We start from the raw sequence: 144,179 nt of genomic DNA, 5'->3' as shown, positions 1-144,179 counted from the left end.
CACGCCTGTAATCCTAGCACTCTGGGAGGCCGAGGCAGGCAGATTGTTTGAGCTCAGGAGTTCGAGACCAGCCTGAGCAAGAGAGAGACCCCATCTCTACTAAAAAATAGAAAGAAATTATATGGACAGCTAAAAATATATAGAGAAAACTTAGCCGGGCATGGTGGCACATGCCTGTAGGGACAGCTACTCGGGAGGCTGAGGCAGAAGGATCCCTTGAGCCCAGGAGTTTGAGGTTGCTGTGAGCTGGGCTGACGCCACGGCACTGTACTCCGGGCAACAGAGTGAGACTCTGTCTCAAAAAAAAAAAAAAAAAAAAAAAAAAGATACTTGATTTTATTGCTCAACCTATGTTTTCCAGTAATAGTAGCTAAAATCACTTTTATAATGAACAGATGTCAACAGTGCCATAAATACAGACTATTTCAGGGAGTCACTACACCAAAATTAAAGGAAACTTCTCTAAGCAGTTTTGTTTTGGGGCTCAAGTACTAATTAATATGGAATTACCTGCTGTTAATGCCTATCACTATTTTTTTAATCATGAACAAGTTTAGACAGGGAATATCTCCTTTGACTTGGTAATAATTTTTTTAAGCCGATTGTACCTATTTTGAGATTAATCATTCTGGGATTTTTATTACTTATGTTGGTGCCACTAAATAATAAACTTATATGGTGATTTATCAGTTTCTAACATGGATAATAGGAACCACTAATTAATTTTCCAAAGTGAGTGGCAGAGAACATAGTTCTATGTGACTTAATTTGCTCATTTATTCATTCACTTATTCAATAAATGTACACTAGGCACCTAGATGCTAGAGCTACAGGATTGAAAAAAAACTTTTGAGCCCTACCATTAAGGAATCTAAATTCTGAGTGGCTTATGATAAAAAGCTTATATTTAAATTGACTATAATTCATACTTACTGTTTAGTGACATTAGCCTGACTAAGCAATACTCTTAATCTTCGTAATAAATGTATGAGATTGGTACTAATTTATATCAAGTGAATAAATATCAAATGACTTGTTATCTTAACAGCAGAATATTTTTACCTTGGAAATGAGTGTGAAATTCCAATTATCCAAATGGCCAAGAAATGCCATTTGGATGATTAGGGAGCATCTATGGTTTAGATGAAACTGATTTTATCCATCAAGGAAAATTTATTGAACAACTATTATGTGCCTAGTACTGTGCTATAAATTAGTTAAGAAATGTAAAATTAGGTTCTTTTCATAACAAACAATATTCCAATTGTATATCTATTTTTATTCCCTGATTTAAAACACATCTAGTGAGGAGTCTGTGACCCATCCTCTCCCTACTTCCTATTAAAAGTCTTAGGAAAAGAGAACTAAGTAAAAGTTTGCAGCACTAAAAATTAAGACTAGCAGTATTCCAGAACTTAAAAGAAATTTCCTTAATTGCAAGGGATAACCTGGATTGAATTGTCCGGCCTGTGCTGTGACGTAGGAAACTGAACAACCTTAATGCCTCCCAAACCATCCACGCGTGGTCCAGAATGCAAGGACTGGACTGAAAAACAACCATCGCCACCACCAGGCATCTCTCCCTTTCAGCTGTGGCTGCTGCTTTTTCAAACTGCCAAATTATCCTTCCCATTTCCATCAGCCTTTTCCATGTGCCTCTTAGTACCTTTCTTAACTCTAGTTAAGAACTGCAACTCCCAGAAGACAACTGAACAAGAAGAAGGCAAGGCAGGGAATCTGGAGCTACGCCATCTCCATCAGTGCTCTAGACAGAAAGTGCCAACTCTGGAAGGAATCATTTTACATATTCTCTTTGTGTTCACTGTCAGAGAGTTAGTAGGAGCAGTAGAATAAAATCCTTTCCATTCCATAGAACAAAGCTAGATGAAAGTATTAATAATTTGTTAGCTGCTAGAGTTTGGGCCTTGGAGCTGAGTATACTAACCTATTAAACAGTTATAGATCTAAAGAAAAATTTAACCAGCACCCAATTCTCAGACAGTGAAATCAAGAACATCCATCCACCCTCTTTGGCAAATTCTGGATCTGACAGTTAACCACTTATGGGACTATGAATGAGCAAGGGAACCAATAAGAAGTCATGTTGTATTCATTAGCAACTGAAGCAGAGCAAACACCACAATATCATAGTGATGTACAACAAAAAGTATTTACCCTCATGGATCTGTGAGTCAGGTAGGGATTGGTTGATGTAGGTTGGGCTTGATTGAATATATTCCTTCAGAGAGGTGAATATTTTTTAACAATAATTTATTCTACTATATACAAAAACAAAAAACATGGAGATTTTGAAAATGGATTACAGAACCAGAGACGGGATTCATGATATTGGAAACTCAAAAACAAACAAAAAACACAACAACAAAAACCAAGAAACCTCTAAAAATGATTTACTATAGAACCCAGAAGAAAAAAATCAAGAAATTGAGAAAACTCTTTGAAATTTTCAATAAGATTCAAAATGGCATGGCCTATGTGAAGTAAAACCAGGAAGCTATGAGCGAAAGGGCTGGGGAAGAAAGTGTACTAAGACAATGAAAGTAGAAAGATAATGAAACATTTTCAGTGAGTTTTAAAATGCAGAAATAGAATTTAAAATCCACATTTGAAGCAATAAAGAGCAGGCTTGATATTGGATAAAATCCTATCAGTGACGTACAAAAACTTGTCTTCATAATGAAGAGAAGATATTAGAGAACAGACACCAATGATATGAATTTAAGATTTCTCTGGGAAAAACTCAAGCAGTTGAAACAAGCAAGAATGATACACATTATTGAAGAAAAAACTATCCAGAGTTGTGTCAATGCCCGTTAGCCAAAGGCTCCCAGGAGTGCACTTGTAATAAAGCAAAGGTGGTTTTATTGACTTGTCCCAGCAAAGGAGAACACACACCACAGAAACTGTGGGCATGTCAGGAAGAGGGTGTGAGGAAGACATGAATCGGGTTTGAGTTGGGTGATCTGGGGGAGGAGTCAATCCAGTAAGGTTTTTCTCTGGATTTGATGCTGTCAGAAACAAGGGCTAGTCCATGATTGGGGTATGTATTTGATACAGCAAGGACTGCTGTATCAAAGTTCTACAAACCGGGTGGCTTAAACAACCAAAATTTGTTGTCTCAGCGTTCTGGAGGCCAGAAGTCCAAGATCAAGGTGTCTGCAGGGCCACACTCCCTGGGGAAATGTCTGTCTCAAGCCTGTCTCCTGGCTGCTGGTAGCTCCTTGGCTTGTGGCAGTATAACTCCTGTCTTCATATGGTGTTCTCCTTGTCTGTGCGTGTGTCCAAATTTCTCCTCCCTATAGGGACATCAGTCACACTGAATTAGGGACTCGCCCTACAGCATGACCCCATCTCAACTTCTCTACTTCCAGTGCAATGACCCCATTCCCAAACAAGGCCACATTCTGAGGTGCTGAGGGTTAGGACTTCAATATAAGAATTTGGGGGTGGCAGGAAGATGTACAATAGCATAACAGGTATCTTAGTGACCACATCTACAAAGAGCTGTGATCAGTGAAAAAGCTGTAGTCACATATATCAGCCAACTTAGGGAGATGTTTGATCATTTCTGTGGTTTGGAGAACATTCATGGCTTTCTCTGTGTTCAGGCATGATTATAGTAGAGTGGACTTGTTTTTGTCCTGGTCCATCTTGGTCACAGAATGGCCTTGTCTGGTGTGGACGTTCTGTGAAATTATTTTAGTCCAACAGAAAAGGACAAGACTCAGCCCTGAGTGCCACTGTGAGTGCTGGCAAAGCCTAAGTGGTGGGACCAGGCCAGCTCCCTGCCATCAGTGTTGCTTCTCTCATTCCCAGGCACCTACTTTGATCCAGGGCAGATGAGAGCAGGATCACTAACCTATGATTTCCAGATCTTCACCATTGCCAGAATTTTGCTGATGAGGAAGCTTTCCAGAGAACGTAGTCTATATTTCTGTATCTGAACAATATAAGACTTCAAATTTCACTCGTGTAACTCTCCTTTGAGAAGTGTATAGTTCTTTTTCATTTCTCCAAAACAAATGCCAACTTTATCCTGGTTTAAGACTTGTCAGTAGAAAGACAAACTAGAAAATGAAACTTAAAAATATATGCAGCGATCAATCCCTATATTTTATAGAGAGAGAAAGTCTGATTCCATTCCTTGGAGAGTCGAGGGCAGAGAGCTATGCTCAGTTGTGCTTCGATGGATATTTGGAGCTGCGGAAAGCTGGTTCCATTAAACAAGTTCTGGATTACTGTGACAGTGAGAACTCTTTCATTCTAGTGTTTCAGCGAGGGTGAAGGGATAGATTCGGAATTCGGTCATTGCCAAGAAACTTTTAAATTAAAGCTGTGAAAAGCTCCAGATTTATCAGTGGTCAAAGGACATATAAATCTATTCCCAATCAGGATTGGGAGAATGAGTTTTATTTTATTACTAAGTGCTGAATCAGCTGCCTCATTACATTTCAGCTATAGATTGGGTAAAAATATGATTTCTAAGAGAAATTAACTCATCTGATCATGAGATTTATCAACATGGAACATTTTATGCACCATAGCAAAGGTTAGGATGAAAGAAAACTTACGATCAAGACATTGTTTCTAGAGTAAATTTTGTTGCTTTGTAGACGTACTTAGTATTCCCTCAAAATATATAACTAGGGCGAACTTTGCTAAATGCTAAAATTCGGTTCCCAGTTGTATTCCTTTCTCGTTATTGCTGACTAAGGCCCTGGCGCCACTGTAGTAAGCTGTAAAATGGTGGCCTGTTTATTCCCACCCCTTGCTTCCACTCCCCTCTCCCCACACCCTAAGAAGTTCTGTAAAAGAGTTTACAGAAACCAAACTGCTTTTTAATCTTCTAGTATGTACTTCTGTGCTTAATACATTTAAATTCCAAAAACCAAAGCAAGATTCTCCAAGTCTTAACTTGAATCACCTCCTTCCTTTCTGGGGCAAACCTTTAACTTCTTATCAGTGATTGATTCATGATCAATTCCAATTCTGGGACCAGAGTGTGCATTCGTTTTATCACTGGTCTGAGTCAAATACGACTGGGATGGTTAATATTCTGAAGTAAAAGTTTTAAAATCACAATATAGTCTAAACCTTAACATCAGCAATTTTGTACCGTGTTATGTTTTGGGCAGTCTCAGCACTGAAGTAGCGTGGTGTAGCTGAAAGAACCTGTCCTTGGTTCCAATAGACTTTTACCCTTTATGGACTTTTTGGCCTTAGATAATTTTTTAAACATTCATTTATTTATTTATTTATTTTTAGACAGGGTCTCTCTCTGTTACCCAGGCTACAGTGCAGTGGCAGCATCATAGCTCACTGTAACCTCAAACTCTTGGGCTGAAGCGATCCTTCTGCCTCAGTCTTCTGAGTAGCTGGACTGCAAGTGCACACCACCCCACACCAAGCTAATTTTTTTATTTTTTGTAGAGATGGGGTCTCACTATGTTGCCCAGGCTGGTCTCAAACTCCTGGCCTCAAGCGATCCTCTTGCCTCAGCCTCCCAAAGAGCTGAGATTACAGGTGTGAGACACCACATTGGGGCATTCATGTTTTTTAAACATATTTTAATATCAAAAAATAGTTGGAAGAACACAATCTCAGAATAAAAGAAAGTCTTTTAAATTAGTGATTTACCTTTATGAAAAACTCTCTGGATGGCTTTTCCTTTTCTCACTTTCTTCCAGTCTGGTGAAAATCTGGGTCCAGAGGCTGGTTTTAAAAATTACGTTCTGCTTTTCTTTCTCTCCTTCTCCTCCTTTTTCTCTATTTCCTTATTTTTTCCCTCCCCCTCCTCTCAACATGTAATTTCCTTGTGCTCTATTTCTTGACAGCCTGCCTCGTGACAGGAATTAATGTAAAAAGCCAAATTTATGGTGGAAAACAGCTCAAGATGTTACCATTCCTTTCAAAATGTTTTCTAGCCATGGACTTTTCGGCTCAAATAATGAGGACGTTTTATAGGCTGATGTAACTCCAAATTTCCGAGGTGGGATAGGATGGGTTTGATTTGCACATTCAAGGGTGTCGTGAAAGACCTGGCATGTCTCCTTTTATTGTTCTAACTGCACGAATCTGGCTTCTCGGATGTTCACAAGATTGTAGCCAACAATATCCGGGGACTTGTTTCCTCATCCACATCCAGGGAGAAAGCCTATTCACGATTATATTTACAGTTATATTTTGATGCCGGCCTTTGTGGTAGCAGAGCTGTTTTGAAAGTCATATTAAGCCAGACAGATCTTTCAGCAGGCACTGCCTACACAGCCAGAAGTCCCACTTGCGAGGGGAACATTAAGAATTGGCTGCTTTATAATTGGCCAGAGTCCCATCTTTCCAGGACTTCTTTCTGTCAGCACACAATTACTGAGCTCCCGTGCTAAATCTTCAATGAAGCATGCAGAGAAGGAAGAGTTAAACTTTATATTATCTTTCCTTTTCCCTCTCCATGCTGAATTTTAAAACAACTCTCCAAATGCCTATTATTTAAATTGCAAATGCTACTTTAACAAGGAGAGTAGAATATATTATTGATATATTTATTTGCATTTTATTCTTAATTTTGCAGAAAACCTCAAGAATGGGAATTGTTTTTTTCTCCATTCACATCCTAAGAAACTAGATTCTGACTTTGTACTCCATGGCTTCGGGATATTTTTATTGCAGAACTAAAAACAGAAAAAGGAAGGCACTCAGAGTAAGCCCTTGCCTACACCAACCCTCTGGCTCAGTGTTTGTTCCGGGGAGGATAGACCCATCGAGGGAGGCTGATGCTGTGGGTGGAGGTGTTATCAAAACTGCAAGGGGGTTCTGGCCTAGGTCCGCTTGCTCGCCACACAGAAAGCCAGCGGCAGAGACAAGGAGGATTGCCAAGGAAGAAAGGAATTTTTAATATGAAAGACATCAGCCAGGAGAAGATGGGAAGAGCCTCCAATTGTTTCTTTGAATAATGGAGAGCAGGGCCTTTAACTAGGAGCTATGAGCACGAGGGCGGTTAGTGAGGGATGGGGAAGTCTGCACAGGGACCTTTGGAACCTTAACTCCGTTGCAAAAATTCCTCCCTTTCTGGGAAACAACTCAAAAGATCAAGTCGTTAGTTCAAAGTTACAGGGTTCTGGTCACAAGCCCTGTTGGCCTGAGAATCTAAAATGAGAGGGAGAAGATTATAAAAAACATATAGAAGTCACTGAAATTTGTTCATAGAGCCGGTTCCAGAGGAACCAGCACTGACCAGACGGGGATGTGGGAGTGTCAGAGTGTAAGGAGGAACCGGTGTTTGGGGTGCATGCTAGAAGGGCACTGTGCCCCACGAGGACATAAGATTTCCCTTATGAGGTGGCGCATAGCTGATAAAGGAACTGAATGCTAACACTAACGTCACAGGGCGTGCACTTATTCCCTTTCCCGACGTCTTCTCCCATGCGGAGAGACTTCCATAAGCGTCAAATACGGGACCTGTCTCCACCCCTAACTGTGAGTCCTTCCAGGTGAGGAGAAGCCACTGCTCTGGTGAGTAGATTGGGAGAAGGAACCAGGCCTGCACGGCCCAGTTCTCCACCATTTTCCCAGCTCCTTGCCGCTGTTGGTGTCCAGGCTGTGCCCCAAGGAAAGAGGACTGCAGTTGCCCAGAGCAGCCCTTGGCTGGGGGAGCGAACTAGTCTAACTCTACAGTTTGGCATTAGCAAACCATTTGGCCACCCTCCCCAGCAAAGCTTTATCAGTATCTAAAGTGATATTTTGATCTCTACTATTCCTGCACCTCTCTCCCAGTGGGCCCTGAACGCAAGCAGGGGAAAAGAGGGGGTGCTATGAATGGACTCCTGCAGGCACCAACGACCAAGAATCATGGTCTTGGACACTCAGGCAACAAATCCTCGTGTCCCATTTCAATAAACCATTCAAGTATTCATTCATTTATTTAACAAATATTAATTGCTCACAATGTGCCGGGCACAGTTCTCAGCAGTGGGAATAGCCTGATGTTTGTCCCCACAGCAGCAACGATATGGTGAAGACCAGATGCCTTTTCTATGTTTGGAGGCACTATGTCAGTCCTCAGATCCTTAATGACACCCCAAAACAAGACTGACATGTTTAATTTAGAATAAAAAATACAGTCTTTCTCTCCGTCAGTACCGTAGATCAAATTCCTAACTGCTGCTAATAATTGAAATTTATTTTGAAAGGGTAACTGTTCTTTGAAAGATTTAGAGGGCAAGCTATGAAGGGAAAAGTTAGGGCCTTTTCTTGAACTATTAATACATAGCAGTAATACTGGCAATGTGAAAAGTGATCACGTTTTCACACAAAGCAACTCTATTATGTGGGGGGAAAAAACCCTAACCTCAAGTAAATTGAGTTCAACATGAGAAAGGTAAAAATGTTAAAAAAAAAAATAAGCAAAAAGGCTAAAGTGTAGCCTTCTGTTCTTTTCTTGCAAAAAAAATATGTAAATTTATTGCACAGAGGAATAAATTCAAATATGTTGATTCAATAGTTGCTAGATTTAAAGTAGTCTTCAAATAGCTGGAGGGCCAAAGTGCCATATTTCTGAGAAGAGACTATTACTTAACCCGACAGAATAACAACAACAGAAAATTGTCTTCCTCAAGACCCTTTAAAAAAACCATTGCAGTCTTTGGACCTGGCTCATTTCAGAAACTCCAAAGGAAAAAACATTTTGAACATTAAAATGTTAAAGATTATTATCGGTATTCTCATTTTTAATTCTTGTCTATGACTAGGGCTATCTATATGCCAAAAACATTTTTAAATTGTCCATTTTCTTCTCATTTACCACAATGTTTGCCAAATCCAAAAGTGAAATGCAAGAAATAGCTTTAGTTTAGTTAAGATTTTTTAAAATGTGTATAAGAAAAAAGACAAATTACTGTGCCAATTTCTACCACGCTCTAATCTCAGAGAGTTGGATTTAATTTGCATAATAGCTGTTGCAAAACTTGTTCCTTGGCAAGTAGGTCTGGCTCTCAGCAAAGTCACGAAGTGGGCAAATTCCCTTTTGGCCCACCCAGTTCAAACTTCTCAAGGCCTGGGCCTCACTCCACCCTCTCTTCCATTGTGGTTTCCCTGTTTCCCTTCTAGAAAATTCCAAATTTAGGGTTGATGGCTCTCGCACAGTACATTTTAATTTTAAGGATATGCAGATAAGAAATGTAAATGAACAAAATGAGATAAGAGAAGGCTTCAATATAATTCTGCACTTGCATCTGAAATATGACGTCATGTTGGGCTGTAATTTATTTGTTTACATGTCGCCTCTTGCACCAGACTGTGACTTGTTACAGCACAGGCTCTCGCTGTCTTTCACATTTGAACCTCTCCCAGCCAGCTCCGGCCGTGACACACAATAGGTGATCAGTTTGTTTTTGATAAATTAATAATGAATGAAGGTTTTCACATTTGGATATTTCGACAACCTATGTGTTGTCTCTACTCATCTAAATTGCGACTTCTAATTCCTATTTCATTTTTTCTCAAAAAGCACGTTTGAAATTGGATCTGTGTGAACAGAATGAAAATGTGGCTTTCATGGAGGACAAGCAGAAAGCAGCAACTTCATTCTTTCTCTTTATTGCCCTTTCAAACCTGCTCAGCAAAGATATTTCTTCTCTGCTGTTGGATAAAATCTAAGGCAGATGTCAAAAGTCTTACAATAACTCTCAGAAAATAAAAAAGACCTCCAGTTACATCTAGTCATCATAACGGCTTCATTTCAATAATCGATATATCTGCTTCCATGTATGGTAAAAACTCCAAACTTTAAGTTAAGGCTTCCTCTTTAACCCAGCTCAGGGTTAAAGTTGGAAACTTGCAATGGGAAAGAAGGGCATGGTCAGTCTCCTTTGTATTTCCTTGAGTTTCTCCTCCCTGCCAGCTGATTTGGGCTCTAGTTGAGGATGGGTTAGGGAGGCTCCAAGTTGGCTTTTTTCTTTTGAGGGCATGTGTGGGCTCTTTAGAGACCCCATTAAACCTCACATAGTGGTTCCCTCATGGGTGATGCATTTAGCTGAACTGCTCTCCTGCGTAGGGTTCCTTCCAGATGGGTCCAGTAACCATTCTCATTGCAAATGTGGTCATGGCATGCTCAAGACCCTTGAGTACACTCCCTGCTCCCACGGTGGCCGTTTCCTTTCCCTGCCCTCACACATGGCATCAGCTTAGCCTCTTAGCTTTGGCTCCATGGGTGTGAGTCGACCCTAAGCCACACTCATCAGCCTTTCCAAGTGTGCCTCCGAAGCCCTTCTCACAGGGTTGCAGGTGGAAGGGAAGCATCCTCACCCTTTCCCAATGTCTGGGGTGAAAGGAGGAAAAATGCCTCAGCTTGCCAGCAATTTCTTTTCACAGGAACTCCTTCAACCTCAACCCCTCACACCTTTTGGCAGATGTTAGGATGGGGTGGGGATGTCACAGAACCAGTTTTTGATCACCTCCTTTGCCTGCTCTGTACAGGAGGCTCAGCACCTCACTTGAGAATATGGGAACAGTTGCCACCTAGTATTTTTGACTCAAACTTTTGAGACTGCAGTCAACACTGAGAGCAAAGGTGTCCTATTTTAACATCCTGTACAAACACAAAAGGCAAGGCTCATAGCAGCCTACTGTTTCAAACCCAGACTTTTTTTTAAATATAGGGGTTAGGTTTGTGGTGCAAAATGTTGATCAGGTATATTTGCTACAATAAAGAAACAGAGGGTGAAAACAACCATGACAATCAATGAGTAGACTGGAGTTTCTGACTGGTTTCTAGAGTACGGAAAGAAGATCAGGTAGTACTGAATAAGAAGACAAGCAAACTGAGTGCCCTCAGGAAAAGGCCACAGGAGAGGTGGGAGCTGTTTTCTGTAGCTCCAGGAAGGCCCCAAGCTCAACATTGGCAAGGACAACAGGTGTTTATGGGAGTGTCTATACCCAACACTAACGCTAGGGGCTGCCTTTTCATCTGTCTTCCCTAACCCCACACTTGCAAGCCACTAGCTCTACTATGCTTATCCCCAGGGAAAAAACCCACAGAGATGTGGTCTCTAAAGAAACCCAGTGGCCTATCACACTGGGTTTAGGGTTCCAAGAGTGGAAGCTGGCACACCAGAGTGAAGCCCTAGCCTTTTTGTCAACAGAGTTGGCTTACATGTTCTGTACAGGGCTTCCACTCAAAAGTAAACGCTATCATTCAGTGCATGTACACGCATGCACACACACACACACACACACACACAGACACATATCACCGCCTGTTTCAGGACAAGTTGTGTTGGGAGCACAGACCTACACAGCTGCTTTGGAAACCATGCCAGGCACATGCATTAATCAGTCTAGCCCTTCATGTAGAAATAAGAAAAAACCAAGGATCCCAGACCATCGCCAAATGGTTTGGGGCAAACATTAGAGGCTACACGTGGTGCAAGTTGGGAGAAGAAAGTGCTTGGGACCCTCGTCGTCCACATCCTGTAGAGAGGCATGTGGGATCTGAGAGCACTGGACACACAGTAGGGCTCCAACAGGAGACACTGAATTCCTGCTGCTCTCCCTTTGTATAAAGTGAGCATGATAATGGTCATGAATGTGAGAAATAAACATTTTGGCCTCAGGTTGCTAAGAAGTCTGAGCTTAGGTTCAGGTTACTTCCTTGGAAATGCCAGCTGTCAGCATCTGGAGAACTTGAGGGTGCCCGGGACTGTGAGAAGTTGAATTTGGGTACAAGCTCTTCCGGGGGATGCAGGGAGCACTTAATTACATGGGAAAATTCAGGCTCTCCCTCTGGGAAACGTGAGCCATCAGTCTCAGCGAGCTTGTTGCCAGGTAACCAAAAGCGATTTCCCAAAATTAGTGATGGAAAGAGAAGGACCAAAAGGAATAAACAGAATGACTAATTCTGGAGAAATCAAAATTTGCTCAGGGAACCAAAGAGAATTAAAAAATAAATAAATAAATAAAATAAACCTAGAGAAGATATCTTGTGTACCATGATCCCACAGTGATCTCTGCCTTCAGGGTAGGAGGACTGAATTATCAATGCAGCCTCACTTGAATGGTAGATCTTACCCTGCACCAGACTTCACTAATAATTCAAAGACAACAGGAAAGAACCAGACCAGGGGTGATGTGGCATTTCTTTCTGTAGGAGCCCAAATCTGTCAGACTCCATTTTTTAAAATAAATGTCTCTTTTTCCCTCATTAGGATGCATTTTGTTGTCAGATTAACAATTGTGTTCTGAACAATGCATGGGAATCGTTGTTTTCAAGGGAAGACATTTAGCTGTTTGCTCTCTGTTCGCAGCCGGCCAGTCATGCTGTGGCACTCCACATATTTGAGGCTATCTTACAATAAGCCATCTTGACCTGATACCTCTTCTTCCTTGGGGTCCTTTTAGATTGTGCTGAAGTATATATAGCCTTAATATTTTTTTTCAGAAGGGTGAATGGTAGAAAATCTCTGAGCCATTGTGATATCATGATATAATAAAAAATATATATATTTCAAGCCTGCCAAAATAGTGAGACCTCCCTCTCTACAATAAATTTAAAAAATTAGCCTGGTGTGCTGGCATGCTTCTGTAGTCCCAGCTGCTTGGGAGGCTGAGGCAGGAGGATTGCTGGAGCCCAGGAGTGTGAGGGTGCAGTGAGCTGTGGATGATGCCACTGCACTCCAGCCTGGGTGACAGAGCCAGACCCTGTTCCCCGCCCCCCCCCCCCAAAAAGTATATGTATATTTTGGTCTTCATCCCTTGTTCCTAAAACTATTGTTTCCTAAGTGATAGGGCTATAAAGAGACATCTTTTGTTATTCATTGCAAGCCCCTTTCAATCACACCTGAGCTTATGTTAATGAGGTGACTAGACCACCCCTAAGGAGGTGGGGTGGTTGCCAGGGTAACCATGGTGATTTGAGGGGTTGGAGCTCTCCCCCTTCCCCCGGACCTCCACAGAGGATCGAGGGGTTAGAGACTGACTGATTGACCAACAGCCGGTGGTTTAATGAGTCATGCCTATGTACTGAAGCCTTCGTAAAAACCCTAAAGGGTGGAGTTTGGAGCACTCCTGTGCTGTAGAACACATGGAAGTGGCTGGAGGGTGGCACCTGGAGAGGGCACAGAAGCTGTGTGCCCCTTCCCACAGACCTTGCCCTGTGCATCTCTTTGTCTGGCTCTTCTTGAGTTGCATCATTTTAAAAGAAACCAGTAATTTGATAAGTAAATTGTTTTCCTGAGTATCATGAGCCCTTCTAGCAATAATCGAACTGAGGAGGGGGTTGTGGGAACCCCCGCTGTATAGCCAGTTGTTCAGAAGCACAGGTCAGAACCAGGACTTGGCACCTGGCGTCTGAAGTGGGGCAGTGTTGTGGGACTGAGCCCCTAACCTGTGGGGTCTGCACTAACTCCAGGAAGATATTGTCAGAGTTGAATTGAATTGTGGGACACCCAATTGGTGTCCATAGAGGACTGGAGAATTGATTGGTGTGGGAAAAAACTCACACATCTGATGTCAGAAGTGAAGATAGAGTAGTACTAGAGGAAAACCAGTTAGTTTTTCCCATTCTGTGGTGCGTTCCTGAAAATGCCTTTATTTTGCTTTCATGTTGGAGTAAAACTTGTCCTCACTGACCACCTTGACACCTGGCAGCTGTCTCTTTCCCTCTCTCTCCCTCACAGTAAATATCATTAACATATTTATATCATTAACATATTTACAAGGAGGGTCTGGTCAAGGTTAGCCATCTCCCTAAGTCCCCTCAGTGGGGAGTAGGCCTTATTTCTGCCATTAACCTTGGCCTTCCCAATTATCATTGTTCCTCCTATTATGGACAAACTATCTGTGGCCAACTTCCCACCTGTGCACTGGATCCTAGTCCCTCTCACTTGTTAAAGGTCATTGCTTCACCTATTGTCCCCTCTCTCTCCTGTATCACTTTATTTTTTGTTCCTTCTCTCCTGGATCATTGCCACGAGCATACAAAAATTCAGTAACTTCTCCCACCTTAAAGAATATCTCTCTTGATCCTGCACCGCTGTCCGGCACTACCCCACTCTCTCAGTTTCTCTTAATAGAAAAACTCCTGCACAGAGTTGCCTAGAGCTCCTGACTCTGGTTCCTTTCCTCCCATTCTCTGTTGAACCCACTCCAACCAGGCTTCCACTACCATCATTCCACTGAAACCACTCTTGCCGAGGTCACAATGACATCACATTGCTAAGTCCAATGGTGAATTATTGGCCTTCATCTTTCTTGACTCATCAGCAACTAAGGCATAGTTGCACTGTTTACCACTTCCTCCTCCTCCTTCCTCCTCCTTGAAATACGACCTTCACTAGACTTCCAGGATATCACACTACTGTATAATGATTTTTCTCCTACTTCAAAAGAAGGGAAAATCTTCCAGAGCATGGATTAAAGGGGGGAAATGCAAAAATGAAAACTGTGTGCATAAAGTGGGAGTGGGAGGTGATTGGGAGACCTGGGGTGGAGCATCAGACTCTAGGGTGGCCTCTTCCACGATTCCTGCACTCTGGTGTTCACACTATTGTATAATCCCCTCTTCTTAAGTGTGGACTGGACCTGTGACTGTCTTCTTTTTCTTTTTTGTTTTTTTTTGTATTTATTTTTAGTTGACAAAATTGTATATATTTATCATATACAACTGATTTTTTTTATAGTAAGCTAATGTTAATTTATTATTGAAAGAAGAAAACTTTTTATAAATTTAGTGTAGCTTAAGCATACAGTGTTTATAAAGTCTATAGTGTACAGTAATGTCCTAGGGCTACACATTCACTCACTGCTTATTCACTGACTCACCCAGAACAACTTCCAGTCCTGAAAGTTCCATTCATGGTAAGTGCCCTATAGAGATATACCATTTTTATCTTTTTTTTTTTTTCTTTTTTTTTTTTTAACAACTGATGTTTTGATATGTGGATATACATTTTGAAATGGCTAAATCAAGCTATCTAATATACGTATTACCTCACATGCTTTTTTTTTTGTAAGGGGAACACTAAAATCTACTCTCTTAGTAGTTTTCAAGAGTGCAATACATTGTTATTAACCATAGTCACTGTGTTGTGCAATAGATCTCTTGAATGTGACTTTCTTCTATTGAATAGACTATGACAAAGATGATGGGATGTCACTGTTGCAATTACATTACATTATATAAGACCCTTTCTTGCTAGAAGGCCAGAAGACTAGTGCTAGGGAATTTTTCTTCCTCACTGGCTTTGAGGAAGTGAATAGTCATGGTGGGAGGCCCATGTGGCAGATATCTGAGGGCGGCCTCTAGGAGCTGAGGGCAGCCTCTGGTGAACAACCCCCTATACACTGGGGCCCTCAGCCCTGTACTACAGGGAAATAAATTCTGCCAAACTTGGAAGCTTATTCTTCCCCAGTCAAACCTTCATATGAAACTGCAGCCCAGGTGAAACCTTGATGGTGTCACCAGCTTCTGGGACAAATGTCAATGACTCCTATATGTTTTTTTATAATCCTTTCCCTTAACTAATTACTTTATATTTTGAGTTGTTTCCCAGAAATGGTGGATTTTCTGCAAGAAAAAAGAGCTGAGATTCTGAAGGCCCCTGGGCAGACTTCCTGACACCAAAGTTCACCAACCCCAACAGCCTGCCCCAATGCATGTAGCCCCCTGTTAGTTACACCATGATCTGTCCCCAGGCTTGTGGCCCCTCCTTTAAAAGGCTGTCATCTCTGTTAGTCAAGGAGATGGAGATGACGCAGCTTCTCCCCTTCTCTCTTCTCCCAGCAAGTCATCTTTTGTATTAAAAATCCCATTCTTCCTTGGCAAGTCTCCTTGCCTCAACCACTGGATCTTTGAGCAGCGTGCCCTAGGCTGAAACCCTCTTGCACTTTCGATAGCGATGGAAGCCTTTTGCGACCCTGAGCAGAGGATCCAGTTAACAGAAACCATGTGACAAAATGTGTTCTATAAGCTGCTAGGTTGGTACTGATTTGTTACACAGCAATAGATAACTAATACACAGAATATCAACTCCAAAGGTGGTCAAGAGGAGTTCTAGAAATAGGAAATAGAGAAAATAAAGGGCAGAAAATAATATATGAAATTATACAATAATATTTCTAAAATACAAAGAATAAGCTAACAACTCAGATTGAAAAGTGCTGAGAAAGATTAATGAATGAGGTGAAAAAATTCATATGAAATTTTAGAATACCAGAGATAAATAAAATAGCTTAAAAGATTTTGAAAGGTAGGGCAGGGAGGGTGGAGAGTTTCTCTAAAAAGAGTGAAAATCAGGTAGGCATCAAATTTCTTATCCTATTGCTGGATGCCTTCAAAGTTCTGAGGAAAAGTTATTTTTAACCAACCTACATCATGACTCAAACATGAAGGCAAAATAAAGGTATTCTCAGACATGCACAGCTCAGAAGTGTTTCTACCAATAACTCTTCTAAAAAAAAAAAATTGAGGCTATACTTCATCAAAACTTAAAATGAATCCAAAGAAGAAAGTATGAGATGAAAAAGAGAAAACTGACCCATGATGAAGATTAGGAAGCAAACCCAAAACACAACCTGCTCAAGTCAAAACCAGAAATCGAGGTCAGTGAATCTACCTGGACAAATACCTTTAAGAAATAGATGACATCAGTGAAAAGGTAAAGGCCTGTGCTTCTCTTAGGAAAAAACAAAGGCCATTAGAAACCACGAGGAAAACAAACTTATCTATAAGAAAGTCAGTGTTCACATATGAAGCAATCTAAAATGGTATCATTTTGAGCAATTGATACAGTGTAAGAAAATAAATTGACTTTAACATTTGGGCATTATTTTTTCTTCTCGTGTCACAGCTTTTAGTGACACATGAGTACATTTCTTTATTTATCCCATAGCATTTCTTTGTTTGGTTCTATAGTGAATAATATATTCGTAATCATAGTGAATCTATTAAATGCTGTATGGTGAATCCCGGTTTATAAAATAAATGTATGTGTGAATAAATTAATTAGAGCTAGAGAGACTAAACCCGTAAATGCTATAAAGTGTTTAGTTGTAGAAGTCAGGATGGTATAGTAAGAATTGGAGGCGTGTGGAAAAATCTTACAGAAGAATTAAAATAGCGACACTGAGGGAGGAGAGAGCAGGGCTGATGAGGTTTGGGTAAGGGAAGGATCCAGTGGGAACGGCAATGCCGTCTGTCCCTCTCACCAGCCCCGTGGGAGAGGGCCGGCTCGGGCATCTCTTTCTACTTTCCAGGACTGGGTGGGGTGAGAAGGGGCAGCCTGTCTGGGTGAACCAGGAATCCAATCCTCTTGAGTGTCTGCCGCCCTCCCCCCCGCCCCAGTGCTCACGATGGTGAGTTTGTTGGAGAGAGTGTTGCTTGTCTAGGTGTGGAAAGCACAAAAGCCCCCATTCAATTCTTAGTTCTGGAGGGGAGCTCTCGAAAGCTCCCTCCCCGACAGTTGCGTGGGTCTTTTCAATGCAGAGCACTCACTGCATTCTCTTTCCCTCTCAGGCAGCACAATTCCCCTCCACCAGCCCGGGCCTAGGCAAAACAAAAGCCAGGAGGAGGGGTGTCTCCTGGGTGCCTGGCAACCGCTGCTTCCTGCAGCGCCACACAAAGCGCCAGCCCGCTGGCTGGGAACACAAAGGCCTGGAGATCTTTTGGGAGGGGGAGGTAAGGGCTGTAGCTGCAAGTCCCAGAGGCAACCTGGTATTTTCAGAGAAGGATCTTACCGCATTCTCTTCCCCCTCTCACCTCCCAAACGATCTGAGTCTCTGAAAAGAAAATGTATCCCCTACCCTGAGTCCCCTCCAAGAGGACCCAGTCTGCATTTCCCAGGATGTAAACTTCCCCATCCGCAGCCGCTTGTCCATTGGTGAGGGGTCTTCCCCAGAGGTCCTCAGGACTAGGCAGGGGAGCCCGGGTCTGCAGCAAGCCTCCGCGGTTGGGGAAGCCACCCCCCAACTCGCTGTGCGTCACAGTCTTGGCATTTTCATGGTCTGGCAGAGCCCCAAGTAAACCTCAACTTTTGGGGAGCAGTGTTTGGTTTAAAGGCATCAAGAGAGGAAGAGGGTCGATTTTTGACAAGAATACATCTGGTCCCCTAACCAGGGCCAGCACCCTTTCCCTCTTCCTCCTCACTATTCTCCCTGCCATTTTTAGGACCTCTGTAGCTTGAAGTAAAAGGTGTTAACCAAAATAAAATCTTAAGCCCCCCTCCCACCCCCTCTTGGCTAAAGGACCCAAGAAAAACCTTAAAGCTGAGTTGCCACCATGAGGAAAAGGGAGCCTACCTCCAGTTATGCCCTGACCCTTTTGTAGTTATTCTTTGTAACAGTAAGATAAAAAATTATTAGCAAGCCTAAGGCCATGTGAGACAGGTTAAATCACCCCTGCAGGTCATCAAATTACTTAACAGATCACTTGAGTCTCAGTGTATGTCTGTTGGCTTGTCCAGGATTAGCCCACTTCCTTATCTTAATTTAAAACATTTCAAACCTTTAGACCTGGGTGGGGAACCTGTGGCCTTTGTCCTTAAGTGTGGCCTTTTGACTAAATCCAAATTTTACAGAACAAATCCTTTTATTTTTATTAATACATTTTTGTTCCTTTTTAATGTTTATTTTATTTTTAAAATGAATGTATTTAAAATACCAAAGAATAAAATAAGTTTCAATGAAATAATACTCCCAGATTGCCTGGCACAATTGGAATATTAGTAAGCCATAAGGGCTAAATTGACAGCTGCTACACTCATGATTTAGTTCTAACTTCCCCCGCCTGACTGATGCCACTACTTCAGGAGGCTGGTTGGTGAGAGTTTATGGGAGTCGAATGTGCCAGTATGTTACCAGCTTTTGACAACAGCGCACTGTGCTTCTGTTTGAAGTGAAATTTGTGAATAGTTGCACAGCTCAACAGCGTTCTTTAATTCTGTCTGTTTAACAGCCCGTAATGTCAAAGAAGACCAAGAGAATGCTCAAGGAAGAAAACAGATTTTTTAACGAGGATTGGGAATTGCAATATTATCTTGTTTCTGCTAAAGATAAGATGATTTGCTTGCTTTATGAAACTGCAATATCAACATTAAAGAAATTCAATGCTCATCAGCATTATAACACTTATAAAGACCACAAATATTTTAAACTAGAGGGAGAGGCACAAAAGGTTGTATTGCAGAAATTAAAAGATGAAAAGCAAAAGCAAAGACAATTCTTTCAAGCAGCAATAAGACCTTGAAATAATGCCACTGAAGCAACTTATAAAGTAGCTTATATACTCAGGGGAAGAAAGGGAAACCATTCAGTGATGCAGAAATTCTTAAAGAATGCATTGTCAAAGTTGTAGGATGCTTAGACCCTGATATTGTTTCAACATACAAACAACTGCCTCTTTCAAAAAGAACCATAACTGATTGGCAGCATGAATTAGCCCTCAACAGAACAACTTCATGCAATACTTCAAAAGGAAAATATATATTATTCAATCGCTTTGGATGAATCAACTGATACTGCTAACTTAGCTCAGGTTTTATACTTCATTTGAGTCTTAACAGAAGATTTTCTTTGCTATGAAGAGTTACTTGCTTTGGGCACTCTTGCAAACAGAACACATGGAATAGATATCTTCAACAATTTTCAAGATAAATGTTGTGAAGTTGGACTTAATTTGGTAAATTTATTGAGTGTATGAACAGACGGTGCACCTTCCATGACAGGAAAACATGAAGAGTTTATTTATTGCACACATAAATATAAGTATTAACAGATCCAGATACTCTCATTTCTTTTAATTGTATCTTGCATCAGCAAAATCTCTGTGCTAAAGCTACTATTTTAAGTGACACTTTGCAACAAGTTATAAGTGCTGGTAAGGAAGCTCCTGCAAATGCAACACAACATTGTCAGTTTCATAATATGCTAAAGTTGAACAATGAGGTATTCAATGTAGGTTTGCTGTATCATTCTAAAGTGCATTGGCTATCTCAGGGACAGATGTTAGCCAAAATTTTATCTCTATGAGAACAGATACTTAAATTTTATGAAGAACAGAATCAGCAATGTGAATATTGAAAGATTTCTATAGGAACGCAGCATTTCTGTGTGATATCATGTCAAATTGAAATGACTTGAATATTTCTTTGCAAGGTAAAACTAAATCTATATATGATATGTGGCCAAAAAATCCAAGCATTTCTACAAAAGCTATCTTTTTTGAAAACACTTTTTTTTTGAGACAGAGTCTTGCTCTATCACCCTGCATAGAGTGCAGTGGTGTCATCATAGCTCACAGCAACCTCAAACTCCTGGGCTCAGCCAATCCTCTTGCCTCAGCCTCCTGAGTAGCTGGGAATACAGGTACTCACCACAACGCCTGGCTAATTTTTCTATTTTCAGTAGAAATGGGTTGGGGGTGAGGAGGGTCAGGGGGTCTCACTCTTGCTCAAGCTGGCCTCAAACTCCTGAGCTCAAGCAGTCCTCCGGCCTCGGCCTCCCAGAGTGCTAGGATTACAGGTGTGAGCCACCACACCTGGCCTCAAAACACTTTTTCTTCAAGAAGAAATTTCAGATGAACATTTTCCCTAGTTAGGAAAGGTCACTGATGAGCAGGACGATATATGCAAATCATTTAAAGAATACACAGCTGTTATAGACCTATTAATTGAAGAATAATATGAAAGGTTCACTGACTTTGAGAACCATGACATCACACACAAATTAGTACTTGAGCCTCAACCAGTTGATATCACCAAGACACCTAAAGAACTAGAGGTGGAATTGATTGAGCTCTCAGTCAATGACATTTTAAAGTCATGGTTCGATGCTAAGAAAGATCCAATTGAAATGTGGAAAAATGCAGTAGAATACCCATGCCTTCGGCCACATGCCTGAAAAATGCTTTCTTGCTTTTCCACCACTTACTACTTCGAATCTACATTCACCTACCAAACCCAAATCAGGACACTCTTGAGGTCACAAACAACTGATACCCATCTACAGGATCAACTAAAACTGGGGACCTCCATGCTACAAGTAAATATTCAAATGCTTTCCAACAAAAAGCAGACAACAAAGTCATTAAAAGGTTAGTTAACTTTAAAATTGACAAATAGTTTTCATTTTTTGAAATTATTAAGTACATGGTAGTTAGATTTTTATAAAATAATGTACATTTTTAAGTATATCTAATTGAAGCTTCTTGAATGTGACCTTGTTTTATTACAGCTAAATTAATGCAGCCTTCCAATATGAAAAGTTCCCTACCCCTGTTTTAGACAAAGCTTCATTCCTTTAACTAATTACAAATCAAAGAATCTTTAAACCCACCTATCACCTGTAATTCCCTTGCTTAAAGATGTCCTGCTTTTTTGGGCCAAACCAATGTATGCCTTCCATGTATTGATTTATGACTTTACATGGAATTCCTGTCTCCCTAAAATGTATAAAACCAAACTGTAACTCAACCATGATGGGGCCATTTGCTCAAGCCTTCTGGAGTGTTGCTCTCTGGGCCATGGTCCCACATATTTGGCTCAGAATAAACCTCTTTAAATTATTTTACAGAGTTTGAGTTCTTTTTTCCATTGACAAAGGGAAAACTAAAAGAGCCAGCTGAACCTAATTTCTTATTTTTTAGAGTGTCTCCGCTCTCTGTTCTCTCCCTGATTTTCCAGGATCACCATAAACACCCCTAGTTTCCTCTCTTCGGCTGTGTGTTCACTAGTGGATGCAGTCTACCATTGGAAGAGCAAAAACAAGGCCACTGTGCTTCCCTAAACCTCAGCGACTTGCTCCGAATCTCCCCACTATATGGCTAAGCAAGGCTCCTTGTCTCCTCAGGGACTGCTGGGGGCCTCCTCCATGGTACAGCTGCTTCACTCGGGTTCCAGGCCACTCAGTCAAGGACCAAGTAAGAGCTGTGTGTCTTTGATGGGGTACCAGCCCAGAGGATGCTTAGCTTCAGCACCCAGCCTCTAGGCCTGATGTGGAGGGGTGCTCACATCAAGCTCCCCAAAGCCTGCACCAGGGCAGTCAGGGCTTTTTGTTGCAGTGGTGTATGTCCATCTATCCCAGCAGGCAAGACCTGGGCGACTGCAGGCAACCCGTCCATGCCTGTTCCTGTATCCATGAGAGTGAGCAATGGTTTCCTTGCCCCTTCCCCCTTTCCTTCACCTACTTCAGTGAAAAAGAGATTGATGGGGGCAGGGAGGGGGATACAGAGTCCAGGAGGGGAGCACACGGCAGAGTGAGATGCAGCTTCCATGTGTCCTTTCCTGCTTTAGTCGAGCCAGGTCTGCTACACACATCTGAGGCTCCTGGATCAGCTGACTGGAATCTCAGTGTAAATACAGACCCAGGCCTTCCAACAACCTTTACGTGGATTCTTAGGTGACCTGCAGTGTCCTTTGGTTTTCAGTGGACCCTAAATCCTCTTCTAAAGTTCTCAGACATTCAGGTGCAGTGTCTGAGAAAGGTTGCCCTGAGCAACGAGGCCCAAATTACATCCTGACAAAATCCATACATTGAAGACCTAACCCCCAGGACCTCAGAATGTGACCTTAGTGGACATAGAGTCTTTACAGATATAATTAGTTAAGAAGAGGTGATACTGGGGTAGGGTGGGTCCCTAATCCAATATGACTGGTATTCTTAAGTAGAAATTTGGAGACAGACACATACCTGGAGAACATCCTGAGAAGATGGGAAGTTACACTGCCACAAGCCAGGAAACTACCAGAAGCCAGGAGAGAGGTCTGGAACAGAGGGAGTCCTTCAGAGGGAGTGTGGCCCTGCTGACACTTTGATCTTGGACTTCTAGCTTCTGGACCTCTGAGACAATACATTTCTGTAGTTTAAGCCACTTGGTTTTTAGTGCTTTGTTATAGCAGCTCAAAGAAACTATTAATAATACAACTGGGATATTTCATCAGTTGATATCAGTTCTGGCCTAGGACATCTTTCACTGTAGCACCATCTACTTAATATTCTCACTTGTCCCAGCCTGGGACCTGCAGCAGCTTGTTTTCTGATTGATCTCTACCGTGGGCTTCTCTGGCCACCAAGCCCACAGCTTAGCCTGGACTCAGTCAGCGGGCACATTGGAACACGCCAAGGCTGTCCCTGTATTCCTGGGAAAGGGTTGATTTCTAAAGAGACATTCAGAATCTGAGATTGCAGCCTTGAAGCTCACTCTGTGTCATTCCTTTTTATATTCTTCTGGGATATATAACAATATCGCTTCGATAAACTCAAACAAGGTTGTCTTTGTGTTCTCTTTCTGACGTTTTTGTTAGTATCTCACCTACTGTCTGCCCAGGAGTTTTGAAGCATTTTTATAGGTTTGTTTCTTTAAGTATTGTTTCAAAATCCCCTGGTTTTCTCCCACTCAACAGTGGCTTATGATAGTCCTTACTCAGCCCTGTCACCAATTCTCCAAGAGCCAAGGCCTTGTCAAAAAAGTAATGGCATTCAATTTTATGGGTTGTAATCAGCCATGGATTGCCCAAGGATTCGAATAAGCCCTGGAGCTGTTCCTCATTTGCAGTAGTTATGAATTTTGCTCCATATCATGGGGTATAAGAAATATCACATTTCTCAAAGTCCTATAAATCAACTCTATAGACCCTGGTTGACAGAAAATTCAATCTCAGCCATCTGGGGGCTCTGTATCTTTCCGGTTTGGTGAATGACATGGTGGTTTCCCACGGTTCACAATGTGGAGCAGTACTCTGTGGTCATTGGTTTCTGTAAACCAGTAGTCACTGTGGAACCCTCTACAAGCCTCACGGTCCCTTGACGGGGTGGTTTTGCTGCTTCAGTGCCACACTTGGGCCCAGAGATCTTTGCTGAGGTAGTCGTCATGGTGCTCAGTGGCCGAGCCCCTCTAAGTGCACCAGACAGCAGTTGTGACCCCAGCCCTGGCACTTCTGTGGGGCCTCAGCGTCCTTGTCCTTGCCAATTATGATACCACAAAACCCTCTGTCTCCTCCCCAAATTCTCAAAGCCCTGTTTGTCAAGAGGTTGCTTCTGACTCTTTAACTCTAATACTGGATTGAATTATCTCTCTAAAATTCATGTACTTCCGAGAACCTCAAAATGTGACCTTATTTAGAAATAGGGTCTTTGCAGATGTAATTAGTTAAGATGAAGTCATACTGAAGTAGAATGGGCCTTATTCCAACATGACTGGCATCCTTATAGGAAGAGAAGGGATACAGACACACAGGGAGAAAGCCAAGTGACAACGAAGGCAGAGACTGAAGTGATGTGTCTACAGGCTAAGAAATGCCAATTACCAGAAGCTGGAAGAGGCAAGGAAGGTTCTTCCTGGAGTTTTAAGAGAGAGCAGAGCCTTGCTTTTGTTTTTTGTTTTGTTTTGTTTTGTTTTGTTTTGTTGAGACACAGTCTTGTTCTGTCACCCAGGCTAGAGTGCCTTGGCATTAGCCTAGCTCGCAGCAACCATAAACTCCTGGGCTCAAGCAATCCTCCTGCCTCAGCCTCCTGAGTAGCTGGGACTACAGACATGTCCCACCATGCCCTGCTAATTTTTTCTATTTTTAGTAGAGATGGGGTCTCACTCTTGCTCAGGCTGGTTGAACTCCTGAGCTCAAAGCGATCCTCCCGCCTCGGCTTCCCAGAGTGTTAGTATTACAGGCATGAGCCACTACGCCCAGCCAAGCCCTGCTGACACCTTGATTTCAGATTTCTGGCCTCCAGAACTGTGAGAGAATAAATTTCTGTTGTTTTAAGCCACGCCCCGAATGGTCCTTTGTTATGGCAGCCCCAGGAAACTAATGTAAGCCCAAGCACAGGCCTCCCTTCCTGCTCTCAGTTGGACAACCCACAACAACCGCCCTCTTTCAGCTTGGACTCTGGCAAAACAAAAACCAGGAGGAGGCTTGTTTTCTCATCGCTGTTCACTGTTGCTTCCTGTCCCCAGCTCAATGCCCCAAGACAGGGCACACCACACCCAATCTGGGTTCCCCTGTGAGCCCAGGTGTGGACACACTCAGTTTCTACATACACTACCCATGTGGAATTCATGCAGTATTTGTCAAGTTGATGGGGAAAAAGATGTTCTTGGATGAGTCTTTAGATTCAAGTTTTTCAATCTTCAGGTATATTTGAACCCCATATATCTGGTGTTGTCACCCACTCATGAAGGGCTTGGAATCAGAAAAAAGCACAACAATATTGCTTTAGCCACTTAAAAGAGCAATATGGGCCCATGGATTCCACTCACCAGGGGAGAGGCCAAGGCACCCCTGTGAGAATAAGAAAAAGGAAAATTATATTTACTAGTGCCTGATGCTCATCTTTGTCCTATTCTCCACCTGCCCCTGGGCCTTAGACAAACCACTTTCCTCGTCGGTCCCTCGTCAGGTTGAGGCAAAGTGAGAACTGCATCTGCAGGGCCAGGGCACAGCAGCGCCACGTGAGGTTCCGCAGCACACGTGATATGGACTTTAATGTTTTCCGATAATTTTAAAAATCAAAAATAACATGAAGTTAATAATTCTACTGTCTAATAATTAGTGGTTTCCTTTAAAAGCTAAGAGCCCTGGGTGGTGCAGTGGCTCACGCCTGTAATCCTAGCACTTTGAGAGTCCGAGGCAGGAGGATCGCTTGAGGTCAGGAGTTCAAGACCAGCCTGAGCAAGAATGAGACCCCATCGCTATAAAAAAATACAAAAACTACCCTGGCATGGTGGCGCATGCCTGTAGTCCCAGCTACTTGGGAGGCTCAGGCAGGAGGATCACTTGAGCCCAGGAGTTTGAGGTTGCTGTGAGCTATGACACCACTGTACTCCTGCAGGGGCGGCACAGTGAGATTCTGTCTCAGAAAAACAAAACTAAACAAAAAACTAAGGCTGCTGACTAGATCACTATGTGGCTAATTACCTAACCATGTAGGGCCTTAATTTCTTTACCTGTCAAAAGGGGACACTGAACTAGAGTTTCTGAGGTCACATTCAGTCCTTATGTGTTGTGATTCTTAGTGATGTCATTTTAAAGATGAAGAGAAGAAATGATCATGGATCAGTTTACTTATTCAGTCATGAGTGTGCATCAGAAAAAAAAAAATTTCAGAACGTTAGAACAGTTAGGCTGTGGGTAGAACACTTTAGAAAAATGCAAATCTCCTCTTCCTAGAAATAGTCTTCTGGAAACTAACCAAGAAAGGGCTCTGGATGTTGCTGTTCTTCTAAAAGGTGCTCATTCTTTGAATGAACATGTTTTGCTAACTATGTTTTATTAGATGTCTTAGATGTACCAATCTTTGAACCTGGATTTTTTCTTCTTTCATTCTCACATGTTAAATTAAAGAGTAGAAGGATCATTTTGAGAAGAGGAAAGTGCAGTTCACACGAGATCAAATGATCACCCATTAAGCACTCCAGAATAGATTATGTGGGTTGTGGAAGGGATTACGGTGAATTGTGATGACGGTGAAGTTTTGGGGAGAGACTAAACTCTGGTTGCTGGTAAGTTTGGTGGTGGAGAGCTGGGGACAGGGTCTAGGGGAGGGTACTATCACTGCTGAGCTGCCCATCATCATAGATGGGTCCTACTTTTTCTACCTTTTTCAGAGGGCAGATAAAAGGTGCTGCTTGCAGCTGTCTGGCAGAAGTTCAGAGAGCACAAAAAAAAAAAAAAAAAAAAAAAAGGCTTCATCCAGCCAATGAATTATATATAGGAGCTGTAACAGTGAAGATTGTAAAAGGTTCACCTACACATCAGAGCTCTCAGAACCTCAGAATCAGTAAGTTGTTTTGAGAGCAGATTGTAAGAAACAATTCATTTCCAGGTGCCCAGGATAACAAAAAATTTCTTTTTTTCTTCTACCACTTTACTTCTACTCATCAGAAAATACCATATAATAATGATGACTGGAGCGACAGAGTGTCTCAGCCTGTCTGGGCCACCCTGTGGTGTTCTGCAGTGGGGCAAGACTCTGCAATTAGCCAGAGGTACTTCATTGCCACTTTGAAGTTGCTGTTAGAGGCAGCCAGGAAAGGCATGGAAGGACTAGAAACTGCCTCATGAATTTCCCTTTTTTTTTTCTGTAGAAATTCTAAAATGTTCCATTTCTTCTAAACCGTCACAGGATGATGACACCTTGAGATTGTACGAATTCCATTAAAATTTCTTCCCAAAGTGAATACCCTTCCATGCCCAGGGTAGCTTCGAATGGTATATTCTGTGACTCAGACACTGCCTCAAATCTCAGTTCAAGACAGAATAAATAAGAATCCCAGAGATAGCGAAAGTAATATGAATGTAAGGAAGCCATTTATAACTAAAAAGTAAAGCATCTTTACTAAATAGTATTTGGGATCCGGAAACCTGTGAAAAGATGGTTGTTGGATGTGATGTGACAAGAAGAAAGAAATTTAACTCAAAGACTCCAGTCTTTGAGATTAACATTTAGAAAAGAAGGATATTAGAGTCAAAGGGAGGTCAGGCACGGGTGCAATGAATGTAGTCAGAAAGCCTGGAAAAGTCTCTGGTTCCCGCATGAGAGTGCCTCGTTCATCATTCTATTTCTGTCACCTTGCGTTGCACCAGGCACATGGTAAGCACACGATAAGTATTTGGAAGGATAGGTAAGTTTCTAAATTAATGCCTATATGGCCTTTGCTCTAGGGCCCAAAGACACCTGGGCAGACATAGATACAGTATGAATACGCAGCTGACAAGGGCCACAAAAACTGCACAGAGAATTGATAAGAGCAACTTCCAGGATTCAAGTGGCTCGCTCTCTCTTCCCAGCAGACCTGGAAGCAACTGCTTGCAGTTTCCCTCGTCTGTCCATTGCAACCGTAAACCTGCTTTTCCCTCCATCTATCAAAAGGGGGCAGCAGAGAAGAGAAAATTCAAGTTGGAGCTTTGAGCAAAAACACCCTACTCCCACGGATATCTTAATGCAGATTTCCCAAACTGTGTCCTTTTAAAAGTTAATTTTTTGTGTGTGGGGAAATTAAGGATCCAAAGTTTAATAGTGTAAGGAACTCTACGTTACAACTGTTTACACATCCATAATACAAGATGTATTAGACATAAAATGTTTTTATGATGTCCCAAGAATTTCTCAAACTTTTTGGACAATGAAGCAGTCCCTTCATTTTTTCATTCCTCAGAATACCTGTTAACATCTTGAGGGGTACGCAAGCTCTGCGGAAGACAAGTTCAGAGGTGCTGTCCTAGCAAATCCATTGCCATTTTTTTGCTGAAGTTGATTCTCTCAGTTTTAAGGTATCAACTTTATTGGCCAACAGGGATAGAAGGATTGCAAGCTTGATCAGTGCCGTTTCATAGAGTAGACTGTCTAACAATGGAGCTTGAAAAATATAGATATGCCCCAATCCTTTACACTTGCCCTTTCTCTTCCTTTCTCTTCCTCACCAGTCCTGGGAGGTAAGGCCAGCCCCCAAATTTTTACCTGAGAATTAAAGATGTCACCAGGGCCCTCCCCTTGGGTATGTGGCTGTACGAAATGTTGAGTCAGTTCATGCTGTTGTAAAGACTGGAGATTTGTGGACCTTTCTGGTTTTTCACCACTGTATCCGTTGCCAGTCCACTGACTGTCATACGCTGTGGCCATCCTTATTTAGAAAGAGAGCACAGTCTGAATGGATAAACCAATAGACCAAGCATTAACTCGATTCTCTTCTACAGTTGCTAGTGCTGTTGCCTCGGTGAACAGTTCACATTTATAAAATATCTTAACAGTTTTTAAGATGTTTTCAAATACTTTAAGTGATTTTATCTTAACTAAAATCCTTTGAGAGTTTATGTCAGGGAATCTTTGGATTCTGGGTAGCACTAGCCAAAAATGAATTTGTTGCTTGGCCTTAGAGTGGTTCACAGAACTAAAGGGAAAAATAGGAAGGACAAAGTCTTGGGAAGAACCAGGATAGTTCAGGATAAACAGGTAATAGAAACTAGTAGATGGTCTTTTCTGAGTTCTGCCATTGCGAATGACTGTTCCACCCAGGTGTAGTCTTGTGCTACGTCTTAACACTCACATTTCAGAGACAGAATATCTAATTGTCATAGCAGGCAGGCACAAGCCTACCCCTTGGCTAGGAGGTGTTGTACTAATACATTAATTGGAAGGTCTGTGATATGGGCATGCAATTCCCCCAAACACACACATACACACACACACACACACACACACAATAGTACAAAAATATTGCCAAAAGGAGAGAATTTGGCTTTTGGGAAAGCAGTTAGTAGCTTTATAGAAGGCAAGTATATGTCTCCTTGTCTTAAGAGATAAGGAAACCGAACCTAGAGGGATTATTAGACTTGCCCAAAGCCATGTCGATTGTAAAGATCCAACATTAGAATTTATATTATCTTATACCTGAACCAATATTTTTTCTATTATTACTTTATATTTCTATGGAGTCCCTTGGATGCAACAACAACAGCTATCGTTTATTGAGGATGACTATGGTCAGATACTGTTTTAAATACTTTCTGTGAGGCCGGGTGCGGTGGCTCACGCCTGTAATCCTAGCACTCTAGGAGGCCGAGGCGGGTGGATCGCTCGAGGTCAGGAGTTTGAGACCAGCCTGGGCAAGAGCAAGACACCGTCTCCACTAAAAATAGAAAGAAATTATCTGGCCAACTAAAAATATATATAGAAAAAATTAGCCGGGCATGGTGGTGCATGCCTGTAGTCCCAGTTACTTGGGAGGCTGAGGCAGAAGGATTACTCGAGCCCAGGAGTTTGAGGTTGCTGTGAGCTAGGCTGATGCCACAGCACTCACTCTAGCCCAGGCAACAGAGCGAGATTCTGTCTCAAAAATAAATAAATAAATAAATAAATACTTTCTGTGTATTAATTCATTTAATCCTCACAGAACCCCATGAGATGGATGCTATTGTTATCCCATTTCAGAGATAAGGAAACTGGGGCACAAAGAGCTTCCCAAGCTAGCAAGTGGTACAGCCAGAATTAAAAACAAGACGAGTCCTGGAACCTACTTGCAAAATGCTGCTGCAACGAAACAGCACAAGATTGATCTGAAGCTTTGTGATTTATACCCTCTTCTCCTCCACCTTTTCTTTTGTATTTCTTTCAGTAAATATTTAGTGAGCAGCTCAAGATTTCAGACGTCGTGCCAGACTCTGGAGGAGTGTGAACAAGGTGGCCATGACCTTGCCCTCAGTGTTTACATGCTAATGGGGAAAACAGATTGGTAAATTATTACTACACTCTGTGCTTAATGCTCAGTCAGCTCTGGCAGTGTGTGTCCTGGGGACAGAGAGGACAGCACCTGGCCCAGCCCGGGGGAAGGGAGGCCAGAGAGGACCAACGTGCCTGGAGAATGGGCCTGGGTAGGGAGTGGAGAGGGATAGAAAAGAGGAGCTCACCCAGATCCTCGAGTGTGGAAGGGCAGGTATATAACCCAGTGGGCCTCCTAGGAATCCCAAAGCCAAGACCACTGTCATGGGGCCATGGAGTCCCACCTCTCTGCTTCACTCTGTGAGTTTCCATTCTCCTGCTCTCTCTGCACTCACCTTTCTCTTATTTTGCATGTCTCTTTTGCTTCCACTGGTATAACTCAAGCTTTATCCTGCCATAGCCTTGAGGCCAGGCCCTGCTTCACATGATCTATTAACCCAAATGTTCACTATTATGGTGGATACAGTGGAGAGGCTCTCTCAACCTCCCTACCCCTTCCCTCCCACTGGAGAAATTAGAGAGCTACATTTTCCAGACTCCCTTGCAATGGGGCTGTAGATATCAGTTAGATGCATGTACATGAAGGTGGATATGACGGGAGGCTATTTTTTTGACTCTTTGGGGAGTTTCTTCAAGCCTCAAGGGTCAGGCAGATGTGAGATTTTCCTGAGGCAACATTCCAGCATCTACAGCTTCCTAGAGAATGAAGTTATGGGGGCAGAAATAGTCTGAGACCTGGATCTAAACAATGCATTCTGGAACTCATTGCTCCATTGGGCAGATGTAGGAGCTCAGCAGATGAGTCAGCTCTGTATTATTCTGGAAATCATCCCTGAATGCTTGGAATCTGATCTTTTAGGCCTTCCAATGATATTATAAGCACCCAATTCCCTGTGTTAAATTCCTTCCTGCTTAAAGTTTCTGCACTGAACTCTGACGGATATGACCATTCCCTAACCTGATTCAGAGAGAAAGATCAGGAAGAGAGGATCCTGGTTTATCCTGGTGGCTCCCTGAGCATGAGACACCTACCCCTGGTGTATTTAATTGTGCTGGGAGGCGGAGGATGGGAGACAATGAGGAGTGAGACAAGAGTGTCTAAAAGGGGATCAGGTCAAGGAGGCAATGATTGGCTTGTCCACCATGAGTCCACCATGGGACTAGATTGCAGAGTTCAAGTCAGGCAGTTGCAAGAGATGGGTCTGGAGGGGTCAGCTTGTGCCAGACCATGCAGGCCATTTTAAGCCTCATTAAGGAATTCAGACCAATCCAAAGAACAATTGGAAGCTGGTGAAAGGTTTAAAACAACTGGAATCCATATAAGGATCTATTTTTCAGAAAAAAATCTTGGCAGCAGTATGGCAAATAGGCATTGGGGAGCAAGATCGCAGGCAGCGAGACCCGTTCGAGGTGCTTGCAGCTGTCCATGTGGGAGGTGGTGAGGTCACCTGGATTTAGAGAGTGGCAGTGGGGATGGGGAAAAGGGAATGGAAGTGAGAGGTTTTGGTAAATACAATCATCTCGAAAGAACTATATTTTTCCAACATATTCATAGGGGCAGATCCAAGTTTTGCGGGAACTGAAGTTTATAAAATTTGGAAGCTCGTATTTTTTAAAAAATGCAAAATTAAGTATGAGAGTGAATATTTATTTAGATAAATTACCAATGTTCAAAAGCTGCCAAGTGTTACAAACATTGTCTAAACCAGGAATTGCCTGATATACCTATGTAATACCTTCCCCCCATTTTTTGGTTGTATCCATTTTGATCTCCTTTTCATAACACATGTTTTTTGTGATGTTACTTTTTATAGAGAAAGTGGCCCTCCACCATGGCCCTGGGAGCCACAGGACAGGTTCACATTGAGAGACAACATGTAACTCTGTTCCTTTTCATCTTTGTGCCACATGAGTGACAATGTGGGATATGTGCCAAGAGATGGCACCGTGGAGAGCAGGAGAAGTCCTGGAAGGAAATCTTTCCTCTACCAGGAGAGCTAGCAAGAACTTAACTAGGACATGAAAGCGCCTGTGAGCCATCTGTCAGAAACCAAAACCAAATATTTTTCCAGCTTAACTGACCTTAAGGCAGATTCCAAATAGTCCATGGCCACCCCTATGTCACATGATGCAATGAAATGTGACAAGGGAGATGTCTCCAGCAAGGTGCAAAGAGTTAGCGGACTTAACTGCAGTTAAATATTTTACTTTTGCAAATTTTGCAAAACCATATAACCATATGAATGCGTTGCTAGGTGTCTCTCAGGGCCTTGGAAGGGCCAATGTGAGCGAGGGACTTTGAAGCTTGGACTTCATTAGCTTCCTGATTAATCTGCCTCTGCACAATTAAAAAGGGACTTTGCTAGTTGAGTTCAGCATCATTCGTGGTTTTTGTTTTAAAGCAACAGAAACCAACTCCAGATTAGAGACTCCATAGTCAAGAATAAACTCCCAAAGTCATGCTCTAGGCTGGTCCAGCCACCCCTAAGCACATACCCCACAGCATATATTCAGTAACCCTGACACTGAATATTTTCGCTAGAGCCACTGCCACCACCCTAGCTAGAATGGGGCCTGCAAACCCTGCTACTTTGTGCCACCAGCTTCTGATGCAAAATCTGCTTGGCAGAGCTGGGCCCTACGTGTGAAGGGAATGAGAAAAGAGCATCAGCCCGCTCCAGCTTCTACTTGGGAGACAGTTTCTTCCATGCAGAGGGAGGAATTCCCCAAACAGGAAGTACCTTCAGATGCTGGGCAGCTTAGAAGGAAAAGTCCACGACGTGCTCAAAGATACCCACCAGTGCTGAAATTTAACAAGTTCATCTTAAGAAGCTGAGCATGATTTTCACATTTCAGTAAGCTTTCTGCTCCTAAATTTCCTCAAGTTATTCAGATCATTTAAGTTTGGAAAACAGTCATTTTCTATGCAGTGCCCTCCTCATTAACTAGCAAATGAGAAGAGTCATGTAACAAAAATGGACCGGAGTCCTCAAGCCAATAACTGCTGCCTGTATGATTAAGTTACTTTTTCTGAATTCATGTTATAAAAGGAAGGTTAATCTAAAGAGAAAGGTTAATCATTGAACAGCTTGTTGTGGATACCCTCCATCCAAGGAACACGGGAATAGTACTGAGGGAGATTTTAAAAGTTAAAAATAATGTATTTGGAAAAATAGCTAATCAAAGGCAAAGGGTGCTCATTCTATGTAGCTAAGCAGTAAAAAAACAGATATAGCCCAAACTAATAGATAAGACACTGCTGTGATTTAAAGGGAGATTATAATTTGAAGAGATTATAATTAGTTGCCCAAACACAACTTTGTGCAAATTAGAAAAAACTGCCCCTTCATCAAGATGTTTTTATTGTCATATTCTGGAAAATTTGCTTATGAATAAGCAAACCTCTGCTGTCTGCAAATGAGAGGGGCCCACTTAGATTGTGCAATGTACAAATTGCATGACAGTCTATGGCAGCCCTAGATAGGAAGAAATTTTCTTCAGATTTATATGTACTATATATACAATATTATAACATCATTAAGCAAACAATTTTTCAGAAAGTACTTTTTACACATGATTTATCACCCTGACATATCAGTTATTTTTAATTTTTCCAAGTTCCTTTCTGGTCTCAGCCAAGGTGCACATATATTTTTAAAAAGTATTGCAATGGTCAGGTGCAGTGACTCACGCCTGTAATCCTAACACTCTGGGAGGCCGAGGCAGGAGAATCGCTCAAGGTGAGGAGTTCAAGACCAGCCTGAGCAAGAGAGAGACCCTGTCTCTACTGAAAATAGAAAGAAATGATTTGGACAGCTAAAAATATATATATAGAGAAAAAAAAATTAGCCGGGCATGGTGGCACATGCCTGTAGTCCCAGCTACTTGGGAGGCTGAGGCAGAAGGATTGCTTAAGCCCAGGAGTCTGAGGTTGCTGTGAGCTAGGCTGACACCACGGCACTCTAGCCAGGGCAAAGAGAGAGACTCTGTCTCAAAAGAAAAAGTATTGCAATAGCAGTGAGTATGCAACTTTCTACTTTGATTTTCCCACTTAAAATAACAGAAATAATATTTGTTTTGCATTGCCATATTGTCTTTTAAAAAATGATTTGTTATATATCAAGTGAACATATCATAACGAATTTAACCATACTTATTTTGTAATTTGAGGAACTTTAATAATAAACATGTCATGATTGATAATTTTCTATACATAAGGGAAAAAGTTACATTAAAAACTTTTGGAAAGAGGAGTTGTTTATATGGTAGAAACAGGTGAAATAATAAATAATTCTTCCAAACAAACATACCAGGATGAATATTTTATTGGAATATGGCTAATGAAGAACTGAATTTGTATCTGGAATTTTTTTTGTTTGTCTAGATTATATTTCCCCATTTGTGTTTAGACTGTAATGACACACTGTAGGATGAAACCTCTGGAGGTGCATTCCACATTGACATAGTGCAGCAGGCTACACTGCAGAGAAGCAATGGGGTGTAGTGGAAAGCATGTGGGTTTTGGAATCAAATAGACTTGGACTGCTGTGCTTTGAAATGTTGTGTTTCACAGAAAGGCATGTACGAGAATGCTCATAACAGTTTTATTTATAATAGCCCAAAGTAGGAAACAGCCCGGATGTCCATCAACAGGAAAATGGATACAAAAACTGTGGTATATTCATGGAACACTATTCAGCAATAAACAGATTGAACTGCTAATACACACTAAAACATAGATGAATCTCAAAATTATGCTCAGTGAAAGAAGCCTTACACAAGAGTGCATACTCTGGTTCCATTTTATAAAGATTTAGAACAAGCAAAGGTACGCTATGTGGGGAAGTATCAGAACATTGGTTGCTTCTAGAGGTTGGGGTGGGAATTTACTCAGAACAGAAATGAAGGAACTTTTTGGGATGATGGTCACGTTCTATAACTTGATAGGGGTTTGGGCTGGACAGGCTTATGTGTTTTTCTGAACACATCTAATGGTACCTTTAGGATTTGTGCACTGCATTGTATGTAAAATTTGCCTCAAAGTAAAAAAAAAAATAATCTAAACATGTATTGAACTCTAGTTAATGATATGTATGCTGGAGTATTTCAACTTACTTTAAAATGCATAAAAACTAACATGGATCAATGGATGGATAGAGGGATTGGTATATAGACAGACAGATGAACAAACAAGCATTGTAAAATGTTGATTATGGAATCCAGGTTTTCCTGTATGATCCAAAATTTTCATAATATTGGAAAATGTTTTTAAATCTTGGATATGTTTCATAAACTTCCCAGTTTCAATTTCTGCAAAATGGAGGTAATAGTATTTACTCCACAAGGCTGTGAAGTTTAAAAAAGGTTGCCGTGAAAATAAGCTTGTTATACGGTAGGTGTTCACATGCCTTGTGATGCTGTTTGTCTTCCCTTTCATACCCTCTTCCCTGCTTTGTCAGCTTATAAGGCATGACGGGTGTTTGGATTTGGTAGCATTGCCTATGAGCAGTGGTCTAAAATGGTATGTAGCAAAATTATTTGGGTTATGAAAAATGAACTATGTGTTGTCTGCCGATTATACATTCCTTGAGTGGAGGAACAGCTATTAATAGTGGTAGTGGCTCAAACTCCAGGGAGGAAGGAGAGCCTGTGGTGATATTTCCTCTAAAGGGATTGGCAGAAAGCAGAGAGGAAGGACAAAATATTATAGGTGATCATCACATGGGTTTTGATATTGAAAAATGAAAGAATTGTTTAGCTCAGTAGAAGGTCGATGTGTGAGCCCTCGTTTATTTAACAAATATTTATTGTCTGCTGCTGGTATTGTGCTAAGAACTGACAATACAGAGATGGACAAATGTACAAGACAGACAGAGGTGTATGTCCTCTTGGAGCATATGTTCTAGTAATGCTAAAGTTCATTGGATTTATAGGGATCCGTCTGTTATCCAGAAAATATTTACTGAGTATTTACTTCAAATTCCATAATAAACCAAATGAACATGGTCCACATGGTCTCGTGGAGCTTATAATCTATCAGAAAAGGCAGATTTAATCAAATCACTGCAGATAATTATAGTCGATGCATTCTCAGTGTGCAAAACACTGGGAAGGAGAAGCACAGCGTTCTTAATGGAAACTGGGGCAGAGAGAATATCCCCCTCTAGCTGGGTGAAAAGAATTTTTCCCCTAAACTTTTCTCTGGGCTAAGAAAATGCAATGAACACAGACAGTGCTTGAGATAGCCAGTGGCCCATGTCAGGTCAACAATGGAACAAAGGACAGAATTAGGTGCAGCAGGGGGCGATGTGGTCAGTTGCATTGTTTGCTTATTGTTTTTGACTTCTGGTTGGCTTACGTTGCCTATGGAGCTCCTGTACAGTCTGGTTACAGAAAGCAGAGTGAGAATTGTTGAATTGCTTATAAGCATAGTACAGTATTCTGGAGTTGGGTTTATCTTCTGTCTAGTCAAATGCTACCGCAAACACCGTAACACTCCCCTGGTGCCAAGAAGCTGCTAGAGACAGATCCTGGGATCACAAAACAAAGCAATTAATACAACTGACCCATTGCAGCAACATTTCCCCCACTAAGGCGGTGGTTCTGAGCAGAAAGAAGCTAGAAGCCAAGAGAATATGGAGAACTGATGAAACATGTGTGTTTTCCAGATAAAAACTACCGCTCCTACAATCGTAACGCACCCTGGGAACAAATATACTCAGTTGCCTAAACCATCATTGCATTATACATTCTTTAGCGGGGACAAGCTGATCTGTGGGATTCTGAACTTCTCACCCTCTTAATCAGAAGGGGGCTGGGCTACACTTGGAGGAATTCCATTTTACAGCACTATCAGCAGACATACAACAGGTGCATCATAAATACTAGTTGAATTATTATAGCTATGTTTTCATTTGTTACCCAATTCCCTGAAGGGTAAGAAAAATATAGAAATATCTAATGATGAGCAAAGGAAATATACAAATGATACGTTAATTTAGAGCTTCGTTGTGATCCCGTCAAAATGCTGAAAGTAAGTAAAGTTTAGCTTCTGCCTCTACAAGCACAAATTCGCTTCATTGTCTAGAGCGAAAAGCTGTATTTCATGGCATATTCTTAAGGTCAGGAAGGGCTGAAGTGGAAGAAGCTGAAAAAATCAAAGAAGGACAGGCTGGGAATTTAGGAGATAGCAGAATTCTGGCATTAGATCTCCTGGCTTCATAATTCAGCGCCACCACTGACTAGCTGGGAAATTTTAGGCAAGTTACCTGGCCTCCGTGTCTTCTGGAAAATTGGTATCTGCCTCACAAGTTTTTTCACAAGAATCATTGAGTTAATGCCCATAGCACAATTCCCTGACACATAGGTGCTCCATAAATGTTCATTTTTACTGAGTGATTTTCTAAGATGATCTCAATTTCCTCTAAAAGATTTTTCACTAAATATGATTTGCTAAATATATAATTGAAGGTAAAATGTCATAATAATGTAAGACTTTTTATATAAATATATTTAAAAATCAGAAAAAAAATCTCCTCTCTGATGCCCTGATTTTGTTTCAGATTATATGACCACCACACCCTCACAATGGGTCATTTAGTCTGGTCTCTCTGAATTGGGAGCATCCTCCTCCCACCAAAGGCAAACATACAACCTGATAGAAGATTCAGAGTTCTTCTCTTAAAGACAATTATGGCTTACAGAATGGATTACTTTTCTAAAATCTCAGGATATAAAAAGTCTACAGAACCTACACATTCTGAGTTTGTATATGCTTGGTCTCAGGCCTTGGAGAGAGAGGTGTAGAAAGTGTTTACTTAGATCAAAATTAGGTTGAAACAATAAAGATATTTTACGCTTCGTATAAGTTGGTAAATGCCATGACTCTTGGAATACCAGTCCTGCTGAAAAATTGACACATTTTCCCTTCTGGTATGTCTTTGCATAAATTGTTCCTCTCTCTGCAAGATTAACTGATACCATCTATGAGTATTCTATCCCCACTCTCAGCTTGCATTTAAATCTACATGTTTCTTTCCTCTGCCTCTTTTCAAAGGTGGAGGAATACAAGAGCTACCCTTAGCTAACGGCCAAACGCTACGTCTGAGCTCCTGTTCCCAAGTCTTTTAACCCCTTGTTTCCCAACGCTGCATCTAAAGGCAAAAACAATCCTCCGACACACGGCCCTCCCCCTGCCTGTGATAGGCTGCTGGGAATAGCAACAGCCTGTGTCACCGAAAAGGGCAAAGCCTTCGGAAATAGAAACAAAGTTGGTCACAAATCACATTGGCTTTGCCTGAAGTTTTTCCCCCCACTCTGCTTTAGCATGCTGTCATGGGGAAAGTGACCGCTCCTGTCGGCGGGGGAGGTCGGGGTGGTTTTCTGCCGAGGGAGAGGCTGTAACTTACTTCTACGTGACCATGGTACCTGTTGAAAACACAGAGGGCCCCAATCTGCTGGACCAGAAGGGGACAGCGGCGGTGGCGAAGGGCACCTACCCAGCCAGCGGCGGCCGGCATCCTCCTTGGGCGAGAGGTAAAGTGAGACTGCGTGGCTCGGGTGACCCGCTAGGGGAGCACGCTGTACTCGTGTCTCCCTCGGGGTGTGTGTGTGCGCGCGCGCGTGTGTGTGCGCGTGTGTGTCCGTGTGTATGTGTGTGTGTGCGCGCGCGCGCGTGCGTGCATGCGCGTGCGCAGGGGAGCGCGCTGGATGCGTGCGGAAAAGGGACAGTCTGGTGGGACGCGGGGTGCCTCGGAGCTGCAGTGTTGTGAAGACTGAAGTCTTGTTGGGACCTTCTATGCTCAGAAAATCTGAGTTTCATACCCACCACTGGTAGGATGGGTCCCGTCAATTATGTTTACATAATGCAATGTATGAATCTTTTCCATTTTGGAAAGGTCGACCAAGATAGTAAACACTCACAGGCATGCACAAACACACGTACACGCACACACACACATTTCCATTTATTATCACCAATGGATAATAAGTAACAAGAAGACGTTGTAACCACTTTGTTTTTTAAATCAGTAGTTTGAGTAGGCTTCATAAAATTATTAGTTATGTAATCAATGGACACAACTTCCTTTTAAAATTCCCAGCACGTTTGTAATGAATTTGAGTATTATTCAGAGCCTGAAACGCCTGCCTTGCTGGCTCCTGCATTCTTTAAAACTGGCTTTTCGAACTGAGATTTGTTTAATACCTTTTCCTTCCGGAGGTGAGATTTGGAAAAGTTTCAATTCATTTCAGTTATCTTTGCTAAATCAAAGACTTGTCTTCACTTCCACATTTACAATTTCCACAAACAAGTTGCACACGTTTTGCTGCTTCTTCCTGGTCATTTAGTTTGTTCTCAAAGGAATAGAAACTAAGTAATATGAAATGACATCAAACACAAATAATCCTCTCCCTCCTACGACTGTCCTCAGCTCTGCTCCTCCTAACCAGATACTACATCCTCAAGCTATGTATTGGGATTTCATGAGAAATTCAACACACTAATCCAAAGGCATTGGCCTTTCCCCTGGAACCAAAACCTTCGAATTGATCTTGGAACTGAACCCACAACCATTCACACTAAGGAATGAAGCATCCCCTCCTCTGAAGGGGAGAAGCCCTTGCCCTTCCCTGTCCTGCACCAGCCTTCTCTTGCTTTCTCATTTCCCATCAAGAATGAGTATATGGGGCCATCTTTCAACATGGCTTGCCCTCTCTGACCCAGAGCTGCCCCTTTCCCTAAGTGCTTGCTTCCTCACTAGCTCACACGTTCCCCAAGAACAGGTAAGGGAAACTTGTATTTGGGGATAAAGGGAAAGAGTTGCAAAGTTCTTTTCTCCCAATTCCTGGGAAAGTGAGCTGCAGTGTAGACTGCAGAGCAAGCTGAGGTGGTGATCTCAACAAAAGACTTAACTAAATAGAGTCAGTGATCATGTCACAAGGAAGATGACAAGAGACTATCCAAGAAGGGCCTTTGCAGTAACTGTTAAAAGTTGACCATTGATTTGGATATGGCTTTGAAAGCACAATGTACTCTTAGTAGTTTATATTGTACAAGTTCACAATTATCCTGAAGGAAACTAATGTGTACTTATGTTTGTAAAAGTTGAAGACATGCACAAAATTCAACTTAAAGTGCAACAGTTTATGTTGTAAAGAAATGACAAATGAACAGGTATCATAAATTATCTTTCAAATTTATTTTAAATTTTATTATGTAGAAGAGGAAGCCTAAATGTTTCCCCAAAATCTCGGATGAATACAACTTTGATTTGTGCTACGTATAGTTTGCATTTAGATGAAAGTAAACTTTTTGTTATTATTTTCGTAAATTTTCCTAACTTGTCTTAAATATCTCTTGGTACCCGAAAGCAATTATACATATACATGTATAAATGCATGCTGTATAGTTTTGACAAGTTACTTAAGATCTCCATTCATTAATATTGGCATTGTATCTTAGTCTAGTCTGTTTTATGAAGATGTTGAGGTTTAACGAAATATTTGTCACGTATCCCTTTTGGCTTCTTTAAACTTCTATAGTTGCTTTCGTCCAGGAAATTCAGAGTATTTAAAATATGCTCCATAATTATCATAATCTTTCTGCATTTGAAGGTAGCAAGCTTTTCTATATTCTTAGATGGAAAAATCAAAGTACAAAGAGGAATGAGTTATGTAACCCAGGACAAGGTAATTAAATCATGTGAGATACTGAAAAACAAAACAAAACAAAGCCCCTAAGCTCTGCAATTGAACTCCCTTAATGCTATTATGCACAATGAAAATTTTTGGCAGGTTTTTCTTGGCTAACCCCTCTTTGACTGAAAAGAATGTTTTGTTCCAATGACTAGAAGCTAATGAACTTAATTCATTTTCAATAAACTAGGACTCAAAGTGGGTACATTTTTAGTAAATTTTTTCAGTGTTCAGGGACATGTTCTAATAGCCCTTATAGGGCAGGGTTGAGCTTGATTTGAAATCCTGGTGCCTGAAGCTGATAACAGATGTAGGGGAAGTAAGAAACTAGACTGCTGGGGCATCTCGCACAGGGGAACTTGAGGTCATAACGTGTGGTTGGCCAAAGTTCACACGGATACTAGTGCAGAACTGACCCTGGAGGCCCGATGCCTGCTTCTTCACCCTCAGGCCTCTGGCTTTCCGTATTTCACAATCTGAACAATTGTCTAGGGAGAGGGTTCCCTTATGTCTCCCTTTGCCCCCTCCAGCACTGCCTTTTCCTCTCCCATCTGCCCCAAAGGTCAGAAACCAAGAACAATATTTCCCGAGTGAGTGCAGGTTCTCAGCACTGCAGAGAAGGCCCTGGGACCCAGAACATGAAGAACCAGACTCAGACCCAGCCCAGAGGACTGTGCTTCATCCCCTCTGAAGATACCAGTCTGGGATTTAAGAGATACATACTTCTGTGAATCAGATGAACCCCCTAAGGCAGTTGTTCTCAAACATTTTTAAAGCTGTGAGCTCCTTTTTACAGACAGAGGCTGAGCAGGTGTGGTCGGTATGTAAGTTGTCACTGTCAATATGCTTCTCCTGAGTGTCATTCTCCCAGGTTGAGCCTAAGCTGGGCCCCTGGAATTCAGTCAGGCCCAGCTTTCTCAGGCTTCCCTGGGCAGCCTGAAGGGCAGTTAGCTTGTAAGAGAGATGGAGGAGAACTGTGGGAACAAACTCATCTCCAGGGAAGAGAAAGTCAGGCAACCAGCTTGACCCGATGACAGCTTTGGTTGCGTGAAGAGAGATTCTAACAGGCAGGCTACCTTGGGCAGGCCTAGGCCCGGGTCCGAGGATCTCAGGGTTTGGGAGATGCTGGGCTATTTCCATTTTTCCACACTGTCTTTTTTTTTTTTTTTTTTTTTTTTTTTTTTTTTTTTGAGACGGGGGTCTCGCTCTTGCTCAGGCTGGTCTCAAACTCCTGAGCTCAAACTATCCTCCCACCTCAGCCTCCCAGAGTGCTAGGATTACAAGCGTGAGCCACTGTGCCTGGCCCACACTTTCTATGTGTTAAAAAATCAAGTATCCAAACCTGTGACACTTGTGCTTTAAAATCACGTGTATTTAACAAATCAATGGTCGACAGCAACAACAACAAATTGTTGTGTGTATTATGATAGGTGTGACAGGATTTGTAGACATGTTAATTTATGAAAGACTATGGGCTCTGTCTGGTCACAAGACCAGATTTAAAGATAAGCATCTTCCCTTTCAGTCCAGTCAGCGTATCTCTGTGGCTGTACATTTAACCTCACTTGAAAATCACATCAAAAGTCTAAATTTGAGGCTTTCATGACTGTGTGCCTTGGGCAAATGGCTCCTCTGGGCTCTCCGGAGAAGAAGGAAGGCTCTGAGCAAACACGGTGGGAGCTGTTTCACCGCACAGTCCGGGTGGTGTTTGTCACACGCAGCAGTGCTCTTGTTCCTGTCTAAGGACATGTCACCCAGAGAGGACAGGGAGGTTGCCACTTGCCACAGATCTCTTCCTGGGCACCGCAGCAGCTGCAGACACGCACTGCTGGGAGCCTGCCATGCCAAGTCCTGGCAGACATGGCCAAAGCCAGCCCCAGAGCAGCCAGCCAAGTTGGGGGGCGCACCTGGGTAGGCTGAGATTAGCTGGCGTCCACCAGCATGCCTGAACTGGTTTTTACAGCCATTCTGATGGGTCGGTGCCTCTGTCCCTGTTGTTAAATATTTTCGACATCACCAGGTTGTCAGCAGTTATGAGACAGCTGCAATTCCAGGAACATGCCTGGTAGCAGCTGATAGGACCCTCACCTGAGCCACAAGGTATATAGTATATATATGTGCACCTTATTAAAAGTATTTGTTCTGTAAAATTTGGGTTCAGTCAAAAGGCTGCACTCAAGGATCCAGAAAGCCGCACGTGGCCCCAAGGCCACAGGTTCCTCACCCCTGGTATATTCCCTGTGAATTCTCAAGGGGGTACTTTTTAATGGTCTAAATGTTACACTAGCTGGTAGAAACAGAACCCAACATACAATGAATCTACACTAGAGCAGCCTAAGGAAACTCAGATTTCATGTGTGTATAAAAGATGAATCAATCAGCCGATTTTAAAACACAATTTTTAATTGCTAGATGTGTGTGGGATTTTATTTTTCATCCAAGAACAGTTCGTTTTTGAATCGTAGTTTCCTAGGTAGCATTTTCTCAAGGAAGAACTCAAGGACTATTTAGCCTTGGGGTTAAAAAAGTTCTGAGAGGTCCCAAAGGCCTTCCATTAGGGTGCAATTAGCTTCTGCTTTTAACAGTTGAAGCAGATATTTACTCAGAGTGTATGAACAAGAACTGGTTTTATAAAATTTTTAAGTTGAACAGAGTCAGAGTTCCCTAGTTCAGTTTTTTTCTCATGACCAGTCTTCCCCAGAAGGGTGAGTTATTGAATAAAATAACACAATGGAAGCCACTTAAAAGACTCTAAGTGATGGTGGTAAGAAAGGAAAAAGTTGGAAGTGGCTTCTTCCCAAGGGGCTATTTGAGCAAATACCAAATGAGGATGATTTTTCATCCTTTCCTCCTTTAGAAAGTTACCCAATCTCAGTTAAATCACAGAACCCAAAATCTCTCAAAGTACTTCCCAGCTGATACTGACTCAAATATATTACTGTCATAATAAATCACAAATTCATATAGCTTTTTTCTGTATTATTTTGTTTTGTTTTTGCTCATTGGTATAATTTTTCTCCCCATATTACAGCTCGCTCATTTATGCATTTGCTAAATGGCTGTGCCTCAATAATATACAAATTATTCTATACAATTTACACAGAAGTAATAAGACTAAAATAATTTATCACATCATTCTAAATTTAGAAGTTTTCATTGTTTTTGAATAATGATTCATTTTATACTGTTTTGCCAAAACAGGGAGAAAAATGCAGTCCTTTATTTGACTTATGGGAATATTTTTTTCTTAAGTAAATCAAGTACAATTTAATTTTAAACTGTTACATTGTGATTACCCTGGAAGTAGTTGTTTCTCAGACAACTCATGACTCAGGTCTGCTTGGTGATGCCTAGCATTACTGGACTCTAGTGCTGGGACTATTAGTGACGTCCACTGTTATTTTATACAAAATATCTCACTCTTGCATGACCCTGTTGCCCCAATTTGTGGAAGTCGGAGTTGGAAGCTATGAGCAACGCTAACGTAAAAACCTGCCTGAAATGACATCTCTGCTTCAGATGTGCAAGGCTTTTTAAGAATGGGGCGGGGCCTACCTTTTCGGGCCAAACCAATGTATGCCTCTCGTCTTGATTTATGACTTTACCTGTAACCCCTGTCTCCCTGAAATGTATCACACCAAACTGTAACCCAACCACAGCAAGTCCACCTGCTCAAGGCCTCTTGGGAGTGGCTCCGGGTCATGATCCTCAAATTTGGCTCAGAATAAATCTCTTTAAATTATTAAAAAAAAAAAGAATGGGGGGATAAGTTGTAATTAGGATCCATTTGTATGGTGAGAGAGCATCCCCACACTAATAAAACATTTCATTTCCATGGGGAAACTAAGCTGTAGAAACCTCAAGGCATAATCACAGGAAGAATTTTTCATGATGGAAGCCCAATTATGTAAGGTACTGCCAATTTTGAAAACAAAGGAATTCACGAATTTATGAAAGGCACAGTTGTTATTCTGGAAACAAGATATTATTTTATTTCTGTTGCTGTCAGTAAAAGAGCCTGCTTCAAAGTTTTCACCTCTGTATTATGAAGTTTTTACCTCTCAGATTCAGATTAAATGAACCTTTGTTGGATGATTATTGTTGGGCAAGAGCTTCTATTGCTATTACCCCTTCTGATCTTTACAGCAACCCAATGAGGGAATATTATCCTTAGTTCACAGATAAGGAAACTGAGGCTAAGAGAACAGCTGAAATTTACCAAGCACTTACTGCCATGCACCGGATGCTCTTCTATCTCATTAATTCTCACAACTCTGAGAAGTAGGTTATTATCTTTATCTTACGGATGCGTACACAGAGGAACAGAAAGGTTAAGGACTTGTCAAAGTCCGGCTGGTAACTGATCAGCCACTCTGATTGCAGACTGTCCCTTTACCATTAAGCCCAGGTTCCTCCTGGAGAGAAAAAAAATGACTTGCCCTGGGTAGCAGAGATAATAGGTGGCAGCACAGGGATCGGAACCTTGGTTTCCTAAATCCAGTCCCGGTTTGCTCTCCTGACGAACAATAACAGCCAGCATTGATGTTTCTACTCTCTGATCTGGGAATTTAGGTACCAGTTACCCTCGTTTCAGAGCTTGGCTGCATTCATCCTATTTTAGCTAGTTCCCTAATTCTTCACATAACATGAAACATGTCTTTTTCTATAAGATTATAAGTTCCTGGATAAATTATATGTTCGTGCACCTATTAGAGCTCTGAGTTGACTGACAGGGCTCGGAAAGTTCTGTGCAATTCATAATAGGTAGGAATTAGGCCTTTTTCTCTGTATTTCCAGCCCATATATCAGGGATCACACACATGTGGCACAAGTCCCACCATCTTGTACCATCAGATTCAGATGTAACCTGGGAAACAAGTCAACATGGTGCTCACAAGACCCACCCAGGCCGATTGCACTGATCATCCAGATGAGCTGTGTCTGCCAGGCAGTGCTAGCTGCTGGCACATAATACATGCTTAATTGGTAAACGAGCAAATGAATGAAGAAGTGTTTGTTGAACTGAAATAAAGGGCATTTTGTTTTGTTTTAGAGACCAGGTCTCACTTTGTTGCCCAGGCTAGAGTACAGTGGTGTGATCATAGCTCACTACAGACTTGGACTTCTGGGCTCAAGGGATTCTCTTACCTCAGCCTCCTGAGTAGCTGGAACTACAGGCATGTGCCACCATGCCCAACTAATTTTTTAAATTTTCTGTAGAGATGGGGTCTTTCTATGTTGGCCAGGCTGATCTCAAACTCGTGGTCTCAAGTGATCCTTCTGCCTCGGCCTCCCAAAGTGCTGGGATTACAGGTATGAGCCACTGTCCCCAGCCTAAAGAGCATTTTAATTCAGCAAATACTTGTGAGCAGCTGCTATATGAGAGGCACAGTCCTGGATGCGTCAGGGTTATCCTTGTCTGGAGGCTTTACCAACTCATCAGAAAGATAAGAATCTAAATAACTACAAAATAATCATTCAGCAAATATGCAGCCTCTACTGGGAATCAGATATGATGCTAGGCCCTGGGGTCCGATGGTAAACAAGATGCATCCATACAGTGCAGATGCTTATTGCCTATATGGGGAGAGAGGCAAGGGATCAGGAAAATGATGGAGGAGGTGGTGAGATACATGATACTATGGTAGTGCACGGGGTGAAGTTCAACCAGTTCTTAAAGACTCTCGGAAGACAGGATAGCTAAATTGAGTCAAGAAGGTATAACTGAGGCCAGTAGTTTTGCAGAGCATTCTAAGCAGAGAAAATAGCTTGCATACAAGCTTGGAGACGAGAGAATGGCATATTCAGAGAATTTCCAATATGATGGAATGATGGGAGCACAGAATGCAAGGCGAGGAAGAGGATGACAAAGGAACCTGAAGCTGTAAGCAGGGACCATGTCATGAAATCTTTGTGAGTAAAGCACCATGAAAACAGGAATTTTTGGGAAGGAGACCATATTAATTTACAGAAATCAAGAAAGTTCCTGAAAGTTATGGTAGTGGTGATGGAATTAGGGAATTTTAGAGAAACCCCACTTGCATGTCTCCAAATTCTCCGGCTTTATGGAGTCACCATTCTTTTAATATTAAAGTAGCAATAGCTCCAGCCCCCAGGTGGTTAAATCTGTCTGCCTCCTTGCTCCCTACCCCTCCACCCATCCTCAAACACATAGCACACCTCAGGAGGCTGGGGTTCTGATCACTTCCTGCACCAACTCCCTGTTTTCCCCTGATTCTTGACCTTCACTTCCAACAACTGGTCTTTTCTCTTATCCCTGCTCCCGTCCATACATAGATGACAGCACTTTTTCCTTCACATTCTCAAATTCCATTCATATAAGCTCTTCGTAGATTTTTACTGAGGACTTGAAGAGATCTTGTCATGCAAGTGAATATTAAGTAGGCCCATTCTTAAAATTCTCTTGTCAAAGCCACCGTAAGGAGGTTCCTGTAAATCAACTTTTCTAAAATCTGCAGGCCTCTTGCCATATTTCTCCCTTGGCCTCTCTCCCCGTTCCCATCCCCCACAACTTGACAACTTGTCCTGACCTTTTCTTCCATTTCTCCTATTTCTGGGCTCTCTTAGCCTTTTCTTCTCTTTCTCTCTCTCTCATCAGAATTCTCCCTTTATATTAGATAAAGCACTTCAGCCTTTTCTACCTCCCTCTCCTTCTCTCCCATAGTCCACTGTCCTTTATTACTATGCGCTGTGAGCTTCCCCCTTAACGCCCAGGTGGTCATTCAGGCTTGAATCCTGGTAAATAAAGTGTTCTTCCTAAAAGGACCTCCATCCACGGCCTTTACAGTATTATTCATGTTCCTCCCATTTCATCTCTCCAATTAAGGAATTTAATTTAATCACTATGGGTGACTTCAACCACTATCGAGTATATGGACTCCTTTTTAAGTATAAAAACAACTTCAGATCCTCACATAATAGTCTAATTTATTGATTAGAAAATATAGAAAGACAGAAAGCTGCTATGCATTCACTATCACATTGAATTTTTAAAAAAAATCCATCACATTTATGTACATTTGAAGTCTTGAAGTACAAATATGTATATTTTCACTATTTTTTTCAACATTAAATCATCATTCAGGAGATGGGGATCCTTTTTAAGATGTCGGTTTTCAAGTGGCCTCAGCTCACTGGCTCACACACATTAAGAATCTCCCTCCTAGAGACATCAGAGGCCTCTAGGTCAGACGGCTGCCGATTTGTTTTCCTGATTCATCTTCTCTTAACCGTCTATGAAAAATCTCCGTGAAAACATGGACAGGGATGCAAAATCACAACAGCATTGAAAACCTGAAATACTTGTCAGTGAGTTAGGATTTAACAGTAACTAAAACGCGGATGGAGCCTAATGTGTAAGACGGGGCAGTGAAATGTTTGATTCCCGCAGACTTCCACTGTGCATCTCCATTTGACAGACGCAGAACTTTCACCAAGCAGGGAAAGGGAAGACAGCTCCACAGACCCTGAGAGCTGCTTCCTGGAGGTTGGAAAGTTTTTGCCCTACAGCCCAATTCTTCCTACCCCATCCTGCCGTTATCACTTCTTTATCTCACTGCAGGGGCTCCGGTTTCCAGGATTTCAGCAACTCTGGCCTAGGTAGGAAAGACAGTGGCTCGCAGCCTTTTGAAATATAAAACCAGTGTTAAGACAGGACAAAGCCTAGAAGAGCCACGGAAGCAGTTGCAGTTTCACGTGTACTGTTTTTGACAAGCAAAGAACTACACAGATTGTTTTAAATAACCCAGAAATGATATCCCTTATTCATAATCAGAGGACCAAAAAGTAGAAGCAAAAAAAGAGTTCCTGTCTAAGTCCAATGGAACCACACCAGAAAAATAACTTCCAGACGTTAGAAATTTGGCTAGAGGCTGTGCACATCAGTACACCTCCAGTTTAAAACCTGAGAGGAGTTTCTAACTGCAATGAGGTGGCTAGAGTGTGTCAGACACTGAGTATGCATCTGCTGTTGCAACTCCCCTCAGATTTTCTGCCTTTCCTATCTAGGTAACAAAGTTTCAGACACTCACTGGCCAGTCTCTCTTGCCCCCAAGTTTGACCAGTGACCCACTGGTCCTGATCAAGAGATAATAGGGTAAGTCTTCAGGGTGCTTCTGGAAGTCCCTGCCACGAAAAAAGGAGGGAGGATAAACTCTTGTCCTAAGCCTTCTTCCACTGTCACTTACCTGTGGATCTGGTTGCACAAGCCAGGGGACAAAAAGCAACCCTCTGAGGAGGTGGGAACGGAAAGATGGGTTGAGTGTGAATCCTTGGAGACACCAAACCTAAGCTGTTCTTGTTAATTAAGCAATAAATGTCACCATGTTTTAAGCCCCTGTTTTTCAGGGTTTGGGCTTCTTAAAGTCAAAAATATAACTGATTTGGGAGCTAGATAAATAGAAGGCAGCAAATCTGGTTATTGGCAAGTGTGTTTCAAATACAAAGGAAAAAGATGTATTTTAAGCTTTCTTAGTCTGAGAAACATAAATATTATAAATTTTGGAAAGCATTCATATATATGCTCAATATAATTTAAAAAATGGACTCTGTGAAAAAAGATATAAAACAACATTTGATGATAAGAGGAAACTATGGTGAAGAGGTGTGAACAGAACTTTATAAGACATGCAAAAAATGGAAGAGAATAAAACCGCACCAGTCTGAAATCTGTGATGTGGAAGATGAATATGAGAAGCTTTTCTACGAAACATTAAAAAGGATAAGAAGACAGATGAAAGAGGAAATTAATTTCTATAACTAACATGTAAATAATTATGCCTAAACAAATGGGACAAAAAAATACAGAAAAAATCTTTTCTGAGCAGAAGGACAACTCAAGTAGCAGAAAAATTTAGAATAAAGAAGCACCCAGATTTATCCTGGTGAAAGTTTTGAATTGAAGAAGGGAAGAGGAAAAAAGAAAAAGAAGAAAGAGAGGAAGGAAAGAAAGAAAAGAATGAAAGTCTGACTGTAATCAGGCAGAGAAAGTGAACAACAAAGCGAAACACAGAAAAGTACTAACATGCAAATGTACACAATGTCTCCCTTCTTAATACCTCCCCAGCCCATAGAATTGGGAGAATATTAGTTTCAGGAAAGTATGCCCGTGAAACTGCTACCAAATCAAACCTGGGATTGGAAAACTGAAAAAGAAAGAAAGCGAAGTTTCTGTTTTTTTTCCTTCAAAAAGTGTTGAGGAAGACCAAAGTTTCTGTTGGTCTGAGTTCCATTATGTGCTAAAGATAGGATGGGGTGGGGGGGGGAGCAGGGAAGGGGTGGGAGATAGAGGCTACATAAAGGATATTTCCAGTATTTACCACATCAGGGGTCACCACACATGGTCCAAGGCCAGGAGGCAGCGTCTTGGACCTTTGGTGGCTGCAAACACCTCACCTGGACTCTCCCCAGGACGTGCCCTTTGGAAGTTTGTGTGGGCCAGCCTTCTGGGAACGCCACCACATCTCCTTACCAGGGTATCCGAGAGCCTGTCCTGAGCACGACCTCCCATGGTGCAGACACTCCTGCCCCCAAGGTGCTCCCCATCTAAGGCAGGAGACAGAGGTAACCAAATATAATCCAGGGTGCTGTAAGGCAATGGACGTAAAGACAAGAGAGAGAAGAGAGATCAACGCTAACCCAAGAGAGTGATTCTGGGAAAGGATTTCTAGAGGAGAGGAGATTGGAACTGCATCTTCAAAAATGAATCTGATTTCCCTGGGCTGTGAAGGAAGCGAAGGACACCGTGGCAAGGGGGAACAGCATGATGAGAAGCTCAAGTCTTGGAAAGAGCATGGAAGTTTCTGGAAACAGCAAGTGGTGCAGATGGGCTAGAGAATGGGTGCCTGGAGAGCACTGTGGAACCTGAAGACCTGGTCCCCTGAAAGGGGACTGCTCAACACTGAGTCAGAACAGCTAGAGAACATTCCATGCAGGGGGCTAAAGTTTCATAAAATATAAATAGACACATGACAATAAAATGGTTCCTACAATGGCACTGTATTAACTAGCTAGTAATAGTGCCTAAAGCATCATTGAAATGCTAATAGCGGGCTATTCAAATGCTGGACATTGATATGAATATGAAGTTTTATATGCTGACCATTATATGACACTACATATCAACCGTAGGCTGGCAACACAAGTGGGAGGAGAGGACCAAGGATCAGTATTTTAGAGTGTTGTTACACCCATTCATTTATTCATTCACTCAACAAACATTGATTCTTTGTCTTGTGCCAAAAGACTAGAGGTGAGAAGACAGACAGGACTAAAGTAGCGTTCTTGCCTCAAGGAACTTTCAGTCTAATAGTGACGGCAGACAGGTCAATGAACGAGTGCCTTAGAATGGGACCGGGCTTTGAACACTCGCATTCTGTGACCAGCGAGCACACAGGGCCTGGGGGCAGGGTAAGGATGCGGACTGAAGGGTGGCCTTCGGAGGGCGCCGTGGTGGTTGAGATGACTGATGAGAGATGAGTTGGGATTAAAGTTACTCAAGGAGAAAGGGCGGGCAGCAGAGGCAAGCCCATTTTGGGGCACCTGCGAGTTTTTCTTGAACAAAACATGAAGTAGGAGGTCTTTTAAATTTGTGATGCATTCACAGTTGGTCAAGCTGTATAATGACCTGGCTGCCTGCCAAAAAAAGAAAACCTGTGTGTGCATACTCTCCAGCCTGCTGTAAGATTTCGTCAGCCGGCAAGTGTTATTGTGTGCCCATCATGGACAAACGCCGTAATAGGCACATGGGGAAGCAAGGAAGACGAAAGTGGGCAGAAACTCAAATACTGTGAAAAACAGTGTTTGGTGTTGCAGGCCAGTTGCAGTTGTGGTTTCATCTGACTCACCCTGAGCGGCAGACAATGCAGCTATTGTTGTGGCCGGGGCTGCGGTCTCCTAGTGCCCTCGGTGCCCTTGGGCTGTGGGTCTCAGCAGCCATTTGCATAAAGCCATTCATTTGTGATCACAGCTTTGATAGGAACAGTTTTACTTATTATCTTAATAAAGAATCATCATTGCCTCCAAAGGCAAATTGGGAATCTTACTGTTGCTGCTGGTCTTCTAGCAAAGCAGCACAGGGCAGAAAAGTGTAACCCATTGTAAGGGTCAGGGGCCAGCACTCCTATAACAAAAGACAGGGTAACAAGAGAAAAGTGTAACAGATTTATGTAATCAAAGTGTGTTCGTTTGTTTTAGAGACGGGGTTTGCTATGTTGCCCAGGCTGGTCTTGAACTCCTGGCCTCAAGTGATCCTCCCATCCCAAGTAGCTGGGATTACAGGCGTGAGCCACTGCACCTGGCTATTCAATCAAAGTTTTATGTGACAAGGGAGGCTTCAGAAATGAAGACCTAAAGGCCCAGGGGAAAATGTTTTTATGCTTAGTTTGATGAAGAATGGGCAGCCGTGTAGAAATGTGACTGGAGAAAAGGCTGTGACCTAATGGTAACAGACTCAAGGGAAACCCAGCAAGGCCCGTCTGTCCAGATTCCTCAGGGCCGCTGAGTGTAGCTTCTTCCTTCTGGGTATGGGACAGGACCCCCAGGGAATAAGTGTTTTCAAGGGAGAAGGGAGAGAGTGACCTTTCTAGCTTTTATGGCCTGCTTTGGGGCAGAGTGGTTCTAGTTCTATGACCTGCCTTGGGGAAGAGGAATTCTGGTTTCTACCACTCGGTTTGAGGGAGCAAGGGGTGAGGGACAGGAGGAGGGGAGGTCAGAGAGCCCTCGCTTCTGAGGCCTTTCCTGTGTCCAGTTCTAAGTACTCAGCACACCAAGATGCTATACTTTGAAGTATCGTGTTCTAAGCTCCAGTGGCTGCGAGAAGACACGGAGGACAGACAAACACACAGCCTATGGGTGCCAGTTACAAGTCTCCAGGTAGTTTCCACTTCTGTGGTGTCCACAGAAGGCTGAGAATTCCCCTGTGGCACTTTTTGGGGAAACAGGGAGGTAAAGGGCCATGAACAAAGTGGCAGCCACGCTCAACGTCACTGTTCAGGGCAGACTGACTTTGGGGCTGGGTGTTTTCTGAAACAGCACTAATCGAGAATCCTCATCTTGCCCTCCCTGTCAGCACTGGCAGCTTCTCCTCAGTCCACCCGGCTGCCCCGGACTCTCACAGCCTTGTGTAGACAAACACAAACCCCACCTCCCGCCATCGCCTCAAACCACATTCCAATCTCTTGCTTCCTGCTCTCTGCCAGATTTCTTGGAAAAGTTTATCTCTACTTTCTGGCATCCATAGGATAACATGTTGCTTCTGTCATCATCGTTAACAAAAACACAGGAAAAATTCCCACTCTTTATGCTTCTTTGCATTGTTATTATATGGTAAAATAGCACCAGGAAAGTTTCTGACAATGGCAGTCTTGAGGTGTCACTGAACTGCGATCCTGGAAGCATTAGCGGCTGGCCTGGAACACTGAATTAGAATTCAGAACCCCAAATGGCAGCCTGAGGGTTGGCGTGGAGCTTGATCAGTAATAACGTGAGTGGGGAAGCTAGTTTGGGGCAGTACCCCTTAAATCATATAACGGGAGACAGAAACAAAATTCAGACAACTGAGACCGTAGCTTGATTCAGCAGCATATAACCCCATCTTGCTAAGCCTTGATGCGGGACTAGGATCATCTACTGTCCCAGTGCAGAATTTTAACCTTTTAAAGACAAATTGCCTGGAGATAGATAGATAGATCCAGGGAATAGAAAGATGGATAACGAGAAAGAGATACATGTTGTAAGATGCGAAATTTAAAGTGAAATGTTTCTATCAATTTATACTGAAATGATTTTATAATGTCTCTGAAAAATTCCACTCAATGTTAGGGGCTGGGTCTGAAGAGGGACACTGAGTAAGTGGGCTGGCTTCCAGGCCCTTTGCACACATGCCCGTTTGTTAGTGTGCCGTTGAGCAAATGATCTACGTCCAGAAAGTTCTGTCCCCCACACTAGAAGAAGCTGGCTTTGTGACATGCCTCCCCTTTAACCCACCACCTCAAGCTCCCTCTGAAGTAGGATAATAGAGCATCAAAGGAAGGGACTCTTGTATCTCAAAGAATCTTCTTGTAGGGAAACAGTATTTTCCATCTAGTGAGGAGGGAAACAAGGAAGAGGAAGGAGAAGCACAAGGTGGCAAGGACAGTCTTCTGCTACGCAAGCAGGTCCCGCCTCGATTTCCCTACATCCTTAACTCTGTGCCCCAGGTGCCCTCTGTCGCCCTAAAGCCCCTTGGGGAGGCATCACAAAATCTGCCTCCCAAGTGTTTCATTCTCCAAAGTCACTTATTTCTCCAATCAGAATGTCAGAGAACCATGACGAATTGCCAAAAAACACACAATAATCAACACATCCAACATAGATAAAATGAACAATGACAAGTAGAGATAAGAACAGTACAATATCCTTATCCAAAAGTGAGCATTTGACCTAGTTCTCCTTGTGGTAGAGGAATCTATTGTTGAGGATTTTAAGATCATATGGGAAAAAGAATGTGTGGAAACTGAGGACATGAATGAACTTATAAGAGGGTACTTTAAAGTCATTTTTCATGTAAGAAAAATAAAACAGTACACAATACATAATACATAATAAAGATATCACCAGAATGTCTTGGATGCAAGGACCACATATGTTTTATTTCTCTGCTATATATATGTATATATTCCCTCTATACCTAGGAAAGGGCCTGTCATATAATGGTGCTATTTGTTTTCTGATTAGCTAGATCAATTGCTGATTTAATTTCAATTTAATGTTTTTTGTTCAAACTGCTTATAAATTAGTTTTATTTCTTGTGGATTATTGCATTTTTATTTGCTCCTCCATCTAAATATTCAATGCTTTTTTATTTTATTTTTTGGGGTCTTTCACTTCCCCTATCCCACCGAGATCCCAGAGATAGAAAATACCTTGGATATTCGTGATGGGAAGGGGTTTAGATCACCTTTATGTGACCTGCTTCTTTCACTAGAGCTGAACAGCATTTTTGAACTGCACCCTGCCTCCACTCAGGGCAGGGTTAAATAGCCTTAGCTTGGCCTGCCATAATTGTGTGCCCAGGCACATGTTTCTAGCCCATTGGACTTATGCTTTTGTTCTGCTTCTCCAGCGCCTGTGCTGGAGCCTCCTCTCTTAAATGTTGGAGCTCCCCAGGTCCCAGTGCTAATATTGTTTCTCCTTTTCCTCTATTCTGTCTTCCTAAGTGATCTCACCCATTCCCATGGTTTTAAAAACCAAGCACGTGCTGCTAACTCCCAATACCTATCTCCAGCTTTGACCTACCTCGTAAATCCCAAATCTGTATACCTACTTGACGTTTCCACCTGGATGTCTTACAGGTAAAACAAATAAACATTTTACTAAGTCCAAAATGGAACTTCTGATTTCCACCCCTCCTCTTATTGCCACCCACAGCCAGTTCCATTTCTAATCTTCCCCATGTCGGTACACTGCACTACAGTGTATAGTACTGTATACGGTGTAGTGACTATTGTAAGATCACCCAGCCAGCCGCTCAAGAGCCATCTTGGGTTCTGACCCACTTCTTACCCTCCACCTCCAATTAATGAGCAAGTGTAGTCGTTTTTAGACCCAAAATAAGTAATGAATCTGCCTACTTGTCTCCAGTTCCACTCTTAATACTCAAGTCTAAGCTATAATACCATTATCCCCTGTCCAAACCAAAGCAACAAACTCCTCTCTGCTACCAATCTTGCCCTATGAAGAACTAGTCTCTATACAGCAGCCATAGTGGCCTTTACAAACAAGGAACCCATAGCGCCAATGTCCTATACACGATTCAATAGGTGTCGATCCCATTATACTTGGAACACAATGAAAAGTTGTCCCTGTGCCCTGCCAGGCCCTGCATGAAGTGCTCCCTCCGTACCTATCCAAATTCACTTCACACCTCTCTCACCTCCCACTGCGGACTCACACTGTGCCCCCCACACAGGTGCTGGCCCTGTCACAATTCCTAATGCATGGCAAGAGCTCTCCTGTCCCAAGGCCTTGGAAATTGTCTCCTGGGCCTGCAATGCTCTGCTCTTTGCTACTTTTTGTCTATTTTGACAAGTTACAAACATAAAACAAACATAAAACAAACATATATGTCCCTATTACCAAAAATTGATCACTTTTAACCTCTTGACATTTTTCCTTGGATTTTTTTTTTTTTTTTTTTTTTTGAGACAGGGTCTCCTCACTCTGTCACCAAGGCTAGATAGAGTGCAATGGCATCATCATAGCTCACTGCAACCTCAAACTCCTGGGCTCAAGAAATCCTCCTGCCTCAGCCTCCCTAGTAGCTGGGACTACAGGCATGTGCCACCATGCTCGGCTAATTTTTCTATTTTTCTGTAGAGACGGGGTCTTGCTCTTGCTCATGCTGGTCTTGAACTCCTGACCTCAAGTGATTCTCCCGCCTCAGCCTCCCAAAGTGCTAGGATTACAGGCATGAGCCACCGCACCAGGCCTTTCCTTGGATTTTAACATGAACACAAGATAAAGTCTCCTTTGTTCTCCTCATGATCCTTCCTCCTTTCTCCTTACACAGTGAGTAAGGATGTTGCTGGTTCCCTGCCCTGTATCCATTTCTCCCTTCCTCTGTCCAACACAACCTTGACTTTGTTAAGTCATTCACAACTGCTGCTCCCACCCCTGCCTTCCACCTCAGCTTGTGCTTCCGCGGAGGCCAACTGTGCTCCAATTGTGGCCAAGGAGACATGAGGGCAAATTTCCCGGGACTCCGTGGATGGCCCAGCCTATCCAGCAAGGAGCCTGTAGCATTTCTAGAGGCTCCTCCCCCCTCTCTGCTGCCCTCAGAGGTTTGCCTTTAGGGAACTGGAGTGGGGCCAGAAGGGCCAGGCTCTCTGAATTTCTGATCCGATGCCAAGGCAGACACTAAACAGTATGCTTGTTTGTTCAGTCTTTATCATCTGTCATCTGCTTCTCTCATGTGGCCATCTGATCTAAACCAAAAACAACATCAACATCATAAAGAGAAGGAAACTGGACTTCCTAAATGTCTCCATGCCTCTCCTCCCAACAAAGAAAGAAAAATGATTTTTCCTTCTGTATCTAGTCACTTTTTGGATAATGTGTTATTTTATGATAGTTATGCGTGTGTTTAAACTCAGTAGTCTGAGAGACACACAAGGTGAAGTCTCTGTTCGGATATAAAATGTGTAAAATCTCAGTTCCCCTCTCTGTCTCCCCTCTCTGTTTGTAGGCTGCGGCATGTTCACCTTCCTGTCGTCGGTCACGGCCGCTGTCAGTGGCCTCCTGGTGGGTTATGAACTTGGGCTCATCTCAGGGGCTCTTCTTCAGATCAAAACCCTATTGGCCCTGACCTGCCACGAACAGGAGATGGTGGTGAGCTCCCTCCTCATCGGGGCCTTCTTGGCGTCGCTCACCGGAGGGGTCCTGATAGACAGGTATGGACGAAGGGCAACAATCATCTTGTCATCCTGCCTGCTGGGACTCGGGAGCCTGGTCTTGATACTCAGCCTATCTTACACGCTTCTCATAGTGGGCCGCATGGCCATAGGGGTTTCCATCTCACTCTCTTCCATCGCCACCTGTGTTTACATCGCAGAGATTGCTCCTCAGCACAGAAGAGGCCTTCTGGTGTCCCTGAATGAGTTGATGATCGTCACCGGCATTCTTTTTGCCTACATTTCAAATTATGCCTTTGCCAACGTTTCCCATGGCTGGAAGTATATGTTCGGTCTTGTTATTCCCTTGGGAGTTTTGCAGGCTGTCGCCATGTACTTTCTCCCCCCAAGCCCTCGGTTTCTGGTGATGAAAGGACAAGAGGAAGCTGCCAGCAAGGTTCTTGGAAGGTTAAGAGCCATCTCAGACACCACCGAGGAACTCACTTTGATAAAGTCCTCTCTGAAAGACGAATATCAGTATAGTTTTTGGGATCTGTTTCGTTCAAAGGACAACATGAGGACCCGAATAATGATAGGCCTGACATTAGTATTTTTTGTCCAAACCACTGGCCAGCCAAACATATTATTCTATGCATCGACTGTCTTGAAGTCTGTTGGCTTTCAAAGCAACGAGGCGGCCAGCCTCGCCTCCACTGGGGTTGGAGTCGTCAAGGTCATCAGCACCATCCCGGCCACTGTTTTTGTCGACCACGTCGGCAGCAAAACCTTCCTCTGCGTCGGCTCCTCGGTGATGGCAGCTTCGTTGGTGACCATGGGCATCGTGAATCTCAACATCCACATGAACTTCACCCATATCTGCAGCAGCCATAGTTCTGTCAACCAGTCCTTGGATGACTCTGTGTTTTATGGACCAGGAAACCTGTCGGTCAGCAACAACACTCTGAGAGAGCACTTTAAAGGCATCACTTCCCAGAGCAGAAGCTCACTCATGCCCATGAGAACTGCCGTGGATAGGGGAGGGGAGACGACCTCAGCATCCTTACTCAATGCTGGACTAGGCCACACCGAATACCAGATAGTCACAGACCCCACGGATGTCCCAGCTTTTCTGAAATGGCTGTCCTTAGCCAGCTTGCTTGTGTATGTTGCTGCTTTTTCAATTGGTCTAGGACCAAGTAAGTACTTTATTCTTTATTCCTTCCCTTTCTCCCCTTATGAATGTTAATGCAGTGCTTTTGACCACTCAGAGCATCCTACTGCTGTAGTACCTAGCACATGTAAGTACTGGAAGCAAGACGAGGATAATATTGGTGGTCAGAAAGTATTCTTGGCTTATATCTGCTTCTGAAAAGTGCAGGGCTAGTATTCAACTGAAAGATAAGTTTCCCTTTATCTGTCACCTGAGGATACTTTAACACCAATTTATTGGGAGTGAACCAGACCTGAAAACATATTTATTGCCCAAGGAAATTACATTGTTTTATGAACATAAAGTTTACTGGGGTAACATTTTCCTCCATCTCATCCCTGAGTTTCTTCATAGGTGGAAGAAAAAAAATCGAGTGTTTAGATTTTCTTATAGACATAATGGTGGATGCATTCTAGTAATAGAGAAGAAGAAGGGAATTATAAGTTGAGAAGGAGGATGCTTTATTTTTTTGAATACATTTTTTTCACTAGAGCAACCTCCCAGGGCACTTTATTCTCACCCATTACACAGGAGAATGGAAGTCCAGTTCCTCCCATTCAACACAAGGCAAGTAATTCACTGGGACATCGCTACAATGCTGTTTTATATTTTATATAGCTAGTCTGCTCCAATGCCAAAGTTTAAATGTCTTCTTGAGCAAACTCTCTCAGAGATGGATTTGCTAGAATAAGCAGTTTGTTGCAGAGCTCTAATCTTTTAGCTTCACACCCATAGTCTGAACCTCTCGGTAGGGAGGTTGTGAAGGGTCTTTTGTACACCGGAAAATAAAGAGCTTAAAAATCAAAGGTAGTCTCTCTCTACCACCTCTGCCTCCTACTCTCATTGTGCTCTCTCATTCTCTCTTTTATTCTTCTCCCTCCCTTTCCCTTTCTTTCGCAGTCCCTCCCTCTCTATTACAGAGTTGGTTTTGAAACTTGTTGGCAAGGATCAAGGAGGCAAACAAATTGGCTCAAATAAAGGGAAGCATGGGAGGCTCAGGGCCAATAAGAAGACATAGGCTGTGTTGAAGAAGAAATTTCATGGAAAAATATAGGGCTCTGGTGCCAGGTACCTAGAGTTTCTAACAGAAGGCCATGTGAGAGCTTGCTAACTCATTCACCTGTCATTTAGGTGATATGCACTGCATGACTAAGTTTTTAATAACCAAGAACTCTACTAAATCCTGGGGAAACAGTAACGAGCAAGATGGACATTGTCCCTCTCTTCAAGGAGGTTGTAGTTGAATGGACTGAGCCACGCTCTCTGTGTCTGCCTCTTTCTGGTCACAGCCAGCAGGTTTGGCCTCCCTCATCTCAGCTCATTAACAACTAGACCTGCACGTGGCTAATATGGCCCCTCCTGCTCCAACTCTGCCTCCTCATTTTTTAGCTTCTATTCCCGCTTTGAAGTGAGCTCAGTTCTTAGATATCGACTTGTTCAAATTCCAGAGGGAGAGGGGTTGGATAGTGGGGAACTGATCAACCCTGCTCTTTGCTGTGCCCAGTCAGAGGTGGAAGTTGAGGCCTAATCAGCCGTGGCAAGATTGGGTTCCATGGTCCAAAACACGGATGGCCAAAAGCCGGTCTTCCTCTGCACGAGGAGTAGACCTATTTCCCCATGTAAGACTGTGCATGGGCAGAGAGTAAACATCCCAATGCCACTGGCCTCTGATCACTCTGACTTGTTCCTGAACCTTGATCTTGCTTTTTAAGACTTAACAGTGATAAATATAATTAAAAAACAGTTTCTTGGAAACAGGTTTCTACCATTATTTCAGGATTCAATCATCTTTGTTGTGTACCTGGGAGATACTTATGTGGCTACTCTGATATTTTGAGCTCATGAAATTTGAGCTAGCATCTTATTTACATTTTTATTTCAAGAAACTCTTCAAAGTCTATCAGAACGGCGAGATATGGGTGCTACCTTGTACCAAGGAACAACTTAACCTTGCTTGTGAAATGCTTCTATATTAATAAGTACAATAAGTTGTCCTCATTTGCTAAGCTGCAGGTGGTGGTTATTGTTCCATTGCTTTCCTTTGCCAGCATCTTTTTTCCCTATATATTCATCATAAAACTAAAAATATTTCCTTTTTCCATCAATTTCCTTAATACAATCTTTTGAAATATCAAGAACTAACTAAGAATCTAAGAAAAGGTTAGCAAAAAGAAAAGGATGCCCTCTTCGTTTTAATTCAGAGAACCTCTCAGGTGGAAAGAGTTTACGTCATGGTACATATTATAGTACAAGGACGAGGACGTTGATCTTAAACTTCCTGAACCGACACTTTCATGGTTAGAGTCCCTTCAACCTCTAAACCTTCTCTCTTTAGATTTTGGGTAATTTTGAAAAATACGGGAAATCTTTCAGTCTCTAACATATCATTTGATATCTTACTGTATTAGAGCAAGAGTTCCCCTTTTTGGGAAACCCAGTTTGATTTTGGAAGAAATTACTGGAGGCTGATTAGTATTTACCTCCTAGAAGTTCTTAAACAGCATTTACACTAACTCTTTTAAAATATAATTTAAGCTTTAGATTCCACTAATATTTATTGACACCTGTTATGTCAAATACTGTGGTAGGCAGTTTTTACTACTTTGGAGTACTTCATTTTACCTTCAGTACAGGCCTGTGATGAAAGGATATTCACTGAATTTTACAAATGAAGACAATGAATCTCAGAGCGTTTAAGTGATTTGCTGAAACAGATGAAAACATCTCTTGTCTTCTGAAATTCAGTGTTAGTCCCTAGTCCAAGACAAGAATAAGTAGTCCTGTGTTGGTTTTGATAGTAAATGTTAATTATTTTTAGTACAGTCCTCTCCTTGAAAATACATCAGAAGTAAGAATGAATACAAGTAGTGTGTCATTGTCCATCCATCAGGCTGTTAAATGAACCACTCTGCATTTTTTGCAAGATAGAGGCATAGCCTCTCTTTTTCTGAAGCTTTGCTTGGTAAGTGAGCATGTACTTTTTATAAGACTGAGCTCCAGGATAAAACAGAAGGAGGGTAATGATAAGAAGAGAGTTTCTGATGTGCATGTACTTAAATAACTGAACTTGATTAAGAAAATATTGAATGTGTGCAATAGTTAGAAGTCAAGCTCAGCTGAAATAACAAAGACCAATAACAATGGCTTGAACAAGTTACAAGTTTCTTTCTGTCTTACTTAACAGCCAGAGTTGAGTAGTTCTGGGTGCTCGGGGTCAGGCACCTGAAGCCTATAATTTCCCCAGACCTTATTTTAGCCAGGACTTTAATATTGGTTTCTAGTCTATCATGATGGCTATTTTAAAAAGTTAAGATGCATTTTAAAATTTCCTCATCCATTATGGATAGCCAATGGTCCCTTAAGAATAAGTAAAGTGTACAAAATGCAGTCAGTTAAAGGGAGATCAGGCATAGGAAGGCCTTGGGTAATCTGCAGACAGCATGAGCAGTTGCACCAGGGAAGCAGAACCAGAGTGATATGGCCGTGGAATTTCTTACAGGGACTGGACATCACACAATTGTGAGAGAAGCTGAGAAAGCAAAGGGCTGGAAGAGGATGATTGGGGGCAGGGGGAGGAAAAATTTACTAATCAGGGCGACAGAGGAAAGCAGGCAAAAAAGTCTGCGGACGGCTGCTCTCTCTGCATTTGGTTATAGCCTAAAGCCCCTGCAGGGCAGCAGGGGAGACAGGAGGGAAGCTTGGACTCCAAGCAGAGAGAAGCAAAGACAACGGAACCCGCTAGGACAAACTGGTCTCCATGAGAAGAAACCGTAGCGTGCAGGGCTCTCAACCATGTCACTCCAGTGAGGCAGGCCACCTGCAGAAACCATGCTGCCTTCTCCAAGAGCTCTGACAAGGTGCCTGGCCTAGGACTTAGAGAAGTTGTAGGAGATCTGGCCAAACTTGCTGCACCCCCAGCCCAACAAGGGGAACCAGTGATGAGCAAGGAGGTGCACAAGCTACCGTGGTGGCTAAGGTGTCACTTTGGCCTTCTAAATCCCATGCATATTTTTCTTCCTGCCAGCCCTAATCCAGAACTGCAGGGGGAAGGAGATTCTGGGAAATGTAGTTCCAGCTGAGCTAACTGACACAGGTCAAACCACCACAGTAATCAGCTCCGGACTAAAAGAAAATAAAATGAATATGGAAAAAAATGTTTCAAAAGGTCAAGGGCTCTGAATTCAGTCTTCGATTGCTGTAACAGGCTTTTTTAAAGCAATTAAAATGTTGATTATTAAAATATATAACTAGCTTCCATGTCATCTACTTCTATAAAAAGAGCTGAAGTCATTTCATAAATGTCTCTCGGACTTTTGTTTCTTTAGCTATAAAACTGAAAAACACTCTTTTGCTAATGCATTAGAAAGGCTTTCATGTTTGTTTTCTCAGAAACTTTAAGTATCTCCCTCGAGCTGATGACTGTCACTTATCGCCAGTTCTATCTTCTCACATGACTTCTGGTTCCTTTTTTTCCCAATGAGCCCTAGACTTTTCCACTTTGATTCTTCACTGCCAGCCAAATACAACAAGCCCAGTGCTGAATTCTTTTTCCTCATCATTCCAAGGTCCTTTACCACTTCTCTCCCTTTTCTAGGTGGTGGCCACTCAGGGCTGATACTCTTGGGCTTTTCTCCAGTTCAGTCAATCACCAAATGCTCTTGGATTTTCTCTCACAGATGGCTCCTGTGTTTATTGTTTCCTTCCTATTTCTGCCATCCCAGTCTACCCCTGGTGATCTCATTCCTACATTACTGGGAGACCTGTCCAGTGGCCTTTGTCCTTTCCATGTCCTCTGATGCCCCATCCGTCCTCCACACTGGTGTTAACCCAAAATGAGCGGCAGAGACTGACTGTCCAAAGCGAAGAGTTCAATCGGGAATACTGAGGGGTTGCAAACCCAGGATATGTGGGCTATGGTGGATCATTGGCATGTCTGGTGGGTCAGGGCAAAGGGGAAGCTTTTAAAGACAAAAAGAAGTCCACATAAGCTGTAACCAATGGTTACAAAGACCAAAGTTTACAGGCGTTTGTTACAGGAGTTAGTGTTAGTTTATTGACCCAGACAGCCCTTTGCCAGGCAAGCATCCTTGTGTAAACAGATTATCTGGAATACTGCGGTCTTGAGGGATTTCCTTGCGATAAGTCCTGTTCCAGGCAAAATGTGTAGGACGTGCAGAAATCTCTTGTGATAAGGCAAGTTTCAGATGTGTGTGAGAGAGCTCCTTCTTTCATGCCCTCCTGACTCCATTTTGTTAGGGTTTTGACAAAAGTGACTCCATTTTGGTACCGGCAACTTTCACACCAGTGTTCTTTAAATACTGTTTTCCCCATGTCATCAGCGTTCACAAATCTTCCATGCCTTCCTACTTTCTACCACATCATAGAGGTCAAATGCCTTGCAAGATGAAAAGGAGGTTAGAAATTATCTAATCCAACTTTTTTTTTATAGAAAAGAAATAAGAAGCTCCAAGAGATTGAGGTCATGCAGATTTAGCTCAAGGCACCTGCAAGCTAATTCCATGTTTTCTCTACTATATCATGCATCTTCGAGGGAACAATTCTGGTTTTCAAGGCCCTCATCATCTCACCCAACTCTCCAGGGCATAGGCACAACTCCAGGGACGCTATTTACTTTGTAGTCTGTGGCATTGTGCTCTGGAGCCGCCATTCCTGTAGAAGTACATAGTGATTCCACAAAGATAATTGCGCCCCCTGCATTGTGCAATGAGGCAATACTTTTCCTATCTGGGCTTCTTCATTTCCCACTGCTGCACACCCCAGTCAGTAAATACAAAGCACTTCTCTCTCTATCCAAATTTTTCCTATCTTTGAAGCTTAATGGAAAGTTTTATTTCCTCCACGAATTCACTCCATTTCTTAGAGGTCTTTATTTGTATGAACTACTAGTGTGTTTCTAGAGCAGAGTAATTCAATTCTGGACTACGAAGAGCGTACATTTAAAATCAGGAAACCCAGGTTCTAATCCCAGCTCTTCTATTTACTGGCTGTGTGACCTTTAAGTCATTTCTCTTCTCTAAGCAGTTTTTAATCTACGAAATGGGCATAGTAATACCTGTCCCATCTCTCAGAGAACAGGCACACGTCAAATGAGCTAATGCATGTGAGAGTGCTTTGGATGCTATAGAATACCATATAAATGTAAGTTACAGTGTGATAACATATCTAGTCCTTAGCAATAGTGTATTGCTTCTGTATGTTTGTTTTGGTTTTTTAGCCAGAATATAGTTACTAGATTATAAGCATTTTGGAGAAAGAAACATCTCATATTTTTTTTTCTGTCCTTTAAAGTGAGCACTGCATAAGTCTGTTTAAAAATACATTTGTGTTTCTAAGTGGAGAGAGGAAAAAGGACTTAAAAATACGATGCAGTCATAGGAAAGATCTCAAAGTGGGCTTCTTTACTCGTGTCAGGCTATCTAGCGGGCAGGCGAGGGACTGAGAAAGCTAGAAATACCAGGCTGCCAAGGAAGCTCCTGTTCCTGCCAGACACCATCATGAGGCTTTTTGCAGAACAATCCATCACTTGGACATGATTTTTTAAAATCTCTTTTTGCTTTTGCCTGTAAGAAAATATGCCAGAGATTTAGGAGTGTTCAGAAACAACTAGTAGGAGGCATTTAGGGCATTTCTTTGTTGAATTATAAATAGTTATTAGGGTATTTTGGACACAGAGTATCTAAAAGTAGTTTTGGATTTTTTTTTTTGGACACCTCTGCTGTTTGCTACAACATGGAGAAGAGGGTCTTTTTGAGAACTTCTTAGACCAAAAGCAATGCCAGTGATGTGGAGAATCTCGGTATTGAAGGAGGTTTGGGTACGGGGAAAGGGGAATAACTCCTCCATCTCATGGTTTGTTCAACTTATAATTGAAGTTCCAAGGATTGACCTGGGTATTCACACATGAGGCTGGAAGGCATCAGTGAGAGGCAGAAACCCAAATCACCCACTCCCTGTCACTGTCATTTCAGGTCTATGGTTTGGGGCTGTGGATTCTCCTAGTGTTTGTAGGAGAGATCTGAATAATTATCCTTTTTCTTCTTGCTAAGAGTCAATCATTAATGTTTATATTCACCTTGCACTTTCTTTTTCTTTTCTAAAGAAAAAATATCATAGTAATTCCATTTCAATCTTCAAAATTGTCTTCTAGGGCATTTGTATAAACTGTATAAACTAGTTGGCATGTAAAGGAGACCATTATTAGGAGCAAGCTTTTTATAACAGACCTTGAGTGCATTATAAGACTTATTAACCTGATGCGATTATTGCTCAGGTATTTCATTTAGAGGGTTTATTGCTTGGATAACAAGCAAATCCTTTGTGTAAATAGAAGCATAAAGGAAAAAGTACTTGCTGTTCTAAAGTAAAATTGAAAGTAAGATTAAGCCATCCTTATTAGCGCTTCTTAAATATGGATTGGCTTAGAACAACATTCCTTAATTGTGTTAGATCACAGCATGATTTTCTTCTGCCAGGAAAATGTTTCTATTCTTAGGTTACAGTGTGTGCCCTACATCATTTTACTCTCAGGTCCTCTGTTTCCCTAACTATTAATATAAAATGGTAGGGTTGCCCTAGAATCTAGAAGTTAGGAGAGACATAAATTTTGTACCAAGTAATCTTATGTGCTTCATTTTCTGCATTTAAAATATTATTCCATGGGGGGGCATGGGCAATATACATAACCTAAACTTTTGTGCCCCCATAATAAGCTGAAATAAAAAAAATATTATTCTAAAGAGGAGCCCATAGGATTCACCAGCCTACTGAAGGGGTTCATGGCCCCATAGAGGTTAAGAATCCTTGCCCTCCATTTCTCTGTAACTAATATTAAAACTCTTCCATCACATAAAATTAAGATATACGCTCCACTGCCATTACTAGAGAATTTTACTAAGCATCCTGCAGCCCATATCTTATCTTTTGCTTCAAGATATGTTAAAAATCTTAACTTGACCCTCCACTGTGTTTCTGGAGTGGTCCTGATCATTACTTTAGCTCCTTTCAATAACAGAGAATTTTGCCGTTGTGGTTCAAGCTTCAGCAGCGTAGAGTCACAGATCCTTGACATCGTGAGGACATAGAGCCACGTGAAGATTTCTCTTCTATTCATGCTTCACAGGTAAAGTCAAGATAAGCTAAAACCCAAGACATTATGTTGTTATCTCATGAGTTCATGTGAGGTGCTACTGTACAGAAACCCAGCCCTCCTTAAAACAGCCACTGTAACTCAGAAAAACGTACATGACTGTTTTTTTCACACTATTTATTAGAGCTTTTTAAATCCCAAACTTTATGTGTTCGTATGTTAATTAATTAACCTCTTCTTCTATCTCATGATTAATATATTTTCATTTTGATGAGGTGGAAGGAATTTTTTCCAAGGTCACATATCAAACTAGGTAATGAAGTGTGACTGTCACCCTTTGGCTACCTTTGTACTCACACATTCAAGTGGAACCTCAACAGGTGACACCAACTAATCTCCCCTGATCTCTTCCATAAACTCTGGAGACTCACAGGCAGGAATTCCAGCAAGAAAGCATCTGGGAGTGACCAAGAGGAGAAGATTGAGGGAGGAAGCGATGGGGATTCATCAGTTCACCCACTCATCCAGCAAGTGTGTCTTGCTCACCCACAGCATACTGGGCACAGTGCCCCTTGCGGGAGGTCAGGAAAGGATGAGAAAGATCCACACCTCACCCTCATGTAGCTAGTGATGGGGACAGGCAAGAAGCAAAAGAATGAACACCTGTGTAATACAATTTCAGGAGAAAGAAATAGTCAAATTTAGGTGGAAGTAAGAATGATAGAAAAAGTTAAGAAGGATAAGTGAAAGAGCATGCTTGGAGGAGGGTTATTTCAGATATGGTGGTCACAGAAGGCATTTCTGAGGTGGTGCATGTTCGCCAAGGCTTATAGTAAAAAGCAGTGTGAAGATCTGAGAGGAGGGGGCCTGAACCAGGCTTAACTGCATGTCAGATGACCTTGAGGAGAACTTCGAGAAAGCTGTAGTGTTTGAATTTGGACCTGGCTTTGGCACCAGACTGCCTGGCCTTGAATCTTAGCTATACAATGTAGGGCTTTGGGTAAGTCAATTAATCTCTTCAGGCTTCAGTTTTCTTATCTAAAAAAATGGGGCAGTATTATCTACCTCACAGTGTAATTGTGGAGTTAAATGAAGCAGCCTGTATAAAGTGTGCCTAGTTCAGTGCCTGGTGTGCAGTGTGGACTCAGTACACTTTGCCATTATTGTTATTGAATGTCTGGTTGTGGTATAGACACGAGGTGAATAGTCCTGACAAAGCCAGCGCCGACCTCATCAGACACTTTGCTCAAGCCACTCTGGGACACACAGGAAGTGCTTCAAGCCCTATGTTGATTTATGACGCCATGGCCACCCTCCCCTCCCTCTATATGCCAGTCCAGCTCTGTTGAGACCACAGAGACTAGATTTGTGGCTTTGAGAAGTATGGTTTAATCCTGGGTCACCTACAGTCAAGAGGGCTTCCTAGGAAACCAGACAGGTTTTACAGAAAATCATGAAGCTTTGAAAGGTGAAAGGTGTGATTTGGGCTGAGAAACACCCAAATGTCCACTCTTCTATTAGTAAGTTGGTGCAACTAATTTAGACTATATGTCCTGTGTGAACATAAACTCTACCATGTTCACTGTGGCTTCCCTGAAACTCACATAAGGGCTGGCCTACAATAGAGGTGCAATAAGTATTTGTTGGATGAATCAAAACATTCTTTCTAGAACCCTCTCAGCTTCTATGATTGAGGGGAAGCTCTCTAGTCTGGGGCTGATAACATCTTATCTCCTCTGGTACGAATCTGACCCAATATCTGGGGAACAAAAGGTGAATGTGTTTTGTGTGGGACCCCGTGCACATTTGGCCAAAAATTACATATTCTTCAATATTTGATAACCAAGGAAGGTTTGCGTTTTAAGTTTACTAAAATTAAAGCCTTTTAAAAAAATTTATGGGGTTAGATAAAATGTTCATTTCTAAGTTTTCCCATTTTTTTTCTTGAAATCTGAGACCCAGCCTTCCCTGAAAAAAAAAAAATGACATTAGCCATACTGTGGGATAATTATTCCTATGCTGGTTTAATAATTGAATGTATTTAAACTCCCTACAAAAAAGATTTGAGGCAATTCCTTCACGTTGTCCTAAGAGAAATATGTGAAAATGTAAACCTGGAATTTTGGAGGGGGTGTTTTTGCTTACCTAATTAGCATTAGAGTTTATAGAAATATTTCCATGGATTAGTTTAGGCTTAAGAATCAAAATAAATCCCTCAGATGTGAATGGACAATCCAAAGTTTTAATAGTAAGAAAAGATCTTTGTGGACTAATCACATCATAAGCTGCAAGTAATCAAACTGTCAATAACTGTAAAAGGGCTGAGATTCTTCCCCTACGTGCAAGCCAACAAGGTAGCCTGTTGCAGTTTCATGGATGATGACAAAAGACACAAGACTCTTTGGTCATAGACAACGGGAAGTTCCCAATTTAGGGAACCCAAATCTTTTATAATAGTAAGCCAGCCTGATTTCTTCCCTGGAGGGAGACATTATCTTTATTGGGCAGTAAACAAACTTGCCTTTAGCTCCAGAGGGAGACACTTACTTCTGTCTACCAAGGCTGTTATACAAACATCTTTGGAAAGACAGCCTGGCACAAAGACTGTGCCTTTTCTCACAAGACATGGAGAAATGTGAGAGACCCATGGAGAATTGTCTCCCAACCCAACTATTCTAAAACTCAAATATCTCCTTTTCTGTTCTAAACAAGAAACTAGAATTTTTAAAAACTCAAAGACTGCAGAGCCTAGCTTTTCATTTTCTTTCGTTTTATGGAGTTGAACCAGCCTTTTGAAGGGGTGGGTATCAGTTGGAAGCATAACAGTGATCTGCCATAACATTTAAATTTGTATTTAAACAAATAACTCTGGCTGTTCGAAAAAAATTTGTCCATGTGATGCTTGCACAGCTAAAGATTATGACAATTCCAGGGATGTAGAACAGCAGGATCTAATTTGGAAGTTTACTGAACGGCTTCATTTCAAGACAAGCCGGGTTGAAGACAAAGAGGCTTACTTTCCAGAAGCACATCAGGTGTTTCAAAAAAGAGATTTTGATATTTTTCATATTTCCTCTGATGCTTCAGGACCCTACCATTCAGAACCATCACAGTCAAAGGCTTCTTAGGTGATCATCTTCCTTTTCTACCATTCTTATGGGATAATTACATTCCTTTAGAGAAAAGGCATATTGCATACATCATTATTCTTTAAACAGGAGAGTTTTACTATTAATGTAGCCATTATACCATAATATTCACATAATCACACAATGGGTTTATGTTAAAAGTGTGTCTACCTTTAAGATTTTTCAGATCTTTTCTTTTAAATCTTAGTTTTCAGTTATCACCAATATTCACATAAACACTGTTCCTTTTCCCCAGTTAATTAAGTTAAATAAAGGTCATTTGGATAGATTGAAATGGTGAATTATTTGGTCATCTGGTGTTAGCCATTAAAATAATACGAAGTATATGAAAAATGGTATCCACATGGTTCTATAATAACTTTGTATCCAACCAAAAACTAGAGGAAAAACTTAAAGAAATATGTACACTTAGCTAATTAAATCGCATTTTCTTCTTTGGAGTTAGATGATGCAGCAGTAGTCTCCAACTTTAAAACTGCATTTTTGTAGCATGAGCACAGCTAAAAACAATGAAATGACACCACCAATTCCGTCACCATCAGCAACTGCTCACATAATACATCAGTGTTTAACTTACCTCTCAGTCTATACTCTAATTATAGTTCTATGTTCTTGAAAATTACAAATAATAGTAAATAATAACAGACATTAAAGAGACAGACTAAGGTTTTAACACTATCTTAATAAACACAAGTATTCATTTGTTATTTTATTGTTATCCAGAACACAGTGTTAAGAATTTTTCCAAGGAACATTTATTTACAACATTAAAAACTATAATAGTTTCCTAAATGAATCATCAATAATGAAAAAAGTACAACATAAAATATTATACCTGAAGCTATGACATTAAAGTTATAGTTCAAACTATAAAAGACTAATTTTTTATAATGTGTTTCCTTTTTGGTTTTGCATTTTGAACTCTAGTTCGGTGGTCTGCAAATTTGGGTATGCATACTCCAGGGAGTTAACTTTCCAAAAAATACTCCTTCAGTGATAATTCAAAGGAAATCAATTTCCAGAGCTTCAAGATAAAAAAAATATGTCCTTAAAAAATTTCTCCTCCCCATCTGCCCAGTTATAACTATTCTCCCACTTAAAAGAAAGCACATTTATTACCCATCTGAAATCTTATTTTGATACATGTCTCAAATTACAAAAACCTAAGAACACTAATCAAAAAAACAGTTGGAAATATTGGTGTAGGTGTTGAAAAATGACTCTAATGACTAGATAATTGTCTTTTATAAATCAGGATATTTCCAATAATTTGCTTTCAACAAAAAATAAAGGATCACCTAATTGTTATCAGCTGACATACCATTACAAGTAACTTTTGTTGTTAATTCAAAGAATTGAGTGACACTGGTATCACGAAATTTCTTCTACTGCTCATCTATTTTAATTATTCTTAAGGACAATACATTTTATCTATTTAAAAAGTAGAAATTATCATGTTATGCTTCAAATAAGTGACATTCAGCCACAGGTACATACTAAAGAAAAACCTCCCCATCCATCTCATTAAGAGAGCTATTTCCAATAAATTTTCACTTTTCATATTTAATAATTATTTCTTCAATGCTCTGTATGGAAACTTGAAAAAATGATTACTTCTAAAATTTGTAAAATATCTCCATAATTTTAATCTATTTTGTATTATGTTAATAACTTAATTCAAGAAAATTCTTAGAAGATGTTAAAGAAAAATGACCTTAAAATTGCAATTTAAGGTCATTTTTTTTCAGATATGTACAATGGGATCATCAATAAAAGATTTTCAAGCTTAAAAATGCATTACAGTGGAATAAAATACTAAATTCAAATGAAAAAGAAACAAGGTAACATTTGTTAATACCTTGTTCCTATTATTAATAAATATATTTTTTACATGCATGATAATGGGCATCCAAATAGGTATGGTATTTGAATTTCACCAGCAACATTTAAAAGAGTAATATAACTACTCTATTTTAAACGTTAAGAGTTTAAATACAATAGAAATTGTATCCTTTGCTATTATTGAAATTTATGATAAAAAACAGAGGTTGGCTTTTAAATGAAAGAAAATACTCAGTTGTACTAAATACTCACTTTTTAAAATTACATGAAAGGCTACACGAACAGGAAGTTTTGAAGACCACCGCCATAGTTCTTTCGTATTCCCAATTGGTACCTGCTCACAAAAGGTTTTCATTTTTAACTCTGGCATTCTTTATGCTGGGTTACTTCATTTAGTCCAATTTCCCCTTATATATTTTTTTCGAAAAATCATTTCAGTTGGATTTGACTGGAAATCATTAGGACAGAAAGAATGGAGAACAAAGCTTTATTTCATTGCCTTTCTTTTAGTTTGTAATTTAAGTAATCCAAGATAATATTCTTGGATAAAGTATTTCTTTTACAAAAGGCCATGAGTGGGTGCAACTCAGGGAGACCGAGATAAGTGAGAATACAAAAAAGAAAACGAAAAAGAACTTCAAGCTACCACAGCATTGCCAATGTTGGAGATGGTAGCCTAGAGTGGAGTGTATTTATACTTTAAAGAACATAATTTTTCCACTTAGGGAACTTAGGAGGCCAGAATGTAAACATCTGGTTGGAAGGGATGAGCACAGTGCTTCTCAAACTCACATTTTAAGTGCTCCTTTGCAGTCAGAGAGGTAGATGTGCTGCATGCTGCTTGCAAAGGCAATAAAAACCTAGGATTTGGCTTCACTCCTATGAAGTATGGATCCTTGGCAAATCAAGTTGTTGAAAACTCCACAGCCTGATGTGGAACTTCCTCCAGAGTTGCTAGGAGTTCTCTGAAAGACTTGAAAGGCCTCTGTGAGCCTTTCAAACCCTGGGCTAGCGTGCCAGGTAGTTCAGAAAGACCTCAAGCCAAACAAAAAGTGTGGCTGGAGAGTTTCAGAGTTTAAATTTGAAAACATGGCGGGGGGCGGGGGCGGGGAGGGATGACAGTTTCTCGGGAGAAAAACTGGAGCAGTGGCCAGAAATAAATGGGAGGAAGGAAATAAATATGCATGATTATATGTGATACAGCTGCCATTTCCACTGAGTACCCCCTTTCATCCAAGTCCCTGTCCTCCACTGAACACAGACAGATTTCAACATATTTGTCCTTCATGGTCTTTTTATGACACTCTGTGTGGCCATAAACACTCTGTGATTTCATCTGGATCAGGCAAGTTCTAGTGGGCAGCCCTGATGATTTAATACCATGTGAAATATGAGTTCCATAGCTATGAACAATCGCCACTCCCCCATCCCCTGCAAGTCCAAAATTTCCTCAATCATTGCAGTATAGAGAAGACCTTAAAGACACAGAGACTCAGACATTTATAGGGGTACAATTGCAGAGGTAGTCCTGGAATGACGGGGTTGAAGGTGGAATAATAGGAGTCAAGGAGAATTGTTTCGGGGCCTGCTGAAGTGCGTGGCTGTGCTTGCTGGGGAAGGTTTCACTGTATCTCTGTTATGAATGCTCCATGCGTGGCTTGCTCACGGGCAAACAGGGCAATGCATCCCCTGCTGGCTGGTCCTCCGAGTAAGGAATAAAGAGAACAACCAGAGGGACCCACCACTTCTTTGCTGTGACAGTGAAAGGGAGCCCTCCCCTGTGGCAATAACTTGATTTCCCTTGGGGAGAAATTGGGCCATCTCATTGGGAAAAAAATCAGTGATTTTAAGAAAACTTCCACCTGATATTATATCAACATATTAAATTTCCATGTAGTGGTTTATACCTCTGTGCTCTTTACTTAGGAGCTGAAACTGAGCTTCTTCACTGCCTCTGCTTTGGGCATTCAGAGTGTCTTTCCAGAGAACATGGAGGCCGGTAGGATGTTTACCCAGTCTTGCTCCTGAGTCTGCCCTCAGGGAAGGGAACACTCTTACCCTTTCAGTAAATTCCATCTTGCTGCACATGCCACCTTCAGATTTTTATTTTACTCTCTCTAGATCTGAAAATCTGTGATTCTATGGTTCTGAAATCATTGTTGAAATAATATTTTCCTTTTCTTTTTTTAACTTGACAGGCTCCATATTGGGAGGTTGAACCATCCTCGTCAAAACATTTGTCAATGGCTGCGACTCCCAGTTTGTCAATATTAGATCAACCAAGGCATCGGTTCCTGAATTCCTTCCATTAGATCAGAAAAGAAGTAGAAGCTGACCAGCCTGAGCAAGAGTGAGACCCCATCTCTACTAAAAATAGAAAGATTAGCCGGGTGTCATCATGGCGTACACCTGTAGTCCCAGCTACTCGGGAGGTTGAGGCAGGAGGATCACTTGAGCCCACGAGTTGGAGATTGCAGTGAGCTATGATGATGCCACTGCACTCTACCGGGGTGACACAGAGACTCTGTCTCAAAAAAAACAAAATACAAAAAACAGAAAAATCCTGAAGAAGTAGAAGCTTTAAGCAATAATACAGTTATTTTTGGAAACGTCAAAGTTTCAGGTGCAGGGCTTGCCTGACAAGTTTTCATCAGAACAGAGACTGAGAGCCGTCTCTTTTTCTTTCTTTCTTTTTTTTTTTTTTCTTTTTTGAGACAGAATCTCACTCTGTCACTCCAGGCAGAGTGCAGTGGCGTCATTATAGCTCACTGCAGCCTCAAACTCCTGGGCTCAAGTGATCCTCCTGCCTCAGCCTCTGGAGTAGCTGGGACTACAGGTAACTGCTGTGACGCCCGGCTGATTTTTTTCTATCTTTAGTAGAGACAGGATCTTGCTCTTGCTCAGGCTGGTCTGTTTTTCAACACTCAGTTCACTGCTGACTGACTGGTTAAACTGCCCAGGGCCTTGGCTCAGCTGCCGCAATGAATCTAGGTCTGGGCTGGGCTGGCACTGTGGATCCTGGATTTTTCTAGGCAAGTCCCCAGCAGTTCAGACTGAGCACATGTAATTAGAGCTTTGTGCAACTGTCCTATCTTCTTACTGACGAGATTCACCACTTTTTATAACAACAGGATCAACTCGTTCTCATCTGAGGCCCGTGTGGCTCTAACGAGCTCAGCAATGATTCTCCCAACACCCCACCAAATAATTCCAGAAGGCCACCATGATGAAAGGTGGGGAGGGGAAGAAGGGGCTTTGAGAGGTGATGAGGTGGGGATGCAAGGTGGATCAAGGAAACATGAGCTAACTTCTCTACTGAAGGAAAATGAAAGGGTACCTTTTCCCCCTGCTCCTATGGCTACTAAATCCAAAGGTCATAAGGGACTCTCAGCTCCATCTGACCATGTCAAAGGCCCATGGCAGGAAGGGGAATTGGGGGATTGGTCTATGACATAGATTATTTAGTTTAAAAATGAGATTTATATAATTTTTTCTTGTATTTGCCCAAGGACAAGTCTTCATTACAAAGGCTTCACCAGAATTATGCAGATATCATTCTACTCAGAGCTGGACCTCAGTCATGCAAAGGTCAAGACACGGTTACCTGAGCACTAAACTCGTTACGAGAAAAGTGATTCCACCAAGGATTTAATCTGCAAAGAGCTAGTGAAGGGCTCTTGGGGTGGAGAGGGGTGGGAGAAAGGAGACGAGGTGAGAGGGTGGGACATTTGGAATTCAATTTTTGAATTCCCCATTAATTAGAACAATAATTATTATCATGTGTTGCTTTTGTCTTCCATGCCTTAAAGGTAACCCTGTATAGATTCACTTGGAGAAGACAATCAAGAAAAACAATATTTTTCCAGTCTTCTTGTATGCTTTAATTTATTTTTCTGACTTTAAAAAAGCAAGATTACTCCATGCAGATGATCTCTCTGTGGAGTGTGCTCCTTTCACGAGAGGCAAATTGTTAAGTTAGAGGCCCCGCTGACTTCTTGGTTCCAACATAGGCCAAGTGGTTGCTGGCCAGTGGGGCGCCTCCCTGGCTTCTGGTGTCTTCTTCTCGTTCCCTCTTCTGGGCTAGGATTAGGTCATTGGTTGGTGTATAAACGACGGCTTTCCAAATTAGTCGGCAGGACTGTGGCAGGTTCTAAGCCCTTCTTTCCACAGAATCAAAGGCGCTTACACTCCACATTTATTTATTAACAAATATTTATTGAGCCACTATCAAGAGGGCGCAGTGATTAAAAAGCATGAGTGCCAGAGACTGACTGCCATGGAGAATGCCACCTTTGTCACTTATGAGCGCTGTGCCCTTGGCAAGTTGTGACTCTTTTAAGCTCAGTTTCCTCTTCTGTAAAAGAAGGACAGTAATAGTTCCTACCTTGCAGGGGTTTGTAAGGATCAAATAAGAGAATGTTATAAAGATGTTTGTGAAGTCAGCCCGCAGTCAGAACGCGTAGCTGTTTTATCAGGCAAACTGGGTTTGACAGGCTGTGGGCAGAAGACAAGTTAATTTGTTCCTCTACTGCCCTTCCTAATCCCATCAGGCAGCCCCCATAATGTTTCCTGTCACTCTCGGATAATAAAAAGTCCTCGGATCAATTTTGGTGCCAAGAAGACTCTCCTTCCAGAAATTCAAATGTCTAGTCTGGTACCATAATCAAATCTTGGAGCTCTATTTAATTTGGAACTTCTCTCCACTCCGCTTGCTTCAGGCTAGAAGCCCAAGTGGAAGAAGGAAGAGTAGCTGGCTTCCTGTCCTGTCCCCACCCTAGCTCATTAGCTGTGATTTCTGACTTCTCCAAGGTCAGGGGGAAAGGAAGTTACAGGACAGGGCACAGTCCTGTAGCGGGCACAGCTGGCTCTGGCACTGAGGCTCCTGTGCTTGGCAGTTGCCCAAACCTCATTCTCTTCTTGCTGCCAGGCAGGTAGGCCCAGCCACCGCCCCTGCCGTTGGCATCTCTCAGGCCAGGCAGATACCAGGACTTCATGGCCCCCCTCCTATGCATGGGGACCTTGGTCAGGCTCTCCTAGTGTTTCTCCTGAATCCTTTCTCCCTGGGCTGGAGGTGCAGAGGAAGCACGTCCCTTTTCTCCCATCTGAGCACTAACCAGGCCTGACCCTGCTCAGCTTCCGAGATGCGAAGAGATCAGGTGTGTTCAGGGTAGTGTGGTGGTAGACAGCCCATCCTTCTTCTGTCCTGTCCTGCTGAGGTGGGAAATGGCCCTGCTCCTCAGCCACAAGTCCAGCCGGAACGAGGCGGAGAGAGATCAGAGCATGGCCCTCAGATTCAAAGGGTTTTTGCTCATTTGGCTGTCCACCCCCCCCTTTCTTGCAGTGCCCTGGCTGGTGCTCAGCGAGATCTTTCCTGGTGGCATTAGAGGACGAGCCATGGCTTTAACTTCCAGCATGAACTGGGGCATCAATCTCCTCATCTCTCTGACATTTTTGACTGTGACCGGTAAGATCTCTTTGTTTTCCTCTAACGTCTTTTGTCCTCAGAGGCCAAATGTTAGGGAAACATACCCACGGAGAAACCATTTTACTGCGGAAAGTTTCAGACACACTCAGAAGGAAGGAGGATGGCCACGCCCCTGACGCGCCTGTGACCGAACCTGAGCCGTTCTCAACCTTGATTCATCGACAACCCACCCGCTCTGCCCTCTACCAAACGGTTTTGCGTCATATCCCACACGTAACATCACTTTGTCTGTAAAATTTCAGGGTGGGCCTTTAAAAGATAAGACATTTAAACAAATATAACACAATATCATTATCACACCTAAAATATTCATAACCATCCCTTAGTATCAAATATCCAGTCTGTGTTCACATTCTTCCAATTGTCTTGTAACTATTTTTTATACATTGTTTGAATCACAACCCGAATACATAATTAATTAATAATTGATTGCTATGTCTCATAATTGCTAGGTTTCATCTCCATTCCCCCCACCACCCCCACCCCACCTTATACTTTTAGTGAAACTAAAAATAATTTGCTTCATAGAATTTTCCAGTCTGGATTTTGTTGATGGTAGTCAGGTTGAGTGTCCTTTGTTTTTCCTGTAAATGGCTGTTTAGATCTGGGTAGGCGCTTGAGGAGACTGAGATTTTGTTTGTCGGCAAACTCCTTTGCAGGTGACGGCGGTGTGTCCCGCCATCAGGAGGCCCGTCGGGTCTGGCTGCCTCTCACCTTGTCATGTTGGCCTCCTTTGATGACCGTTTCTCAGACCCAGCACTTTCATTATGTCACTCCTTCTAAATTTTTATCTGCAATACCTCCCCAGAGAGGAATTTCTTCTCATTAGCTATTTGGCTACCCTGAAGTGTGGATCATATAAGAAAGGCAAGATAAGTGCTTGAAACTTTACTTTCCAGTCTTCAAAATGTTGAGGTGGTCCTCTAGCATCCTCCAAAGTTGACCAGTGAGTTGGGTTTTCTTTATTGCACATAAATATGAGGTACATGCAACATGACTACAATCTACAAAATCCAGACTGTGGAAAATTCTTTGGAAAAAATGACCCAGTTCCTTCATTCATATATATTCTTCATATATTTAATTTTCAAAAGTAGATGTTTACTCAAATGTACATACATACATCCACACATATATACACACATACACATACATATGTATATTTAGTACACCTACTTTCGGAAATTTAACTTTTGGAGTTGCTAATTAAGCATGGTTTGGGTTTTTATATAAAATTTTCAAATGTTTATGTCCTACAATTTTAGAAATAGCTCAAGATTGAAGGAAACAATGGTCATTAGCATTGTCCATACTTCTCTTACTCAGATCACACACATAGACATGAGCCCTTCCTCTTCTCTCTCTCTCTCTCTCACACACACCCTCCACCTGCTGTTTGGCATGGAGAAAGAGATACAAAAGCATGGAAATGATGAGGGATGAAAAAAAGATGACACAAATCTCTGGGAAGGCCAGCTAATATATTGGATGAGCTCATGAAAATTCAGAAATTCTTCTGCATGGGCTTTTAGAACAAATGTTAGGAAAATAGATCCACTTAAAAAAAAAAAAAAGCTTGGAATGATCTAAAAATATTTAGATGACATTTAATTGGAATGCTTGAAATCTTCTACTTATTTTCAAAGATCAATTTTCCAAGTGTGGGATAGAGAAACCTAAAAGATGTGAGGTTCTACTTGGCAGCAAGCCCTTGGATACCAATATTTTAATGCCATTTCAGCTGTATCAATAAAAGCAGACTGTTCCAGATAGACAGATGTCCTCTGCAGTGGTCATGACACAGCTGCAGCATTGTGTTCGCTCTGAGTAGAATATTTTGAGAGGGTTGTTTAAAGATTGCAGTGTTCACCAAAGGAGGGCCGTAACCTGTGCTCTGTGAAGAATGGTTGGAAGAGTTCAGAATGTTTGATCAGGCAAGAGGATACTCAGAGAAGGGATGAGGTACATCCAAATATCTGAATGGCTGTCATGGAGAAGGGGTGGGGAGAGCTGATTCAATGTGTGTCATACCGGAGGACAAAGCAGACCCTCTGAAAGGCAGATTTGGGATCTAAGTAAAAAATAACTTTTTAACTGATAGAGCTGTCTCACAAGGCAGTGAGAGACTTTAAAAAGTGGTGAGCTCCTTGTTACTGAAAGTGCTCACACAGAACTGGGGACAAGTTTGATGAGATGACCTTTAGGAGTTTTTACAATTTCTGTCTTCTGGTTTTATGCTTCAGAGAAGAGAAGGCCCAATTCTACAAGCACTTTATTAAGCAATCAGTTGAGCCAAACCCCGTGCCAGCAGCAAGAAAAGCAGAGAGAGATGGGAGTTTAATTAAAATTGCCAAAAGCACTGCAGTGCTGTTCCTTCTTCCTGCGTCTCCCCACCTCAGCACAACTCACTGACAAGTGGTCCCTATGCTTCGATCCATCCACAATGCATTTACAAACCCTGCCTCAGCACACAACTGCTCAGTCAGTTCTCCTGCCTGACCAGCCGTGATTTGTGGTGGCAGCTGTTAAGGGCTATTTGCAAATACTGTTTGCAGCTGCTTTGAGCCTATGTGCAAAAAGAGCCAGCTTCTTTCTCACACTCCCTGCCACACTGCACTTTCTGCAGCTAACGCAGGGGCTGGCACAATGCAAATGGCAGACCCAAGTGCATTGAAGGCCACTGCTTGCCAGTTCGTGTAACTTGACCTTGGTTTGTGACTACAGAGGGACTGTATTTTTGGCCAGAGGTGCTCAGGAAAAACTAAGCTGACAGGTGAGATCCATCAGAATCTTGAAGATTCTGCTTCTTGTTGATGCATCTTGGCAAGTTGATGCTTTTCATTGGACCCACGATCACTTTTTTCTCTGATCCCAGGAAGAAGCCCTACAAACACAATGCCAGCTATTAAAAATGATAAAATATTGCCAGCATGAAATGATTCATTCAAATCAGAGTAAGGAAGGGTGAGCTCACATTCAAGAAAAGTCCATCTGTACAAATATGTCATTAAAAAGGTCCACCAAATAGAAACCGAACTGCTACAGCGGTGATTCCCAAGAGGGAAACTGTAGAGGGTGAGAAGAGATATTTTACCTTCTGCATTATGTGTTTAATGTTGTTTGAGGCTCTCTTTTGCAGTGAGCATGAGCTTTTTTATATTAATAGAGACACATTGCCATTTTGAAAAATCATGCCCACCAAGAAGATAGCATTGGGTTTAAATTGTGATACTTTCAAGACTGCTATTTACAAAGCTGAGGTACTTTGTAAAAATAAATCTTTCAGAGCTACTTTCCTAGATACTACTGGCATGTCTGAAAGTACATAAGGCTTTATATATGCCCTAAGAAGCGGTTGTTCACAAATGGGATCAAAGCAACACAAAACACATTTCTAATCAATTTCTTTTGTTCTTTATAGATCTTATTGGCCTGCCTTGGGTGTGCTTTATATATACAATCATGAGTCTAGCATCCCTGGTTTTTGTTATTGTGTTTATACCCGAGACAAAGGGATGTTCTTTGGAACAAATATCAATGGAGCTAGCAAAAGCGTAAGTACTCTGTGCGTTGGTTTCTCAACAATACTCCTTGGTCAAAAGTGCAGCTGTTATATACAACTAAGTAATAATATCTGAAATTATTTTAGGATATTCCCTTTGGTGCATATCTCAAAATGCAGCAGTTCCCAACCTTTTTGGCACCAGGGACCAGTTTTATGAAAGACAATTTTTCCATGGACCGGGTTGGGGAGTGGGGAAGGAGGCAGAGCCCAGACAGTGATGTGAGCTTCCCTCACTCGCCTGCTGGCCCAGGGGTTGGGGACTGCAGTCTCCGTGCATAATTCTGATTTCCCTGCCTTGTCTATGATTTGGGTGATTCAGCTAAAGAAGTTGAATAACCATTGCTTTCCAACAAGTAAACTTTTTTTTTTTTTTGAGACAGTCTCTCTCCTCTCTGTTGCCTGGGCTAGAGTGCAGTGGCATCATCACAACTCACTGCAACCTCAAACTCCTGGGCTCACGTAATTTTCCTGCCTCAGGCTTTGGAATAGCTAGGACTACAGGCATGTACCACCATGCCTGGCTAATTTTTCTATTTTTTGTAGAGACTTGGTCTTGCTTTTGCTCGGTCTGGTCTCAACCTCCTGGCCTCAAGCAATCCTCCCGCCTCAGCATCCCAGAGTGCTAGGATTACAGGCCTGAGCCACCGTGGCTGGCCCAAACTTTCAAAGCTCTATTTAGTAACCATCGCAGAACCTCTACCATCTCTCTGGCTTCCCCACACAGGAGGTTTCTTTGGGGTTTTGAGTAGGTCCTGAGACACCCTGGGCTAGAACCTTGGACTTCAGCTCTTCCATGTCTATCAGACCTATAGTCTCGGAGCCCTAAACACTTGCTAAAGCTAAAATTAGCAGAAAAATTCTGCTGATGGGCTTAACCATCTACAGTTGTTCTAAGTATTGCATTTTTCACGGTAATGTTAAGAAAGATAAAGTTTCTTATATGAATAGGTATTTAGAAAACTAGTTAAATAAATTTCACATGGAGAAGTGTTTAAACAATGTAACTTAAAAGGGAAACAATTTTAACTTAGAGGTGGGCCCTGAAAACTCCCTTTTCTTTTAGTAGATTTAACTGCCAAAGCCATGGCCTGGGGGAAGAGGTGACACAAGGGGCTAGGAATGAAGGAGAACTTGTTACCCGTCCTAGGGTTAAATCATTTCACTGAGAAATGTAGGGATACTTGTTCTTGAGTTTTAATATAATGGGAGGAAACTACATTTTTATAGTTTGTGGTTTTCTTTTAAAAATACTTTGAAAACACTGGATAGAAATGTATGATTATAGATAATGTGGGCATAGTGATTCTTCGGCCTTTATCTGAAGGAAAAGTAAAGCTGACAGGTGAATTGATGGTAGGCATATGTGTGCATGTATTTTTATATTGGCCAAATTGTTAATCCTGGTGGGGGTGTAATAAGTAGGATTGTGAAAAATTTTCACTTTGTGTTCTACACATTTTTAAATGGCTTAAATTTTAAAAATATTTTACTCTATAAAAAGCAGAGAAAAAATCTCTCAATTCAAGCCATAAAGTGATTATCAAATAGTAGGGCTAATTTTTGATACAGACGAGGCTGTTTTTTTTTTTAAAAAAGAAAACAAAATGAAAATGATTCATTTACAATGAGAAATATAATGGTCAGGAAGGCTGGATACACCGTTGTCCTGACCAGCGCATTGCCTGGTTCTACGCAAGCTGAAGCCCAAAGACCAGATTTCTTGGCCAACACAGAGTCTGAATGAGACTATTAATTAGAAATATGTAATTTAAATCATTAATGGACTCAGACCTTTATAACTCCAATGTATCCACCTATAAATCGGTGACATTCCTGACAGATTCAGGTCTTTTCCAGAACTGAGATGGCAGGGCACCAATGAAGTCCAAATCTATGAATCTTCCTTCCTTTCTCATCCTTCTTTATGCCTGTTTCACATCAGTTATCTATTGCTGCATAGCAAAGCCTCCCAAGGCTGTAGTGGCTTAAAAGAACAACTTAGTCTGTCCTGCAATTCTTTGATTTGGCTGGGTGGTGCCTCTGCTTGCTTCACCTGGGCGCTCTTGTACAGCTCCACCAGCAGGAGGGCCCATGGTCACACGGGACGTGACCACGCAGGTGGCAGCAGGTGCTGGCTGCTGGTGGGGAGCTTTGGTCCTGTGGGACGTGATGTGACTCCCTCACATGTCAGACTCAGGCAGCGTCCCACGGGAGTGAAGGCAGGAGCTGCACGGCTTTCTGCGGTTGACATCTAGAGCTCACGCATCGCTTCCACCACTTCCTACTGTCAGTACAAGTCCAAGGCCAGCCCAGATTCAAGGGCTGAAGAAACAGACTTAACCTCTTGATGGGATGAACAACAAAGAATGTTTGACCACATTTAATCTATCATACCTATGCTTCCTTCAAATTCTCTCTTTTAGCTCCCAGGAAACAATCTTCTTCCCTGGCTCCCTACTAATTCACAATTTGGGGTGGGGAAAGAATCAAAATTCGTAAAATTCTGCCTTATGAAATGTATTTGAAAGAATCACATTTCTGTTACTTTTGAGTCATGCAATACTCAAGAAATCCAGACCCTCTCCAAGAAAGCTATAAATTGCATATTAGGAGAAGACCAAAAGCTAAAAGTACGGTGAAGCCCTAGTGAGACTACATGAGTACTGCAAGGTTTGCACTGAAGAACAAACTGGTGCAGAGTATTATAAAAAGTGAGGTGGCAAAGCAGTTCTGCACTTTAAAGTCTTTGTAGCAGCAGTAGTATCAACTAGGTGTGTGTTGTGGGGAAGCCCAGTGCTGAGGGCAGAAAAGTTGCTCTTGGAAATCTTGGTTAACTCCTATTCATGCAATACTAGCAAGCTAGCTGAAGCAGCAGGTTGGCAAAGGCTTTTACAATGAAAATGTCAGCAGTCTGACTTACGTAAGTTGACCAAAGTATATCTGAAGTGTGTATGTTAAACAAAAGACAAAAAAATAGACAAGTTATCAAATTAGTTAAGAAAATGTGAGGTGGTAGAACGCCCATGGAACTTGCTAGTATGCAGAAGCTGAAGTGAACTTAAAGACTGAGGAAAGACACTGTCTAGTAAGGGGAGTCCTTATGAATTTAGAAGTTAATAAAACAATCAATCAACTTTTGTCACCAGGGTAACAGTCCTGATGTATAAATCTCAATGACTGTGTCTAAGAAGAAAGGAAACTATTTGTAATATCAAATTAACTTCAAACTGGATACTACACATTGCTTAACATTTTCCTCTGTCATATTTGGAGTTGGGCTCTTTTACCCCCTATTTCTACAAAGCTGAGAAAACAAATACTCTTCCAAGGATGTTAAGTTTCTTACAAAATAAACAGTGACTCAGCTGAGAGGTCAGAAAAGATTTCTGCAATAATGTGATTTGAAAGGATTTTATTTTGAACTTCTGCCTGGCCAGCTACAAATTCCAAATGGGATGTTCAACCATGGTTGCTGTTTCAGCTGTGATTTCCTTTACTCTTTCTCCCAGTTCAAGTGGGCACAAATGGAAAGAATAAACACATTAATGTTTTGTAAATATTTTGGTTCCGAGGCTTAAATTACTTTTCACTTTTAGTAGTTAATTTGATGTGGCCATTTCTTCATTCATCCATATTCATTTAGTCAGTAAATATTTATTGAGCATCTATTATGTGCCATGCACTGATCTAGGTTCTAAACATTATCATTGAGTACAACCACCAGGAGAGTTCAAATGTGCTGATTAGATAGTAAGTTACTGGTAGGGGGTGGGTGGCACTTTCTACTGGGTGACCTAAGAAGGTTATTCTGGGCTGTAACATTTAAGCTACAATCTGCGTGATAATAAAGTGCCAACCCTGAGAAGATAGGGGGAAAAAGAATTCAGGCAGAGAGAACAGTTAGTAAAGGCTACATCAGAAACACACTTAACCTGTTCCAGGAATGGCAAAAAGTCCAGGATGCTGTGATCACTGAGCTGAGTTAGCAAGTAGGTAAAGACTAGCGTGCAGGGCCTTGCAGGCTGAGTGAAGAGTTGGGTTTCATTCTAAATGCAGTGGGAGAGACTGCAGGATTTTAACCAGGCGGTGACATAATCTGATGTACACTTTAAGGCATGCCCAAGTGAGCATCTGCAGTCACTCGGCTGCAGGAGGCTGAGAAAGCACGTAAGCATAGTGCTACGTCTCGTTTTCTGTCATCAAGTGGCCCTTGATGCTGCCTGGCAGTCACACGTGTCCTAGCCCATTACCTCTGCCTCTCTCCTGAACAACTGCTCAATACCACCTCCTTTCTCCGGAAACCTCTGCACCTCCTCACTCCCCACCACTGGCCTTGCTTCTGACTTCAGAAAAAATGGACACACTCACGAGGGAACTTTCACCACCTTCCACACCAACGTGCACATCGTAATGGCATCCAAATCCAGCACCTCCCTCCGGGACCAGGCATGAACTCCGCCACTCCTATGCAAGGCCAACTGCTTCCCGCCCTCTCTCCTTGCTCCCGTCTCCAGCACCTTCTCCAACAGCTCTCCCTGCTCACCCCTGCATCATCCATATTTTTACTTTTACCTCTTATCAGCATAGAAACCTGCTGTGATTTTCCCCAGCTTTTTTTTTTTTTTTTTTAAAGAGGTCTTTTGGTGCCATTTTTCTCTCCAGCTTTTGCCCTATTTTTCGGTTACTGTTTATAGCAAAGTTCTTCTAAAGAGCTGCCTGCATTCACTGTCCTCGGTGCCGCTTCTGCTCTTCCCATTCTCTCAGGAACCTGCTCCAGTGAGACTTTCAGGGCCACGACTCTCCTCAAATTGCTTTTCAATGTTCCAGTTACCTCACACTGCCAAGCCCTGTGGTCAATTCTCATTCCGCACCTTAGACTGCCCCAGACTATCCTCACCATGTGCCTCCCTTCCCCAAATATTAATACTTCACTGCCTTACGGACCCACCTCCTGGCTGTCTCCTACCTCAAAGTTGGCACGCCCCAGGGGCCGGTCCTCTGACTGCTTCTCTATCATGCTCACCGGCTTTTATGTCATCTATATGCCAGTGACTCTGAAGTGTACATCCCAAGCTTAGATCTCTCTCCTGAGTTGGAGGCTTGTCTTTCTCTACATCTCTTTTCATCTGTCTGATGCCTCAAGCTTAGCATGTCCTAAATTGAAGCCGTGATGTCCCCAAACCTACTCTACTCGCAGTCTTATCCACCTCAGTGGATGTCAATATCATCCTTCTACGTGCTCTGGCCACAAACCCTGGAGGCTTCCCTGACCCTCTTTCCCTCACACCCACTTTCAATCTATAAGGAGTGAGGGCTCTTACTTCCAAATACATCCAGAGCCTGGCCACCTTCACTGCTACCCTGATCTGAGTCACCACGATCTCCCTCCTGTACTACTGCAGTAGCCACCTACCTGGTGCCCGTTCCACCCTTGTACCCCTCCAACCTATTTTCTACCCAGCAGCCAGAGTGATCCCTTTCAATGAGATCCAGGCGTTCCTTTGCTCACACCCTCCAGTGCTCTCCATCCAGCGGGCTGGTGTACTTGCAGCCCTGCACGTCCTACTTCTCTCCCCGCTCTACTCTCACGGCCACGCGGGCCCAAAGCAGCATCCCCACACACCAGGCGCACTCACGACTCGGTCTAGGCACTTGTTTTCTCTGTCTAGCGTTCTCTTCCCCTACATAGCAACCTGTCTCACACCTTCATCTCCTTCCTTATGTCACCCTATTTTTTTAAAATTTTATTATTACTATTATTTTTAGAGACAGAGTCTCGCTCTGTAGCCCAGGCTGGAGTGCAGTGGCATGACTTTAGCTCACTGCAGCCTCAACTCCTGGGCTCAAGCGATCCTCCCACCTCAGCCTCCAGAGGAGCTGGGACTGCAGGTGCCCGTCACCATGCCCAGCTAATTTTTATTTCATTTTAACCAAAGCTGAAACATTATATTTTACTTGGTTTACTGCCTGCCTCTTCCTACTACATTTGATTTTTTTTGAGACAAAGTCTCACTCTCTTGCCCAGGCAAGTGCCATGGTGTCAGCCTAGCTCACAGCAACCTGAAACTCCTGGGCTCAAGCAATCCTCCTGCCTCAGCCTCCTGAGTAGCTGGGACTACAGACGTGCACCACCACACCTGGCTAATTTCTTTCTATTTTTAGTAGAGATGGGGTCTCACTCTTGCTCAGGCTGGTCTCAAACTTCTGAACTCAAGCGATCCTCCCACCTCGGCCTCCCAGAGTGCTAGGATTACCGGTGTGAGCCACTGTGTCCAGCCTCCTCACTACATTTGAATTCCTTGAAGGCAGGGAATTTTGTTTCCCAACAGTTCCTTGGCATATAACTGAAGCTCACTGCTGAATGGATGAATACACAAATGAACTAGATACAGAAGTAAGGCAATGAAGTAGTGAGGAAGACACCAAAAGTTTTAGCTTGAGAAACTGGATGCATGGTGAGATGTAGACATTTGAAAGAAGACTTGGTTTCAGGGCTTGAGAGATAACAGAGCTCTGTTCTAGAGATATTAATTTTGAGGTCCTTTAGACATGGAACGGGCACATTATTAGTAGGCAGTTGGATATGGAAGCCTGAAATTTTGGAGCCTCTCTCTCGAGGTTAGAGTCAAGCCCCAGCAGGTGGCCAGCAGCTTGTAAGTGGTTAAGTCGTGGAGCCAGATGGGATCGTCCAGTCAGAGAGCAGAGACAGATGGGGATGAGGTCCAGGGCCTGAATATGCCAACTAGTTTAGAGATCAAGCAGAGGAGGGAGTGTCAAAAAGGACTGAAAAGGAGCCAACAGCGAGGCTGGGAGAAGCCAGAAGGGCTGCAGGAAGGTGGGAGGTGACCATAGGCGTAGCCGACTCAGTCTTAGTGGAGAGGACAGACTGACGAGGTCTGAGGAGAGAATGGAAGTGAAGACATCAGCTACAGTCCACTCCTTAAAGAAGCTGTGCTCTGAAGGGGAGCAGACAGATGGGATAGTCACACCCTAGACTGCTGCCACCAATCACTGCTCCATTCGAAAGCATCCCACCCACCCTCTGACCACTCTTCTCTCCAAACCACTTTCTTGAGCATCTGCACGTCAACAAATCTTCAACCCCACCATCGAGGTGGGGTGTTCTGAGAGGACACCCCACCTCACCCTTTGCATGAGATGGCCCAAAGTTCTGCGGCATACTGAGTTTCATCAGACATCAGGCTTCACAATAAAATCTCTGTTCCATAGCTAAAACATTAAAACCCCAGGGTGATTTTAAAAATAATAGCCTGCACATTTTTTTCAAGAACTGTAAACTAAGAATGACATTCTCATGAGTGCTTTTTTCTCTTTCAGGAACTATGTGAAGAACAACATTTGTTTTATGAGTCATCACCAAGAAGAATTAGTGCCCACACAGCTTCAAAAAGGAAAAGCCCAAGAGCAGCTCTTGGAGTGCAACAAGCTGTGTGCCGGGGAGCAACCCAGGCAGCTCTCTCCAGAGACCTAACAGGCTCAACACCTTATGAGCATGGATGCAGTGTCACAACACTTAGTAGGGTGTCTCTGGACCAATGCATAGTTGCTACTCCTGGGTTTTCTCTTCAGCGTCATGGAGCTAGTTTTAAAAGGACACCCTGAAATTGTATGAACAAAAACTCTTTAACCCTTTCTTCCCCAAAAGGAATCTCCAAAGGTAGATGAGCTATACAAGGTCTTAAGTGATCTCTTTTTGATTCTGAGCAGGTTATCGGGTTAAGAAAAAAAGATACTGCCTGGTTCAATACTTTCTACCTTATTTCTTTTCACAGAGCAGCCTTTGAAAAGATGTAAGTCCTAGTGGTGAGATCAACCTTTGCCTTAAGCTAAGTATGTGTGGAGGCCAGTTGCTGCTTTATTATTCAGACACAAGTTGTCTGGACACAGGCTTACAGTTTTTGCCTACTAAGGCACTACTTGGACTGGGTCTTGTGTAAAAAAGAACCAGGACACACAGTGTGGACAATTTAATTGCACAGATTTTCTATCTAGATTAGAAGCAGACACTGGCCAGGATTTTTGTGATCATTCCTAGTTACAGTTCAACAAGTACAAAGATTATACAGCTTATTTTATGAATTATGATCTAGAATTTAATGCAAAATATCCTTTTATGAGTTTCATGTTAATATTGTAAAATATTTTTTAAAAAAGACTTCATAATAGTTGAGAAAAATAAGCATTTTTCCATTTTTTAAATGAATATCAAAGGCAATTTAAAAATCCTGGGACCATATTTATTTACAAATAGTTGTTAATAAAACATTAGAAAAGGAGTCAGTCAGGCCGTTAGGTTATTTATCCAAATCTCTAAGCAATTAGGTTTAAGTTATTAAGTCAAGCCTGCAAAAATCTTCTCCTTGTAAGGTTTTCATGACAACTTATAGTAATTCATAATTTCCTGCAATTTTTCGCACTCCTCAGGAATATCACTACCTCAGATTATGGCACACAGGCTATAATTGATGCTGACTTTCAGATGACTGCAGACATAATAAATGACATTCACACATAAAGACAATTTCCTATGTTCTTTTCTGTGATGAAACATATTGATGGACACCTGTACCAGCAACATGGATTTTCACTCACACAAAGATGGATTGTTCTCTTCCATATTTCTCCAGTTGATTTTTAAGACTTGCTAAGACATTTTACCAATAGAATTTGGATATGATGATAGAAAATCCATAATAAAGAATCTTAAAGCACTTGAGTAGTAACCCATTAAATTACTAATATTATGAGCTATGAAAGACACACAAAAAACTTAAAGCATAACTTGGGAAAGAATTTTAAAAAATGATTAACCTGAAGAAAAGAGAATCCTATGAGTCAAAACTCCATTTTATTTAGCTTGGAATTTTCCTACTGTTCCCTAACAAACGGTCCCAGTTTGAACTAAGGGTACATGATCCACAACATTCCCTTATAACAAAGTGAAAAGACTATATAAATCTATAAGAGACTAAGGAGAATGACTAAAAGTCCTGTTTCTGAAATGTATTATCTAAGTTAAAATTGGCAGGGGGAAGCTAAAGGCAAAGGAGATTTGAGATCTCAATTCTATCATGGCACATTTCATATGCAAGTTAGAGCATGCATTGTTGTTTTGTTTTGGAAAGAGAAGGGGAAATGTGTTCTGCAGAGGATCAGTTTAAGAAATTTATCACGATCCTTGATCCTTTTGTAGTTCGTAAGTGCGATGATTGGGTTTTCAGGCTCTTGTGTGAGATGTGCCTCCCTGAAACCTTGTTATGGTGTGGAAAAAGAAAGAAATTTATCATGAATTTTTGGTGAATTATAGGCCAAGATTTTTTTTAAAAAAATCAAGACAGGTTATCAATATGAACTGTTTTTCTTTGCCAAACATCACAGATTGTAAAATATTTAACAAAACTGTTTCGTGTTTCCATTGAAGTTCAAACAGCTATTTCTTGGTTTAGCCATTCACTGTAAATGGGCAGGAAATTGTTTATCAACCTAGCTGGTTTATTACCAGTGACCTCAACTTCAGTATTTTAAATCATGCTCTTATATTCTTCTTTTATTATCCTGAGTCTGTAACTAAACAATTTTGTCTTCAAACTAATTTTTACCCAATTCCCATCGCCCCATACCAGTTCAAGCTTTTTGGTTTTCAAAAATAAAAAGGGGGGATACTTATAATTTGCATGTATATATTCACAGTTTTTATTTATAAAAAAAATTTACAGTACTTGTGGAAAGCCAGCAGAAGACATAAGACACACTCATTTCTTCCCAGCTTTGTTTAGTGGATCACCCATGGACACTTTGCCAGGTGGGGCTCACTCGGCAGCCCCGAAAACAGACCTGGTCAGACTCTTTCCCCTAACCTTTTCAGACAAAACACCTCAGTGAGCTATTGATCTGCTCAGTTTTCAAGTCATTCTAATACTGAAAATGTTATAGCATCTGGATCTGCACCTTGGCTATATAATCATGTTTTTCCCCCATTCTATCTTTCTTTGTGAACACTGCAAAACAAGAGGTCACTTATTACTGTTAATTAAAACTAAGTGAAAAATCTCAAATTTTTACAAAAGTCTGCCTGTAATTCTTTCATCTAATTTTTATTCTCTGTATTTATGAGTTTAGCTATCCTACTAGAACTTAAAATGAATCAAATAAACACAAATAAAAAAAAAAAGAAAAATTAAAGTCTAAAAAACACACTTAAATCTTTCATAAGAAAGAAAATACAAAAGTTAGCCTCTGCCCCCTACTTTGGAGGGAGTGAGAGGCAGGGTAAGGGAAGGCATTGAGAAGAAAGAAGATAAACATAAAATAATATATACAGTTCAGTGCAGTGCTTAAGCTAGGTTTTCAAGATTTTATAATATGGTAAGGAAAAATGAACTATAAATGGAGGTTAAGATGTTGTAATTTTTCACAAAGGTTTCAAAACCTTTTGGAAATTCAGGTTTTCATGGAAAATGACGTTGGAACATTGTCTCTCTTAAGTTTCTCCTGAGAAGCTAATTTGACTCTCCACTCAGCTTTATTTCTAGGTAAAATCACTGTTGGTTACCATAAACTCCTAAGCCTAAGTGGTAGAGCATGACCGCAGCTTGATCCTGTGTTACCACTCCCGGGCTCAAGGGTGAGCCACAGATACTGTTTCATAAACACACATTAACTGTAAGAGTAGCAATCCCATATACTGAATACTCACTCTTTAGCTCCATTAAATAAGACATAGCAAGGGGAAAGACATATCTCACAAAATGGCTTTCAAGTTCAAGTGGAACTGTATTATAATTATACTGTGGCACAGAGGCAACTTGTGGGCACTTCTTGTTAAAACAGCACAATGTTATCAACTTCTGACAAGACTCTTAGTATAGCCTTGAGCACCAACCTAAGATGAATGAGTCAAGAACCTCAACCACTTCCCTACAACTATAGTTGTTGAGTCTTTCCAGAACAACAAAGGTCCAAATGAGGCACAAGCCATCACAGCTTCTTTCTCCCATCCATCTAGTGGATAAGAGGATTCTCTTTTTAAAACTACAATTTCTTCACTTTTAAAGGTGATTTAACATTTTCTGTCATATTAAATTAGCAACATAAAACATTATTCTTTATCTATAAAGTTCCACTCTGTTCCCTAGAATTTATATACATGTTTTTATTTCTAATCTGCATGAAAAAAATTCCTATTTGATATTTGGTAACAGAGCATTAAAAGATACTATATACATGTGGCGCATATATATGTATATATACAAAATACACTTCAAAAAGAAGCCAACACACTTTAGCCAAAGTCTAAGCTTGCATAGATTAAAAAAAAAAGAATTACAAATACAATTTTTGTTAAAATAGAAAATGGGGAATAAAAGTTATAGAATGGATATGAAGAGAGATCTTTTCCAAATTTTTATTTGTGCACATTCAATTGAAAAAGATAACTTTTACAGGTTCTTTGGTGCCCATATTCAGCATACAAAAATGTAAAAGACTATTCACAAATAAAACACATTAGCTCAAACTGGAAAAAAATAACAATGACAACAATAAAACAATCTAAGGTAGTGCACACTGTGACAGCTCTGCTTATGGGGACATGAGAATTACTGCGAAAATAAATAGAATGTCCTTTTGTAAAAGCAGCAATGTCATGTCTTGTAAACTTCCTTTTTATATTACAGCAAGGTTTGGAATAAAATCCAAAGGGACTGGAGCTTACACTGTAGCCGTGAATGAATAAAAGAGTCTATTTCCTCAATTACCGTTGGTCCAGTTTTCCTTTTGTTATGAGTCCAATGTGCAGCAGGTTTTAAAAGGTGCTCAGTTAGAGATTCTAACCAATTAAGTGATGAATTATAAAATTTCTTTCCTGCTTTCAAACACAAATGGGTAAATCTGTTCCACAGCAGTAGCAACAGCCTTTACGTTTGGCCCTGTAACAAACACAACGGAGGAAGGAGTGAGAAGAGTTGAAAAGGGGAGTGCTAGGAAATACTGATTTCCCAGAATTACAAATATTCAGGTAGTTTAGAATATCAAATTAATTATTTAAAAATTCTATGCTTACATAATTATACACATAGTCATAATAAGAACCAAAAGAATATAAATTTTTTCTAGACAAAAGGAAATCTGAAAGACAAAATAATGTTATTCGTTTTGTTTTAGGGCATCAGTCTGAAAAGAGAGTGTAAGAAACTGCACACAAACTCTCATGAGGAGAATAAAAAGCACTGTAATATAATATGTATGAAAGGAAGGAGTAAGAAATGGGACTACACAATCACTGTCCTTTGGATTGCTGTTGTCTGGCTTTTGGTTTGGCTACAACTGAGGCTCACAGAGGTCTGGAGGAACCCAGAAGAGTGAAACAACGCTGCTACCAAAACACTGGGAAACCAGAGGGCTGTTTTAAACTACACAGTCTAAAAATCCCCACAGATTTACTACCTCTTAGTATCCACACGTTTATTTCAAATCTGGTCATTTCACCCTCAGAGCTCACCCAAGTCAATAGGGGGGGAAAAGGTACAAGATAGTGAGGTGACCCTACATTTGAATTAATCCATTTAACTCCAGAACAACTTTTTAAAAGTGTAATCTTTCATTTAAATAGCTAAGAAGAAACATAAAAAAGGGCAATGAAAGATATGTTCAAAAAATTTATTTTCAATAAAAATGGTTTCATTCATACACACTGTTTTTGAAAGATCCTGAAAACTTACATATCTACTCACTGTGAATGCTTTGAAGGTCCCTGCCCACATCCTATCTTGGGTCGGCTGCTTCCTGACTCACCTTACCCCTCTCTACAAAGGACAGTGTTTACTCACGGGAACCACTCAGGATGTGCTCATCGAATTGTTAACATTTTCTAGGATATTTCAGATGTAAATAATGTATTCTACTTAGCCAGGTCAATTATCTTCAGTTTCTTATTGTGTTGTTTAATTATCCATTAACTCAATAAATGCAGATTTTTACATATGCACCATTTTATATTCTACACTTATCAGGGACTATTCAATAGACTTTGGGGCCTCTCAGATGTCCAAGCTCCAAAGTGTGGAAACAGTTGAAAGAAGGGAACAAACAGACTTGCTCCCCCACCACTCCATTTTTAAGATTTAGATGGGATCCTGGCAATAGGCTTTGAAAGTCTCCAAGGAAGATGGAAAAACCCATAGGATGAGTCAAAACTAAAGCTTATTTTTTGAGAGCCTAAAGGTTCTCAAAAATTATTATTTTCCTTTAAGGACTGAACAAATAAAAAGCAAAACTCAAGGACACTAAAGAAACTTCCCTTAACTCAGTTTTGCCTAAGGTTGCGCTTGACTCCCAAACAATGCCTCTGCACAATTTATAATCACAGTACCTTTAAAAATCATTCTGCATGCTAATGCTACCCTTCGACACGTATGCCCAGTCTTCTGAAACCACCCCTTCCAAATACTTAAAGATTCAAAAGATGTAACAAAATTCACATATAACATAACAAATAGGTACCAATTATATTTGAATATTTTGCTAAGTAAAACCTCTATGAAGTTCGTAAAATAAGTTTCTTGTGGGTATTTTAAATGCAAGATATCATAATTTAAAAAAAAATCATACGATGGATATATAGAATTTTCTTAACAGCTCCAAACTGGAAACTACTCAAATGCCTTTGGACACATTCACACACTGGATACTATACAGCAATGAGAATGAATGATCTACATACACCTACATGGAACAATCTGAATGAATCTCACTAAGATAATGATGAGTAAAAGACAGACACAAAATAGTATATATAAGACTTACAAATAGTACACAAACAAGTAAAAGTAATCTCCAGTGGTAAAAGTCAGGAGACTGGTTCCCCTTAAAGGGCAGAATTGACTGAAAGGGACAAATTAGACCTTATTTCTATCTTGTTACGGGCATTTCTTATATCGTTCAATCTGTAACTGCCAAGTTTTGTTTCAATATCATAGAATACCTGTTACTGTGATACTTCCTGTTGAAAAAATCTGTAATGTAGCTCTTAGAGACTTTATCCGATAGCATACAGCAGGATGAAGTTCAGGTTCATAACTAAACAAAAAAAGCCACAATTGATATAAATAGTTATAGCCTGACTAGTAATTTTAAATTTGCTAAGTTATCTTGATTCTTCAAAGACCTACCTGGCATGAGGTCTATTGTTCTTTGTGAATTCTGGCAAACGGATTTCAAATGGCATGTTACACACTGCCAAAACGTTAACAACCTTAAAATCTGTAAATATTACCTTTAGGAAAGAAGTAAAACGCAATGAATTTATTTTGAAAGGAAAAAAGCTGCTCATCATAGCAATCCTTAATAATTTAGTGGAAACAAGATAAAACAGAAACATCTTAAGCATGGATTTAGTATTTTTTTAAATCATTTTTTATTTTTAATTATTATGGATACATAAGAGTTGTATATCTTTGTAAGTTGCTTAGTATTAAAAGCTATAATTGAATTAAAGAAAAAAAAAGCTCAACAACTTCATTAAAAAATTAAAACCTGAGATATTTGCATGATTAAAATGGTATATTCAGGGTCTTTTGAATCTTATGTTTAGTTTAACTTTTTGATACTTTAAATGGGATATTTAAAACTATTGGGAAACGAGAGAGAACAGTGAGAAAAAAAATTCAAGCAGGGTTCTCCTTCTAAAGAGTCAAAATGGAAAAGATGTCACCTTAAAAAGTCCATAAATAGAGGGTACATCAGGCTCCAAAGGTTCAGATGTTTTTCTCACATACATTAAGGTAAAATGACATTTCTGTGAGTTTAGTTAGATGTTTATTTTCCCTTGGAGGATAGAGTGATAAAATTGTGTTTTTAACTAATTGGGATTTCTCCCACTTCTAATTAGTTATGCTGAGAAAAGGAGCACCAAGGCTGAAAATAATGTTCTCTTAATTACTTCAGCCACTCCCACCATCTTGAATCATTTCATTTCATTATCTTTTCAAACATTCCTCCTAACATCACAATTGTAGATGAGCTAAGTATCCTCCGACTCAGTACTTGCACAATGCAGCTGCAGAAAGCAAGGGAACTGCAAAGTAGCACTACCCTCGAATCCAGGTACATGTCAAGGTTCCCTGGACTGCCACGCTCCTTGAGCACCAAACCCCATGCCCCAAGAGCAGTTCAGTCCACTGCTATCACCTTCTACTTCAGAGACTGAGTCATCAGAGAGAAACTCAACTTCCCATCCCTGTTTCCACAAACTCATCTAAATCCCAAATAGTCTCACCCTCCTCTTCAGGGACCACATCTCATCTTTATCTTTCACTTACTCATCGTTTGCAAGTGACCCAGCAATTCCGTAATATGTAATCATTTTATTAGAAGGTATACTTCTACAGAATTATATGTGATAAAGCTGAAATGCCCGACAGTCGCTTTACAAGTGCAAGAGCCTGCCACCCTGTGTGTCCATGTCAACAGGACTCTGCAGCTCTCTACTCATCATCCTGACCTGGCATTTGTGAGATGACCAAAAACTTTTTTTTTTTTATTGGTGAGAAGTGAAAAAACTAAGAGTTGAAAAGGAAATTAATCTGCAAGGAAACAAGTCTCTTTAAGGGAAAGGAATTTGGGACAATGCTAGGATCTTTTACAAATACCCACAGGCAAGTTTTGCTACTCATTTTCATACTGAAGGCCAGCATATAAAAAAAAAAAAAAACCCTAGAAAAAGTTCAACAATTAAGAAGAGTTTCTGTGGTGATTTCTTTAGTCTATCACATTAAAATTTTTTAATTTCACAAAAATAAATCCTTGAATATTTGCAGTTTGGATAATTTTTGGAATTTACCTGAAAACCTAGTTTCTGCAGACTGCGGGCTAAACGTCTGGCACCAAATTTTGCTTCTTCTTCACTATGGTTTTAAGGAAAGAAAAAGATTATCAGTTACATAGGAAATAAATTTTATACTGAGGAATATAATAAACTTTACATATAATTTTTCATCTAAGTCTAGGAAAATGTCCTTTCCATGAGTGAATAAGTAAAAAATAAATATTAAAAACCCAAGTAATATTTACCTTGTTGCTCCAGTGCAAATAATTTTTCCTGAGGACCAAATTGTAGCTGTAATTCTAGGTTTTCTAAGCTTCATTAATACTTTCTGAAAACAAAAAAATCTGATTACCTAATGAGCATTAATTTTTACATATGGTTCTGTTCTATGTAGCCATGTTAATGTCCAAATACTCCAAGCTTATCCAAAACTGAAATAACTGTTCTCCAAGTCACTCATTCCGAAATCAAGTACAACACTGAACACAAAGAACATATAAACCCAAAAGGACATTTAATTAATTAAAAATACAAGAGCCACATAAATCTCTTACCACATACTTGAAATCAACGGTACCACAAGTACACAAACATTTCAACTCTCATTCCACTCCAGTCACTTAACTGGAATTTGCAGATCCTCACACATGCCAAACTTGTTCATGCCTCAGGAGCTTCATGGTAGCTGCTACTTTCGTCAGGAATATTCCCTCCTCAGTATTCTCATTCCATTCAGGTCTCTCATCAGATGTCACCTCCATAAAGAGGCCTTCCTTCACCATTCCACTGAAACACCCATCCCTATTGCTCCCCAATTCCTAACCCTGCTTTGTTCTGCTTCATGGTACCCAACACTACTTTATATTGTATCTTACAGTTGAAATGCTTATTACATACTCAAACTCAACATGGAAATCTCAAGGGAAGGACAAATGTTGAAGCTGGAAATACAATTTGAGATTCCTTAGATGTGAAAGGCATTTAAAGCTATGGGTTGGAATGAAATAACTTACCAGTGAGTATAAACAGATCAAGGACTAAGCTCTAAAATAATATGCAAATTTAAATTTTCATTGTAACTTTTCATTTGTGGAAATATTTATTATATGCCCATTATATGGAAGAAAGAGAAATTTACTGAATAATATAACATATAAATGAATTGGGCATTTCTCCTTAAAACTTTTGTCACATTTTGAGTTCTTCCTTTTCTCTGTCATATGTCTCATATGTCATACTATCAAACTAGAAAGCTATTAAATCTAGGGAGACTCAAAATTTACCAAAGATGAAGATAAAATTTGAACTAAAATACATCATAAAATTGCATACACAAGTGACTGAGAACCACTAGACTCTCTCACCAACAGTTTGTGTATCAACTCAGATTTTTCAATTAATCTTCCTAAAAAAAAAAAAGAACAAAACAAAACAAAACAAAAACTACTTCCTTTGCATGTGTTATGCTAAAGTACTAAAGCAGTGTTAGGAATATTCCTCTCTCAACTTTTTAGCAGACATACTTATTTCTTTTTTCAAAGGAAAGATGGTGTTACTGATGAACTTGGAAATCTTTAATTGTAGGTCACTGAAAATTTTAATTGAATTTAGTTCATTTTTACTTAGTTTCTAGTTTACTTAGTTACTTGGTTTACTTAGTTTCATAAGAACTAATGACAATTTACATAGATATACTGGCATTTAATTTTTAGAGGTGAATAGAGTCTTCAGACACATCCTTAATTTTCATAATGTATAAATTATACCTATTTCATCAATCTTTGGTTTATAAAAGCCAAATAAATATCCATTGTCATTTATAACAATCTCAAAACATTAAGGTTTTATTATTGTTATGCTTATTAATATTAAGGCTTTAAAATATTACAGGTTTAACAAAAACTAAAATGTAAGATGTCCAGGTTAAGAACTGAACCATATTATTTTCAGCAATTTATTATGAAAGAAAAATCATCTATCTTGGCTAACTAATGAGGGGTATGACAATTAATAATGTAATACAAAAATTACAATATATTAGAGTATCATTCAAATATAATTTTAATTGAATATATTTGAATAAGTATACATGAAATTATAAAGGTCTCTTTCTTCAGTTGAAAGAAACTGAGAGAACAACAAAATGTCTCTAATCAATGAGTTTTCTGCTAAGACTCAAATACATGTACTGTATCTCCAAAAGCTGCCACCTACATGTGAGGTGGGGAGCTTCTACAGGGCCCACTGCTGTATCCAGGACAACTAGCCCATGGTAAGTTGCTCATAAACTATCTGTAGAATGGATACATTTTAGCATCACTTATAGCACTCTAAAATTAGGCATATGGTACACATACCAAAGTTAAAATACTTACTCCAACATCACGCTTATAAATTACATTTGCTCCCTCCAAAGCTATCTTCCTTAAGTTCAAATGGCATCTTGTTCTAAAAACACAGACTACATTTGTGATTAGAATGTCCAATGCAACATCACTGTCTGCATCCATTGGGGTAGTTTAAAAACTTAGCTTCCCACCACGAAGATCACATCCTGAGAAATAAAACAGAATAAAGTCATTAAATTTCAATGTTCTGTTAATTTATTTCCCATAATCTTGAAATTAAAATGTAAGAAATTAATCTATATTATTTATTTTTCAAATGTTACTAGAATCCAATCGTGTCCCTTCTTCTCTCCACTAAAAAGGTTATTTTTAAAAAGATAACATGCCATATAATATCCTACAAAACCTGGAACTAACTTTCATTCCTCAAATTAAAAAGTAACTTTTACATGCCAGGAACTTGCCATACTTATCTCCTGCTACTCTCCTTTACAACCACTACGTTCTAGGTATACCACAGTTATGACGATTCCCCAAACATACCATGTTCAAGGGCTGGACTTTGTGGTCCCAGTGTCCAACCATTAGTGGTATATAATCTACTTTATACAACTTGCTGCCACTATAAAAAGGATGATATACTTTTTTCCATTTTGGGCAGAGTAATTGACTTAAGTTTAAAGAAGTAGAAATATTAATTATAACTGTTATTAACAGACTTTTCTTATTTACTAGCCATTCATTTACTATTCACTTTCTGAACACCTTCTATACACTGAGGCTACCAGGGAGGAAAAATGCATAAGGCAAAGTCTTTTGTCCTTAAGGAGCTCACAAACCTGTGGAAAGGAGCAGTCTAACAAACAGTTAGCAAAATGCCATTTTTATTAAGATTAAAATCTTCCAATATATATTTTCCAAGATTCCTACAATAAGAGCATTTATATAAACAAGCCCTGGTTTTTACGAAGCACGTGACCTATATCTAGCTAAAAATTCTCTCTTTGGGTTTTCACACCTTAAAAAATAAACAATGGCAATTTGGCTTACTAACCTCACAAAAAGAAAATCAGAAAACAGTAAAAATATACCACAATTAAGACTCCTTGCAGTTACAATGTGAAAAACTGGTATTCTTTACAAGGATTCAAGATTATCATGACTAAAACAATGAAGGTGCCAAGAGTCCAAATAAAGAAAATTTAGTCTTGTTTTTCTTTTAGCTTCTGATAGAACACAGGCAAAAGCCAGACCAAGACTTTTAACACCTCTATAGGACGATATAGCATTCAATTCTGTGTACCAATTATACCCCAACTTCACTATATTTTCTCACTCTTACATTCCCATATTCCCTTCAATCTGTGTATCCTTTTGTTTTTCTGTTCCTTGTGTAAATTTGAGCTACCTCAAATCCTTTTTTATGTACAACAGGTGGGGCAGGGGTGACGATGGGAACTGTAGGCAGATTATATAAGCAGAGGCATGCAGGCAGTTTATTACCATTGCTCTTATGCAGCATGCTCAACCTCTGACTCACCATGTACTGGCTGTAAGAACTTGGACAAGTTACATAATCTAACTGTGCCTCAGTGTTCTCAATTGTAACATGGAATAGTGTCCACCACAGTGTAATGTTAAGAATTACATACAATAATGTGTAAAAAGTACTTAGCACATATATCTAGAAAATAACACAATGAATGACAGTGATTATTGATGAAATAAGTTAAAATTAACAGGCAGATCAGAGATTTCTTAGCATCATTTCCTTCGCATACCTTACAGCCCTGTTACTGAGCCATCTGGACACCACCAGGTTTTCTGCTAGGTTCCTAGTTACTTACCCCAACATCCATTCCACCCTGCCCTTCATAATGACCAGAACCCAGAAGTCTAGCTGGGCACATTGTGACAGAAATAAAATATTCATACTATAGTTTTCAGGCTCCCTGGCAACAGGTATAGCCAAGTGGCCACATGACTATGTTCTGGTCAATGAACATAAAATGAAATGGTATGTGTCTTTTGGGAAGTCTGCTTACAGTGACCAACTAAACCAGCAAGGACTCCTTTTGCCTTTCTGCTCTTCTTCATTCTTGCTGCCTAAAGTTTAGATGTGAGAGCTGGAGCTCAAGCAGCCAATTTTGGACCACAAGACAATGAGGATGAGGATGAAAGAACAGTAAGACAGAAGTGGCTGGGGTCTTTGAGATACTATAAACCTCCTTATCCTGCACTTAATTCCAGACCTCATGAGTGTGAGAGAAAAATCAATTGCCCTCATGTTGGATTTTTGTTATATACTGCCAAACCTAATCCTAACTGCTATGCATACCTGAGGATAAGCTACAAAAAGCAACCACAGGCCGGGCGCGGTGGCTCACGCCTGTAATCCTAGCACTCTGGGAGGCTGAGGTGGGCGGATCGTTTGAGCTCAGGAGTTCGAGACCAGCCTGAGCAAGAGCGAGACCCCATCTCTACTAAAAATAGAAAGAAACTATATGGACAGCTAAAAAAATATATATAGAAAAAATTAGCCGGGCATGGTGGCGCATGCCTATAGTCCCAGCTACTCGGGAGGCTGAGACAGGAGGATCGCTTGAGCTCAGGAGTTTGAGGTTGCTGTGAGCTAGGCTGACGCCACGGCACTCACTCTAGCCTGGGCAACAGAGTGAGACTCTGTCTCAAAAAAAAAAAAAAAAAAAGCAACCACATAAGGAGAAACTTCATATGAAGAAACTATATCAAATTTACTGTTTCACAACAATTTTTTTTTTTTACATCAAACAGGCTAAAACAAATTGATTCAGATTTATGAGTTCCAAACTACTAAACTGCCTGAGGAGACAACACAAGGATAAAATATAAGCTGAAAATAAGTCAAGAAGGAAGGGGTAGAGCAAATCTTTGTGAACGCAAAGCCTTGAAATAATTCAAAATTGATGACTGTTTCCAACATTCCAGCAACTTAAATTTTAAAAATGAAGACGTGGCAATAGTTCATCATAAGTGTTTTAGATAAGTAGCCTGGCAAGCAGGCTCAGAAAATAACTGTTTTAATAAAAGTTACCTATTAAAAATATAGCATGAAAAAGTTAGTACTTTAAAAAAGAAGTACCCTACATGAAAGATCTCATACTTTTTGAAGAAGTATGAAAAAAGATCCATTTGCAATCAGTTTATCTACCTTGTAGAACAAGAGAATATTACTGGGTATTAACAAAGACTCACTTTTTAAAGCTAAACATATTGTATCCCTTTTAGATAGGATAACTATATGGCAGTCCAGTGAAATAGATAAATCTCAATTTCTACAAAGCATCTATCATATTCCTTGTAGTTTTAAGGTAGTTAAATAATTTATCAATGAGTAAAAAAAGGTCTACCTGAGTAAACAGTAGTAGTTCAAAAGGCTTAGGTTATTCCTGAAAATACACACACATTAACTTTATTTAAATTAAAACAACACCACCACAACAGCCACAGGAAAGACAGTGTAAACTAATTCCTACTAGGAAAGAAATATTCCAAATTGTTTATTACTATGGTATCTATACTTAAACATCAGGATCATCTATTTCCCCTAATAAATTATAAGCTTTTTGAGCTCAAGGCTATGTCTCAAAGGTCTACACATTCCCATGGCTCAACACCATATGTGACATATAGTAAAATGTTCCATTATTATTTAGTGAATAAATGCTATAAAATCCAACATTTCAATCTCTTGTCTATAATAAATTTCTCATCTACCTAGAATTCCAAAGTATTTCTTTTAATTCTAGGCATGGAAAAAACTTGTTAGCAAGGCTGAAAGCTTTCAAAGCTACCTAGTAGGCAGTATACTTTATATTTCACGGTGGTTTATACATAAATTTTTGATGTTGTTGTTTACTGGTTTGTAGTGCTCCAAAGAGAATGTGTTTAAGCAACTCCACAAACAATACAGTATTTGAAAGTGACATTTAAACTCACAAGGCTGTTAAGTCTGCTAGCCATAGCACTATAGTATAACATACTTAAGATACACAAAAGGGCAAAAAGAATACTACAATGAATATCTATGTACCCACTATTCAGCTTAAAAAATAAACCTTACGATACAACTGATGTCTCCCTATGCACTTCTCCCAAATCACATCCTCATCCTTCCCCTCCAGAGAAAAACTCCACTCTCAATTGGTGTCTTATCACTCTTATATATTACTCTTAAACTTATTACACATACGCAGTATATCTCTAAACCCAATTAAGTCATGATTTTTAAAAAATATATTGATGGATTTAGTTTGCTAATACTAATTTAGGATTGACACAGCTACGTTAATAAGTAGAATTAGTCTATAATATCGCTTTATTGTGCTGTCCTTATCTGATTTGAATATTAAGGTTATACTAGACCTGTGGTCCCCCAACCCGTTGGCCGCAGACTGGTACTGGTCTGTGGCCTGTTAGGAACTGGGCTGCATAGGAGAAGGTGAGCAGCAGGTGAGCAAGTGAAGCGTCATCCATATTTGCAGCTGCTCCCCATCACCTGCATCACTGCCTCAGCTCCACCTCAGGTCATCAGGCATTAGATTCTCATAAGGAGCGTGCAACCTAGATCCCTCACATGTACAGTTTACAGAAGGGTTCACACTCCAATGAGAATCTAATGCCACAACTGATCTGACAGGATCCGGAAGACAATTTAGAAGACTTTATCCAAAATTGCTTGTACTTGTTTCTTGTCTGTTTGATGAATTTTAAAAGACTAATCCAATTTTAAGAGTTTTAAGACAATTAATGCCTTCTATTTTCTTCTTGAGTCAGTTTTGTTAAATTAAATTTGCCTGGGAAATTTTCCATTTCTTCTAAATTTTAAAATTTACTGGACATATAATTCTTCATGGTGTTCTCAATCATCTTTTAAAATCTCTGCTGTAGCACACTTATCCCTTTTGCATCCTAGTATCACTTATCCCTGCCTTTCATCCTCCTCATCAATCTTAATGAAAGGCTTTTCTATTATACTTTGGTAAGTTTCTTCAAAGAACAAACTTACCAGCAGTTGATCCTCTCTTAAATGTTTTTGTCTATGTCCATCATTTCCTTCTTTCCACAGATTTATTCTATTCTTTTTCTAATTTCTTACATCGGAAAAAATGTAAGTTTAATACTTTAGTTTTTACCTTTTCTCTTTTCTTGTACGAACATTTCAGGCAATTATAACCCAGAGCCTTAGGTGTGACCTCAAAGTTGGATGCATAATGTTTTTCATTATCCCTTGATTCTAACACTATTTACATTTCCATTATTATTTTTCTTGGACTATTTATTTATTTATTTAGAAATTCTTTGCCATTCAGAAATACATGTTTTCAAAGAATGAGATACCACTTACTTATATTGGCAAACATCAAACAGTGTCAATGAAGGTGTGAGTAAACCAGCATTCTCTCATAACTTGGCACAAAAACTTTTTACAGGAGACAGACTGGCAGTGTGTACCCAGATAATCTGAAATGTGCATGTATGTGGAATTGTAGTCAACTGGTAAGAATGCGTCTTGAGAAATACTTGGATTGAGCAAAGTATAAATAAAGATTATACATTGCAATTTTGTTAAGAACAGAGACAACCTACATGTCCATCTAAAAGAGACTGGTTAAATAAAGTATAGCATAGTGTTACATAACAGACTACTAAATAGATTTTATTATATAAATTACAAAACTACATGGATGTGGACAGAGGTCCACAATGTTTGTTACAGTAGAAAAAAATATGTCTGATAATGAGCTCATTTTGGTTTATATATCTACATTTGCATTTATATACTTAAAACTGCCAAAATGTTAACAATTATTCTACTCAGAAAATTGGCATATCGGAGTGACTTTTCTTTTTGATTTTTTCTTTTATTTTTCTGTAGAGTCTGGATTTTAAAAAAACAATACATATTAGGTTTACCATAAGAAAAATAAAGTTACTTCCACTTTGATTTAAATATAAATATCAAGAATATGCCCACTGCCCAACGCCTAATATTAAGACACGGTTTGATCAGGTGTTTTGTCCTGTTTCTCAAGTAAATGGCTGGTATGAGTTTGATTTGTCAAATATCTCCTTCAAAATTCAAATCTGCAGCTGTCCTACCTTCAGGAAATGTTGCATTTCTAGGTTTCTATTAAAATGCATCACAGAAGTTCAAGCAGCTTCTTCTTTGCTCATGACTTTACTGACAAGAACACAGCTGTTATTTTAGGTCCTCTGACCTTCTAGAGGTGTTGAAAACCAATTCTGTAGCAACTACAACAAATAGCAACCTTAAATCATCACCTGGAAAATACTGCCACCTCCTGGCTTTTAAGACAAATTGCATCAAAGACTACTACATTTTATTAATAAATCTACCACACGAGAAAAGATATTTAAACTGTAAGGACCACAATAAACACTGTCATAAAAACAAAGCAAAAATAACCTTAAAATCTAATTGAAAGCCAAAAATTAAAACTAAATAAACCTGAGATTACAGAAAGGTAGAATCTAGCTACTTTAAATGTATTCAAGTTGGAACTGAGGATATGGAGGGAGGGGCCTCAAAGGTTTAACTACAAAATTACCATCCATGGCTTGAAAAAAATGGCAGACGCAAGGGAAGACTGCTAATAGACCAATTTGCAAACACAAAATAAACTATTCAGTCTTCTAGAGAAAGCTCTTTTCTAAAAGTAAGATACGCCATCCAAATTAATCTCATATTCTTTATAAAGCTCCTGAAACAGCAGATGAGGAAATAGACATTTTGTGTCCTGATTCTGACACATTACTCGACAGTCTTTCAACATATACCTGTGACCAAGATGGAGGAAAACCTAATATTTTCCCTTTGGAAAGAGGAATGTTCTCTCACATTTACTTAATAGTATAGCATAAACTTTACAAAAGGGGGCTCTGACTTAGTGTTTACATTTAGCTATGTGACACTGTGTCAATTATCTAACCTCTCTCTAAATTTTCATTTTCTCTTCTACAAATTGATGATATTATCACCTGCATCTCCCAGGATGCTTTTAAGGATTACATATGATTATGAAGTATCAAGTATGTCAAGTACATAGCATACAGCATGTGCTCATTAAATGGTAGCTATTATTGTTTGATGGATTCACAGGTAGTTGAATATTGTAAGCAAATGGTACTATTTAATGAATTGATGCAAAATTTTAGAACAGTCACAGGTACAGATGAAAAAAAAAGAGCATCATCATAGGTTAGGCGAAGGTCAGCCAATGGGCAAATGCTTGTTTTGTAAAAGTTTTATCGGAACACAGCCATGCTCATGTGTTTCTGCAATGACATGACAAAGCTGAGTAGTTGTGACAAAGACAGAATAAACCACAGCTTAAAATATTTACTACCCGGCCATTTAAGAAAAAGTTTGCTGATTACTGGGCTAGCCCAATGAGGCACTATCATCAAAATCAAATTTAACACTGATAACGTAAAGCCCATATTTTTTACTAAAATGAATAAAACATCTATATATAACATAGTCCTTGGTTGGACCCTGGTTTGAATAAACCAGTATAAGAGACATTTGGGGCTGGGCGCGGTGGCTCATGCCTGTAATCCTAGCACTCTGGGAGGCCGCGGTGGGTGGATCGTTTGAGCTCAGGAGTTCAAGACCAGCCTGAGCAAGAGCGAGACCCCCGTCTCTACTAAAAAAAAAAAAAAAAAAAAATAGAAAGAAATTATATGGACAACTAAAAATATATATAGAAAAAATTAGCTGGGCATGGTGGCACATGCCTGTAGTCCCAGCTACTTGGGAGGCTGAGGCAGGAGGATTGCTTGAGCCCAGGAGTTTGACGTTGCTGTGAGTTAGGCTGACCTAGGGCACTCTAGCCTGGGCAAGAGAGTGAGACTCTGTCTCAAAAAAAAAAAAAAAAAGAGACATTTGAGGGAAATTTGAGTGGATCTGAATGGATCTGCATTATAGATATTAGGGAATTAACTGTCAATTTTGTTAGGTGAGAAGAGAACAGTTATGTAGACAACATTTATTTTTTAAGAGACGTATATTAAAATATTCAGGGGGGAATATCATGTCTGTAATCTATTTTAACTTTAAAATACAGGTTATCTTTCACTATTTGAACTCAGTAACAAAGAGATTTGGATAAAGTTTCAGATGACTACTTTGATGTTTGGAATCTTGCCACAGGAACCAAACAAATTTGGACAATCTATTCTGAGATACATCATAGACCTGGATGGTAGTTGTAAGAATATTTTAGAACCAAAAATACTGTATTACTGCTTCATCTCTTAACAATTGTTAAATCTAGATGACAGGAATTACATCCAACTAAGAAACAACCTACAGAATGGGAGAAAATATCTGCAAACTATACATCTGACAAGGACTTAATATCCAGAATATATAAGAAATATAAACAATTCAATAAATAAACTGATTAAAAAATGAGCAAAAGACCTTAACAGACATTTTCCAAAAGAAGACATACAAATGGCCAACAGGCATATAAAAAAATGATCAATATCACTAATCATCAGGAAAATGTAAATCAAAACCACAATGAAATCAAATGTAAATCAAAACCACCTCACTCCAGCTAGAATGGTTATTATAAAAAAAGGAAAAAGAAAAGTATTGGTGACAATGTGGGGAAAAGGGAACAGTTATACGCTGTTGGGGGGGACTATAAACTAGTACAACCATTATGGAAAACACTATAGAGGTTCCTCAAAAAAGTAAAAATAAAACTACCATATGATCCAGCAATCCCACTACTGAATATACATACAAAGGAGATGAAATCAGCATGTCAAAGAGATAGCTGCACTCTCAAGTTTACCACAGCACTATTTACAATAGCCAAGATATGGAATCAACCTAAGTGTCTAACAACAGGGATGAATGAGTAAAGAAAATGTAAATATTATGCAGCCTTAAAAAAGAATGAAATCTTGTCATGTGCAATCACGTGAATGAACCTGGAGGACTCAGGTTAAGTGAAATAAGCTAGACACAGAAAGACAAATTCCACATGATCTCACTCATATGTGGAGTCTAAAAAGAAAAAGTTGATACCACCACAGAAGCAGAGAGGAGAAAGTAGAACAGTGGTTACCAGAGGCTGGGGAGGGGAGGATAAGAAGAGGTTGGTCAGTAGGTACAAAATTACAATTAGATAGATAGGAGGAATAAGTTCTGGTGTTCTATTACCCAGTAGGATGACTATGGTTAACAGTAGAGTATTATGTATTACAAAACAGCTAGAAGAGAGGCTTGTGACTGTTCTCACTGCAAAGAAATGACAAATGCACAGGGTGATAGATACACTAACTATCCTGATTTGATTAAATAGCATACATATGTATCAAAACATAAAATTATATCCCATAAATATGTACAATTACAATGTGTCAATTAAAAATAAAAATCTTGGTGACATATACATGAGTGTTCATTACACTACTCTCCCTACATTTGTCTAAAAATTTCCATAGTAATTTCTAAAAGCTGTTTAAGATAAAGACTTTCCTTCACAATAGATTATATTAAAACAACATGGGGTTTTAAGTATACTGTACTGTATTAATTAAAAACAAAAAAAAGCCACAAACCTAGGTTAGACAGGAGTGTCCAGATCAAAGGAAATAATAACCTCCACTACTGTAACATCTAGAATATCCTGAACTTATTTAAAGCAGGTCCTGGTATCTGGCAAGTCGGACGGTATGGAATACAAAAACAGCTAGCTGTATGAGGAAAATCTCAGGATATTTAGCATAAGAAAGGAAAAATAGTTGTTGTTCTCAAATATCTGAATAAAAAAAGGAAACTGACAAAGTCAAAGTCACATGGAAGACGATCTCATGAAGCCACACACACAAAATAACACTTTACCTCCACTGCAAAGTAGTGGACTCCACAGTAGATTAAGTGTCAAAAAAAAGGGGAGGGTTAAACTGGGTGTGGCAGCTCATGTCAGTAGCCCCAGCTACTTGGGAGGCTCAGGAGGGAGGATCACTTGAGCCCAGGAGTTTGAGGCTGCAGTGAGCTATGATCTTGCCAATGCACTCCAGCTGGGGTGACAGAGCGAGATCCCATCACAAAAAAATAAAATAAAATTTTGGAAAAAATTTTTAAAAGGGAGGTAGAGCTAGATAGTTAACAGACAGTTTGGAGTGTTATGAGTCTTCTGTTAGATGAGATGAGACTAGACTGATGGTTTTTAAGATCCCATCTAATTCTAAAATCCTGGGAGTCTAACATATTAGATGAAGGCACATAGACAAATTTAGGAATTACACACTAAATTTCCATTTTAATTCTAGAATTATTCTGTTAGTTTAGAAAATTTATCATCACAATTCTGAACTTCCCAGTTTCCCTTCAACATGCATTTGTGTTCAAATAGGCAGTAAAGGGAGAGAGTCAGGTAACACTAAGGGGCAATAATAGCACAGGCAGAAGAACAAAACTAAAAAATTTTAACTTGTTTGGCAGGGTGAAATTTTATCAGGAAGACATTTTTGTGCCTGGCCCAAGAGCTTATACTTTAGGAGTCAGTCCATAAGGCTGGCATTTTTGTAGTCCAGCCACAGGAAGAGAATTTTACTAACAGAATGGCTGGACACAAAAAACTCTTTATTTTCCAAAGAAAAGGATTATATATTACACTACTGGTAAAACATTTAACAAATGCCTAAGTACAAGCAAAAGTATTTGATAGACAAAATCATCATTACATTAAGTTAAACAGAAAGTTAAATTATCTTCCCCTCATATGTCTCCTCCTACTGTCTATTAGACCCAATCTAATACCAAGTCTGAAGACTGGTAAGCAGATAGCATTGATAAGAATAACTTCCATCAAAATGAATTGCTATGACTTTAAAAAATCTACATTGAGGAAGAAACAAAGATACTAATTAACTAACAACAACTGAGATTGCCAGCAACTACTAAAAAAAAACAAACAATAAGGAGTATATTTTATGCTTCAAGCAATGACAGTATTTGTAACAGTTCCTAAGAGGTGGTAGGGAAAGACTTGAATAATGCTGATTTTCTGAATGAGTGCTTACGGGAAGATAAATTCAATGATTTACACTCTCTTGTAAAACTTCTGGTTGAAAAAATGAATTATCTTGCAATGTAAGAATACATATCTAATACCTGTCCCATCTTAATAATGTTTAAACTGTACCCTACTTAAGAATTTCACTGTTTCAACATATACTAAAATACATCTATAAAGTAAGAAAACATGGATGTTAACATAGTAGACATGGAGCCTAATGTAAGCTACATGACAGGAGACTGGTTCTGAACTGTCCTATTCTCATTTGTAAAATACAAACAATACCATTTACTTCCCATGCTTGTTTTCAAGAATTAATGAGCATCTCACAAATTATAATACACTTTAATAAAGTAACGCCATATTAGTCAATGCTAACATTAATATTAATTTTAACTAATATATTATTGTAGATAACAAGGGAAAAGAATATTTTACTGAATACAACTTTAAATTTGGGGATTCAAACTCAAAGATGAGAAATTTGGCATATTGATTCCTTACTATATGAAAGCAAAATTTCTTTTGGATAGATTTCTTAATATTTCAAACAAATGGTCTTAATACACAATTTTTAAAGAAAATAGCATGTTATTTTCTGATTACATAAGAAACAGTCATACATAATCCTAATCATAGTGACAATTATTGTTTTTTACTATCCTCATTTGGGCACATGTTTTCAGGCTGCTAAATCCATATATTTATCTGTATATATTAAACAAAATTGGGAGCATATACATATGCTACCTTATCTAGTCACTAAAAGATCTTGTAAAGATCTTTGACAACCTGAGATATGAGAAGCAGCAATACTGAATTAATTGATTTTCCTTGAATACTAATGAGGGTGAACTTTTTGAATAGTCATGTGCCGCATAGCAATGTTTTAGTAAATGACAGACTGCATAAAAGACAGTGGTCCCATAAGATATTATTATTAATATAATTTTTACTGTACCATTTCTATGTTTAGATACACAAATACTTAGCATTGTATTATAATTGTCTACAGTTTTCAGTATAGTAACATCCTGTACAAGTTTGTAGCAGAGGATCGACAGCCCATACCCTATAGCCTAGGTGCATAGAAGGCCCTACCATCTAGGTTTCTGTAAGTAAATATACTCTATGATATTCACCTAACAACATATTTCTCAGAATGCCTCCCTGTCATTAAGTGATGCATGGCTGTATTAATACTAACCATTTGTATTTCCTTGAAGTTAACTGTCTTATATCCTTTGTTCATTTTCATTCTAAGATTTCTTATTGACTCTTATATATAAAGAATATCAACCTTTTGCCAGCTTAATCTATTCCTTCTGCTGAAAATGATTTATCCCCACTTCTACATGTGGCTCACTCCCACTTTTAGAGCTCAGCATCACCTTCATTTGATCAATTCTATAACAATGAACAGGAAATCTAAGTGCTTAGGCCCCATATACTAGGGGATAGGGATCCAGCAGTGAACACATCTAACAGAGGAATGGCAGGTGTTCTCAGCTCTGAGTTAACAGTATGAGCTGTTCAGACCTGAAGGAGGATCTGCACGGCTAGGGTGGGAACAGTGAAAGGAAAAATGGCATAAGAAGAGGCTGGAGATATAGGGAGGGGTCAAATCATGTCTTCTGTGCCATGTTAAGGATTTTCAATTTATCCCAAGAGCAATGGTGAACTAAAAGAGTAGCAAGACGGGAGGTTGAGGTGGGAGGACTGCTTAAGGCCTGGAGTTAAAGATCAGCCTGAGCAACACAGTGAGATCCTGTCTCTAAAAAAATTAAAAAATTACTCAGCTACTTGGGAGGCTGAGGCAGAAGGATCACTTGAGCCCAGTAGTTTGAGGTTGCAGTGAGCTATGATGATGCCACTATTCTCTAGCTCAGGTAACAGAGTGAGACCTTGTCTCAAAAAAAAAAAAAAAAAAAAAAAGAGAGAGAGAGAGAGAGAGAAGAAATGACATCATGTATTTGCATTCCAAAAATACATCAACACCACCTCTGCAATGGAAGAATGGACCAGAAGAGAAGAATGGGTAAGGAAACCCAGTCAGGGTCTAATGCAGCAGTACAGGTGAGAGATTAGTGTGGACCAGAGTGGTGGTACTGGTTAAAAATGAAAAGTAGTAGAGAGGAGAGACATTTTTAGGAGACAGCATGAACACAGCTTTGTGATTGAAATGGAGATGGGTAAAAAAGACATGGAGGATTGTTCCAGGTTTGTGGCCTAAGATATTATTTACCGATATAGGAAACAATGGAGGGAGGGCAGATTTGTAGGAGAGATGGAAGACGGAGAAGGGGTTAACAATTCCCTTTTGGACATTTTGAACTGAAGGAACTTTTGAGACATCCGAGAGGAGACACAGAGCAGATATTCAGCTAAAAGTCCATTGCTCAGGATAGGTAGGTCTAGGTCTAGATTGGAAATGAAAATTTGGAAATCTGAGAAGAGAATCAAAATCATCATGGGTAAAATTAAAAAAAAAAAAAAATCAAAGGAACTAAGAAATCTGATCCCAGAGACTAAGCCAGAGTATCCCTATTCTGAGTCCCACAGTATACATACCTCTATCAGGGCAGTTTCCACACTACAGTGGAACTATGGTGAAATATTTCCTATTTACATTTCTCCTTGGTAGGTAATAAGTTCCTCAGAAGCATGGTGAAATCTTATTTATTTCGTACCCCAGGCTTGCCATAGTTCCCAAGGCACTAAACACACATTAAGTAAAATGTAGAGCTTAACCTTAACTGTTAGCTTTAGGCTATTAAAATACAATGTTTACACACACACACACACACACACACACACACACCAAAGTTTAAGAACTCAGCAGACTGCTTGGGTTAAATCCAGATTGTTACTCTTAGGAGCCTCCTAGGAGCTGTATGACCATGGGTAAGTTACTTAACATCCTGTGCCTCAATATCCTCATCTGTAAGAATAAGGCATATAACAGAACCCATCAGAGTGTTATGAAAATCAAGTGAAATGTCACATAAAGCGCCTAGCATGGTACTTGCACACAGTAAACATTCAAATTTAGCTATTCATTACTATTATTATCTCCTTTCTTCATATTTCATGACAGAGAAATGTTCAAAAATGGAAAGGATTTCTAGTTATTCATTGCAGTCCTCAAACTTTGGAACACAAAAACAGATCATGTTCCTTGAAGTTTAAAAGCACGAGGTAAAAATAAAGACTACAATTTTAATGTATCTGGTAAGTGAAATTAATATTGGAAAAAAACCCTAAATTTAACACTGAATTCAAAAAACTCTCTAATAATAACAAAACCATTTCAAACCAAAACAAGTAATTGTTGACTGTGGGGTTTTTTCAGGAGGGGGAAGGGGAGGTGGTGAGAGAAATAGGAGTACACAGGGAGAAAGACTGACCAAGACTACTACATATTGCAAAAGACATTTTGCTAAATTTTTCTTAGTTAGGTACCTGCAAAAGCAGGAAAATTAGAAGCCCAACAGGTTTGGATATTCAACTGCAACAAAAGTTTATGATGTTCATGTCATTTACATTGTGAGGTATCAGTTTTTTTGAGTAGGGCTTATATGTGTCCCTGTTACCATATTATGGACTTCTATTTTAAAAACTGGGAAGTTTTCTCTCTTTACACAGAAGCTTGGTATTTGTCCTAAGTTACCCATAGTAAGTGACTAAAATTTGTGAGCCTAATTTAGCAATTAAACTAATGCTAATAAAACAGCATAATTTTTTTAAAGGTTATTTTCATTTGCAAGTGTAAATGTTAATTTACTAGGTAGCTAAAAGACCAAAGAACCCTCTTTTAGCTTCCGGTTGGTGTCAGGGTTGGCATACATCCAGACAAACTCCTCTGTGTTCTGATTTTTATTTCAAGGATGTGAATGCAGGGTGCAAACTTGAACCACTGATAATTCATCGAGAATTTAATAAAGAGAAAACACTGCAAGGAGAAAACATGACAGGTGAAATTTCCTATTTTGATAGTTTCAATTGCTTTTGCAGGCTAACCCTTCATATAAAATGCTCTAGTGTAGGCAACCTGTTTAAGGTCTACATCATCCATGAATGCCATTATATTTTATTTTATTTCAGAATTTTACGGGGGGTACATACATTGTGGTTACATAATTTGCTTTTGTACAGTTTGAGTCAAAGATACAAGTGCCCCTCCGCATGAACGCCATTTTTTTAAAAAAGGAAGGTAAGATTATGAAATTAGCTACTTGGGAAAATGGCATAGAGTTCAAACTTTTCTGGTTTACAAAACAGCAAAAATAGAAACAAAATACACAAACAAAACAAACACGATTACAGGATGAATACTCTTTCCACAGGTAAGCATCATTAAGAATTTCTTATTTTACTGAGAACTCATCAGATCTAAGTAATTGATTGAGGATTATGTCACTCAAAAAAGATAAATAGGAAGAACTTGACTAGAAAGTAGAAGAAAGCCACAGTTAGAAATAAAAACTATGAAGAAGCTCACTCCTCAAACATATTGATTTAATTGACCTGAGTAGGGCCCTAGTTTCTAAAACATTTCCAAGATGTTACTCATGAGTAGCTAGTTGAGAACCACTGGGCTGAAACATCTTAGTAAGTAATGAAAATAATGGAATTTCCCTTTCAGTAAATCCCGAAAATGGGCTATATTTTTATATATTAGTACTATGTATCATGGAGAACATCAAGATTTCTACACTCTGTTTACCACGGCTTGTTTCCTGAACTTCATTTCATGCTCTAAACCTGCACAATCTGCCTTTTGCCTCTACAGAGTACAAAACGTTACAAATGAATGGCTCATTGCTGAATCCAATGGTGCAACTGAAACTCTCTTCTAGTGGACCTCTCCAGAGCATAAAACACCACAAATCTCTGATCCTCCAAATTCTCCCTTGCCGTGCCCTTTCCCTGGCTTCTAAGGCCCCTTTCCTAGGTTCTCCCATCTCAAATACTTCTGTCTGCTCCTTAAATCAGAAGTTCTTAACTGAAGTCCATGCCAGTCCCTGAAAAGCTCAACAATAGGTTCCAGAGGTTAGGAACCTCTTGAAATTGTATACACATAAATCTGTGTACCCAAGGAGGCCATTGTTTTCTTCATATTCTCAAACAAGTTTAAGATCCCTGAAGGTTATAAACTACTACCTTAAATCCTTTTCCTCTTTAAGCTTTCCAGGCTTCAATTGCTATCCATGAGCTTACGGCTGGCTCCTACATCAATCCTGACCCATCAGAGACTTGCATCCATATTTTCCACCATCTATTAGGCAAATCTATTGAATTAAACAACACATCCAAAACAAAACTCATAATCCCCTCAGAAGATCTTGCTCTGTCTCTTCTTACTTTCAGTGACTGGAGTCATCATCCAACACTCATTCACCTGAATCAGAAATTTCAGACTCATCCTTCATCTCTTATTTTGCTTCTATACCCAGTTACTTCTAATCTCGCTTCTTTTCTGCATGCAAAGCAACAATGTTTTATTTTAGGCCCTCTCTCATGTCATCATGGCTACAGCATTCTAAAGGACTTCTCTGCTTGCAGTCTCTGTGATCTAGTCCATCCACCAAATAGCTACCAGAATTATCTTCCTAATTGTGCCACATTTCTACTTAAAGAAACATCTCTTGGCTCTCTTAGATGGACAACATAGAACCTCATCTGCTTGGCTTGGAATGCAGTGCACTTACCACCTCCCATCTTCCTCGTATAACCTCACTTCCACTTCCAACACACCTTGACATTCTCAACTTTATATTAAACACCATTTCTCTTGCACTACTAGCAGACTCCCTCATGATCTTATGGCTGCCTAAAAATGCCCTTTCCCCACTCCTTCAACTAACAAACTCTTACACATAATTGCACGTTGCAACTATATGTACCAACTGTGGGTAGACACTGGGAATATAATATAGCTCAGAATAAAATAGTCTGGCAAGGAACCATCATGGCAATTACATTCCAGTGGAAGAAACAGACAACTAGGCTGGCAATTAAAATAATTAGAAAATGTGATTTATGGTATAAAGGAAATAAACAAGATGACAAAAGAGAAACTTTAGGAGGAACGATCCAGGGAAGGCCTTTCAAGTTTTTTAGAGATGACAAATGTTTCTTAAAATGAGATCCTGGAAGCTAAAAAGAAGCCAGTCATATGAAACACCAGAAGAGCACACCAGCAGAGGGCACAGCAAATGAAAGTTACTGTCTGTTATTGTAACTGTCTACTAGATTGCAGGCACCAAACTCCTTGAAGAGAACTATTTAACTTAAATGTGTGTCTTTAGAACTTGACTCAGTAGGCAGCACTTGATCCTTAACTCAATAAATAGTTGATGAATTAAATGAATACTTGAAGAATAACTGAAAGAAAGAATTGTGGGTTGGGGTATAAGTGGAAAGAGCAGACATTTTCACTACAGCAATAAGAATCTCAGTAGTTTCAAATCACTCAAGTTCTCCAATAGGATCTTATTATTCCCTTCTTTCATTTTCTAGTACGTTCCACTTACTGCTCCTGACTGGTTTTAGGTCAGACCCCCAAATCCTGAAGGGCAACTGTGTTCCAGGAGCTTTTACAAATACAGAAATACAATTCTGATGTAAGAAAAGAATTATTGTACTTAATTTAAAGCACACATAGAGACCTTCAGCACTTTTTGTATTGCCTTTCTCCTCTCCTAAGTTATTTTCTCCTTTACTTCACTCCCAAGGGTTCTAAAACTCATCCACATCATAAGGCTATTCCACAGCTGCTCATTACAGAATGGCTACCCTGCCAGGATATCACCCATTCAGTTAAACAGGGTTTGATGATAAAGCCATTATTCCTCTATTTACAAAGTGAGAGTGAAAATACTAATATATAACAAGACAATTCAGAATATGGTTTCAGACATTTGAAACTCTTCTAACAGGCCCAAAATGAAAGCCTAGAAAGAGTACATGCATTCTAAATGTATACACAATTATCCAAGTAGTTGTACACTGTGCACTAGAGTAGAAGTTTAGAGATTATTGGCCAGTCAAAAGTTTTCTCTGCTATATGGACATGAAGATTTACATTAGCAATATGCTGCTGAGAAGATGACAGATTATTCATATAGCCTTTTAATCTGCTGTGCCATGTAACATCCCTTACCTCAGCTCGCTCTCCCTCCCGTTCCCAAAAAAGAGAACAGAGTACCTTTGAGATTAGCACACCAAATTTGTGTTGAGAAAGGTCTAATGAATTGGTCATTGTGCCTTCAACATGATTGTGTCTCTTGCAACCCCCTAATCTGTGACTAGCAAAGATCCTGGAATGTGGTCAACCCACGAGCAAGTAAGGGATGCTCATTACAACTTCACTTGATTGTACATGCATACTAGTAACTGGAGATGCCTAAGAAACTCACTGCAGCAAGAAGCAGGTGAAGGAAAAAGGTTTGTGGCTCAATAAAAGTATACAAAAATTAAAAATATCAGGTGGTTCTTGTTCCACAAAAGCTTCAGGTTCACCAAGAGTCTTAGCTGAGGTTAAACAAGGATAGGCTCTGTAAATGTTGACCATAGTCATAAAGCAAATACCCATCTTCATATTTGCACATTTGGGTTCACATTGGCTTTATTACCTTCATATCTGAAAGACAGTAACATCTGTCCCCGAAAAACTATGGTAGAAAGAACACTAGGGAAACATTAACAATGCATTAGACCTTTGTCTCTAAACAGGCAAGTTTTATTGTGGACAATAGTATTGACACCTTGGAGACCTGTTTCCCTAAAAATTTCCTAACATAGTCTTCAGAGTATTTAAAATTAAAGGAGATATATATCTATATCTATCTGATGAAACAGTCATGATAATTTCCTCTCTTATCTCCATATTTTTTAGATCCAGAATCCATGATGGCTATGAGAATGTGAACGATACTGTATCAATACTAAATCTGTTCTGGCCAATCTACGTGTTCAACTAAATTAACAGTATCAACTAGACTTCACTTTCTTTTAACAGGAAAACAAAAATCACACCTCTAAATACAAGCGTATTTACCAACCTCTTTAGTGTGCAGAGGTTCATAATAACCAACTAAAACAAATAAAGCCAGTGCAACACGAAACAAGACATTATAAACTGTACCCCTGTACAGTTAAATCAAAATGTTTTAATAATATATTTTACGTAAACTTCTATTAATATATATTTTATAAAAATATGTTTCAACTAAAAACAAAGACTTGGATATTAGCCAAAATAGGAAAGAGCAGTTTGCAATTCATTTTAAGCAGAAATATTTATTTTTCAGTTAGCAGCTTCAAATGTCCATACAACTAAACTAAAACATTTGGACTTAGCTTTAAAAAGGTAGCTATTACAATAGCAGTCTAAACAAAGCTACTATTATCAAATTATTTCCTTGATTAGGTAGCCTCAGTATTTGGTTTTAGCCTTACCATAAACAAATAATTTTATAATCCTATGTAGTCATTCTTGAGCTTACTTGAATTATTGGAGCAAGGTAGCAATTTCAGCTGCTTCTAAAACTACAAAAAGTCTACTATTTAGAAAATTTATAGTGACACAGAAAACTCAAGTTAAATGGCCTGACACTGACACTAACAAGTTTCAAGTTCACCATCAATTAAGGTTATACAAGTAAAAAATAGGGTCTTCTAAAAAAAGACTAATTCTGTTAAATGAAACCATTGGGGTCTATTCCTTTTATTCAAAAGTACCATACAGCTAAACAAGCAGTCAAGTCCACAGGGAAATAACATTTCAATAGCTGCAACACGGTGCCAGGCCAGGCTTTGTTGGCTTTCCTTTTCCAAGAAACAGAGATGTCTCTCTTTACTTAGTCCATCTGCCAGAAGTGATAACCAGATGCTTGTGTGACAATTCAAATTTTTTAAAAAAGCACTTCCCCCTCCCAAAACCTAACAGCAGAGATGAGTCCAATAGTCAGTGATCACAAAGACAGAATTTCAACACTTTAGTAGAAAGCCTCTAAACAAAAGAAACAAAGCATTCAAGAGCTCTACAGTTCTCCTTTAATATACTACCTAGTACCACTGCTAGTAGCACCTGCTAATATTAACTCCATAGTCCAGATGAGGAAATTGGGACTCAGGGCAGTGGAAAAACTTATTCAAGCCTATACCACTGATAAAAAAGTACAGCCATGATGCTGAACACAGGCAGCTTGTATTTAAAGTCCAAACTTAAGTGTTATACCAGTTCTAAACCAGAGAAAACATAACTGATTCTGATCAAAACTGTTCTGTCTCACATGAAAATACTTGGAATTTATCAGGAGGAGGAGGTTAACATCTGATTCTTTGGAAGCATTTAATTAATGGAAGCAAATTTTTTACTTCTTTTAAGATGCTGTTAAGTCCTCACAAAAACATACCATGGGCCAATCTACAGACACCTGTCTATAGTGCTAAGCATGACTTGATACTAAAGTCATCCACATATGTCCTGAGAAAATTCTGTTCTTAACATACCATCTAATTCTCAGTATTCTTTCTTAATAGGTGAATACTACATGGTGAAAGTAATCAACAGCCAAACTTTCAAGTTACATTTTTTAGCGAAATATTAAATGGGTTCATTATTGACTCTCATATGAAGGCAGATCTGAACTGCTCCAGAAATCACCTTACTGTGTATTTTAACATTTACTGGGATCCCTAGCAGCATGCTTCCCAGCACAAAACCAAACATTTAAAACAAATTCCCAATTTCATCATCCTTTAGTCACAGATAAGACCGGATGAATAGAATTTCTGATGTGACTTGATTCCTTTCCACTAATGACATACTTCTGGAATCTTGCTGCTTTTTCACAACTATACAAACACACACCCTCCATCTCTCTTCTAAAGAAAAGATTGATTGGCTAATAATACAAAAATCAAATTTGTCTATGTGGCCTGGATGTATATGGTTTCTCACCCTTTTGAAATTTCCCAAAATGATAGTTACAAGAACAAACACCGTATCTACTCAAGTCAAGGCAGTCAACCATTACTTTTATTGTTTGACTTGATTAAAACAAGTCCTAAGTTTTGCTGCTTATAACTTGCATCCTTTCAGCCAGGATAAAAGTTGAAATTTTAGGCATCAAGAATTAGATTTCAAAAAAGTTCCCCATATCCACTAGATAAGTCCCTGAAGTGAAATAAAAATAAACATTTATCTCCTTCTAATAAACCAGCTAATCTTCAAAATATACATGTACAAGACAAAAACCTACAATATGATGGCAACTCATACTCTTGATCCTCAAGAAACTTCTAATTTAGCAGGCATGATGAAATCCATACACCAGTAAGTGAAGTACCAGACAGTATGTAATAAAGGATTTAAAATTAAAATTTTTTGTCTGCCATGTTTTGTTACCCACATATGTCATTTCTCTGCTACCTATAAGTACACAAAAAGCATGTGAATACCTCTTTCACCCAGCTTTGCACACCTGACATGGCACCAGACACATAGAAGGTACAACAAAATGGATATAAATTTCTGGAAATCTTTATTATTTTAATGTCACAATATAGCTAAATTTTCAAGGCACCACAAGTTTTGACTCAGAGACATCGTGTAAACATTCTACCATAAATTCTTCTAAAATCAATTTAAACTTTATATTTCATAGAAATAATTTCATCACATGGCCTATGATGCAAGAGAAGGAAATAAATTACCCAGGTTATTACTGGCCTCCTTTACCTAAAAACTAAAAAGTCTTCACACCCACTCAACTAGATTATATAGTGTCTGCTGATTTTTAAATAACGTGCCACATCCATGATCAGAAATGACACTCCAAAAATATTCAGCTATATGTTTCAAGTGTATTTGTTCTATTTTATAGCAAATTCTGTACATTCAATACAAAAATTCTGATGTGACAATTTTCCATGTGAAGAAAAATTTGTGGAAATCACATAGTTCTCTCAAATTTGGCAGAATGCAGTTTTAGTCACGACTGATTTTAGGAATAATTTTTTAAGAGTAAGAATTAGGAAAATCTAAGGTTTAATTTAAAACATACAGCAGGCTCTACAATACTATCTTACCTTTAAAAAAGTGACTGTCTATAATTACAGTATTACCACTTTGACGTCTAAAGGTCTAAAGTCTTTTATTCTGGAAAGTTCAAAAATGTTCACATGCCTTATTTCAATATAATCTTTTGATTCTCAGCATCAAGCTCTTATCTGTTGTATTCACAACCAATAGTTATTCAGAATGAATACAGAATATCTGACATGACCACTCCAATTCTCCAAATAAAGGGGAGGGAGATAGAAACAAAAGGCAACAAACACTGTAACATTAATGAAAAGGATGTATGTTGAAAACACCATGTAAGAAACAGAAATAATACAAACAGCATAAAAAATCATTTTTGATTGGGACATGATTAAGTAAAAAGAGGAACTAAGACAACAGCAAACATTGGGAATGCTGGGGCAATGAACAGGAAAAGCAGAAAATGTATTGTTAATAAAGATGGAAGCTGGGACTTGACCCCCACTTAAACATGGAAGGGACAGAGGCAATAGCAAATAAGGTCTAGGTGAAGTGAGTCTAATGGCAGCCCTGAGGGTGAGCGAGTTCACTAAGATTCACACGCACTATGAAAATCCCGGTTTCAACATCTACAGCCTCAAGTGTGGTCATCTTAGTATATTCTTCAAAAAAGAACAGCTACGTGAAAAGATTAAGCAACAGCCCCCAATTCATTAAAGATAATACTACTGCCCTTCTCTTCTTAGAGTATTAAAATGCAATTTAAGTTTCCTAATGTTCACACTTCCCATCCTTGTTAAAGGAAATTGCCCACCTGTTTGGGCATATATGAAATGCCTGTAACAAGAGACACTGGACCTCGATTCCAAATTGAAAGCCTAAAATGAAAATGCTGGAGTTAAAAACTGTATTCTGGCTAGCCCTCATTCAGTAATCAGGCAACCAATCAAGGACACGCAGTAGCAAGTCATTACAATTTCTGATACTGATTTTGAGGGCAGGGAGTATGAAAAGATTAGGCTGGGGATAAGTATGACACCTTTTTGCTTAAGAGAAGCCAGGCTTATCAAAAGAGGTGGGGGACAAACAGAAGCTGTGTTTGACGTAACTGCATCTATCAATTAGCAATTTTATTTTCATCTTTAATCTTCAGCTTTATATAAAGAGCTTTGTCCCCGCTAGCCACAAAAATAGTGTTACTGCAATATGTATATATGGCCTTTTCAGTGTGCCACAGGAAAACCTTCTTTACTGACCTAAAATGATTTTGGAAAGCATAAAACCATTAAATAGTTTGTGATGTACGGCTAAAGATAGCATACACTGATGGGTATTTAAATGGGCACATCAAACTGTGAAGAATTCTTTCAACCAAATAGTGTTAAATGCCATTTCTTGATTTCAATGAACTGCCATTTTCTCAAACTTTAAAAGAGACTGCAAAATTACCCCAGGATGGCTGAACCTTCTTAAATTTCTCTTTTTCAGTTTCCCCAGGGAATCTGTCATTGCTTGTTCACACACACAGAAAACCACACCAAGCTTGTTCCTTCCCTTGAGCCACGGTTTTAAAGCACTGCTCTTAAGCCTAAATACAGAAAGCTCATGCTTGTTACTGCCAATGTTGCTTTGGAACTGCAGATGACAGATGCAGTCAGAGAGCTCACAGATGTAGATTGGCTGCAGTTTAAGGCTCAATGCAATGAACACACTGACAGAGCGTGCAGATGCACATCTCGGCAGCAGGATTTTTTAAAACCGTCATTCCCTATCAGATTTACTTTTTTAGGACTCTTATTAGCTATTTTTAAGCACTTATCCCGACTCTCATCCCTCCTTAACTCTACCTACAATTCATTTTCTCTTCCTCGTTTCCACATCCTTCTTCGTCAAGCCTAATTTTAGTCAAAAATAAAAATACTACTAGAATAAAGTGGGGCTGTTGGCATTGCCAGAACCAGGAGCCGACGAAGCCGCTGTTGGGAGAGCCTTCCCGCCGCGGCAGAGAGGCCGCTGAAGTTTTCTGGGAAGCAACGGACGCCTAGTACCTCTGCATGGTCCTCTTTCCCTGGGTGATGGCTCCATAGACATATGGGGACTGTCCCCTGTATTTCCCAGTGGTGGCTTACACGAAAGCTAACCCCTCTTTTCTTACCCTACCACCCGGCCGGATAATGCTCCCAGGCAGAGACGCCCCACCCCCACCCCGTTATCGCTATTGGGATCCCCAACTATCACCATGTCCTCCTAAGAAATGAACCCGCCCTGGGCCACCGGGCCAGGTTCCTCCACCTCAGCTCGCGTCCTCACGTCACCCGCCCCCGCACCGCCCACCCCCAGCACATCCCCGTCTCCGCACACAGCTGCCCCGCGCCCAGAAGCCCTCACCCGGCACTCAGGCCGCTTAGTCGCCAGCGCTCCCCCCGCCCAGGGTCGCCTACGGGGTTACCGTGGGAAGAGGCGGCGGCGGCAGAGGACCCGGCGGCAGCGCTGCTGCCGGTGGCGTCGGAAGCGAAGGATAAGCTGGAGGACAAGGATGATGATGAGGCGGGCGCGCTCCCCAGTCTCCATGGAACTCCCGCCCCGGCCTGTTGCTAGGAGCCCCCGAGGCTCGGGCTCCGTCTTTCGTGCTTTGTTGTTCCGGGTACGAGGCGGCCGCTGCTTCCCGGCGACAATAAATAGACAAGACGCGGGGGGATCATAGAGACAGCGCGCGGGGGCTAGAGCGCCGCCGGACAGGACGCTCCTGGGTTCCTCGCTAGCCACTCACTTCCGGCTCTCACTGCTCCCATCACTTGCCCCGCCCCACCTCCACCCTACCTCCCTTCCCCCGTCCTGATCTCCAAATCAGGCCCCCAGTGCCCACCGGGTTGGCCCAGCCGGTGTGAGTAGGCAGGGGTGGCGCTAAAGGGCGTTGGGCTAGATTTTTTTTTTTTGCTTGAGAACTGCTTGAAAATGTTCTGGAAAAACCGTGTGTCCCTTGTATATTTTTAGTTGATATCTAAATATGTGTACGTAATTTCTGGCTCACAGAAAGTAAATGGACTTTTAATTTTTTTGTCGAAACCTTAGAACTTTCTCCCTAGGTCATTCAATTTATACAAAAGTTCCCCCATATAATATAGTTGGTAAATCTAGTCCTTAACGACTTAATGAGACTTATTTTATGTCTGAAAAAGTCCTACTTCGCTTTTTCAGTCAAAATAAATAGGTTCATTTGCGGTGTCGCGATAAAACTCTAAGGAATTCGAATGCTAATCTTGGAGCAATAGGGGATAATAGATGACGGATGGAAGGAGGGATGGATAGAAGGGTAGACAACGTGTGAACGACAGACGGATAGATGAGTGGATAACGCAGGGAGCTTAGGTCACTTCTCTCGTTTGACCCCTTGATATTCCTTACTCGTCTTGGGTCTGCGGTCGGGACGCTCCCTCGGAGCCGGGAGGCACTTCAGAGGCTTTTATGCCGGGTAGACGGATCCAGCAGGGGGGAAGGTGGAAGAGGGCGGCTGCAGTTCAGGACTGGGGCTTCGGGCAGGAGAAGCGGCAGCTCGGTGGAGGGGGCGCTCCCAGGGAAACTAGGCGTCTGGGGACGGCGACCACGCAGCCCTGGAATGATCCGGGGACCCCGAGGGGCGTCCCCTCGCCAGTTTGAACTGCTGCGCTGGGGCCCTTGGGACCCCTCCAGGGGTGGCCTGGGAGGCGCTGCCCGCGGGAGTCGAGTAACCGCCCCGGGAGTGCCACGCCGCGCGGAACCCCGCGGCGCCCCCGACCCCTGCGCCCAGGCCCGCGCCGGCCTCTGCTCCGGAGCTCGGCTGCAGCCAGTAGCCTCTGGCCCTGGTTGAGGTCATTGGTAACCCCTATTTAATTATTAAAAGACCACGCGCGAGGCAGGTCATGGGTGCCTGGCTTATGATTGGTGTGAATCGAGGATGAAAAATGAAAATGCCGCTGCGCTTTTGAAAGAGAAGGCATGGGCTGAATTCTGGGAGATTTGGGAGTGTGCAACGCTATGGGTATTTAATTATTAATATTTACAGGGTCTTCAGGGATGCCTCTTGATCTTTCACTTCCCACTCTGAGCGTTCCGAAAAATATAGAAGCATTTGAAAGCTCTGTAGAATGATAGAACTTGTTTCATTTTCTATACTAATTTGTTTTCCAAGGAATATTAAATAATTATAGCTACGTCAGGTGTAATGGAGAAAATAAACAAGAAGCTGGGCTAACCGTCTGTGTGGTAGTGGGAAGAGGGCATTTAAAAGGTAACATTTCAGCTTATCTCTAAAAGGAATGTGAGTGGGAAGGGTGTGCATAGAGTGTTCCAGGCAGAGGGGACAGGATAAGCCGAGTGCTTGCTGTGCTGGGATGTTAGCATGACTAGGGCATCAGGAAACACAGCAAGAGAAGAGCTGAAGTTGGAGAAAAATTAAGGCCTTGAAACTTCGTGTCTTGTAGACCATAGAAGGAGTTTGGATTTTCTTCCAAGTGTTAGGGAAAGTGGAATTTCAAGCTGGAGAGTTACATGGTCTGATTTACCAAAGGAAATAGCAGGGGAAATACTCTTTCCAGTGGCTACTGCTGCTGCTAAAAAGTCAATTTTACAGCAAGGGTGACCAATTCTAAGGTCCTTATGAGGCAAGATACCTGGAATCAAGCATGTCAATTACTTTGGACTCCTTTTTTTCATGGGTCATTCAATGGTTTGCCTCACTGCAATATTCTTCATTCTGGAATTGAATTTGGTTTTGCTGCAAGCACCATTGTCCATTTAAAATAGACTTATTGATTGCTTATGTACTATCACATTATCCCTAGGAATACGCTATTCCTCTGACCAAAGAATTCACTTCACATTGAAAGAAGTAAGATGATGAGACAAGTCCATGGGCTTCACTGCTTTGTAATGTACCCAGTTACTCAGGTGTCAGCTAAGATTAGAATACGCAGTACATCTTATGAACCAAGACTCTTTAATACAGAAATTGATACCTAGAAATGGGGAATTGCAATTGTTGACCCTAAAATGTAGTCAAGATGTGGTATGGACGGTGAGGAGCCATCCAACCCAGGCTGGGAGAATAGTAAGCTTTATTGGTTATGTCAATGCTACTGAAAATGTCATGTAGAGACCAAAGCCAGCCTGCCAGCTGTACTAGTCAGCAATGAAATAGATACAGAAATTGAGAGAAATATTTTGTAACTTTTAATAATTTGATATCACAGTGACATCTAAGCATGTGGGTTTTTATTTATGAAGATGTTTGTCTGCCATGGGTTGGTAACTAAAAACAAACAAAAAAAATTGATCCTTCACCAAAGAGAGTTTGAAAGAGGCTGGTGGATTATTTGTTATGCCAAACAAGGTTCCAGCTAGGGAACCTGGCTAATAGCAACAACAACAAAATAGGCTATTAGAATATGTTGGCTACTTCTTGCTTCCCTTAGTGCTATGAGAAAGACAAACTGTAGTTCAGCATGGCCTTTCTGAAAGAGATAGGGAATGAGGGGGTGTAAATTATACAGCGTTGTTAAGAGGAGTCCTTTCTGCAAGTGGTTTAGTTATCCTATACTACTAAGGATCACATAATGTCTACTCTGCCAATTGAAATAACTACATTTTCTGCCCCACATAAAATTAATATACTAACTAGGAATGCAGAGACCCAGGAGATGAGTGGAGTTGGGGATGCTTCATTCTTCAGAACTATTCCTAAATATCTTCTGCTATACCCTCTTACCAGTTGAAAAAGGTAATGTCCCCCATTACCCGAATTTAGTGGTCTACAACCCAAGGGATGAAGTCTGTTACTATAACCTGGCTTCATACCCCACCCTGTTCTCACCCCACCCTCAGAGAGAATCTATGACTAAAGCCATTGAACTCAATCTAGGGAGATTGATGGAGTTGCCAGGCTAGTTTCCAAGAGATAGGAACAGGAAGGGCAGGGTCCATATTCAAAGCTCATATCACAGTGAGAGTTCTGATACCAAGCTAATGGATTTCCCTGAATGCCATTGACTGGCAGCCAAGCAAAGTTTTAAGGTATTGCCAGAAATTCCTCAACCTAGCAAAAGGTATCTACTATTGTGCTATCTTAAAGGCAATGTCCCCGTCTCCATTCCTGGTTGAAAGATGAATTAGGCAGCCAGGATAGTCCCTGGAGATTTCTTCTCACTGCACCTCTAAGTCAGGATCTTTGAGAAAAGGGAAATCTTGGTCCTTTGATTGGCTGATCTTGATTCTGTGCTGGAGAAATGAAATCCTTCTTACACCTATTACTCTTGTCCAGCAGAATATGGTATGTGCTCACAACCATTGTATGTTTCTTTTCCTTTTTGCCTTTTCTCTTTAGTGTTGATTATCCCATTTCCTCCTCATTTATTGTATATTTGTGCATTGGGGATAAATTCATTATTCATTATTTAGTCACATCGGGACCCGATTAAGTTTGAGAGCATTCAAACATCCTGAACTTGGGGCTGGATTCAGTAGCTGGATGTGACATTGAGTTTTCTCCTCCCACTGGGGAGGGATTGAGTACATTTGCAGTTGCATATGGGATAGCTGATTTATGTTAAGAAGAACTATAGATACAAAGAAAACCGTGTGTGTTCATGTGTGTGTGTGTGTGTGTGTGTACGCAAATTCAATGGGCAGCCAAAGAGTGAAATGTGGGGAACATCTTTATTTTGTTAGCTTACTTCTCTCTTCTTTTGGGAAGAGTGCTTTTTTCCCTTATTTTGAAGAACTACTCCTCCTCTCTGCCTACCCCCAATCTAATGAGGGTCCAAATGGGAGGTTCAGTAGCCACAGTGATTGATAGGAAGGTGGGTTTCTAATTTGAGCTAGGCCAACTGTATGGTACCTGTGCTGTAATTGATTTGTTGCCTTTCAGTTCCAAATTCACTCTTTATACCTGCTCTGGGAAGATGGATCTGGCCTTTTTAAATAGTCTTCTTTTGCTAGTGATCACAATGTTAAGTTCTGTCATACAGAATGCTAGAGAAACATCCAAATAGGACAAGGTTTTCTTCCAGGTTCCAGTGTGCTCCCCTGACAGTCTCCTGCAGCATGGGAGCCTCTCTAGTATGCACCTTTTGCAGCACAGCTGGGTTTCCAAGCCCTCCTCAGGATCTGAAGGACAGTGATGAAGGAAACTTCTCCAAATGGGCATTATTAAGACATTATATTTGTTTGTCTGGCATGTCTGGAGTAAGAGATGACCAGAATGGCCAGTCACTAATGACTAATGGTTTTTCCAGATGGTCAGTGACTTGGAAGGAATGGGATTGGCAAATAGATGACAAGGAAGTGTGGGAAAGAGATACATGATGGAATTCTTCTAATGTGCACAAACTGTGAAGATAGTTGTGTCCTATCTGAATACATCTGATATATTAAAGGTATATACTGCAGAAGAGACTTAATAGTCAGGTGGACAAAATGGCACACTCAGTGGATGTCAGTCAGCATCTTTTCCCAGCCATCCAGGTGCTTGCTCAATGGACCCATGAGCAAAGTGGCTATGATGGTAGGGATGGAGGCTATGCCTATGCTCACCAGTGTAGACTTCCCCTTACCCAGGCTTACTTTGCTGACACTACTGTCAAGTGTTTAATCTGTCAAGAGCAGAGAACAACTTTAAGTCCCTGACATGGCACCACTCCCAGGGCCAACGAATCAGCCATCTGGTGGAAGGTTAATTACATTGGACTTCTTCCATCATAAAGGGAGCAGAGATTCATCTTCATTGGAATAATTGCATATTTTGGAAATGGATTTGCCTTTATTACTTATAATGCTTCTGCCAGCACCACTACGTGTGAACTCACAAAATGCCTTATCTACTATCAGTGCATTCTACCCAACATTGCATCTGATCGGGAACTCATTTCACTGCAAAGGAAGTGCAGCAATGGACCTACACCAGTAGAATTAACTGGGCTTACCACATACAACATCACTTGGAAGCAGCTGGCTTAACTGAATGGTGAAATGCTTACTGAAGACTCAGTTATGGTCCCAGCTGGGAGACAATACCCTGGAAAAATGGGATTCTGTCTTACTTGATATGTTTTGAATCAGAGACTATTGTATGTTACTGTCTTTTCCATAGCCAAAATATTTAATACTTTTGAATCAAAGTGTGGCAGTGAGAGTGGCTCCTCTCACAATGTCACCTAGTAACCTACTCTCAGAATTTTTCCTTCCTTACCTGGAAACTTGGCTGCTGATTTAGAGACCTTGTCTCTAAAGGGAGAGTGCTTCCATTAGGAGTTGCAACAATGGTTCCACTAAATTGTACAATGAGACTACCACCAGGCCATTTTGGGTTCTTTATACCACTGAAGCAAAAGTCAAAAATAGGAGCTAAGCTACTGGCTGGAGTGATTGATCCTGATTACGAAGAGGAAATTGGCTATTGGCTTGCTTCTATACAATCACAAGGTAAGGAGGATAGCCTGGAACCCAGGGGATTCTCTGGGGATCCTCTTAGTACTTCCATGTCCAATATTAAGGTTAATGAAAAATGACCACAACTGAAAAAAGGTAGGGAATTTGAGGACTTGGACCCTTTGGAAATAAAGATTTGGGTCATCCACCAAATAAAGAATGCCAACTAGCTGAGGTTCTGGCTGAGGGCAGGGGAAACACAGAATGAGTAGAGGAAGAGGAAACCATAAATGTTAATTATTGCTTTGTGACCAATGACAGAAATCAGGCCTGAAGTATCTTTGCATATTTTCTATTGGCTTGTTATATGCATGTGTTTATATGCATTTACTAACCACTTTCTTCTTTTCACAACTTCTCATTTTTATTTTAGATTCAAGTTGTTGGCAGTTGTACTAGTTTACTAGGGCTGCTACAACAAAGTACCACACACTTGGTGGCTTAAAACAACAGAAACATATTCTCGCACAGTTCTAGAGGCTGTAAGTCTAGAATTAAGGTGTCAGCAGGGTTGGTTCCTTTCAGAAGCTCTGAGGGAGAGAAGGGTGTTCCATGCCTTTCTCCTAGGTTCTGGTGACTGCCAGCAATCCTTGGCATTCCCTTGGCTTATGATGCATCACTCCAATCTCTGCCTCTGTCTGTACATTATTCTCTCTTCTGAGTGTCCATGTGTCTCACATCCCCCTCTTCTTTCTCTTATAGGGACACCAGGCATTGGATTCAGGGTCCACCTTCAATCCAGGATGATCTCATCTCAAGATTTAATTACATGTGCAAAGACCCTATTTTTAAATAAGGTCCCAATCACAGGTCCTGGGGTTTAGGACTTACAAAGATCTTTTTGAGGCCACAATGCAACTCTTCACAGAACTCTTCACAGAACTCTTAACTTTACAATTTTTCTTTAGGTAACAGAATTTTTGTGCAATTATGAATGAATTTGAGGATTGATTTCTATAGCCAATGAAGAATACAATGACTCTTAGGACTCTCTGTCTCCTCATTTTGGGGAAAGGGTGAACTTCACTTGTAAGAAAGAGAGCTGTATCTAATTACATGGAAAGATAGCAGTGTTTGTTGCAGAAAGGCACATATGAAGCTGAGTGGTCAGGTGGGTTCCTGAAGTACATGTGGCTGCTGCACTATGGGCAGCTTCTCTAGCGTCTGACTCCTGCAACACACGCAGCTCCTTCAGTTCTCAACTACTGCAGCAATGCCCCCCAGCCTCCACCCTGTCAGGTGAGAGAGCCTCCAGCTAGACACCTCCCTGTGAACTGCTTTCCCCAGCACCTGGAGGGCGAATTTGCAGTGAATTCCCTCTGTGAAGCATCATAGATTCCACATCACTCACTGAGCCTGGCCCACCCTCTCCAATAAGGTCTGGAGCTCAGCCATGATGTGTAGAGGGAGGGCTGATGGGGAAAAGCTCTTCCTTGGGTGCTCCGTCTCAGCCCGAGGGGTAGTGCCTGCTCCTTATATGTGCTATTCCTATATTCTTTAGAGTTTTCTTTGTTTCTTCCTAGTCATTCTCTCAATACTTCAATTCCCTGTTATAGTTTAATATTCTTTACATTACTGTCTCTACCCAAATTATTGTGTGGTTCATTTTTTTTTAATTGGCTTATTACTCCACCTTCCTGGCCACTGCGATTGTTTGGGAAGAAAGTATGTGACCAAGACAGACCAAAGAATATCCTACCCCAGGATTTATTGAGGTGCAGCTGGGAAAAAGAGCAATTTCCTTTTCTGGTACTGAAACTGGGAGGATGTGAATGGAAAGCAATAGCTAACATAGCACAGTGAGGAAGAAGACAACATTCACTCGCAGATAACAAAGCTGACGTGGAGCCGAGACAAAACATGGAGGGAAAAGAGAAGCAAGTGTAAAACTGGATGGAAATGCTCAATAGTATAAAGATGTCAATTCTTTTCAAATATGTCCATAAATTTAATGTTATACAATTAATAGCCCATGATAATTTTTATGAAATCATTCAGATTCTAAATTTCATCTGGAAAAGAAAATGCAAGAGCATGACATAGAAACTTTTGCAAAAAAAGAACAATAACATTGTCAGATATAAAAATACATTGAAAAACATTAATAATTGGTACAGTGTAGTATTGGGACAGGAATGGACAAAAATATGAGTAGAAAAGTATAGAAAATACAGATCCATATATTTAAAGAAATCTAGCAAATGATAAAGGTGACATTTCAATTCTGTTGGAAAGAGATAAGCTATCAATAAATGGTGTGGTCAATTTGCAACAAATATATATATAAAATCAGATCTTTATTTCATAACAAAAGTAAATTCCACATGGGTTACAGATCCCAACTGTCTCTGATCTTAGCTTCCCTTTGGAGAAGTTCTTTATGAGATTTGTCAAATGTATGGGTTTCAAGATCCTTAGTTCTGTTAGGTTTTATTGTGAAATCTTATCCATTATCCACATAATTAATTTAGAAATGATTATATATGAATATGTTTTCTTTGTAGAAATTCAGACAACACACACACACACACACACACACACACACAGTGAAGTCTCCTTTAACTCTCTTATTCCTGTCAATCTACTTCCTTCCTTAGAATTATACTTTACTTGACATCTACTTTATAGATCCAGAAATTCTCCACTGTGCTAGTCTTCTGGTGGCCCTACAGACTGATTTTCACTGCTGCTGTGAATTAATTTTTATGTTTATATTTCTTCTGTTAATATGAGTTTTGAAAGGTTAAGGAAGTAAATACGTGTTTTTAGCTACCTTCTTGAAACAAAAGTTCATTTGATCATTTAAAAAAATAATTCAATTTATAAGTAAGATAAAACAAAGGTAAATATTAACATTATTTTGAAATATATAAAGTAAAACATTATTTTTATTTTTTTTCTTTTTTTGAGACAGAGTCTCACTCTGTTGCCCGGGCTAGAGTGCTGTGGCGTCAGCCTAGCTCACAGCAACCTCAAACTCCTGGGCTCCAGTGACCCTACTGCCTCAGCCTCCCGAGTAGCTGGGACTACAGGCATGTGCCACCATGCCTGGCTAATTTTTTCTATATATATTTTTAGTTGGCCAGATAATTTGTTTCTATTTTTTTTAGTAGAGACGGGGTCTCGCTCTTGCTCAGGCGGGTCTCGAACTCCTGAGCTTGAGCTATCCTCCCTCCTCGGCCTCCCAGAGTGCTAGGATACAGGCATGAGCCACCGCGCCTGGCCCGTAAAAAATTATTTTGAAAATTGTTCCATGAATGCCTGTAATCCCGGCTACTCAGGAGGCTGAGGTGGGAGGATTACTTGAGTTCAGGAGTTGGAGACCACCCTGGACAACATAAGGAGACCCCATCTCGGGGGGAAAAAAAAAAAGCAAAGAACAAGAAAATCCATTTCACTCTCTAGTGGTGGGAAAGTTATCCACTTTATTTCTACTCTGGAGACATCATGCATACATGCTTAATAACTCAATTAACTTGGAGGAAGAGGGTAAAGGTCTATATAAGTGTCCTTAAGACTTGTATTGTTTGAAAGAGGAGTTAAGATATGATTAATTTTATATCTAGTTGTTAAATAAGAGTTCTAAGACTACTATTAATACTATCACCAGAGAACAAAAATAGAATGTATTAATTTCCATCTCGTGGAAAGCAAAAAACAAAATAAAAAATGAATGATTAAACAAATTCTATATAAAGTCAAGAGAAGATAAGAAAAAGAAACATAAAAAGGATAAGGTGAATAGGAGAAACATAAATTAAGAGAGTAGAAACAAATTCTAAATTTCCAGTAACCATAATACAAATAAATGGATTAAATTCACCCTCAAAAAGACAGAAAATATAATAATGGATGAAAATAATTCAACTGTATTTTGTGTACAAGTATACTGAGCTTCCCAGTTAAAAGACAAAAATTTTTCTGGTGGGCTAAAAAAAAAAAAAAAAATTAAACAAAAATAAATTCTATTATATCCAAAAGAGTCCTTGTATTTAAAGAATGGAAAGATGGAAAGCTAAAAAATTGAAAAGATTCCAGGAAAATACTAACCATAAAAACTAATAACCATATTAATATCAGACAAAACGAAAGCAAAAATTAATAGATGAATGATGAAAAACTGGCAAATTTATACCAGAGTGAATATGCCAATAAATCTCTCTGAATAAAGCACATAAAAGTTAGCAAGATAGAGAAGATTTAATTAACACAATTAATAAGCTGGTTATTTGCTTTAAAGAGGAAAGTCTGAAAATTCATGGGTTAAATATCCAATTTAAGAAGGTAGAGGAAAAAAAAGCACAAGAAACTCCAAGAAAGCAGAAAAACTACATGATGAAGACAGAAATTAATGAAATAGAAAATAGGAAGGATTCTATTAATATTTTTAAAGGTAATAAAAGATTAATAGGTAAACTTTGGGTGAGTCTAACCAAGAAAAACAAGAAATAAAGCCCCCCAAAATAATTAAGAATGAAAAAAGGGAGTCCTAACTTCAGATGTAGCAAAGACTGAAAAGATAAAAAAAGAGAACACTGTGAACAACTTTGTGCCTAAATATTTGAACATCTTGAGGAAATGGAAAATTTCTTTTAAAAAATGATTTAGCAAAAGTGACTCAGGGGGAAAGGAATGGACCCTGGATTATGATAATTTACCCACTCTCCTGATGAAAATTAAAATGCTGAGACAAAAATCAAAAAGCTTTTCTTAGAAGCAAATACTGAAAAGAGAATGAGAGACTATTATATAAAACCAAAATTAAGAACAAAGAAGAACCAAGAAAGGTCAATGAGCTTTAGAAGGTGTTTATGCTCTGTGGGCATTTGCTGAGAATTTGAACTTTCACTTTGGTGTCTTCACTAAGTGAAGGGTGCTGCAATCATCCAGGGATGGCACAAAGTGGGAAGTTGGGCAGGAGGCCCTCCTGACAATACGGTGCAACATAAAAGGGCTGTATCCTCGGGGTAAGAATGTTCCTGAAGTAAACAAGTCTTCCTGTGGTTCTCTCCTTCACCTTGGTGGGCCAGGGAATTTGAAGCTTTGAACTTAGATTAAGGTGCTCTCAGACTGATAGAGTCACTAGCTGCAGAGCAGAAACAAAGAAATCTCCCTGTAAGAAGGTAGATTCCTATTAGGCTAGGATAATTAGGATTCAAATTATTCCTATAAATACACTTCCAAGTACTATTACCCGCAGGTATGTAGTCAAATTTATTTATTTATTTATTTCACTATGGGAGGCTAAGGGGGGAAGGGTTTTTGACTTGAGGCCAGGAGTTTAAGACCAGCCTGGGCAATATAGTCAGACCCCCATCTTTACAAAAATTTTTTAAAAATTAGCCAGGTGTGGTGGTTTCTGCCTGTAGTCCCAGCTACTCAGGAGGCTGCAGTGAGCTATTATGACACTGCTGCACTCCAGCCTGGGTGACAGAGCAAGACCCTATTTCTTTAAAAAAAGAAAAAGGAAAAAAAAGGAGGATATTATAATTATAAACACAAAGATCAGAATGGTTTTACTTTTGGTGAGATGTAAGGGGATGCAATAGGTAAGAAGTTAGACTTTTGATCGTTTGTGATGTCTTCTCTGTTGGATTATTTGTCAAGCCTGCACTAGCAGTACATTCATTAAAGTAAAACTAAGACAAAAATTTCATTTATCACCATTATTTTTTCTTGTTCTAGCTAATATAGTGAGATAAGAAAAAAAAGAACAGTAATAAAGGCAGAGTTAAATGATTTTTATTTGTAGATAATGGTATTGTTTGGAAAACTCAGTAAAATCAATTAATAATATCTGTCAAAACTAATGAAACTTCAACAGTGATTGTTTATTGGTAGCAATATCTGTCATTTGTTGGGTATCTACTACATGCCAGAAACTCTGCTCAACGCTTTCTATTCACTGTCTCAATTAATCTTCAGAGGCTACCCTATGTGTTGTTGGTATCTCTACAAAGATGAGCAAAACTTTTAGGTTGAGTAGCTTGCCCAAGTGGCAGGACAATAATTTGAACTTGCTTTATCTAATTCCAAATTGGGCAAGTTACTCAACCTAAAATTTTTGTTCATCTTTGTAGAGATACCAACAACACATAGGGTTGCTTCTGAAGATTAACTGAAACAGTGAATAGAAAGTGTTGGGCAGAGTTTTTTTTTTTTTTTTTTTTTTTTTAAAGTACATACACCTCAAATGGACCAAATCTACATGCAAAGTGAACAAGACTTTCTCTCCTGAACAGTGCTGCAGAAGACAAATAAATACAATTCTTTTTCTCTGTCTTGCCTTTTTTAGACACCATGCAGACTGCTACCTTTTCTGTTAACTTTTTTTTTCTTCAGAGGAGTTACAGTATTACTAATCAGTACTGGTTTTTCAACCTGAAACTATGCCTCAGTTGCATGGGGGTGGTTTTGCACTTTACCTCTAAGCAGCTATTAGAGTTGCTTTCATTAGGAGTTGTTTCTTTCTATTAATAGTTTTCTTCTGAGATGGTAGTTTATACATAAGGAGTAATTTTAGCACATTTTCTGGGGTATGGAAATTAAACACACATAACACATAACCAGTGTTTTCTAACTCATTTATAACTTGTCATAATCTTCCTTAATTCTTTTTCTTCAAGACCTTCCCACTTTCAAAGAGGTTTGCTGAGCTTGTTATTTTCATACCTTGCATTTGGAAAGTGCTGGGACCATCCTCACCTCACACCGTTCCTTACCACTCCACTGATCTCTGGAGTGTGCTCGTTGGGCTTGTTCATGAAGGCTTCGTCCCACCAGCCTCTTCTGACTTCTAAGCCCAATCTTAGTAGGTTCAGGTTCAGTGTAAGTCAGTTTTGGAATCATAAATTACAGCTAGAAGGGACTTTAGAGATCATCTGATTCTGTTTTAGAAATAGGGAAATAAAAGCCCACGCTATTGTTCCTATTAGTTTCCTCCAGAACGTGCTTCTCCATCCGCTGGTTGCTGAGATTTTTGCTTTTCTTTCTTCTCAAACCCGAAATCTACTCAGTAACAGTAAAGATCCCAGCTGTGGAACTGCCAAACAAGAAATGAAAAACAAGGCTGCCACCGTGTGGTGTGGTCCAGAAAGGAGGGGGTTATGCAGAGAAGTGAAGTGTGAGAATTGGGAAAATGATGTAGGATAAATTTCTATTCATCTTAACAGAAATTTCCGACTTTTTGTAATTGTTATCACGACTCAGTGAAATTTACAAGAACACGAAATCCTCTTTAAGGTACATTAGGAACTGCTGGCACAGCTGTTAGACTTAGCCATGGAGCTGTTTTAATCCAGGAAGATTTTATAATCGACGGATGTCCACAGATTGAGAGGTCTATAGAAGGCCCTTGGGAATATATTTTTATCTAAAAATAGGGCTATGTCACACAGCCATTGAGTTCTAGGAAAAATAAAAAAATAAAAATAAAAATAGACCTATATATGGATAATTTTTTATAAAATAAAATTAAGTAAAATAATAGTAGAGGATATGAAATTCTTAAAATTTATTTTTTGTTCCTATCTTTTTTCACAATCAGATAGTTTTGGCATGATAGTCATGTGATATAAATGAGGTGATTTAAACAGAATTTAATGGATGCTAAGTGAAGGAAATATTTAAGTATTAAATATCTAAATTGACTCTTCTTTCAGTGGTTACATAGGTCCTATTCTAGTTTGCACGTCACAGAAATGCACACTGAGATCTATTTTGGAGCACAAGGGACTTCACTGCTTGAGTTTCATAGAAGCCACTCTGTGGATGTGCTGCTTCTAGCAAGTGGACCCAGGGGAAGAAGCAAGGCAATGAAAAATCAGTCCACTAAAAATACTGTATCAGTTGCATCCTTGTCCTACATGATTGCAGATTGCTCATGGCATGTGCCCACATGTCTGCCTACTTCACGTGGAATCAATGAGAATGGGCAGGGGGCACCACATCAGTGGCTCTTCCCCCGATAATCTGAAAGGGTTACAAATAGGCTGCTCCCAAGAAAGCAGCTTAACATTCTTAAAACAGCCTAATAATCACAAAGGAGCAATTTTCTTTATTAATTGAAAGCAGCTGAAAAATATATAGCTTATATGGCCTCGTTTTAATATACATTTCATTTTATTTTTTAAGAGATGGAGTCTTGCTATGTTGTTCATGCTGGCCTTGAACTCCTAGGCTCAAGTGATCTTCCTGCCTCAGCTTTCCAAGTAGCTGAGACTACAGGTACATACCACCATCCCAGCTATTTTATATTTTTAAATCTTAAAAATCTAGACTATTTGAAACAAAGAAAATTATACAACAGAGGGGAAGCAAAGGGTGACCAGATGGGCCTGGCCTCATGGCACCTGAAGAAGCTGAGTCAGACCTATTTAGATTCAAACTCCAGTGCCACCACTCAGATGATGACTTTGGTCAAGTTATTTAATCTCTCCAGTCTTCAGTTTCCTCATCTGGAAACTAGGATAAAAATGTCTATTCACTGGGTTGTGACAAGGATTACACCGGAAAGGGCATGCACAGCACTTAGCACAGTACCTGGCAGTACTCAGTACTCCACAAAAGGTGGCTGCTAGGATAACTCAGCACTAGAGATGTGTACACAACCAGACTCTAAGCATTCTCACAAGGAAATTATCAACAGTCACAGAGAAAAACTTAACTTCTATTGCATGTTTTAGACACTCACAGAAAAGACATGTCATCCAAAAGTAACAGTTGAATGCCAGCAGGATTTCTCAAAGGTAGGACGTTAGTTGAGTCACCACATTGTCAGCCTAGAACCTGGAATTTATCACATCATTAACAAAATTAGTCTCTTGGTGAGAAATTCAGCCTGAGTTAGGGAATAGAGCACTGATTTTCCAGTCAAATGGTTCTAAGTTCAGGTTTTTAGATTCATCGCTTACTAGCTGCGAGTGTCTTTGAGCTTCAGTTTCCTCATACGTAAAAAACGAACAAGAATAGTAGCAAGTACTTTTACGTTGCTTACCAAAAGTACAGTGCTCATTATATTATCCTACGTCAGGGAGGTAAGATATGCAAACACCCAACCTAGAGCAAGTCTCAATGAATGTTGTTTGTTCCCTCGGAGTTCTTTGATGATGATGGTGGCGGTAGTGGTGGTAAATAGTGGCGTCTAGAGAAACTTTGGGATTTAGGAACCTGGGAAGTTGATTGAAAAATCCATTTTGTTTGATGAATAGAAAAATAAAAGCACCGGAAGAAAATGATTTGGTAGTGTTCCAATTATCATTCATTGTCTCTCAGCTCCAAATCCACACTTGATTGCCTGTTAGGCTGAAAATCCACTGTTCTGAAGTTGGACCCTATACGCATCTCTCCTTTGCAGTTGGCATGATGTTAAGCTTCATCAGTAGAGGGCGCTGGAGGGACACTGCAAGAGGAAGGGTTTCCTCTCTTTCTGATTCACCCACTGTGCTTTTCTCCGCGGGCTTTTGCAGACCCGGCTCCTGCAGCAGGTGTGGCAGCCAGCGGCATCTGGTGGCCAGAACACAGCACCTCCCCTGTGGAGATCACCCAGCGTCTCCTCGGACATCTTTACAATGACTTCTTAGGTATGGCACCTCTTGTGTGTGGCTTTCCCTTAAATATAAGAGGGCAAATTCTGCGCCATGGTTCCCAGCTTGCCGGCCTCTAACTGCCTGCACCCAGAAGGGTGTTTTCTGCTTGCCAGTTCCCGCTGAAATTCCTAGTTTGCTTGTTTTTGTTCGGAGCAGCTGTGGGCCAGCTCTGGTCTGAATCAAGCGGGGAGCCTCTCCTCTATCCAGTGAGTGGGCTTCCCCAGTGAGGTCTGAATCCCAGCCTGGGGTAGGGGGCCTCTCTTCCAAGTTTGTTCCCTTGGTGGGTATACTTGATAAGCCCTGAGGTTCTCTGTTTATAGTTAATCTGCTGCTGTCCTTAACTTTTAAATTAAACTTGTTCGAATTATAGTACGGTTTCTGCCCTTGGATTGGGCAGTGACTACAAAGATGAAAACCCAGTGTACTGTATTTTACCATTAAAGTACCTTTCTTGTGACCAAATTTCCCCTGTTTCTCATCTTTCTGGGAAATTCTGAATACATAATGGAGATTTTGTTTCTTTATGTGAATCATGTCCCCTTTGTCAATCCATCTTTGGCTCAGATGTCGAAATTTCACTGAACAGTCAAATAAATATTGATGGGAGCCTGCAAATGTTATGCCTCTTCCAGTTGTGGGCTGATTTATTTAGCCGATTTGTACTATCCTAGAATCCACCTTGTTCACAGGGCAGCTTACACCTTCCCACTGAGGTGATTGAGAAAACCTCTGTGGAGGAGTTGGCATTTGAGTTGGACCCTGAAGGAAGGATGGGACTTTACAAAACTGAAATATAGCCACAATCGTGGGAATATTCCAGGCAGAAGGAAAAGAGGCAGAAGTGTAACCGTGCATCTGGAACGAACATATCGGATAGGGTAAAAGTAGGAATAGTGTTGGGAAGGAAGTAGAGTCAGATCATAGAAGGTCTTGAAGGCCTGGCAAAGAGACATGGAGAGATGTCGTGTTTTCATGAACATTTGGCTTTGGTGAAGAGCAGATGGAATTGGAGCGTGCTCCTAAGATCTAAGCAAAAATACCAATGAGAAAGCTATTATAGTAACCAAGGTGGGAGGCAGTTTGGACCAATGATAAAGCCACTGAGGTCGGGGAATTGGAAAGGAAGGAATGGATGCATAAAACTACGTAAAGGAAGAATACAAGTGATCCTGCATGGGTGGACAGAAGAGAGGAGAGCAATCTGTGTGCGCCAACAGAGACAGAGGATCATGTAGGGAGAAGGTGTTAGTGTTGATTTTCCAGTCCGACTGGTATGTGCTGTGAGGAATGGAAAGCCCCTATAACAAATATAACTGGTAGGCTGATGTAATCCAAACATTTGTTTATCTCCTATTGCTTCTTCAAAAAGAGTTCAGTGGGGAAAGATACTCTTTATTCCCCTGAATGAAAATTTGGCAGGTCCCATACTTTTTGTACTAATTCTTAGAGAGTAGACAATTCTAAGTGTCACAGAGTCTGAATTCAGTAATTAGAGAGTGCCACCGAAGATATTAATAGAAATTCCAAACTGTTAATATATTATGTGTTAAACTTCAACTCACCAGCACAGATTTGCTGAGGCTGGAAGGATAAAAGGAACGTGTAACTGGCTTCATCTCAGTCTCTCCCCTCTTTTTTTCTCCTTCTCTACCCTTCACCCTGCCCGTTTCTCATCCCCAAAAGTTGACATAGGAAGAGGCAGGTCTGAAGACTTGTAAGGGTAAAGGCAAGATGTTATAAGAACAGGGTATTGTTATAATTTAGCTCCACATGCTCTGGACCTGAGGATGTTTAGAGCCAATCTTTCTCTTGTGGGCACTGTCCCTTGTCCCAAGCAGATGCATCTCTACTTAGGTAGCAACTTGAAGCTCTATCTGTGGACTTTATCATTCTGCTTGGGTCCCTCTGCCTCTCCAGGTGGTCTGCTTGGACTGGGCCCAAGGTGACCTGGTGCTGGCTCTCCCTGCTGTGGGTGACAAGCTCTGGGAATATGTAGTCATGCATTGCTTAGTGATGGGGATCCATTCTGAGAAATGTATCGTTAGGCAATTTTGTCATTGTGCTAACATCATAGCACTTACAAAGACCTAGATGGTATAGCCTACTGTACACCTAGGCTATATGGTATAGCCTATTGCTTCCAGGCTACAAACCTGTATAGTAATATACTGTGGGCAATTGTTACACAATGGTCAGTAATTGTATGTAGTAAAATTATGGCATTATGATCTTATGGGACCACTGTCATATATGCAGTCCCTCTTTGATTGAAATGTCGTTATTTGGCCCGTGACTGTAGTAGATCCCAGCACAGTATCCCTTCCCTGGCTCCGCCACACAGGAAGTGGGCCTCTGCGGCCTCAAGGAGTCAACCCAGGGAACCTGCCCTTCCCTGTGAGGTGGCAGGTTCTTGGGATGAGATTGGGATGGGACTCACAGCTCAGCCCCATACCACACACGGTATCTTCTTCCAAAGATATTCTCACAAAAATCTTCTTTCTCTCCACACTCACTGGTTCCTTTTATATTCTTAATTTGGTTGAAAAGCTCAAAGGTCATGCAACCCATTTTTGAAACATTTTCTCTATAAATTCTTCATAAGGGGCTCTGTCTTAAATCTTACATCCGTTACAGTGTGCTGTCTTAGCAGAAAGTTCAATATGAACACAAAGGCCAATTCCAATGGTAATTTTTTTTTCTGAATTTCTTTTATAAAGCATAGATGAAGTCAATGCCATAATTTTTATATTAAAATGTATGTAATAAGTTTATATATTTTTGTAAACTAAATTTATATATTTATTTAAATACATATAAACTATATATATTTATATACTATATGTAGTTTTTCGCTCTTTTATTCTAAGAAAATTTTAAGACAGCTTTCATAGATTTGGTATATTAACTTCCTATTGCTGCTGTTACAAATCACCACATAGTGGTTCAAAACAATACAAATTTATTATCTTATAATTCTGGAAGTCAGAAGTTTGAAATTAGTTTCACTGGGCTAAAATCAAGGTGTCAGCAGGACTGCATTCTTTCTCAGAGCTCTAGGGAAGAGTCTGTTTCTGTCTTGTCCAGCTCCTAAAGGTTGCCAGCATTTTGGCTGTGGCCTCATTCTGTCTTCAAAGCCAGCAATGGCGGATTGGCTGAGTCTGACAGATTCTTCTGCCTCCCCCCTCCACATCGCAGCACTCTTGTGATTACACTGGGCCCTTCTGGCTGGTCCAGGACAATTGCTCTATCTTAAAGTCAGCTACAGCTGATTTGTAAGCTTAATTCTATCTGCAGCTTTAATTCTCTTCTGCCTTGTACAAATCAGTCAAGGTTCAGCCAGAGAAGCAGAACCAGTAGGAGAAACACGTTAAGAGATTTATTGCGAGAAGTTGACTTACGTGATTATGGGGGCTGGCTAGGCAAGTCTGAAATGCTGGTTTTCGTGGTCATTCGAGGACATGCAAAGAGCAGAAAAAAATTTGAGTCGACTGCCACAGGGCCTGTGCCAGCTGAGGTTATGAAGAAGGAGATGCTCTGCCTTCTTGTCTCAGTTTTCATGCAGAGATGTCCAGAGGATGGAGCCAGTGGGGGGCAGTGCAGTGTAGTGCAAGAAGCTCCAGCTCTGGGGACAGTCAGATGAGATTTGAATTCCAATCCTGACACCTGTTAGTGGAGCAGCCTCAGGCAAGTCACATAACACTTCTCAAGCTTCCTTTCGCTTTTTAGAGAAACTTTTTGAGATAGTTGTAGCATTTTAAATTTTGTAAAATAGAATAGAATCTACTAGAATAAGTTGTTTTTAAGACTTAAGATTGTAATCTATGTGAAATATGTTTGCATAAATATGAAATGTATACACATGCCCCCTGGGATTTTAGGATCAATATTTGCTAATTCAGTGTTTGCAACTACTTTATAGAACGTAACTACCACAAATAATGAGCATTGGTTGTGCTAAGAAATGCACCAGTGTATCTTCTATATATTCTTTACTTTTATGCATGGTAACAACCCAATTTCCCCTTGGTAATCTGCACAAATCACTCCAGCCAATGTAGCAACCCCTTCTTTGCCTGTGAATGTTATATAAATAGAATCATATGTTATGTAAACTTTAGGGATTGTCTTTTTCACTTAGCATAATTCTCTGTAGATTTATCTAGGTTGTTATGTATTAATAGCTTGTTCCTTTTTACTGCTCAGTAGTATTTCATGGTATGGATGTACCAGAGTTTATTTAACCATTCATCTGTTGAAAGATCTGAGTGTTTCCAGTTCGGGGCTATTATGAATAAAGCTTCTATAAGCACTCATGTATAGTTTTTTGTGTGAACACAAGTCTTTGTTTTCTGAGATAAGTGCCTGGCAGTGTGTGGTAGTTGTGTGTTTAGTTTTTAAAGAAATGACCAAGCTGTTTTCCAGAGGGGTTACATTTTACATTCATACCAGGAATGTATGAGTGATTCATTTTTCTGCATATTCACTGGCATTTTATGTCACTGTTTTTTACTTTAGCCATTCTGAGAGGTGTGTAGTGATAGCTCATGTGGTTTTAATTTGCATTTCCCAAATGACTAATAATGTTGAATATCTCTTCTTGTGCATATTTTCCATCTGTATATCTTTGGTTACATTTCTCTTCTTACATTGTGTTTTAATTGAATTGTTTGCTGTTTATGGTTTAGTTTTGAGAGTTCTTAGTAAATTAGTAAATTCCAGATACTAATATTTTGTTGGATAGGTGGTTTGAATGCAGTCATCCCTCAGTATCTGCAGGGATTGGTTGCAGGACCATCCCTGAAACCAAAATCCACACCTATTCAAGTCCCTGAGTATCCCCGTGAACCTGCCCCTTGAATACGAAAATCAGTCCTCTGTATCTAGGAGTTTCAAGTCTTGCAAATACTGTATTTTTAATGGGCATTTGTTTGTGTTTTTGGAATATATTGAAAAAAACAAATATAGGTGGCTGACTGTATTTATTTTTAAAAATCCACATAAATGGACCTGTGAGGTTCAAACCCATGTTGTTCATGGGTCAATTGTATTTTCTTCCACTCTGTGGCTTGTATTTTCATCCTTTTCACAGGGTCATTCAAAGAGCAAAAGATTTTAATTTTGATAA

The 144,179-nt window shown here is 40.3% G+C and overlaps 2 protein-coding genes and 1 pseudogene across 3 annotated transcripts; 2 read left to right on the top strand and 1 right to left on the bottom strand.

The window, feature by feature from the left end:
- Positions 1–38,633: 38,633 nt before the first annotated feature.
- Positions 38,634–88,146, top strand: SLC2A12 (solute carrier family 2 member 12). Its single transcript, XM_069488925.1, has 5 exons — positions 38,634–38,748; positions 57,152–58,492; positions 76,946–77,068; positions 80,511–80,643; positions 87,993–88,146. The coding sequence occupies exons 1-5, from the start codon at positions 38,634–38,636 to the stop codon at positions 88,144–88,146; spliced, it is 1,866 nt and encodes a 621-aa protein (XP_069345026.1).
- Positions 88,147–89,856: 1,710 nt separating this feature from the next.
- LOC138396215 (small nucleolar RNA U13) lies at positions 89,857–89,944 on the top strand (annotated as a pseudogene).
- A 2,153-nt stretch (positions 89,945–92,097) lies between these two features.
- TBPL1 (TATA-box binding protein like 1) lies at positions 92,098–124,644 on the bottom strand. Of its 2 annotated transcripts, none has more exons than XM_069488242.1 (7): positions 124,413–124,644; positions 98,874–99,052; positions 96,744–96,826; positions 96,514–96,577; positions 94,844–94,947; positions 94,657–94,751; positions 92,098–92,602 (listed from the first exon to the last, which is right to left on the bottom strand). In XM_069488242.1, the coding sequence occupies exons 2-7, from the start codon at positions 99,006–99,008 to the stop codon at positions 92,523–92,525; spliced, it is 561 nt and encodes a 186-aa protein (XP_069344343.1). In that variant the 5' UTR covers positions 99,009–99,052; positions 124,413–124,644; the 3' UTR covers positions 92,098–92,522. The 2 variants fall into 2 exon arrangements, with proteins under 2 accessions (XP_069344343.1, XP_069344342.1); XM_069488241.1 differs by lacking the exon at positions 124,413–124,644 and adding an exon at positions 123,457–123,662.
- Between the last annotated feature and the right edge of the window lie 19,535 nt (positions 124,645–144,179).

Source organism: Eulemur rufifrons, chromosome 15, assembly GCF_041146395.1.
Source record: "Eulemur rufifrons isolate Redbay chromosome 15, OSU_ERuf_1, whole genome shotgun sequence".
In the NCBI taxonomy this organism is placed as follows: Eukaryota; Metazoa; Chordata; class Mammalia; order Primates; family Lemuridae; genus Eulemur; species Eulemur rufifrons.
The sequence above is the reverse complement of the archived record's forward strand: the minus strand, read 5'-3'. Positions and strand labels throughout refer to the sequence as shown.

What these genes read in the sequence shown, in the direction of transcription:
- SLC2A12 (XM_069488925.1), top strand. Translation starts at nt 38,634, where the DNA reads ATGGTACCTGTTGAAAACACAGAGGGCCCCAATCTGCTGGACCAGAAG. An exon ending in TTCAATTGGTCTAGGACCAA is followed by an intron (nt 58,493 to 76,945) that starts GTAAGTACTTTA and finishes CCTTTCTTGCAG; the next exon opens with TGCCCTGGCTGGTGCTCAGC. An exon ending in GACATTTTTGACTGTGACCG is followed by an intron (nt 77,069 to 80,510) that starts GTAAGATCTCTT and finishes TGTTCTTTATAG; the next exon opens with ATCTTATTGGCCTGCCTTGG.
- TBPL1 (XM_069488242.1), bottom strand. Translation starts at nt 99,008, where the DNA reads ATGGATGCAGACAGTGATGTTGCATTGGACATTCTAATCACAAATGTA. An exon ending in TTTATAAGCGTGATGTTGGA is followed by an intron (nt 96,827 to 98,873) that starts GTAAGTATTTTA and finishes TTTTGTTTTCAG; the next exon opens with AAAGTATTAATGAAGCTTAG. An exon ending in ATTTGCACTGGAGCAACAAG is followed by an intron (nt 96,578 to 96,743) that starts GTAAATATTACT and finishes TTAAAACCATAG; the next exon opens with TGAAGAAGAAGCAAAATTTG.